The sequence below is a fragment of the Primulina eburnea genome, chromosome 15 (genome assembly GCF_022965805.1).
Source record: "Primulina eburnea isolate SZY01 chromosome 15, ASM2296580v1, whole genome shotgun sequence".
NCBI classification, from domain to species: Eukaryota; Viridiplantae; Streptophyta; class Magnoliopsida; order Lamiales; family Gesneriaceae; genus Primulina; species Primulina eburnea.
In genome coordinates this window covers 5,431,716-5,575,894 of record NC_133115.1, presented here as the reverse complement: position 1 = coordinate 5,575,894, position 144,179 = coordinate 5,431,716, and the positions used below count along the sequence as shown (strand labels likewise).

Sequence of the window (144,179 nt, the reverse complement as noted above, 5' to 3'; positions counted from 1 at the left end):
GAAAACAGCAAGCCTCAGAAGTACAGAATTTCATAAACCCGTCTTTTATTCATAATAATCATTGTCTGTTACAACTCAATGACAAATGTTTTACAGCGGAAATGTAAAACCATAAAATTACATTGTCTGAACAGATGCAGCGGAAAATAAAACATAAATCAGAACTAAGAACAACGATCTTCATCACCAGCCCCAAAACTGACGTTGCTCATCTTCTTCTATCAACTCTTCCTCGTTCTTATCTGAGATGGGTTTGGTGGGTGAGTGATATGATTGTCACTCAGTAAGCAGGGGCGGGAATAACTCCCAGTTTTCGAAATCGTTTTCAACAGAAACTGAAATACAATAATATACTGAAAACTCGTATTTCATAACAGAAATCAGAATTCAAAATTTACAGGTTTCAGAACAGAATTCAGAATTAGTAAGCACTGAACATGTTAGTGAATTTCATGGCTAAACTGATATCAGTCCCCTATATGTTCTCTCCTCTAAGGGGTGAGGCCAGAATCAGAATCAGAATTCAGAAATGTTCAGAATATATATTCCTACCATTAGTTCACTAGGGAGTTTCAGTGCTTCAAAATCATATATCAGAAATCATGCAGAAACTGAACTTTAAAACAGAATTATCAAACGGATTTCAAGATATTTATACATAAGCCCACTTACCGTAATTTGCTAAAAGTATTTCGGTTGAAATCTGAAGTCTGCTTGTTCTTGCTACTGGTTTCTGCTGCTCGAAAATCAGCACTCTCTTAGCTCAAATATTTCAAGTGACAACTCAAGATTTTGGTAAACCAATTCAGGTGTTTGAGGGTGATATTTATAGGCAATGTTTCTGACTGTTAGACTCTCAATTAATGGCCATAATCTGCCATTAACAGCCTTTATTCCATGTTAATGCTTCAGTTACAAGTCTAAGCTGAATCAGTAACTGTCTGCTGGAATCTTGCGCTGCTGAATTCTTCTGCTGCTGGATTCTATATGCTGGAATTCTGTCTGCTGGAATTCTTTCTGCTGGAAAAATATCATCTTCTGAATTATTGACTGCTGCTGGAATTGTTAGCTTCTACTGAAATTTTCCATTTCTACTGAATAATGCTGCTGGAAATTCGGGTTCTCACAGTTGATAAAAGATCTTTGTGTTCAATATGTCCCATCCTCTGATCAGATTGCTGATGTATTTGCTAAGCCATTATACGCCTTCACATTTCACCGTCTTAGATTAAAGCTCAGAGTGGAAGATCATCCACTGCTGATTTTGCGGGGGAAAGTTAAAGGAAAAGAATAACAGCCCACAAAGTACATAAGCCCAATCAATGAAATAACAAGAGAATAAAACATGAAGTGTTAAAAGCCAATGAAAGAAGTCCATGACAAGAATAAAAGAAAGAAAAATAAATTTTTTGTTTGTTACAACAAACATGCTAGATGTCAAAATGTTATTTGTTATGTTAAGCATAAATGTACACGAAACTCTGATAATGATGCAGGCAATGAAATCCAATTATTAAATTTTCTCTTTTGTTTCTTTAACTCAAAACAATCAACACACATCGAAAGCTAACATCAGTCATATTACACGTCCCAACGTCATAATGTAAACGATCAATCCGTACATAAATATTCAATTAAAATACCTCAATAATTTTTAAGGAACTCCAAATGGTTCGTGGTTATTCCAAACTTGTGAAAAATTATTACTTCCATAAAATTCCAATTCATTTTCCCAAATTTATTCAACTACTGATTTGAGTTAACCTATTTGCCAGCAATAAAATTGGAAAAATCGTGGCCTAGGTGGCGTCAGGCGACAGAGAGTGGCAGGAGGTCGCTGTAAAAGCTCAAACAACAACGGAAATGGCTTGAGCTGGAATGAAAATTTTCCTAAATTCTAATACAACTCATTCTTGATGGGAAATCATATATTTTAGCAAGAATCAGATAGAAAATTGAGGAACAAATAGAACACAAAAAAGCGCAAGCTAGGGTTTTGGGCTTCGTTTGAAATCTTAAAATATTATTCAAGATTGGTATGATACTAAAGCTTATTGCATAAGAAACAGACACGCTCAACCAATTTTCGATTCCAGAGACGGTGGGCGGCAGAATCAAACGAGAACCACGTGGCGAAAGGATGGTTTCAGGTTGCACAATATTGCCCAAAACTCGCGATTCAAGTTGCAATCGAGGTCAACAAAAAAAATTAAATATGGTGTTGTACATAATTCACCGTTGGATCAAGTGGACCAGATATGATCCAACAGCTCTATAGTACACAACACTATATATTATGCACATAGAAGATTCAAACTGTACAAAAAATCTTGGGCTATCTTTTCCGAGCTGTTTTCCGAAAGCTAGAGCGACAAGATGGGTGACATATGAAGGGTGACGAATTGGAGAGTTGAGAAAAAATAAGCTAGTTAGAATAGCCATGGTAGATAATAATTTTTTTTATTTCACTAGATAATAGGTGATAAAACTATTAATAACTTCTCATCTTCAAAAATAATTTTCTCCTTACTCTCTCTTCCTCTAAATATTTGTTTGAGTTACCTAATCATTTAAAATTTCCAAAAATATCCTCAATCTTCATAATTATGGAACGTGACATTATTATACATATCGAGCATATTCTCAAAGGCATATAGCCCAAAGATATTTGATGAGTGCAAGAATCGCACTTAATTTATATGTTAATCCATTTGAATTATGTTAGTTTCGAACAGAATTACGTTTGATTTTTGTTGTTTTTGTGTCGTGCAGGAGATAAGCTATTATTAGACGAATGAAGGTGTTGGAACATTTCATGTTCGCAATCTTGATTTTGATGTTAGAAAAACTTGTTATTTTGTTACTAATGCTTTATCGTAGTGCGCATGATACTATAACTGATCAGATGCCGAACTAATCAGTTATCTCGCCTAACTGAAGCTTTCAAGAACGCCAACTGATAGTGCCAACTGATTGCCCAAGCTGTATAAAGTCCAACTGATGTATCGAAGAACAGTTCAACTGATTGATCAGTTGTTAGGTAATTCAGCAAAATACCTTCAGAAGCCCGACCAGCTAATGAAGTGCTCAACTGATGGAAGGTCCAACTGACCAGTTCCACTGAACCAGTTTAACCAGTTAAGCTGACGAGCCAACTGATTCCACCAGACCAGTTCAAGACCAGTTCAAAGCATCAGTCAGGAATCAATCAGTATGGAGAACACGACAAGCTTATTCAATGGAATCCAGCTGTACGCACTGGGTAAAATATATGTACTATCAGTAGTACAATTAATGGACGTTGCAGCAAATATTGAAGCAGAGAGATTCCTGGATACTTGTCGGAAAAGTCGAGACACAAAGTCCTATGAACGAATTCAAGTTGCAACGGATACAATCATTGAGTCTCACTGTATAATCAGTTTTCGGCCTATATATAGAAGATCAGTGGAGACGAAAACAAAAAGAAAAACAAAAAGAGAGAGCATATCAAGAACACATCAATTCAAGTGAGAATAGGGCAAACTTAATGCTTATAAACTTTCAAGAAGCAATCTGCCCAGAGGGACACTTCAATGTGTTATCAGCTTAGTTTAGAAGCTAATTTCCCTCAGTGTGTGGGAACACCTTTATGGTGTATTCCTTGTTCAGTTTTCTCTCTCTCACACACACACAAACTCAAATAATGTCTTGCACAAAGACGTTAAACATGTGTATTTAGTATTTGACACACAGACGTTAAACAAGTGTTGGCTGAAAGGTGTTACCTTAAGTCTAGGCTAGGAGTTCAGTTGAGGCAGTAGTGTAAATTTTAAGCTGAGTGGGTTTGTACAAGTAGTTGTATAAATCAAAGTCTTCTAGTGGATCCTATCCGAGGTGGTAGAAGGGGTGACGTAGGAGCAGTCGAAGTCTCTGAAAATCCATAAACATATCTTGTGTACTTAACTGATTAACTGTTGTTTTCAAACTGACTTGATCAGTCAGAGCATCCGTCAGTTTAGTTTTTACCATAACTGAATTGACATATGTGACAACTGATTCTTTGCTTTTCAGTTATTCGGTTTACATAAGTTAAAATATTTTCTAATATAACAGGTTTCTCCACGAAGGATTACTTCGAATTTCTTCGCTTGGTTTTTAAATTAAACTCGATTTAATTGGTATCAGAGCTAGTTGTTCTAAGAAGAACATTTGAATAAAACTGTGTTTTAAAATATTTTACTTTAAAATAGTGTTAAAATCTATTTAAAAGTATTTAATACTACTTGAAAATGTTTGTCTATCACTCTTGTGAAGGGTTGAGAGGATTGGATATGCCAGTAATATTGTCGCCACTTCTCTAGACTCCTTTAAAATAGTGTTAAAATCTATTTAAAAGTATTTAATACTACTTGAAAATGTTTGTCTATCACTCTTGCGAAGGGTTGAGAGGATTGGATATGCCAGTAATATTGTCGCCACTTCTCTAGACTCCGAGCTTTGGAGCTTTAATCAGCCTGCAGGGTTCTGAGCTTTACCTGTCAAGATGTACAGCTAAATTGTTCTGTGAACAAGGTTTCATCTACAAAGCCTTCCAGGTCAGCTATTCTTCAGACGAAACTCATCCATGTTGGGACGTTGTTTGATTTAATCACCAGCTGTATTCCGCTTGAGCCCAGTTTGAATCAGCTCGACCAGTTGGGTAGTACAGAGATCATGTTCAAAGCAAATTAGCTCGTTTCTCTAGCAAATTAAACTCACGAACAATGTAGCATTTCAAGCAGTTAAGACAACCAGTTGTTGGTATATCCAGTTCTGTCATACATAAACCGACTGATAACCGATGTTATTTAAATATGATATTGTAGTAGCAATTTTCCTTACAATTGATGTATGTACTCAAATGTAAAATACAAGGAAGTTTATTTGATTTAATGAACATCATGTTTATCCAGTTGTGTTTCGTTTTGACTGAATGAATATTTCCAAACTTCTTGTCTACATTGCTTGAATGATTATAATCTCTGAATGAGTGCTTAGTTAATTTATTTTTTCAAATAAGAGTTTTTAAATTCAGTTGTTGAGGGGGAGTTCTCTTACCCTCAAACTGAAGTTTTTAAAATTTTCTTAAATTCAGTTCTTGAGGGGGAGCACTTAACTACGTTTAAATGTACTAATCCTCGAAATTTAAAAGTGTGTTAAAGGGTTTTAATTTGTATTTACCGCTTTAACTGTTCAAGTTTTGTGATCATAAAAAAAGGGGAGATTGTTGGAACAATTCATGCTCGCAATCTTGATTTTGATGTTAACAAAACTTGTTATTTTGTTACTAATGGTTTATCGTAGTGCGCATGATAATATAACTGATCAGATGCCGAACTAATCAGTTATCTCGCCTAACTGAAGCTTTCAAGAACGCCAACTGATTTCCCAAGCTGAATAAAGTCCAACTGATGTATCGAAGAACAGTTCAACTGATTGATCAGTTGTTAGGTAATTCAGCAGAAGACCTTCAGAAGCCCGACCAGCTGATGAAGTGCTCAACTGATGGAAAGTCCAACTGACCAGTTCCACTGAACCAGTGTAACCATTTAAGCTGATGAGCCAACTGATTTCACCAGACCAGTTCAAAGCATCAGTCAGGAACCAATCAGTATGGAGAACACGACAAGCTTATTCAATGGAATCCAGTTGTGCGCACTGGGTAAAATATATGTACTATCAGTAGTACAATTAATGGACGTTGCAGCAAAGATTAAAGCCGAGAGATTTCTGGAGACTTGTCGGAAAAGTCGAGATTGAGTCTCACTGTATGATCAGATTCCCACCTCTATATAGAAGATCAGTGGAGACGAAAAAAAAAAAGAAAAACAAGAAGAAAGAGCATATCAAGAACACATCAATTCAAGTGAGAAAAGGGCACGCTTAATGCTTATCATCTTTCAAGAAGCAATCATCACAGAGGGACACTTCAACGTATTACCAGCTTAGTTTAGAAGCCCATTTCTCTCAGTGTGTGGGAATATCTTCCTGGTGTATTCCTTGTTCAGTCCCCCCCCCCCCCCCCCCCCCCGCACACACACACACACTCACTCACTCACTCACTCTCAAATACTGTCTTGTACAAAGACATTAAACTTGTGTATGTAGTCTTTGACACACAGACATTAAACAAGTATTGGCTAAAAGGTGCTGCCTTCAGTCTAGGCTAGGAGTTCAGTTGAGGCAGTAGTGTAAGTCATAAGCTGAGTGGGTTTGTAAAAGTAGTTGTATAAATCAAAGTCTTCTAGTGGATCCTACTCGAGGTAGTAGAAGGGGTGACTTAGGAGCAGTTGAAGTCTCTGAACATCCATAAACATATCTTGTATACTTAACTTATTAGCTTTTATTTTCAAACTGACTTGATCAATTAGAGCATCCGTCAGTTCAATTTTTTATCGTAACTGAACTGACATATGCGACAACTGATTCTTTGCTTTTCAGTTATTCAGTTTAGATAAGTTAAAATGTTTTCTAATATAACATGTTTCTTCACGAAGGATTACTTCGAGTTTCTTCCACTTGATTTTTAAAACCAAACTCGATTTAATTCATCTGTGTTAACATTCTTAGAACAAGAGCTATTGCAACTTTTTGAAGAATATATTTTTTGAAGCATCTACGATAGTGCTAGAACGCGATCCTTCAGAAGGAAATTAGAGGTGCAAATGGGCATTTGATATTGATGTACAAAATGGGCATGAGATGTTGATGTGCAAGAGCTGAGGCGCTACAATCAAGCGTTGCTGCGCTAGGACACCTGAAGCACAAGCGCCGCAGCGCCGTGGCGCTACAATTCAAGCTAGTAGTGCCTAAGCACTAAGGAACAAGCTCCGCAACACCCACCTTGCCGAGACACGGGTGCATCAAGCAGCTCCGCGGCGCTAATGGCGGCGAAACTCACCAAATGGGCTTTCAACTTAGGGCTCAGACGAGGATATAAAGAGGAAATAGGTTTTTAGTGGAGGAAGAAGAGCTGATTTTGGGAGAAAACACACGGGAGAACAAGAGCAAACACGGATACGACGATCTGGAGTGGAAGGATCAATAACGAAGACAAAGAACGACGAATCTGGGGACAAAGACGTCACTTCTGATTTGTTATCTGACTCTTTCATCTTTATTTTCTAGTTTTTGATGTCTAAACTTTCAAACATACGTTGTTTTTTTTATTTAGATTTAGTTATGAACTAATTTTTCAATCTAGAGGATGATGTAGCTTTGTGGACACGATGATTTGACGTGGTTGTTCATATGATTGAATTCTGTTTTGGTTTAATTGGGTTTCTTGTTTTTTTTATTCGATTGCAATTTACTAGCCATAAATTGTTGTCGTCAGATTAGTTCTACAACTTGGGAGATGGACTATGATTATAGATCATTATAAATACATCGTTGAATGTTTATATCATTCGGAAGACATATAAATTTAGCGAGGCCTAGGTAAGAACATCGTTTGCATATATCAATTAAACTTAGATTCTTATTAGGAATGTTTGGATCGAAGTTTGAATGATACAATTTATTCGTCACTGGGGAAAGGGAGAATAAAACAATTAAGTGTTCTTGGACATTAAATAATTGGAATTCATGAGTATAAATTCAAACGAGAATAATAATCGTGGAAACTTAGTGAAATCACTCCTCTAGATATTTTCTTTTGTTGATATTTCTCCATTCGATGATTAGATTAATTATTTATTTGAAATTAAGTTGTTTAAACAAACCAAACCTTTATTGCTTTTTCTAAAAAATATCGGGACTATTCTAATTACAAGCATTGATATATTTTTACATACACATTCCTCATGGAAACGATACTTTACTCACATATATTAAAAGTTTAACAACCGTGCGCTTGCAAGCGAAAAATACGCAACAACATGCAACTACACAAGATTTTTAGCATATATATCATGTTTCAGATGATTGATTTCTTTTTATAAATGGTCTATCATGCTTCCGTATAATAAATTGAACATTTTACTTTTTTGACCGGAGTGTCGTCGGGTTGACCCACCGAGTTTTATAGATTGTTCCTCACTGTCCAACCATGCAGTGGCAATAGATGGTTCCTGACGTAGATTCTTTCAATAGTACCTAGCACAGTCCTATTTTATTTCCTACCTCAACGTGTATAGTAAATTAGTTTAAATTAAAAATAATAATGAGAGAGCGATAAGTCTTGATCTTTTTATTCAAATATAAACTATTATTATATAATAACCTCTTGCAGAGGAGGGGGAACTTACTTAACTAACTATAGTATCTAGAATACACCACATAAACTTATAAAGAGAGATATTACAATTTATTTGAAAGAAAATGAGAGGTTGAATGTTGCCTTCACCTTCCTTCTGCCTTGGCATTTATAGAAGTCTGAGTGGATTTGAAATCCATAATACAAATCTTGTAGATTATTCGGTCAGTTGTGGTCAACATCTTGTGAGTGGTGGTTCTGTCGACCACTAGTTAGTGGTTTTTCCTCATTAGTGGTTGAGTGGTCCATCTTCCACTAATTAGTGGAATTCTCTTTTAGTGATGGTTCATCCTCCACTAATAGAGTGGTTGGATCACATGCCTACTTTATCTTTGTCGTGGAATCTTCTATTTTTGTATGGTCCTCGAGGAAATTTTTTTTGGTGTTGTCCTTCACTACTTGGACTTGTCTCTGAATTATATGTTTTGTCTGATCTTGGCCGAAAATCTTTCCCAAATTCTGGCTTCTTCTGGTTCTGGCATTCTGGGCAGATGCTTTCTGTCCATCTTCCCACATTAGTCATGCTACAGAATTTTTCTCGAGTTACTTTGCTTCACGACAGCTTGATATTCCACGCAAGATTTATTTTCTTTATAGATAGGTCTTCTACAAAACTTGTTGTTTTTCCTGTCACAATATTTAACATAAAAGATCCATTTATAGGGTTATGATAAAACTTAAATGGAAACTTGACTTTGTCCATCTCGAAGGAGACAGACCCATAAACCTCATGCTCTTCTGGTAGAAATGTCATCTTTAGATGATGAAACAATCAGGTTCTTTCTTCGACTGAAGGATCCTTAATAAATTTTTGAATATTTGTATATGGCCTCCTTAATTTCATAAAATGAAAGGCTTCGTGTGAACCTTTTCTGGCTGGTTCTGGTTCTGCACTAAAAACAATACAGTTCCAGATTATCTCATCTGGACAAATAATCATTGTTTGTCCATGTGTCACGTGTACTGATTCCGGAATCCACTCAGGTAATCCTAAAATTTCTGTGAAGTTGGGTGATGTTGTATAAACTGAGATAAGAGCCCTAAATTCATACCATGACTTGATCTCCTTTTGATATGAATTTCGTTTCATCCATACACTGAAATATTTTTTTTGCTACATCAGCCCGAATTATGGCTAGGTTAATGTCTATTCTTGTTTTCAATTTTCCTCAATTCTACTGATATACCTGAAATAGAGAAATTGTAGATTTATTAGTACCAACCTTAAATTTACCTTTGTCTATATGAGGTCTAAGGTTCATCTCTCTCTCTCTCTCTTTGATCCTCGAGGTGGATGGTTGATGTAATGCCCGAGAATTATAGAATTGATAAAACAAGATTATTAATCTTCATTAACGTAAGACTCGGAAGATATGAGAATGCATGATATGCAAGGAGGGAAGAAAAGACGTGAGAAATTAGGGTTTGCAAGACCGCACCCGCGGTGCAAACATGACCGCACCCGCGGTCATAAATTATGAAATTTTGTAAGAAAGGCTGAAGCCACACCGCACCCACCGTAAGAACAAGACCGCACCCGCGGTCGTTGGATTTTTGAAAATGAAAAGCTGCCGAAGCATGAGCGCACCCGCGCTCCTGGAATCACCGCACCCGCAGTCATGCGTGTAGCTTGAAAAATAAGCCACGTTTCCTGGTGTTGCATGCATTATATATATAGATGAATGACACGTAAATTTCTCAGAAATTCAGAGAAGGGTCGAGGTTTTGAGAGAAAAATCTTTATACCTTTTAGACTTACGATTGTGAAAGATCCGTCTATCAGAATTCAAATCCGAACGCAGTATCGTGTTCCTCTTGACTCAAGCTACACAAGGACGTAAGTTTTGTTACGTTTTGAGATGTTTTGAAAATATGATGTTGCTAGAATCGAATATGATTCAGATATGGTGTTTTTACTACCGTAGACATTGTAGAATTGAAGTCAGATTAAAGAAAAGACTGTTTCTGTAATTGTTATGATTTTTAAAAGATATTGACGGAGATTCGATATCAGATTTGTGTTATCGTTGAGATTATGAGTTATATCAGTATTGATTATGAGTTCTAGTATTATATCTGTGATGTTGAGACTGACGGGGTTATTCAGATTGTATTGTTATGCCGTCGAAACATCAGCAGACTGACATCTAATCAGATTTGATATTGATTGAGATTGCATTGTTATGTCATTGATATTGATATGCTGTCAAGACATCAGTTGAGTTAGATTGATTAGATTCAGATATGATTTTGATTATATTGTGATGTCAATGACATGAATTGAATTGTATCTTGTTCAGATATTGATCAGATTATGTACTGAGTTGAGTATTGATCAGAACAGATTGTGTATTGAGTTATTCACTGATACATCGTATTCAATATTGTAATTTCAGATTGATATGGACAGATTTGAATACAGGTCATCGTCTTCGTCAGACAAGGACGACAAAGGTATAATGCATGTGATATTCGGGAAGATACAACTCAAATAAGATCCTATTTGAGTTTCCCAACAAAATCACATACTAGAATTATTGTTGTTTATTTTATGATATGATTATGATGTGTTTATAGATGATATATATTCATATCCTTTGAGATGACTATGTTTTGTTTAGAGATTGTTATTCATTGCATTTAAGATAGGAAGCCTTGAAAGAACAGTCAAACTTCTAGACGTTCGGTGATATCGCAGCTTAGGGGAAGATCACCTCTCCTATTGTAGATGTCGATACAGATCAGACCGAAATCTAGGAATAAGACGTACGACACCCCGATTGGGAGGTAGGTGGCAGATCAGTGACGTCTTATTCACATCGGGATCCCTAGAGTTATAGTTGAGTCGAGTCTAGACATGATTTGACTAGAACTGCATGTGTTTATGGATGTGGTTTCATAGACTATGAAACCCATTTTTATTGCTTTCAGTCATGATAGCATGTTTGATGATCTGATTTGAGTAGCATGTTTAGCTGATTTGAGTTGCATGCTTATTTTGATTTAATTTCACAGATCATGAAATCTATTATTTTTAAGTTTATTCATGATAGAATATTTCATGATTCACTTTATGTATATGCATGTTTACCATGTTTTATACTGGGATTTATTCTCACCGGAGTATCCGGCTGTTGTCTTGTTTTGTATGTGTGCATGACAACAGGTGGGACAAGATCGGGGTCAAGAAAATGATGAGAGAAGACGAGTTTAGCGTGGTGATTCCGGACTTATTGTAGACTTGGTTTAATACTTGAATGTAGTAGTTAAACCTTAGATTAATTTGATCTAGAAACTCGTTGTACAAGATTTGTATTATTATACTGGTTTGTATAATAGCATGATTCCATTACCTTCCGCATTTTAAAAGAAAAATTTTTAGACCCTGTTTTATCTTAATTGATAATTAAATCCCAAAAGATGATAAATAAGATGATTAGCGTCTGGGTCCCCACAACAGGTGGTATCAGAGCGATAGATCCTTTAGATTGAGATAGTCAGAACTGACAGATCCTTTAGACTGAGATAGATTGAGATAAAAGAGAATGAGCGGGGTAGATTGAGTTTTCTTTCCTTGCTTATATCATGCTAGCACATATCATGATTTATTGTTTTCCCTATTACATGTTGTTTGTTATCTGAGTTGACTACAGCATGTAAAGAACCGAGTCTGAATCAGAGGTATATAATCAGAGGAGGGCTGAGACAGATTATATATATTGTGTATTAATTTGTTTGATATTCAGATATACCGCCTCGGAGAATTCCAGAGAGGGATAGTATTCCGTCTGAACAGATAGATGCATCAGAAACTCAGATGGAAATAAAGATGAAAGAATTTCAGTTATTGCAGCCGCCGATTTTGAATGGTATCGAGACGTCCGAAGATTGTCAGAACTGGTTTGATGACATAGAAATACTGTTCGATTTACTTGATTGTACAGATGAACAGAGAGTTAAAATGGTACCTTATCAGTTACGAGAAGCCGTCAGGAATTGGTGGATTACCAGTAAAAGAATGTTAGAACAGAGAGGTACAGTGATTTCATGGGAAATATTCAGAACTGAATTTTATCGAAGATTTTTCTCAGCCTCGTACCGAGAGGACAAGAAAGCAGAGTTTGAGAATTTGAGCCAAAGTCAATTGAATATTGAAGGATATGTGGCTAAATTCTCTACTCTACTGCGTTTTGCTCCTCATTTGATTGGGAATGATGAAGCTGTAGCGGATCAATTCATCAGAGGATTGAACTCGGAGATCGTTGCATTGATGAATATACAGCGACCTCACCATTTTGCCGATGTCTTGAGTAAAGCGAAGCGAGCGGAGGCGAGTCTGATTAGACAACTAACAAGGGTATGTGCGATACAACCCCAGACACAGCAATCCCCTCTTCGATTTGATCGCGGCAGCACGAGTGGAAAGCAAGAATTGCTGAAAGCTCGAAAGAAGCCATTCAAGAAGTTAGGGAGTGGTTCCTCTAGTTCTAGTGATTCTAGTTCGAGTTACACTGGAGTGTACTGCAGAACTTGCGGAGGGAGACATTCCTCAGAGCAATGCCAAGGAGTGCTTGGTAGATGCAATATTTGTAGATAGCCTGGACATTTTGCAAGAGTCTGTCCACAAAGTGGTTCCCGCAGATTTCAGGGAGCTGGACCATCTGGTGGTAGTGACCGAGGAACAGACCCAAGAGGCACTTGATGATATAGTGACAGGTATTATTCTTTTATGATTAGATTGCATATGTATTGATATATACTAATGCATTCCCTATGTTTTAACTAAGTGCATTGATATATGCTGTACCTGTTGGGTCTGTGTTTACTGTAGTATTGATACCATTACTTCGTGAGAAAGAAAGATTGATCTCAGAGATTTCTGTGACATATTGTATACTACAGTAAGATGAGACTGAGATTGAGTTAGATTTTGACGTACTTGTGTTTCTGATCTGACCGCATTATTGATGCTAATATGCTGAACAAGTACAAAACTATTATAGATTTCTTTCAGGAGAGTACAAGATTCAGACCAGATATGGTTAATGACTAGAGATATCACAGTAATTATTCTAGATTTAGAATTCCTGTGATATTTAGATTGTCTATGACTCGATTTTTACAGAAAGGAACAGATGGTATCCTTATGTATTTAGTAGATGTACTGAAATCGAGCCTAACATTGGCAGATTTGCCAATGATGTGCGAGTTGACTGATGTTGTAAGATAAGATTTTAGAATTGCTTTATATCAGAAAGATAGATTTCAGAATTGAATTTAGATCAGTTACTGACTGTTGTTTTAGAATTCAGTACAAAATAACATTGAATGTACAGAATGATACAGAATGAACTGAAAGAATTAAAAGATCAGTAGAAGAGTATCGACACATCTGATTTAGTGTTGCTCTTTGGCGTGTTCCAATATCTTCAGAGATGTTCTGATGATTCTATGTCTGTTATATCTATGAGATTTTGATATAATTGTAGCATTTGATTGATCGAATCGAATATTTGAAGAGTGTATTGAATATTCTGAGAACTGTGATGATTGTATACAAAAATTATTCAGATAAGAATCCTGCTTGAAACAGATTGTATTCAGAGTATGCGATATCTGAAGTTAGTATACCGATTGATTTTGACACAGTTGAGATTGCGATCAGTGACTGATAAGATACCGATATCAGAAAGATCAGAAAGTTCAGAAATGTCAGAAATATCAGGAATGTATTTTAGCTGATTTGGCAGATTATTTTATTCGACTGTTGTTTTAAATCCGCTGAGTGTTGTTATTGTTCTAAATCAGTATTTGAGACATCTTATATTGTTTTGGGGAGCATATTTGATTTGCAGATGAGATATAACAGTTGATCAGAATAACATGAAGATATTCACCAGAAATCATTGTTTTATGAGTTCACTGAACTCACTAGATCTGTTTAGGATATTGATATTTCGTCTCTGATTGGATATTACTGTTGTTTTGAATCCGTATATGCTACAGATTATTGTGAACCGGTGAGAGTACATACAGTTCAAACCGAATCAGAGCTGAATTCGAGAATTACAGCAGTTCAGAAATGTGATCAGAATGTTCAGGACTTGAATGTGATAATCAGAGCAAAACATCGAGCAGAGTAGCAGATATGTGATTTGTACCGTATAAGAATGATTATCTTGTGATATCAGAATGTTTCAAAGCTGTCAACAGAATTTGATATCGATAGTCAGAACAGAATACCAGGTAGGTATTTCTTCTTTAATTTATGTTATTAACTGATTTGTTTATGTCAGTAGTTCGGATCTGAAATCACAGATAGGGTCAGAAATGCACCGTAGTGGATTCAGTTTTCAGTCTGATGATTGAAAAGGTATGATATTCGAACAGATAGTTGTAATATAGACAGATGAGATCAGTTATGACAGAAATTGTAGTGAAATGTTGACAGAAATTGTACTGATACGTCTGAATCGCTAACAGAAAAGACAGAAAGATAGAAATCAGAAGATTTATTACAGAATTGTATAGTTCTAAATAGAAATGGGAGTACATTTCTATGGCTGTTGTAATGAAATTACCGCCATTTTTCCAGATTAAGATATGATATGATTGTGTTTGACAGATTGTTCAATCTATATCTATTAGTTTGTACCAGATAACGTACAAATATGACCAAATGACACAGATCGATGTCAGAAAAATGGTCAGAATAATTAGAATACAGAAATAGAGTATATCAGATTGTGATTTCCGGATGATTTGTACTTATGACAGAGTATACCATGAGCTCTCTCTTAGATTTTGTTTTTCAGATTGACAGACAGTCAGAGTATATTTTATCCAAATATTGGAAAATTTTGGTGGAGATATAGAGGGCTGGGTGTTAGCACTAATTGATATGACTTATTATCACTGTATGACAATAGCTATCAACTTATCAGATGGCTAATGAGATGGTTATAGATAAGACAGTATACGGTGAATACTACAGATTTCTTTTGAAGAAAATTCGAAGGAAGATGAAGATAGTTCAGAATGAACAGATTTAAGAAACCAACTGTTAGAGTAGGTGCACGTCGAGCCAAGTGTTGGCCGAGTGTTCATAATGAAACTCTATGTATAAACGATCTTTATTTTAATAATATTTGAATTTATTATAATGGCGCATCTTTATCTGTATACCCATGCTAGTTACATAGATAAAGTCTTTGAATATACAAATAGTAGAAAGAATATGAGATGCTCATATGATGAGTATCATGAAACTCATATTTGTAATACTGTATATTCTAAACGGTTCCTAGTCGATTCAGCCGCCACTAAGAAGGATATAGGCCGCTCGAGTTAGAGACTAGTATCTGCGATGTGAGTACCATGTTTCATTGGTAGGGGACATTGTGATGTCCGAGCATGCAGATAGGTGCTCCTGGTAGAGTGCACTGAACAACCCTCTATAAAGGACTTTCCAAGTGGTTCTCACTTATCGAGTGGAAAAGTCCTAGTTTATGGTTGTACACCATTAGTCCTTATGACCCGGGACAACATTGAGACTCTATGTGCTAGCGTTTGACTTTGACTTGTTTACCGACTCTTATGGGGTCATCAGGTGGCAAGGTTGGGTGTTACGGCGAAACATATAAGAGTCGATGCATTGTAGTCGGGGATTCACCTCTTACCTTCGGGTATGGATATCTTATGTGTTCTCATGTATATGTGGGTTGAAATCTCTGATCAGAGTATGGTGGTAATTATGAAAGAGGTTTCATAGATTACACCATCGACGCAACCACAACATGACACATAGTATCGATTCATTGACAACTCTCGATAAACCAATAGTTGTCGAATCGATCGGGATATATGAGTTGAAGGGACCGTACTGTACGCTAACCATAATTGAATGGTTCTTGCAGGCACTATAATGTGATACCTAGGGAATCACGTAAGCGATGCTGCTAGGCGTTTAACGTGATTGGTTGGGTACTATCAGACTTGAGTTCTGACGTTCTTATTATCAAGGAGTTGATAAGTAATTGGGGTATGCTCGAATAAGGACACGTTTAGTCCGAATCACATGGAGATGTGAACCCACGGCTAGTTGTATCAATGAACCATTGAGGGCCACATAAGTACTAGCTTTGTAAATCCCGATGAGAAGTAAAATAGTTCAATGTGTTGAACGGCTTATAAATGTGTTTATAAGCGTAAAGGAAAATAGAAGTATGAGTTCTATGAGAGAAATATAAATTTTAATTTATGGAAGTGTTCCTAGATTAAAATTTGGCCAAGTGAATAATGTATTTGAAAATTGTGATTTTCATAAACATTATTATGGACTAAATTAAATTAATATAAGTGTTGAATTAATTAAACACTAGTGGGCATAGTAGAGTCCAAATAATCAAATTAATTCAAGTGTTGGATTAATTAAATAACATTGGGCCTTGTAGAGCCCAATTGGAAATAATTATTTAACTAGTGGGCTTGAGTAAAATCAAGTAAAGTTTAATTGGGCTCAAATTGTTTGGGGCAATTAAAATTCCATGGGCCTTGTAAAGGTTACAAGCCCACTAGGGTTTGCATGCTTGGGAGGTGAAGGGGTTTGCATTACTTTTGAATAAAATATTGCATGACATGCAACTTTTGTATCTAACTTTTTGCAACCCCAAGACTCAACTCTCCCTCCTCATTCTTACCCTTTGGCCGAAACTTCAAGCCATTTTTTCTCTCAAATTTTTCTCTCTTTTGTTCTTCAAAGTGTTGGAGAATAAAAGTCTTCTCTTTGATAAATCCTCAAATATTTCTAGTGCAATATTTGAGGGGGTTTACCTTGTTAGTGGTGGGACTTATTTTGGAGCAAAGGAGGAGGAGCTTGTAGATTTTTCTATCCTTTGAAGAGCTTTGTTGTTTACAACAAAGTTGGAGCCAAACATCAACCTCAAGAGGTTGATAGGTAATAAAATTTCTTACACCCTATGCATGTTTTATGGTGTTTGAATGTAAATGTTAAACAAAAACAAGGTTGCCGAATTTTATTCATTAAAATCGAAAATTTTTGACTTCCGTTGCGCTTCCGGCCACCGTAACCGGTCCGCTTTCAAGTGGTATCCGAGCTAAGGTTACGGTTTTTGTGTAATATTTATGTAATATTATGTTGAGATCGATTTCTAACCGCTTGAGAAATATTATTGCAAAGAAAACATGTAGGCCGAAAATTTTGAAACAAAAAACAAAAAAAAAATAATATTTTTCGGGCTGCCCGAGGGGCTGCCCGAGAATTTCGGGCAGCAAGGGGCAGCCCCCGGAAGCTACTGTTTTTAAATAAATTTTTTTTTTTGGTGTTGCCGGAATCCGGCGACGGAGCTTCGGCGAGGGGGAAGACGACTAAGGTTTCCAAAAATGTTTTGGACAATCTTAGTATCATGGGCCTTGATTTGTTGGGCCATTGTATGACTAACATATTTTGTGAAATTTAAATGGGCCAAAGTATTTTTGGTGAAAAATGAGTTTTGGGCCCTTAAGTTTAAATTTACAATTGTTGCATATATTTTCTCATAAAATAAATAATTGAAGTAGGACTTTAATTATTTATAGTAAATTGTGATTTACAAAAAATTCGATTAAAAATAAATTAATTTGAAAGTAGACAAACGTGTTTGTATGCTTTGTTAATTTAATTTATAATTGTGGCGGTTAGTGATTGGATCAAGATATATAATATTGAATCAATTAATTATTGTGATAATTAATTGATGGTGTATGATATGTGATATTATGCATGAAGGATGATCAAAAGCCCAAACCCAATTTGCTAGGTGTATGCTAGGATATTTGATGTTGAATGATTGTAATAATTATCAATTTATAAAGTGGGCTTGGTTTATGGCCCGTTCCCACCCCCATGAGATGTATCCCTATGTGCCATGTATATTTATTTGTAAATATTAGAATAGTGGATGATCAAGATTGGAAGATGGTGGCCATGATGATTATGAAGATCGAAGACATGTAAATATTAGAAGCTAATGTAATAGTTGCATTTGCATCCCGTGCATTTACCCTAGGATTGGACCTAGGCCCGTGTTTAGCTCACACGGGCCATTAGTTTTGGGGCGATTGATCATCCTTGTTTGTTTACTGTTTATAATATATGCATGATATGTTATAAATAATGAGTATGCGCGTTATTATTATGATAATAACAAAGTTGCATGAATCCGACAAACATACGATCAAAATATGGCGAGCTTTTAAAATAAAATAATGATGAGACCTTTCAAAATTAAAAAACCCTCATTTTGAATAAGATTCAAAATTAATATCAAGTCCGAAAAGGGGAATTATAAATTTGTTTATAATTTCCTTGTCTTCCATCGACAATGGGTGCATGATGAACGCTACCCGTACTCGGGGCTCGGCTCATATTATTGGGGGGGCCCTGGGTGCCGGAAAGCTGTGACATCCATTGACATGGTGATGTGAACTACGTAGAACTCCCATGATTTCGGCTCATATTATTGAGGGAACTCATGGCGACCGTCCATTAAGGTTCAATATCGATGGGTTAGGCTTGACACGTAAAGATGAACGACGTCATATTATTGGGTCCTAATCAAACGTGAGACAAAAGTATACGTAGAGGGTTGCATGGCGATGCAATTGAAAACTACCTTTTAGGAATTGTGATTGGCTGATATTATTCGGGATCACAATTCGCTAATTGGACCTTACGTACCTTCTGAGGAAAGTGTTTCCCGTTTTCACTAGAGGGTAGTGAAAATGTCAAAACAGTGGGAGCGACAATTTATAAAGTAAAAGTCCAAACTTTATATCTTATTAAATATTTTAAAATAGTCATTAACATTTATCTGTTTTACTTTTCAGTAGAATTTTTTGACAATGTCATCAATTCGCAACCCGTTTTCCGTTATTCTCGAAAAACACGTTCTAACCGGACCTAACTATATCACTTGGCTAAGAAATCTAAAGATTGTCTTGAACTCGGAGAAAATTACATACACACTGACTGAGTCGCCCCCTGCTGAGGCTCCGACTAGCTGCACTCCTGAGGAATTGCAGACCTACAAGGATTGGTGCGACCATGACTTGAAGGCTAGGTGTTATATGCAGGCTTCGATGAACGATGAGTTGCAGAGGCGATTCGAGGATGCAAAGAATGCTGCTGACATTCATATGCACCTCAAGGAGCTCTTTGGTGAGCAGACTCAGCCTCTAAGGCATGCCACAGTCAAGGAGCTCATCACTTTACGCATGCGAGATGGGGATTCGGTCCATGAGCATGGCCTAAAGTTGATTGGGCTCGTGGACAAGCTCGTTGGCATGGATTTGGTATTGCCTTCGGAGTTGACCATGGATGTGTTGCTGCTGTCGCTGCCAAGATCATTTGATCCTTTTGTGGTGAACTTCAATATGAACAAGCTTGAGCCCAGCCTTGAAGAGTTGGTGAACATGCTTGTGACTTTTGAGTCCACTATCAAAAAGGATAAGCTGGCTCTTTATGTGGGTTCTTCATCTGGCACAAAGAACGATCCATATGGGAAGGGAAAGAAGCGTTCTTTCCAACGTCCCAAGAAGAGCGTGCCCTTGAAGAGGCAGACTCCGGGTCCCGTTGTGGCAGCCGCGCCAGCCAAGGCTGAGAAGACAGTTGACATCTGTCATCACTGCAAGAAGCCTGGACATTGGAGGCGTAACTGCATGGAATATCTTGCCCAGAAGGGTTCTGGCAAAGGTATATTCTACATTGAAGTAAATATCTCCATTAACTCTACTTCTTGGGTATTGGATACCGGCTGTGGCTCACATCTCTGTAATGATTTGCAGGTGATGGAAAGAAGTAGGAAGCTCAGGGAAAGTGAGACCTTCTTGAGGATGGGCAATGGAGCAAGGGTTGCTGCCAAAGCTGTGGTAGATGTTTATTTATGTTTGAACAATGATTTTAAGTTTGTTTTGAGAGATGTTTTGTTCGTACCAGACTTGATTAAAAACATTATTTCCATTGCTATGCTTGATATTGATGGATTTTCTTGTTTATTTAGCAAATGTGTTTGCAATATTTACAAGAATGAATGTTTAGTTGGTACCGGAGAACTTGAAAACAAAATTGAAAGATATTCCAGTTAACAATGTCCAAGCAATAACAACAACAAATAAGCGCAAACAAGATACTCTTAATTCGGCACAATTATGGCATGCTCGATTAGGACATATTTCCTCAAGAAGGATGAACAAGCTAGTGGGAGTTGGCATGTTTGATATGTCCGATATTAATGCTCTCACGACTTGTGAATCCTGTCTAAAAGGAAAGATGACCAAAATTCCCTTTAAGGGCCATGCGGAGCGAGCCAAAGGGTTATTGGATTTGATCCATACCGATGTGTGCGGTCCACTTAGCATCACCACTAAGCATGGACATGCCTACTTCATCACCTTTACCGATGACTTTTCGAGGTATGGGTATGTGTATTTGATGAAATACAAGTCTGAAGCCTTTGAAAGGTTCAAAGAATTCAGAAGTGAAGTAGAGAAGCAATTGGGACGAAGCATCAAGACACTTCGATCGGATCGAGGTGGTGAGTACTTGAGTGCCGAGTTCCAAGAGTATCTTAGAGAGAATGAGATTCTCTCACAGTGGACTCCGCCCGCTACACCACAGTTGAATGGTGTTTCGGAGCGTCGTAACCGGACTTTGATGGACATGGTTCGGTCTATGATGGGGTTCACGGAGTTGCCGCCATCCTTTTGGGGATATGCGCTTGAAACAGCGGCACTGTTGTTGAACAATGTCCATACAAAGGCAGTTGACAGGACTCCATATGAGATATGGATGGGTAAACCTCCCAAGTATTCTTACCTTAGAATATGGGGGTGTCCTGCTTATGTGAAGCAGGCAGTGGGAGATAAATTGGATAGTCGATCCATTTTATAATACTTTGTGGGATATCCAAGGAATTCCGTTGGATATTATTTCTATCATCCCCAAGAACAAAGGTGTTTGTTTCTAGGAATGCAACCTTTTTGGAAAAGGAATTTCTATTGGATAGAAAAGGCGAGATGATAGAACTCGAAGAGGTTCGAGAGACACCCACAGTTGTAGAACCCACACCCAATGAGCTAAGTGAGGAGATACAAGCTCCTAGAAGATCCGAGAGAGTCTCGAGACCACCTATGAGGTATGGTCTGCTTCTTGAAGAGGGCCATGATGAGCCTAACCTTGGATGTGATCCAAGGACCTTCAAGAAAGCGTTATCTGATGCCGATTCATCCAAATGGCTTGAAGCAATGGAATCTAAGATGAGTTCCATGCATTCGAACCAAGTGTGGAATCTTGTGGATCCACCTGAGGGAACTGTTCCCATAGGGTGTAAATGGATTTACAAGAGGAAACTTGGGGCGGATGGGAAGGTATTGACCTTCAAGGCGCGATTGGTAGCAAAAGGGTATACTCAAAGGCAAGGTGTTGACTATGAGGAAACCTTTTCTCCAGTTGCAATGTTCAAGTCCATTAAGATTTTGATAGCCATAGCTGCATGGTATGACTATGAGATATGGCAGATAGATGTCAAGACTGCCTTCCTTAATGGGGATATTAAGGAAGAAATTTACATGTCTCAACCTGAAGGATTTACATCTATCGAAATTGAGCATATGGTATGCAAACTTCAAAGATCTATTTATGGTCTTAAGCAGGCACCTAGGAGTTGGAACCTCAGATTCGATAGTACAATCAAAGAGTTTGGTTTTACTAAGAATCCTGAGGAACCCTGTGTGTATAAGAAGGTCAGTGGGAGTGCTGTGACATTCCTTGTTCTTTATGTTGATGACATTCTACTCATTGGGAATGATGTAGGAATGTTGCAATCAACTAAGATATGGTTAGCAAGTAAGTTCTCGATGCAGGACTTGGGTGAAGCATCATTTGTATTGGGAATACAGATCTATAGAGATAGATCAAGAAGATTGCTTGGTCTCACCCAGTCCACATACATTGATACCATCGTGAAGCGGTTCTCGATGAATGAGTCCAAGAGAGGACATCTACCAATATGTCATGGCGTGTCCCTATCCAAGTCTATGTCTCCCAAGACTGATACAGAGATAGCGGCGATGAAACGAATTCCGTATGCTTCGGCTATTGGTAGTATCATGTATGAGATGATATCTACACGTCCTGACGTGGCATTTGCACTAAGTGTAGTGAGTAGATATCAATCCAACCCTGGTCTTCCACACTGGAAAGCTGTGAAAGACATCCTCAAGTATTTGAGAAGGACCAATAAGTTGTTCTTGGTCTATGGGGGTGGAGAACTAAAATTGGAAGGCTATACCGACTCTAGCTTCCAAAGCGATATCGATGACTCGAAGTCAACCTCCGGATTCATATTCATGCTCAATGGTGGTGCTGTCTCTTGGAAGAGTTCCAAGCAAGACAGTACTGCGGATTCCACCACTGAGGCATAATACATTGCTGCATCGGCTGCAGCAAAGGAGGCTGTTTGGATTATGAATTTCGTCCAAGAGTTGGGCGTCATTCCTAATGGAGTTACTCTTATCCTGGTGATGTGTGACAACACGGGAGCCATAGCTCAGGCGAAGGAGCCAAGGTCTCATTAGAAGTCCAAACATGTATTGAGAAAGTACCACATCCTCAGAGAGATCGTGGAACGAGGAGAAGTGTCGATCGACAAAGTCGGCTCCGCAGATAATGTTGCTGATCCACTAACTAAGCCTTTACCAGGACCATCATTCGAGAAGCATCGCGAATCAATGGGTCTGAAGTATATGGGTAGTTGGCTCTAGTGCAAGTGGGAGATTGTTAGAGTAGGTGCACGTCGAGCCAAGTGTTGGCCGAGTGTTCACGATGAAACTCTATGTATAAACGATCTTTATTTTAATAATATTTGAATTTATTATATTGGCGCATCTTTATCTGTATACCCATGCTAGTTTGCATAGATAAAGTCCTTGAATATACAAATAGTAAAAAGAATATGAGATGCTCATATGATGAGTATCATGAAACTCATATTTGTAATATTGTATATTCTAAACGGTTCCTAGTCGATTCAGCCGCCACTAAGAAGGATATAGGCCGCTCGAGTTAGAGACTAGTATCTGCGATGTGAGTACCATGTTTCATTGGTAGGGGATATTGTGATGTCCGAGCATGCAGATAGGTGCTCCTGGTAGAGTGCACTGAACAACCCTCTATAAAGGACTTTCCAAGTGGTTCTCACTTATCGAGTGGAAAAGTCCTAGTTTATGGTTGTACACCATTAGTCCTTATGACCCGGGACAACATTGAGACTCTATGTGCTAGCGTTTCACTTTTACTTGTTTACCGACTCTTATGGGGTCATCAGGTGGCAAGGTTGGGTGTTACGGCGAAACATATAGGAGTCGATGCATTGTAGTCGGGGATTCACCGCTTACCTTCGGGTATGGATATCCTATGTGTTCTCATGTATATATGAGTTGAAATCTCTGATCAGACTATGGTGGTAATTATGAAAGAGGTTTCATAGATTACACCATCGATGCAACCACAACATGACACATAGTATCGATTCATTGACAAGTCTCGATAAACCAATAGTTGTCGAATCGATCGGGATATATGAGTTGAAGGGACCGTACTGTACGCTAACCATAATTGAATGGTTCTTGCAGGCACTATCATGTGATACCTAGGGAATCACGTAAGCGATGCTGCTAGGCATTTAACGTGATTGGTTGGGTACTATCAGACTTGAGTTCTGACGTTCTTATTATCAAGGAGTTGATAAGTAAGAATGGAGCAATTGGGGTATGCTCGAATAAGGACATGTTTAGTCCGAATCACATGGAGATGTGAACCCACGGCTAGTTGTATTAATGAACCATTGAGGGTCACACAAGTACTAGCTTTGTAAATCCCGATGAGAAGTAAAATAGTTCAATATGTTGAACGGCTTATAAATGTGTGTATAAACGTAAATGAAAAAAGAAGTATGACTTCTATGAGAGAAATATAAATTTTAATTTATGGAAGTGTTCCTAGATTAAAATTTGGCCAAGTGAATAATGTATTTGAAAATTGTGATTTTCATAAACATTATTATGGACTAAATTAAATTAATTCAAGTGTTGAATTAATTAAACACTAGTAGGCATAGTAGAGTCCAAATAATCAAATTAATTCAAGTGTTGGATTAATTAAATAACATTGGGCCTTGTAGAGCCCAATTGGAAATAATTATTTAACTAGTGGGCTTGAGTAAAATCAAGTAAAGTTTAATTGGGCTCAAATTGTTTGGGACAATTAAAAGTCCATGGGCCTTGTAAAGGTTACAAGCCCACTAGGGTTTGCATGCTTGGGAGGTGAAGGGGTTTGCATTACTTTTGAATAAAATATTGCATGACATGCAACTTTTGTATCTAACTTTTTGCAACCCCAAGACTCAACTCTCCCTCCTCATTCTTACCCTTTGGCCGAAACTTCAAGCCATTTTTTCTCTCAAATTTTTCTCTCCTTTGTTCTTCAAAGTGTTGGAGAATAAAAGTCTTCTCTTTGATAAATCCTCAAATATTTCTAGTGCAATATTTGAGGGGGTTTACCTTGTTAGTTGTGGGCCTTATTTTGGAGCAAAGGAGGAGGAGCTTGTAGATTTTTCTATCCTTTGAAGAGCTTTGTTGTTTACAACAAAGTTGGAGCCAAACATTAACCTCAAGAGGTTGATAGGTAATAAAATTTCTTACACCCTATGCATGTTTTATGGTGTTTGAATGTAAATGTTAAACAAAAACAAGGTGGCCGAATTTTATTCATTAAAATCGAAAATTTTTGACTTCCGTTGCGCTTCCGGCCACTGTAACCGGTCCGCTTTCACCAACGTCAGATGATGACGATTGGTATTTGAAGCTGAAGATGGTATATGTCCTGATTGGGATAAACAGATTGGATAACAACTACTGGTATTGTTTTGTTATGAACTGTGATTGGTCTATACGGATGTTGTATAACCAACATGGCAAGATTGATTCTGTCAGAGTTAGTTTAAGAAGTATTATGATAGTATACTTCATGAAGTCTTATTCCAGATTTGAAATCAGAGGTTGATACAAGAAAGAGATTTCAGAATGGATTCATTGAGATGAGAGTTTGATTTAAACTATGTTATACATTTCTTCTGATATATCTGAATTGATTGTTTGTGAGTTCGAGGACGAACTCAGATCTAAGAGGGGGAGAAATGTAATGCCCGAGAATTATAGAATTGATAAAACAAGATTATTAATCTTCATTAACGTAAGACTCGGAAGATATGAGAATGCATGATATGCAAAGATGGAAGAAAAGACGTGAGAAATTAGGGTTTGCAAGACCGCACCCGCGGTGCAAACACTACCGCACCCGCGGTCATAAATTATGAAATTTTGTAAGAAAGGCCGAAGCCACACCGCACCCGCGGTAAGAACAAGACCGCACCCGCGGTCGTTGGATTTTTGAAAATGAAAAGCTGCCGAAGCATGAGCGCACCCACGCTCCTGGAATCACCGCACCCGCGGTCATGCGTGTAGCTTGAAAAATAAGCCATGTTTCCTGGTGTTGCATGCAGTATATATATAGATGAATGACACGTAAATTTCTCAGAAATTCAGAGAAGGGTCGAGGTTTTGAGAGAAAAATCTTTATACCTTTTAGACTTACGATTGTGAAAGATCCGTCTATCAGAATTCAAATCCGAATGCAGTATCGTGTTCCTCTTGACTCAAGCTACACAAGGACGTAAGTTTTGTTACGTTTTGAGATGTTTTGAAAATATGATGTTGCTAGAATCGAATATGATTCAGCTATGGTGTTTTTACTACCGTAGACATTGTAGAATTGAAGTCAGATTAAAGAAAAGACTGTTTCTGTAATTGTTATGATTTTTAAAGATATTGACGGAGATTCGATATCAGATTTGTGTTATCGTTGAGATTATGAGTTATATCAGTATTGATTATGAGTTCTAGTATTTTATCTGTGATGTTGAGACTGACGGGGTTATTCAGATTGTATTGTTATGCCGTCGAAACATCAGCAGACTGACATCTAATCAGATTTGATATTGATTGAGATTGCATTGTTATGTCATTGATATTGATATGCTGTCATCTATCAGTTGAGTTATATTGATTAGATTCAGATATGACTTTGATTATATTGTGATGTCAATGACATGCATTGAATTGTATCTTGTTCAGATATTGATCAGATTATGTACTGAGTTGAGTATTGATCAGAACAGATTGTGTATTGAGTTATTCACTGATACAGCGTATTCAATATTGTAATTTCAGATTGATATGGACAGATTTGAATACAGGTCATCGTATTCGTCAGACAGGGACGACAAAGGTATAATGCATGTGATATTCGGGAAGATACAACTCAAATAAGATCCTATTTGAGTTTCCCAACAAAATCACATACTAGAATTATTGTTGTTTATTTTATGATATGATTATGATGTGCTTATAGATGATATATATTCATATCCTTTGAGATGACTATGCTTTGTTTACAGATTGTTATTCATTGCATTTAAGATAGGAAGTCTTGACAGAACAGTCAAACTTCTAGACGTTCGGTGATATCGCAGCTTAGGGGAAGATCACCTCTCCTATTGTAGATGTCGATACAGATCAGACCGAAGTCTAGGAATAAGACGTACGACACCCCGATTGGGAGGGTAGGTGGCAGATCAGTGACGTCTTATTCACACCGGGATCCCTAGAGTTATAGTTGAGTCGAGTCTAGACATGATTTGACTAGAACTGCATGTGTTTATGGATGTGGTTTCATAGACTATGAAACCCATTTTTATTGCTTTCAGTCATGATAGCATGTTTGATGATCTGATTTGAGTAGCATGTTTAGCTGATTTGAGTTGCATGCTTATTTTGATTTAATTTCACAGATCATGAAATCTATTATTTTTAAGTTTATTCATGATAGAATATTTCATGATTCACTTTATGTATATGCATGTTTACCATGTTTTATACTGAGATTTATTCTCACCGGAGTATCCGACTGTTGTCTTGTTTTGTATGTGTGCATGACAACAGGTGGGACAAGATCGGGGTCAAGAAAATGATGAGAGAAGACGAGTTTAGCGTGGTGATTCCGGACTTATTGTAGACTTGGTTTAATACTTGAATGTAGTAGTTAAACCTTAGATTAATTTGATCTAGAAACTGGTTGTACAAGATTTGTATTATTATACTGGTTTGTATAATAGCATGATTCCATTACCTTCCGCATTTTAAAAGAAAAATTTTTAGATCCTGTTTTATCTTAATTGATAATTAAATCCCAAAAGATGATAAATAAGATGATTAGCGTCCGGGTCCCCACAGTTGACTTGACGACTCGACATAAAGATCTCAAGCCTCCGTTTATGTTTTGGCTGACTCATCTAGAGATGAACCTACTTAACACTTGTGGGGAGAGTATTTGAATCACATTCCCCGTTATAGAGTCATGTACTCAAAAACTCTCCATTTGATAAACCAGTGGCTTCTCAATGCCTTTGAGGATATGCCTTTTCATTACAGATCATAGCTGTGTATAAGCCTGTAAACATCTTATAATTCGATCAGAGACAATTCTCTTATCGATTTGTTGTAGACTACCCGAAATTTCTATATTTTGGGCAAGCTTGTTCAACTCGTTTTGAAGCATTTCAAGGTGTTCTCTCAATGTCTCTGTATTTTTATGATATCAATAACACCGCTGTGCATCTATTATTAAAAAATCTGCAAGAATATTTTCATGAAATTTTATAATCACAATATCAAAAATATAATTTTGACATAAAGCTTGCCATCTTAATTGTGACGTCTATTAATTGTAAAAGTGCGGAATTTTTTTTAAAATAAAAGCTCGCATTTTCGAAATAACATTAAAACGTTTCGCATGCATGCGATCTACATAAAATATAACATTTAAAAATGATCTTAAAAATTTGACGGTAAAATTGTGCAGTTTAAAATAGCCATAAACAAATAAAAATCTTAAAATCATCAACGTGTAAAAATGTTTATCTCTTCTCAATCTCATAAATCATAATACGGAAAAACGTGTGGTCCTCGGGTCGTGTCACCGCACCAAGTCTGCCTACTCAGAGTTCGGCACCTCTCCCTATCATGAAGCTCACCTGCATCACACACGCCTAGTGAGTCTAAAGACTCAACACACCTGTACGAGGAATAACAAGTACATATACAGGCACACAACAGTGAAAAATATCATACTCAACATATCTTTCATGAACTTAAAAACATGAACATAAACGTGTCGTATAAAATCATGTCGTGTCAAAGCATGTCATCTCATATAATCATATACGTAAACATATCTTTCCTGAACTTTAAAAGCATGAACATCAACGTCTCGTGTAAAATCATGTCATGTCAAAGCAGCATGTCATCTCATATCATCATATACGTAAACATATCTTTCATGAAATTTAAAAGCATGAACATCAACGTCTTGTGTAAAATCATGTCGTGTCAAAGCATGTCATCTCATATCATCGTATACGTAAACATTTTCTTTTTTATTGAATTCAGTTCATTAGCCGTGACTTTTGTATCATCATGCCAGTCGATGGATCCATCTACGTGTAACCACGGTATTGGGCGACGGGGATATCAGCGATACTCTCACCCGTCAACTGAGCCCTGGCCTATCATATCATCATATCATGTCAATGGAAATACGATCGTCGGGCTCTCTTTGGGGCTTTCTCCCATAAACGGGCTCCCTCTGGGGCTTTTTCTCTCACGATATCTCCAATCATATCATCATGTCATCGTGTTTGTCACAACTAAACCACTTCCTTCAAAACGTGTCATCATATTTAGCACTTAATAAAATCATGTATATACGTAATTTTTCTTTTAAACCAAGCATGCACCGTATTTATCATAATTGCGTAAAAATCGTAAACATGATGCATAAATATTTAAAACATAATAAAATGTGCTCAGGGCGCTGCCAAGACCAAAATCTCACCCCGGGTGCAAAATTACCATTTTCCCCCTAGAAACCCAAAAATTATCGTTTCACCCCTAGACCTCTAAAATTGACCTGAAGCTTATCGAACTCTTAAAAATGTCCCAGAACATATTTAAAAGTATTCTTAGCCATAAACTCGAGCCAAAATCACAACTTAACCGATTCTTTTTAAAACTTGAACCGGGTTCCTGGTTTTAACCCGAATCGAATCGAAACTAACCAAAACTTTCTCAACTTTTTATCATACCTTAAAAACATCTAAAAGGTCCCAAAGTGCACAACCGCAGCTTTCTTTTTTCAGTCTCTTAGCTGCCGCTCCGGGCCATGAACCACCATAAAGAGACTCATCCTAGGACCCTTAAACACGCACCAGACCCTAGCCCCAGGCCCCCAGCCGACCCATACACCAGACCGCGCCCCACAACCATCACAACACCTCAAACCCCAACTCTCGGCTACCTATTTCAACTTTCCTTCGACTCGTCACCAGCCTTAATTCCAGCCCCTTGCCACTGATATCCTTGACCAAAACAGCTTGCTATCCACCCAAGACAGCAACCCCTTACACCAGCATGCATGAAAACGTTAGTTTGCATAATATAGTATGTGCAAATTCTTGAAAACCGATGCATAAACAACATAACCTGCAATGCCTTTAACCCCTACGAGTATGCGCATATAACAGCCTACATATGGAGTGTGATGAGAAAGAATGATACAAATGCGTGCCTGAATGATGCAAATGCGGGAGGAAATCGAGTCGAATGCCGGAGGAATTTCTTTATTCCAAGACAAGCAAGATCAGAGACCTTAGCTGGGGGATTAAATGCTGAAACAAGAGGGAAATTTGGTAATGAAAGGGAGTGTCGGTTGATGGTAGAATAATTGGTGTAGGGTAGGTTTAGTTTAAGTGTAGTTTAGGTTAATTAAATATGCACTAATGGACCTTAATTAAACTAAAAAGGAATTTAAGCCAATAAGCTTAAAAGTAAGCACATTAAAGTCAAACACACTCCCGAAAAATATTTCGTATTGGAAAGTTTTTGAAAATATTAGGCGAACCCTCAAAAAGTCCCCCGATTCGATAAAAAATACGTACCATTAAAAATTAAAATATTGCGGGTAAAAATACCCAATAAATCCAAATTCTTGAAAAACACCTTTAAAACATCTTATATTAATTAATAAAAATCAATGTGTAATTAAAATAATTTTCCTGAAAATTCTCCGGTCTACGTTCCTAGTTTGAGCGCGAAATGAAACTTAAAAATCTTTAATGCATGGCCTTTTAAAATTTCGTGAAATTAATTTTATCATGCATGAATTATGCATAAAAATAATTAAATTCATAATTTATGAAATAAACCTGCATTTAATGCTTTAAAACAAATTAATAAAATACCAAAGAAATTTAATAACTTAAACGCATGTGGTTTACGTGAACTTTCAAATTATCGAGACGTTACATTAATATTCTAGCTTTATTAGGTTTAGATTTAATTTAATTTTTTTTTATGAAAGCTATATTTAAAGTAAATTTATTTGCTATTAAAAATAATGACCATTTTTCAAAAGCTAATTTTACTGCATAAAATTCATTTTCGTTGATATGAAATCTTATAGCTTCTGATTCTGAAAATAGAACACTGCAATACTTGCATGGTTGTTCTACTTCTGGTGTGAGTTTTGTTAAAACCGCTTCCCACCAATGATCAATGTGATCTGTATATAATACTCGATCATTTTCATCTTGAGAAATAATCATTTTTTGGAAGATTTTTACAAATCTAATTTAGTTGGTTTTTTTTTTGTTCTTCCGTCCATATAAATTTTGCATCTTTTTAAAATAATGGACACAAAAATTTCCTGTGTTTCGCTGATTCTTATTGAACATTCCAACATAGTTAAAAACTCTTAAAAAACTATTTTATGAAATTGTTTATTTTCCTTTAGTATATCCGGAAAATTTTACACTTTTTCTACTATGTGTTCTTGCAAAAATTATTTATGACTCATCGATTTCTATTCCGCGAAATTCAATCTTTCTTGTAGCAATGATTGATTTTTTTCGGGGTAAAACCAGTCCTTATTTTTAAAAATTCAGATAAAATATCTAAGTGCTTGATATGTTCTTCCATATTTTTGAATGTTATTAAAATATCATCAATATAACCAAATATAAATTTGAAATAATCTTTAAATAGTTTATCCATCTTTTTTTAAAATGTCTAGGGTGAATTAGCCAATCTCGTTGATAAAATCTCTCAAATATAGTGTCCTTGTGATATGGAGAAATCTGTGGATTTTTTGCTTTCTTACTACATCTGGATCTGATAGAATCCAGACTTACAATAAAATTTAAAGAATATTTTGGCATTGCATATGTGACTAATTAAATGTTATCTACTAGGTATAAAATACTCATCAAACTCGAGAATCTTGTTAATTTTTTGGTAATTAATAACTAATTATCTGGGTTTATTTCTTTGTATCTCACAATGTTTTCTTACAAGAAAACCTAGACTGGTATATGGTTAAATTTCTACTTAGATTAATCCAAGGTCCATATTTTTGTTGATAATAATCCGCATATCTTTTTGATCAATTATGTTCATCGATATAGGCTTGCATATGAAAAATTCAAGCTCGTTGCCTTCTTTGCTTTTAAGGCTTGCTTCGAGTTGGTTTTTATCTCACCATGCTAGAGGATCTTCATTGTAGTTTTATTTGATCCTTGTCTTCATATCTACTAGGGATACATTTAATTCAAACTCTACGTCATTTTGGTGTAAAGCTATCTCGAGGAATTTTATTTCTTCTGGTTGGAGCTCATTTACAGCTCTCAATCGGAGCACTATTTCTACAAACCATCTAAAATTCTTCATTTTTAGGTACATAAATTTTCATTCAATCACCACGCTTACTGCGAAAATGAATTAACAATTTTTTTTGTAAAATAAATCTCTTAATATCTGGACTATGACATTTTGATCACATGGTATTGTGAAAATAATCTCTTTGTCTTATTCTTGTGTATATGACTTAAATATTTGTAGGAAATTGTTTCCTAACAGAATGTCAGTTCCTGTATCATGAAAATAAATGGTGGTGTTTTTACTTTGTACCAAAATGTTTGTCAAGCATCTCCAATTAATATTTATATAATCTTAATTCATTTGCATAAGATTAAGATTTGTTTGGAAAAATTTTGTCCAACAATTTGAGGTAATTCTTTTGGTAAAACTCATCTTTTTGTTATAAAGATTACAACCCTTAAATCAATATAAGCAGCAAAATAATTTGTCTATATTGTTCATAACATACCTACTGGGATATATATCGAGAATGGGTCCGTGGTCATTGGATCTTCCACTTTCTATCATCTACCATGAATTCCATTCCATTTTCCAATCGTTTTCAAGGTTTGTGTTCCACTAGAAACTCTAGTCAAAGATTCCTGAGATTCATTCAATATGAACTTCCAATTCTTCGATATTGGTCATTTCTTGGTAAGTTCCTATCATAAGTTGTTCCAAATAGTATATAATATTACAAAGAAATTAATTTATTTGTCTTTTAATATCAAATATTATTTTGACTTTCCTCCATCCTTCCAGGCATCTAAGTTCCTTTATTATTGAAAAAAAATTTGTTCTCGGTTGGAATTCTTGGACTAGTGTTTTCCCCCACCTATGACTTATTATTCTATCTTCTTGAAAAAATAGTTTTCTTAGTTCCAATCTAAGACTTTTACTTCTTTGTAGAATCGGTATGTAAACTCGATTCTTTCTGGATATATAACCGAGCAAATTTTCCAAATATTTTTGGTATTTCAATAAACTCGTTTATAATAAATAATTCTGAATGATGTGTATTAGATAAAGAATATAAAATTTGATAGGTAATAAAATATGATCTATTACCCTCTTTCATCACCCACCCTTTTTTCTTTGAAATTTTGATGCAATGTCAAAGTTCAAGTGAAATTTCGATATGTCGGGTTGTAAAAAATTCTTGAATAAATTAACCCAACAATTTTTCATGTACATAGATTCCCTGAGATAGTTCCTAGTACTTAATCTTGAAGATTGCCCCTTCGTTTATCGCATATATCAATTTTGATAGGTGAATATATTCCTTCTTTAAAAATCGTTTTTGTCATAATCTGTATTTTTCCGATATGAATCCAGGACATAGTTCGTGCTACTTCTATCTTGAGTTTTATAATTTCTCCTTAATTTATTCAGAAGGAATTAATAGCATCCTCATTCTATTTCTCGTAAGTTCCATTGGATTGCCATTTTCCTTCTGGAAACTTTATAGATTAGATGATACTTTTTATTTCTTAGGCCAAGATTTCCTCATAACTTTTTTAGTTGTCCTGCGGAGAATCCTTGATATCTCTGTGAGAATTAATTTTCTCTCATGATCTTTTACAACATGTTATGAGATATCGTTGTCTAGATGAAAAACCCTGACAAATCTTCATGTGTTTCGTGTCAAAACACTTTGTCTTTAGTCACATTCTGATTTTGTTCCACTTGATTCTTCTTGACTCAAGACTTATTTTTCTTCTTCATATACACTTTCGTGAGAGGCAATATCTTCAAACTGATATATTTGAATAATGTATTCGTAATAAACTGCTTTTTCAGTATCTGGGTGCAGATTGAAGCGTTTTATTCCCCTTTCATAATTTTCTTGACAGTTGGTCGAAATGTGACATCTTGCTCCACATGTCCAACAATTACAATCTTTAAAACTTTCATTAGCTTGTATATAAGCCCTTCTGAAAAGTTTTCTTTGTAGTTTTTTTCTGTGTTCGAGACGTGCTCGGTGATTGGGATGACATTTTACTCCTTGATGGTCCATTATTTGCCCATATTTGAAAGATCTAGAAATTTGTCTAAACCATACTGTTCTTGGTTTAATAGAACTTCTTTCACTACTTCTGACATAAGGATGAGTCCTAAAGGTTCTCCTTTTCTGGCTTTGTGACTTACTTCCAATGATCGTTGAAAGATCATTTTCTTTGCAATATAAAAGAGTATGTTTATTAATACCCCTCAATTTGTTGTAATTCTTTTGCAATGCTGTCATATGACACCATTATTCCAATTTTTCTTTGAGAAAATAGGCTTTTCATGCCAGAGTATATGGTTTTCCATGGACATATTCCCTAATTAGCATCTCTATAGGGATTTGGCATTTTGGCGAAAAAAAAGTTACACTGCTATATTTTTTTTCAACTCATGAATTCCATGTATATTTAGTAAATAACATAATATATTCATCAACCAAAAAAAATTTCATGTAATTCAAGACTATACATAGCTTGAGTATGTTCGATTTTCTTCTCTGTGTCTTGATTGTTAAAATAGTCTATCTTTATAAATTGTGCTTTATACAGGGTAGACATTCTTCCGACTATCTCACCAAGAGATTCTCCGGCTTGATTTCTACCTAAGTCACGTTCCATGCAATTTTTATTGATCTCATAAGACTCATTTCTAAAAGTTTAATGAATCATTATCTATTGAAATCAAGTGTTTCTGCTGCAATTCTCATAGTCGATGTCCAATCATGTATGAGATCTTATCTTTTTTGAAGTCCAATACATCAAGGTTAAGCATAACCCGATAAGGATGTATAGGTTCCAGAACAAATTTTCCATAAGGTGTTTGGTGCAAGGGAATTTGGCTTATCCTTGACCTTGTTCCCGCTGGGTGTGCTTCTCCGCCAAATGTTTCTCTCGTATTTGTATAATGAAATCCCATAATTTCCATTAGTGGTTCATTAGAATATGACCATGTTATTGTGGGTTGTTCACACCAGCTGTGTTCATCTTCAGATCTATGATTTTGAGATTTGCAAAAGATTCTGTAAGGTTTTGAGATCTTTGAGACCAATATTTTCTAAAGTTGTCATCAATTTTTTTTCTACATTTTAAATTATATTGATCATTTTTTCCGTCGGTTAAAGATTTTGGCGTCACTTTGGTCATCCCCTGGTGTAATAAGGATTCAGTACCAAAGGATGATGATAACATTTCCTACCGAAGTCACTTTACTCGAACTTGTTTGTTGTTCTAGAGTTTGGATTCTTGTTTGAATATCTTTTAATGTTATAATACTTCTTGTTTTTCAAATATAATTTTTATAGCTTTTGTGGTGCATAATATATCATACTGCTATAATTTTGTACTGTCTTTTGGAATTTTCTAAAATATTCGAAGAGTTTAGAGGAATCTGGTACTATTTCTAGGAGCTTATTAGAGTGAAATAAATTTATCTTTGGATTTTGATAAGTTACACATTGCTCTTGATATCTAATCTTAGTTAGATATTCTTGTTTCAAATATTTCAAAGTATTGAAATAAATCTTGCAAATAATTAATCTCTAAACTATGTTTGGACCATATTATTTGAGAAAATTCACATCCTCAAACATCTAATTACACAGTAATATTAATTCTGTATTTTTGAAATAACTTAACTCGGCTCTGATACAATTTCTTGCATAGGTAAAAATCAATCAATTAAAACCAACAATTATAAGGATATATTTGTCATTTTAATTGTTTTAGGGAGTTAAGATAAATTTATATTTTTGTTTGGAGATTTATTTACGGTTCACCAATAAAAGGTTTCGACAGAGATAATATATACATGTGTTTTGTTTTATTGTTTTTTATTTAAAATTGACCCGGTCTGTATTATTTTAACCTCGACATGTTAATAAATTTCAATATTGACTAATAAATATTTTTAACACACTATTTAATAATTTGGCTAAATTATTTTAATTATGTTTTTTTTTTCAAATAAAAAAATAATTAATATCTGGTCCTAACAAATTTGGCAAACCTTTACTCGTGTCAATGTTATAGCAACTGTTTGTATATATAATTTTTCATGATCAAAATCTCTCTCTATAAAGACAAGCACATTGGTGGTGTCCAAACCAATGTTGATTATTGTTAAAAACGCCCGTTAATATTGCCACATCACATGTGCTATGTTTAGGGCATACGTCCACTCAACTTGAAAGGTGTGGGGCAATTTATTTTTTAGTTTATTATTTTTTTTTAATTTCTACCAACTGTATTAATAATCAAAATAATTAAAAAATAACAAAAATATGAAATTATAAAAAAAAACGTAAATAATCTAACGTCTAGTTAATGATTATTTTTAACAAAAAAAACATATAAATATTCATCAATTTTCACAAATTATTTTATTAATTCAAACACATTATTGTAATCTCAAATCTTCTTTCTATTTCTATAATAATATTTCAGATATTTTGAAACATATAATTTATATATTGTTTTTAATTGTATGTGAAAGGAATTTTATTCCTTGACATATCCGTGATTAGTGTGTTGAGTCTCGAAGATTTTTCACTTCTCGGTTGATGCATCCGACATAGTTTTGTTATACGGTTTGTTAGAGGTGTAGGATGCAATTTGTTACTCGCTTGTGTAAGGGAGTTGTTTTATTCTTTCACTAATATTGGTTTTTGTAAACTTACAAGTTTTCCTAGTGAATTATTTTTGCCCTGAGGCACCGCACAAGTACTTGATAGTTGTGCATAATTTATATCTCGTCTCTCGTATTATTATTATAATTCAAGTTGTGTGTTAACTTCTTAAACTGAAACTTCCAGCGCATGTTGTGCAATTGAAGAATCTAAAGAAACTTCAAAAATCAATCTGGATGAATTAATGATTTCTCTCAGAACCTTTGAGATGAACCTTGATTTACAAAGGAAGGATAAAGGGAAGACAATAGCCCTTGAAGCCTCAACCGAATCTTATGATGAAATCCTTCAAATATCGAAAGAGGTGGAAAAGTCTGATTTAGGTGAAGAATCGATCTCTCTGTTTACTAAGAAATTCGGTGATTACTTAAAGACCATGAAAGAGAAGAAGAAAGTTGGACAGAAATCTGTGTTACCCAACATCACCACTTCTGCAAAAGCTCAAAAGTTTACTCCTATGAAAGGACAATTTCGACCAAAAACCGAATTGCAAATCCAATCAAATGTCAGAAACCTGGATTCAGTGCAATGTAGGGAGTGTTCGGGATATGGATACTATGCCAATGAGTGTGCCAATCGACTTAGGAAAAACAAAGGCATGACTATCACCCTGAGTGATGAAGAGTCTGATGATGATCAAGGATCGAATGAAACTGAAAATCACACATCATTATCTGTTGTGATCAAGGAGAAACACTCAATGCAAATCAATCCTTTGGTTGTTGCCACCGGTGCTGCAATACCTGGTCGCAACATCGCTTCAAATTCTTTATGTCTTAATTCTACAACACTTTATGTCTTAATTCTACAACACTTGGTGAATCAAGTCAGTATGAAACCCAAGAAGTAGATGATGATGAAATTACCCTGGAAAGTGTGCAGACAATGTATGAAGAATTGTATGAAGACTGGATCAAAATAAATAAAGTGAATGCAATTCTCTCCAAAGAAAACACTGAACTAAAGTCACAAATATCACGACTGGAAGTAATCTTAAGTAAGAAAGATCTGGAATTGTGCAAAGTCAAGGAGGAGCTTGGGGATGCAACTCAGATTCTTGCGAATCTTAACTCAAGCACATCTAAACTTGACTCACTCTTGATGATGGGAAAGAATGATAAAGCTGGACTTGGCTATCCGAAACACCAGTTTGAAATTGGTGAGTCTTCCAACACTGAAAGAAAATCAACAGTTTTTGTCAAAGGGATTATTGAAAACTCGAATGCTACACACACTGAAAAAGGTGCTCCATCAAAAGAGCAAATATCTACCAAGAAGTCCAAATCCAGAAAATGCCACTTTATCTGCCACTATTGTTTTAGACCTGGTCATACAAACCCTACTGCTTTAAACTGAGAGATGATTACAAGAGATGGGAATCTGAACAGGTGTTGCCACAGGTGTTGTATAACACCCGGCGCAACACTGCCAACAGAAAACCGATGGGAAAAGGGTTTGGGTACCAAAGGCTAAGATTCAATGTTTCGTTATTTATACTTCATAAAAAACTAACATTGCAGGAATATGGTACTTTGACAGTGGCTGTTCACGCCACATGACAGGTTCTAAAGACCATTTGATTGACTATGTTGAACTGAGGAGTGGTCATGTGACGTATGGTGGTGGTGCTAAAGGAAGAATTGCTGGCAAAGGAACCTTGAATGTTGATGGACTGCCTAATCTACACAATGTACTTTATGTCGAAAGACTTAACTCAAACTTAATAAGCATAAGTCAACTTTGTGATGACGGTTTGCATGTTAAGTTTGATAAAGACAATTGTGAAGTGTTTGATAATGCTAATACTCGTATTTTGATAGGTACAAGGTCTGCTGATAATTGCTATCAACTTGGAGAAGACTTAGTATGCAATCATTCAAAGGTGAGTGAATTAAACTTGTGGCATCAAAAATTGGGACATGCAAACTTCAAGACATTAAAGAATCTTGGTAAGTACGATGCTGTGAGAGGTATGCCTAATTTATCCTCTGGAATTCCGTATGTTTGTGGTGCATGTCAAAAAGGTAAGCAAACACGTGTTCCCCATCAAGTGTTGCAACACTTTGGGACAACACGGTGTCTTGAACTCTTGCACATGGATCTTATGGGTCCAATGAAAGTGGAAAGCCTTGGAGGTAAGAAGTATTCATGTGTTTGTGTGGATGATTTCTCTCGCTTTACATGAGTAAGATTTCTTAGAGAAAAATCCGATACATTTGATGTTTTTAAGAAATTACATGCTAAGATTACTAATCTACATAATCTGAGGGTTGGTAAGATAAGGACCGACCATGGTAAAGAATTTGAAAACTCACAATTTATATCATTCTGTGAAAAGAGAGGGATATCTCATGAGTTTTCGGCCCCTAAGACTCCTCAACAAAATGGAATAGCCGAAAGAAAGAATAGGACACTGCAGGAAATGGCTAGGGTCATGTTGAGTTCAAAGAATATTTCAAAGAGATTTTGGGCCGAGGCCTTAAACACAGCATGTCATATTTCAAATTGTGTGTACTTAAGGAATGGTTCTACTATGACATCCTATGAAATCATCAAGGGAAAGAGGCCGAACCTTAAGTATTTTCATGTTTTTGGGTGTGTATGTTATGTTTTGAATTACCGAGACCATCTTGCAAAGTTTGACTCTAAAAATGACAAATGTTTATTCATTGGTTATTCATCTAATAGTCGTGCATATCGCGTGTATAATCTGAGAACAAGAACGACTATGGAATCTATTAACGTTGTTTTTTATGATCTTGCAGATCTAACGAGAAAAACAATCGAGGATGATATTGATGGACTGCTGAACGAAAGTGAGACACTGCCTAACACAGATGTTGTGATGTCTCGAAAATTAGAAGTCCACATGAACCTCGTGAGTGCAAGTTTTTAAATTTCTTATGTATTTTATTAAATGATTTTAATGTATGCTTTCATTTAATTTATGAAATTTATTATTTTAATTATTTATGTTTATTTAATGTATGTTAACATGTTTCTTGAGTTTTATGTTTCAGACGATTATTCGAGGCGAGATCGAGGAAAGGAGACCGGGACGATTTTTAGTAAATTTTAGTGTGGTATTTTATTTTAAGTTAGGTATGAGACATTTTAAATGATTTATGAAGTGTTAATATTTTTAAAAACCTAATTTAAATATTAAGTTATTTTAGGAGTTTAAATTTTAAAAGTTTATCAAATGTGGATTTTAGTGATTCTAATTGTGACATTTTATTTTAAGTTGAGATAGGGGCAATTTAAATGATTTGTTTAGGTTTTGTAATTTTAAACCTAAATCATTTAATTAGTAATTTTAAAAGTTTAAGATTTTTAAAATTAGTATTTTTGTGTGTGTTATTTTAATTGAAAAGTTTATTTTAAATTAAAGTGGGTTAGCATTTTTATTAGTATTTTATTTATTAGTTAGCACAAATGATATCTAATTAGACACACCCACACGTTTCTCCTACTTCTTTTGACTAATAGACACACACACACACCTTCAATTATGCATATTACATACACACACGTATATCACATACACAAAAACAATAAACACAATTCTATTATTTTATTTGACTAAAGGAGAAGAGAATTTTGTGTTAAACTCTTTTGTCAATAATCACCATATCACTCACACATATATTCAATTATATATATATTCATACACGTACACACACACCTTTATTGTTAAAACAAAACACACATGTTATTACTTCTTTTGACTAAAGGGAAGAGAAGTGTTTGTTAAACTCTTCTCCATCAACCTCCATATTATTCCTCTTCTCTCCCCTTTCCTTTCAACAAGCATCGTTCCTTTCCTTTACAAATTTCCTGCAAGTTTTAGTAAGTTTTCTTTGAAGAAAATTGAGTCACGTTCGTCCTGGATCGTCTTCCGCATCATTTCCGCTTCGGTATCGTCGTTACGGTATTTTAAATATCAAAAGGCACGTATATTCTGTTCTTGATGCATCGATCTTGTCATATTATGCGTTGTGTTGTTATTTATGCAAAAATTATATGTGCGATGCGTAGAAGTTTGAGCAATCACATCTAGATCAAGTTTGAAACAATTTTGGATCACCAAATTCACGTTTTTGCTGTTCTGTAAAAATACTGCGGTTTTTCGGTATTGATTTTGAGAAAACTTTCAACGTTAAAATCGTATACCTTTTCGATGCCTTCGATTTGATATAAAATTCGAAATATTTGGATGAAAATTGAGTGAGTTATGGCGTTTTTCGTAGGACTGCTCAAACTGCATTTTTAGAAACGTTTTTGCTGTTCTGTAAAATACTGCAATTTTTCGGTACATATTTTGAGAAACCTTTCAACGTGAAAATCGTAGAACTTTTTGATGCCTTCGATTTGATATAAAATTAGAAATATTTGGATGAAAATTGAGTGAGTTATGGCGTTTTTCGTAGGACTTCTCAAACTGCATTTTTTTAAAAACGTTTTTGCTGTTCTGTAAAATACTGCGATTTTTCAGTAAATACTTTGAGAAAACTTTTAACTACAAGAAAGTAGATCTTTTTGATACGTTCGATTTGATATAAAATTCAAAATATTTAGATGAAAATTGAGTGAGTTATGGCATTTTTCGTAGGACTGCTTAAAATGCATTTTTTTAAAAAACGTTTTTGCTGTTCTGTAAAATACTGCGATTTTTCAGTAAAGATTTTGAGAAAACCTTTAACTACAAAAACGTAGATCTTTTTGATACGTTCGATTTGATATAAAATTCGAGTTATTTGGATTAAAAACGAGTGAGTTATGGAGTTTTTAGTATGACTGCTCAAATCGTGTTTCAAGAAAGTTATGAATTTTAATATGTTCTTGAAGTTTTTATGTTTCAGGCTTTGTTGGGGATCGACGGGTGATCGTTGCTGCATATAAGAAAGTTAGTAATGATGTTTAGAGTATTTTTGAGGTTTTGATTCATGTCGTTAAGAGCTTGAATTATTAAGAAGTTGTAAGAAATAAACTTTAATATAAATGAAAGTATTTTTGGGTCGTATAAATTGTAGGGTGACTATAAAAGTTTAGTTCATTGTTATGGTGTCCTAGAATGGTCTCATAGTGTTGAATCTTGATGCATTATGTGTTAATTGGGAGAATAGACATGTCATAAAATTTTCATCAAATAATTCGTTGGGCAAACGGACACGGACCCGGAGACGGAGGTTAGCACGGGGTTCGTGCCTTCTCATTTCTTCGACACATATTTAAACGCACAGACACGGACCCTACACGGACCTAGGGACGGGGTCCATGCCCCTTCTTTTACACGACACATATGAGGCAGTACCTACACGGACCTGGGTACGGGGTCCGTGTAGCTTCAGTTTTTGGGATAAATATTTTATCACTTAAGGTTTGGTTTGAGGTTTTATGCTATGATTAAATATGATGTGTTACAAGGTCAAGTTGTGAGAAATTATAGAATGTTCTAAGAATTTATTTAGCTTGAGATTAAGCATGACTTTTACGTAAGTTGTACAAGTTAAATTTATGTATTCATGTTACTATGTTGCAGCAATGACCCGATTGACATCCAACGAATCCCTCAATGCAAAGTAAGTATGTATGACGTGCAAAGAAAATATTTGAAGTTTTTGAGGTATGCTAAATGTCTTGTGACCAAAAATGAATGGGTTTGGAAGTCGATGAACGTGGCCGAGGACCTCTCCACCCCGTTAAATTATGAACGGGTTTGAAGCTAGGATTGGAAAGCGTTAAATTATGAACGGGGACCAATCCGCCCGTTAAATTATGAACGGGATAGATCGTGGTTGTGAAGCGTTAAATTATGAACGTGGATCAACTGGCCTGTTAAATTATGAACAGGGATCTCATGTATGTGGCAGTGGATACGTCCCTGTCAGCCCAGTACTGTGGTTTGTCTGATCAGATATTTATTATGTTACGGGTCACTTGCTTTGAAACATCCTCTACACAAAATGATGAAGTTAAGTATGTTGAAGTATGAAAGCATGTTAAAGAAAAGTTTATGTGATGGCACGTCATATTATGTATGCAAATATGTTCAAAGTTTATGTAAAGAGCAAGTTTATGAAAGTTTAAGTTTATTATGTAAAGTTCAAGTTTGAAGTATGTACGATCTATTTTGAAGTCGTATGCGATTATATTATGTAGTACTCGTTATTCCCAGTTTGTACGTGTTGAGTCTTTAGACTCACTAGACTTGATCGATGCAGGTGAGTATGTTGATGAGGAGACAGGAGGTGGCGACCAAGGGGCAGGCTTGGACTGAGCGGAAGGCTAAACCCGAGGACCACTATGTTTATGTTTTATGAAAACTTTAAAATACTATGTTTTTATGTTGGTTGTGAGATAATTTGGAATAAGTACTTTGTTGGAAAATTTGAGTATGGGATGTTGATTTTAAATATTATTATGTTGAATGATAAGTAACGACTGTATGAATTTTATGTTTAAGAAAATTTTTAATTTTTCCGCAAATTTTGAATGGTAAAAAGTACGGTACTTTACAGATGTTGCACCCGGTGTTGGAACACCGGAGACAACACCTGCACTGGCAGAATCTAATAATGAACTAGGAAAGTATACTGAGAATGATGACGATGTAACCAATGAAGAGATTGATGTTCCCAGTAAGATTCAGAAAAATCATCCATCATCTCATATCATTGGTGAAACTTTTGGAGGAATGCAAACTAGAAGAAAGGAGAAGGTAGACTATCGGAAAATGATAGGACTAGTATGCATGACTTCCGTATATTCTCAAGTAAGTCACTCTTGTTTTGTTTCACTCATTGAACCCAAAAATATAAATGAAGCCTTAAAAGATGAATTTTGGGTTGATGCAATGCATGAGGAACTTGAACAATTTGTTAGGAATGATGTGTGGGATTTGGTTCCCAGACCTGATAATGTGAATGTTATTGGAACCAAATGGATTTTTAAAAACAAAACTGATGAATCTGGAATTGTTGTGAGAAACAAAGCAATGCTAGTCGCTCAAGAGTATACTCAAATTGAAGGAAACGTTTGCCCCTGTGGCCCGGATTGAATCGGTTAGACTTTTACTTGCTATTGCATGTCACATGGGCATAAAATTATATCAAATGGATGTGAAAAGTGCCTTTTTGAATGGCATCTTGAAAGAAGAAGCTTATGTAAGCCAACCTAAAGGATTTGAAGATTCACACCACCCGAACCATGTCTACAAGTTGAAGAAGGCACTTTACGGACTTAAACAAGCTCCAAGAGCATGGTATGGTAGGCTTACTGAATATCTGCTTGACTTAGGCTTCAAACGAGGTGAGGTTGATAAAACCATTTTTATTCAAAAATCGAAGCATGATATTCTTGTGTGTCAAATTTATGTGGATGACATCATTTTTTGTGCTTCTTCTCAAAAGCATGTTGATGAATTTGTTAAATGCATGTCTACCACATTTGAAATGAGCATGGTAGGAGAATTAAGTTTCTTTCTTGGATTGCAAATTAAACAAATGCATTATGGTATCTTTCTATGTCAATCCAAGTATGCCAAGAATTTGGTGAAGAAATTCTCTACCGAGAACACTAAGCACATGAAAACACCAATGGGGTCGACTGAAAAATTGTTCAAAGACGATGTTGCGGCAGGTGTTGACAACACCCAGTATCGCAGCATCATAGGAAGTCTTCTTTACTTAAGTGCAAGTCGTCCCGACATCATGTTTAGTGTATGTTTGTGTGCTAGGTACCAGGCTGATCCTAAAGTCACTCATCTAAAGGCTGTCAAAAGAATTTTGCGATATATATCTGGAACAGTTGACTTAGGTTTGTGGTACACCAAAGAAACAAACACCAATTTAGTGGGCTTTAGTGATGCTGACTGGGCTGGAAACTTAGATGATAGGAAAAGTACCACGGGTGGGTGTTTTTATCTTGGTAACAATTTGGTGTCATGGTATAGTAGAAAGCAAAATTGTGTGTCTTTGTCCACTGCTGAATCTGAGTATGTTGCAGCCGCTAGTTGCTGCTCACAACTTCTGTGGATGAATCAAATGATTAAAGATTATGGATTCAACAGTGACACCTTAATTGTATACTGCGACAATTCAAGTGCAATTGATATTTCAAAAAATCCAGTGCAACACTCTCGAACGAAACACATTGACATTAGACATCATTTTATTCGAGATTTGGTTGAAAAGGGTATGATTCGAATGGAATTTGTTGGAACTGAGAACCAACTGGCTGATATCTTTACAAAACCATTGGATTTTGAGAGATTTTCCAATTTTAGGAAGTCTCTCAGCTTGTGTACACAATGATCACTCACGGATGTTGTCCTCGGTGTTACAACACCTGTGGACAACACTCAGCATGCATGTGCATTTTATTTTTAGGATGCTAGACATATTGCATACATCTTGTTTTGTGTGAAGCCTGTACAAGTGAAGGATACTGAATGGTGCGCTCTCAGTTGTGAATCAAACTTTCTATCAAAATTCTCTAAAGTATGGAGTGTGCTCAATCTAAGTCGTAAAGCTGTTGAGGATGTTCGTGTACTACATGATCTTGTCCAATATAGACAATGACTTAGAAAATTCTTGATCAATAAGGTGAAAAATAGAAAAGAGGAGAAGAATTGAAAAAAAAAAAATGGAACAAAAACATTGTTTAGAAGAAAATGGAAAAGCTACCTAGAGGAGTCCAATGAAGACCGTTCTTCTAGTGTGGGAGCTACCACTTCTAAGTCAAAATCCAGATGGAAAAAGCTACCTAGAGGAGTCCAATGAAGACCGTTCTTCTAGTGTGGGAGCTACCACTTCTAAGTCAAAATCCAGATGGAAAAAGCTACCTAGAGGAGTCCCATGAAGACCGTTCCTCTAGAGTGGGAGCTACCATGTCTGAAATAAAAATGTTCAAGAAAGTTTGAGTCCAACTTGTGAGTGTTGCCAAGAGGTGTTGCCAACACCTAACTACAGACTGATCACAGTTTGATCACATGTGTGAGTATTTCATTTTTGATCATATTTTAGGCATAAATTTAAGTCATTCATACTACTGCTTTGTGAATTCATCATGTCTAGTGGACTACCAGCTTTTAATTCATGAAATTCGAAAAATAACCTAACCAACTTAATTTTGAAATACCTTGATATCTAACGGTTAGTGGGGTTAATTCGATGTGGCGTTTCATCCTGCCTGATCTTCCTGAAAGAATGATTACACTGGTTCAGAAAGTTACCGTTGGGTGAGAGTAAAAACTGATTTGGAAAGGGGCTGCAGTCACGGCTCGAAAGAATGTTACCGTTGGAGGGGCGTTCTTAAATACTTAGGAATATATGATGAATAACTTTACTATTTAGTATTTTCCCGTGCGTTCTAAAATTTCTCCTGCTCTCACTATTCATTTTTTTTCGGATATTATCTTTGCCTTCGCGATTTCCTGTGTTCCTCGACCCACACTATTTTTTTTGTTCTCTATTTCGCAGATGGCTGGCTTCGATCCTCACGACATTAGGAGTGAAATGGCTGCAAGCATGGGTGAAAAATCACCTGACCCAACACCCACAGCTGCAACCGATGTTGAAAGGTTGGAAATTGTGGGTGTACCAGAAGAACCAGTGCCGCTGGAAATGATCGCTCCTGGTGAACCTGGGAACGAAATCAATGTCGAGGATCCCCCAAATTTTGAGGCCGTGAATAGAGCTTTTCCCCCTGCTCCTATGCGCCGAAGGTCAAAAAGACAAGCAGGGTTCGATCCTGACTTTGTCCCTACTAAGAAGCCAAGGGCATCCACCTTCTCAAATATTCTGGACCCTGATTTCTCATCTGGAGACGACTCCAATGATGATGATTTTGAGTTGGTGGCTCGCCCCAAACCAACTGTTGCTGCTAAGGAATCTGGTTCTACTTCTGGTAGTCAACAGCCAAACCCCTTCACGGATTCTCATGAAGCTGCAGAAGAACAATTTCCTGGTGAACCTGAAGATGATGAACAATCTTTGGCAGAGTTTCTTGCTCAGCTCAAAGAAGATAAGGCCGCCCGAAAAAAAATGGCTAAGGAGGATGAACCTGACTCAGAAATGATGAAGGAATTCGAGCAAAACCGGCCTGGTGCCTCTGATGACTCCTCCTCATCGTCTGTATCTGACTTTGAATTTGAGGAACAAGGTGATGATGCATCTGAGGACATTGACTCTGAAGCTAGCGAGTCTTCTGAAGATGCTGCTGCTGATGCTGCTACCGGTGTTGAGGTGGATGTTGACAACACCGAGCACAACATTGACTCTGCTGACTATGATGTGAGTAAGTCCTTTTCCCCCAAATTTTATTCTGAGGATGCCCTGGCACTATGGCCGCTGTTTGTTCAGAGAGAGTTGGTTGAGGAGAAAAATATTGATGTCACTGCCTATGGGAAATACAACCTGGTTGAGTTTCTCAAAAACAGAAAGTTGCTATCCACAGTCACCACTGTTATGCCCTACTGTCACCGTGTGGTGTTAGAATTCTACTGTAATCTTCTGCGCAGTGTTGGACATGAGGAATCGGTGAAGTATGGAAGAGTGTTTGTTCGGCATCGTATCTACAAGTTCTCACCGTCGGTGATCAATGAATTCTACAACACTCCGGATCTTGAGGAAGCTGACGAGGATCTTGACATACATGCTGTCACCCTTGTGCTCACTGGCGGTGTGATCAAAGTTTTCCCCGACTATCCCAAGAAGCTGAACGCTGCTAATCTCACTTCCTTTTACTCTGTCCTACATAAGACCTCAATTTGGAATTGGACCCCGTCAACAAATTCCACCACTGTGACCAGATCTCAAGCCATGGTATTGTTTAATATTGGCACTGGAAGGGCCTTTAATTTTGGGAGGTTGGTGTTCAGGACAGCATTACAATATGCTGAAGGGGACTTCAAGAAGACTAAGCTACCATATCCCTCACTGATCTATGGGATCTTGGAGTCTCAAGGGTTCATTAAGTACATTGATGAAGATCTCTGCCTTGTTAGAGATTCCCTGAAGATTTCTCCTGTGTATTTTAAAGGCAACAGACAGATTGATCTGCCTTAGGTGACTTCCAGTGTTGCTCCGGATGTTGGCAACACTGCTGATGCAACATCGGAGTTTCTGCCTGACTTGACTAGCCTGCCCCCTACGCCTCCTCCTAGTTATGTTACATTATCTCTCTCCTACATTCGCGCTCAAATTGCCTATGGTCGACAACAGATTGCTAATGCCAAGGAGACCATTGATCATTACGAAAATCAAGTGGCAGATTATGAGCTTCTACTTGCTGCTAGTATCCATTCTAGACAAAAAGGGGGAGTAGATGATACAGCTGGAACCAGTGGAGCCAAAAGAGATGATGATGACAGCAATATTGATGGATAAAGGATATTTTGAGTGTTTTTGTCTCTCTTGATGGTTCTAGTCCTTCTTACTTTTGTTGTCCTTTTATTTTCTCTAATCTTTGTTCCTCCTGATTAATGAAATGAACAACTGTTTCGGTGTTATGTTCTGAATGTTGCAACATCTAACATACAACACCTGTGATATTTTTCATTAGGGGAAGGCTTAACAGCAGAATTTAGGGGGAGACAACTAAGTTGGCTGAGTCACTGATTTGCTAACTCAGGGGGAGTTGAGCTGTATAAACATGCTGGGGTGTTTTGTCCAGAAAGGCAAAAAGGGGGAGATTGAAAGGAATTTTATTCCTTGACATATTTTCCTTTTTCATAAATTCCTTTTTAATATCTCTAATGTTTTGCCTTTCTAGACTTGAGAATAATCTCTAATTTATGATGTGATCTCGTGTAGATTTGGTATTCGATATGAGAGTCATAATATCTTTAATTTATGGAATCTTAATATCTTGAAGATATGATATCCTTATTCTTTAAGGAGTTTCTTTCTAATAAAACTCTGTGTGTACTTTAATAGGAGATGAGGGCGAAAAAAAGGATGGGCGAGATACGAAGGAGTTCGAAGAGTTTTTCGAGACTGTAGCCATTTCATGTGATTGATAACTTGTTGCTGTGAAGTGCTGCCAACATCTGAAGACAACACCTAATCACGGTTGTGATTAGTGTGTTGAGTCTCGAAGATTTTTCACTTCTCGGTTGATGCATCCGACATAGTTTTGTTATACGGTTTGTTAGAGGTGTAGGATGCAATTTGTTACTCGCTTGTGTAAGGAAGTTGTTTTATTCTTTCACTAGTATTGGTTTTTGTAAACTTACAAGTTTTCCTAGTGAATTATTTTTGCCCTGAGGCACCGCACAAGTACTTGATAGTTGTGCATAATTTATATCTCGTCTCTCGTATTATTATTATAATTCAAGTTGTGTGTTAACTTCTTAAACTGAAACTTCCGCTGCATGTTGTCGTGGGTGTTACAACATCTACGTACAACACCTACTTTCTGATACACACAACAATCACCCTCATCACACTCACATTGTGGGAACAGAACTTTCAGTATGAAAGTATGATTTTGTTCTTATGTTATGTTTCTTTATTTCAAATTTATATTACATTTTTAATTTTCAATAAATTAAAATCATAAAAAAATATGAAATACTTTTAAGTAATACAAAAATTTAAAAAAAATAATAATTTAAATATTATAAATAAAATTGAAAAATATATTCATTCAACGTAAAATGTTTACAAAAAATAGATAAACAGATGAATAATGAGTGTTATGATTAAAATTAAAATTAGAGAAGCAAGATATTAATATAATGTGTGCGTGTTTTTATAAGAGATGTCAATGGGACGGGTATGGACGAGTATAACTAAACTCATGAATATCCGCCCTATGAAGAAAACTTCGACCCACTACCCGCCCCACCCCAGTTAAATGTTCTTCGGACCCGCCCCACCCCGAATACGAAACGGGGCAAGTTAGACCCGTGAGACCAGAAATTTTTCAAATGAAAACAGTAATTTTTTTGTTACATGACTAAGTTATGTAACAAACAAGCCTCTAAATTCAACACAATATAAAACTAATCATGTCTTCGACCACAATTAATAATAACAAACAAAGTATTTTCACGACATAATGAGTTACATAAAAAAGGAGTTACTAGCTCTCCATAAAAAATCTTGACATCCCAAAAAATAAGTTATAACAGAACTTAAACAGATCAATATAAAATAACGAGTAGGAAATATTTCCGACACATTCTTCGGAATCATCTTCCTCTTCATCAAGAATGGTGGGACAAGTTGGTAAACTACTTGAAGAATTATCTAAAAAATTAAAGAGAGAAATTACATTGAAAAAATAAAACTGTAATTTAAAACGACAAAAAATTGTAATTTAAAGAGAGAAAATACAGTAACAAAATTAAAATGAAAGTACAATAACAAAATAAATCTATGATTTATTTACCTTCCACCTCATCCCACAATAATCTTCGCGAGCACATCAATACCTCCAAAGTCGTTGGATTAAGCCTACTACGATGATGACCAACTATTGTTCCACTATTGCTAAAAGCAGATTCATGTGCAACAGTTGACACAGGAATTGCTAAAATATCATTTGCCCTTTTCTGTAAATTTGGATATTTGGCCTCATTTGTCTTCCACCAACTAAGAATATCAAAATGTTGAGTTCTTGGGAAGAAAATTTCTTCCAAATGCATATCCAGCTCGGTTGGGGATTTTGACGCAATTTGGCTTGAACTTGAAGCCACAAATTTGTCATAGATATAAAAAATATCACTATCAGATGCATTAATATTAGAAACACATGAAGTCTCAGCAATCCTTGAACCACCACTATTTCCCAATAATTTTGATGTCATGGATTGGTAATCAACCAACAAATCACAACAATTCTGTCAAACTTCATCAACTTTAGATTGTGATCTTTCACCATAAATTAGGGGAAAATAAAATTCAACAAGCTTCATCTTATATCTAGGATTCAATACAGCAGCAACCTCCATCATAATATGACAATTATCCCAATACTTATCTTATTTTTCCAACATCTTTTGGGTCATACCTCGAATATTTGGATTTGGACTCTTCAACCACTCATATAACTTTAATTTGATATCGAAAATGTTTGGAAAGTCAAAGTTAGATGTGGGGTAAAATGTTATAGAAAACATCTCAGTCACTTGATAAAAAGTTTTAAGTTGCCCACATATATCAATTGCATTCACCCAATCTTAATCAGTTGACACATTTTTGTAGTATCTCTCTCGATATTTAACCCTTGGGAACACATATCTGTATTGTATAGCAGTTTCTAACATCAAATAAATTGAATTCCAACAAGTTTTACAGTCAAGAGATAATTTTTTACTACATTTGTGGGGCCCTTAGCTCCTAATCGTTATTACAACACAATCTGATTAGGGTTAATTAATTACAGCGGAAAACGAGTTTAAATTTTCTTTACGATGAGCCCAAAATATTTCTTCTGATATTTGAATACTAAAAATAGTATCTCATCTCACGTCATAAACATGCCCACACGTAATCAAAACCAATCACATACAAACATCTCATATCCTCGGGACATGCCCCGGTATATAGATATATATACATATATACTGAGAACAAGACATAAACATAAAACCTCAGCCCAAGCTGTGGCTCCCTCCAGAAGTACCCTCTCCGGTCTCCTGATATCGTGGAGTACCTGCCATTGTCCACACACAAAGACAACAACAGCCCCCCTTGGGGGTGAGCAAAGCTCCGTATGGAACGAACAATCATATATACCACAGATATCTAAACAATGATATATGGTATGCAATGCATGAATGTCGTGGAGGTATCAGGTCAAATGCCCATCCACTGAGCACATGTCAGAATCAAACGAATCGCTATCAAATCAATGCTCGAGCTGGCACACCGGCCTCAATAAGGGATACTCGTATGATAGCGTCGACAAAGCGCCATCAAATCCCAAATCTCATATCCAATAATCGGGGCCACAAATGTTTATGCTTTACGGGTCATATAATACCAGCATAGCAATTGTGTTCACAAACCCCAAAATCCAATCAAATCATATCAGGGTATCCAAGGATCATAGCTCAACGTGCATGTCATGTATCGATGTATGCATCAAATGATGTGTGTTAACAAAACATTTATTTTATACATCGATATTCCAATCTCAATGTCATGTATGCCACATCAATCAATAAATAAGGCATATAGACATGTAATCTTATTCCAATCAATCCAATCAATCCAAAATATATCATATAATACAGATACCTGTCGTATGTTACCCGGTCGCAACATACCTCAATTCTTCGTTTCCAATTGATGTAGCCTGAAAATATCGGTATAATACTTTATCTACATCAATAACATACTCACTCCAATCAATAACATAATCCAAAATCATTAATATGAATTTCAAATATCATTTGAAACTTCAGAAATTCATATCAATTCAAAATCATATCATAATTCAATTCCGACTTCAAAACTTAGTTTCTTGTCAGTTATTCTACCGCATATATAACCGACAAATAATTCAATCTCAATCAAATGATTAAAATTCTCTAATTATAATAAATTGATAATAATTCAAAATAACATCACTATAATCATCTCTTCTTCGTTAAAATCATACACTATTCAAAAATCTTCAATTCCAGTATGATTTAACAATTTATCGGATTTATTCCAGAAATCGACGAATTTCAAACATCACCAAAACTATGAAATTTATACCTCAAATCGAAGACCTCGTGTCAGCGATCCCAAAACTGAAGTATGTTTGTCGATTGGATAAAGCGATTAATCGCACGATCGAAAAGAAAATAAAAAAAATCCTTATTCCTTCTCTCTTTCTCACGTTTCTTTCTTCTCTATTTCTACTGTAGCTTTCTGATTTCATTCGTACGGTTCGAATTTTTCCTTCTTTTTTCTTTTTTTTTTTAAATTTTTTTTAATATTATATTATTATATACATTTTAACATTTTAACTTCGGTATATCTCTTCGGATCAGTCAAACAATCAAATTTTCCAAAACTCAAAACATGAAACTTCTATATCTTTGAGTTTTCTACGTCATATCCAAATCTCAAATTATTTGGGCTAATATTCGGACTATTATGTTAAATCCATAACATAATTACCATTTTGCCCTTAAAATTAATTCATTATTTTTCAACTTATTTACGAAAATGTCATCAAAATAAATTGAATATTTTTCAACTTATTTACCAAAATGTCATCAAAGCTATTTTAATCTCGGAGTCTCACAACATTCAATGGTGCAACTGACGAACATCGTCCTCAAATTTTTCTATTATAGGAGGTGAAGCACTCCAAAAGATAACACTATCACGTATTCTTTCCATTGCACCACTAATTACTTCCATACCATCTTTCACAATAAAGTTCAGAATATGAGCACAACAACGCATGTGAAATACTTTTACATTCAATAACAAATCACGATTTGAAAGCTTGTCCACGAGAAGATGAATCATGGAATCATTGGTGGTGCAATTATCCACTGTGATTGTTGACAATTTACTATCAATATTTCACTCCATAAATGATTCAACCAATAGATCAGACAACACCTCGCACGTATGTAGAGCTGGAACATACATAAACCTATAACAAATAAATGTCATAATTTTTTCTTTCTAAAAACATAAATGATTTATAATATAAAATTTCACATACCTCAAAATGCAACTGTGAAGAATCCATGAATCATCAATATAATGTCTGGTTATTGCCATGAAACCTTTCTTATTATTGCTTGATGTCCACATATCAGTAATGATAGCAACTCTGGATTAAGCTTGTCCAAATCCTTATCACACTTACTCTTTTGAACATGATAATTTTTCAAAACATCATTTCTAAGTGAGTTTCTTGAAATCATATTAAAGCAAGGTTGAAGACTAGCAACAAATTTTCGAAATTCAATATGTCCAACAATACTAAGACAATAGTCATGGAAGATGACCATTTTAGCTAGCTCATTCCTTGATTCTTCTTGGTTAAAAATACGTGTCGACAATTCTTGGATACCATTAACTTTCGTGTTAGAAAATAGAAAACTTTGACGAAATCCATTTTTCTACGTCTCTTTTTGCAAGCCTTATCATAATGTTTTCTCAAATGATTAATACCATAGGTCGGAGAAGCTTTCAAATGAGTTTTGCAATAATTACACTCCGCGTACTGTATTTGATCCGCCATTACTCTTCTAAAATGATTCCAAGCGTCCGATGAACGTTTTCTCTCACCATTAATTTCTGAAATCTCCTCAGCTTCCATGTTAACATCACCGTCTTTATTCCCTTCAATACCTTCACCTTCACTATTCTCTTGAAAAGGAATCATTGTATTACTATCATGAAGATTTGTAGAAGACGTAAGATTATCTTCATCTTGAGATTCCATCAGTAATATGCAAAATTATAGTGATCTTAAGATAATTACGCGTGTGTAATAATTTATATTTGTTCCAGGAATTCCTCAAAATACCTAATTAAAAATAATAAAAATTATACTTAGTAAAACACTGCTAATTATGCTCAAAGTAACGACGTCATTTTCTTTTCAATATAATAGGTCTCTGCATAATTAATATCAAATTGTATCAATAAGACGAACTACTAAAATATGAGGTTTAAAGGAATGTATTATTCGATATTAAACTACACCTAAACCTTACAAACAATGATCAACCGTTAATTGATCATATCCTTTCAAAACAGTTTCGTAACTCCAAATTATCACAATTATTCAATATCACATTTAACAACACAATAATTTGAGAGATACCTTGCTTAAGAGTTTTGGAGTGGAATTTAGCATATAGTTATTGTGGTGTTATGCTTTATTTTGTGATTGGTCTATCTATTTGGATAATAAACTAAGACAAAAACTTGTGTTAGACAGTCTTACGGGTCGTATTTGTGAGACGGATCTCTTATTTGGGTCACCCATGAAAAAGTATTACTTTTTATGTTAAGAGTATTATTTTTTATTGTGAATATGGGTAGGGTTGACCCGTCTCACAGATTATGATCCGTGAGACGGTCTCTCATGAGACTCACTCTTAAACTAAAGCTCATCCTAATAAAGAATTTAATTAACCTAAAATACTAATGTTAATATCTATATAAAAAAAAAACTCGTCATTAGTTATAAGATAATACCAAATCATATTCATGATTTATTTGTTTTTAAATTATTGTCTAAAAATTAAACTTATATTATTTAACATAAATATATCACTCAATTTTATTTTACAAATACTTAGTTGTTAATTGGGGTGTTACAACTGAAATACAAAATAAGTCGTATTAAAAGGCCATTTTGAAAATTATTCTTTTAATTAAAATACATTTTCAATAAAAAGTTATGAGTTAATCATAAGCTTCCTTCAATAATAGTAGTCAAATTTCTGACTTGCTCCAGAAGACATGAACCAAAAAACTTCCCTACAATTATCCCTCCTCTGCCTCTTCACCAATTCACCGAACCTGCACCACATTTGCATCTTCCTTTTTCTTTGAAATCCCATCAAAATCTCAACATCAAATATCATTCATATCTTCGTATAAATACATACAAGCCTCCAACTCCAAAATCGTCACCACTGAGAATCCTTCTTCCAAAATCGACTTGAATCCGTTGGTTATATCTTAATCAAATCCCAATGGAGAACATCTCACTAAATCCAATTGATTCTTATACAACACCAAAATGACCGACATTACGTAATGGATTGACTAATAAATCAAGTTTTTAGTACATACTCACTCGGTGATCAGTGTGCCTTTGGTGGCTGAAAAAATGGAAGTTAAGTGAGCGTTGGTGGGAGAATGACAGAATCAGATATGTCTATGATTGACCTTGAGGTAGACTACTAAAAAAATGAAAATTAATAAAACTAAAACCCTATAATATTTATATCTACATATATGAGGCGGTATTATAAAACTCATGACCCGTCCCATATCCAGACGTGTCTGAAAAACTGGACCCGAGACCCGTCTCATGACCCATTTAGTATGCCCAAACCCATTCCAGACGAGACGGGTCCATTGTGTTACGCCCCGAGCTCGCACCTGTGTGACTTCACAATGAGCCCCTATAGCAACTACTTCATATTCGTCCTCGCTTTACGAAAATGATTAACCCAAGTTGTTATAAAAATTCATTGTAAGCCATTATAAATCTTTTATTGCGAGTCGAGGTTTTATCTAGACCCATTGACATCCCTAGTTTTTATGAGTGGCGGTTGTTATGGATGGCCTATATTGCAAATGACGTGGTGAAATCAACGATTGTGATTGGTGAATATTATTACCTAGTGTACACGGTCCCTTCCTCATATCCAATCTTAAATATACAAAGCAAACCATATCCACTAATCCAAGATTCCACTGCCCAAGCTCCAAAATGGCCACAATCTTCTCCCCCTCCGCCCTCCTCTCCTCCACCTCCACCGCCGCCGCCACCCCAAAATCACCACTCCCGCCGCAGCCAAAAACCCACCTCCCTACACCGCCCAAAAAACCATTCCTACCCAACTTAACCACCACCCTAGCCGCCACAGCTCTGGCCACAACAATCCTAACCACCAGTACCCCACCATCACTAGCAGACTCTCTCACAACCTACCACCTCTACTACGGCACCGCAGCCAGCGCCGCCAACTACGGAGGATTCGGCGGAAACTCCGACAAGAAAGCCTCCGCAGAGTACATCTACGACGTCCCAGACGGGTGGAAGGAAAAGCTGGTGACCAAGATTCAAAAGGGGACCAACGGAACAGACAGTGAATTCTTTAACCCAAAGAAGAAGACTGAGAAAGTTTACTTAACTTTTCTTGATGGGTTCCGGAAATTGGCACCAAAAGATTTGGTCTTGAACAATCTTGCTCTATCGGACGTAGATTTACAGGACCTTATTGCCACTGCAGACAACGTGAGCTCGGAAGAGAGGAAGGATGATAAAGGGCAGGTATATTATGTGTATGAGATTGATGGAGTCGGGGCACACAGCTTGATTTCGGTGACTTGTGCAAACAACAAGATTTACGCACATTTTGTGAACGCTCCCACGCCTGAGTGGAATAGGGATCAAGAAACTTTAAGGCACATTCATGAATCTTTTAAAACTGTGGTTGGATGATTTCTTTTTTTTTTTTATCCAGTATTCCTGCTATAATATATCACGTCCATCCACCTTGTATGAGTCAGTGGAGATATAATCCGAATATATGATCTTGTGTATTGGGATTTGGATGATCGATGTATGTCACGGCACACTTCAGGTTTGTATCTTGAGATGGAAATACAAGTGCTCTAGCTAGTACATGGATTTTGGTGCAAAATATTTGGAAGTGTTGCTGATTTTGCTATTGAGATAGAATTCTTTTTCGGGCAAATTATCAACTCTCCCCAATTTTTTAAAACTTCCAAAAATATCTTCAATGTTCAGAATTATTGTACATATCATTGTTTTACCTATTGAACCTATTCTTAGAGACATATAGTCCAAAGATATTCAACTATGTAAAATTTCCAGCGTATATATCATATTTAGATGATCGATTTTTTTTATATAAATGACTATTCATGCTTCCGTATAATAAATTGAACAGTTTACTTCTTTGACCCGAATGTCATCGGGTTCTATCCGATAGATTTTACAGACTGTTCCTCACAGCCTAACCATGCAGTCGCAACAGATGTTCCTTATGTAGGTTTTTTCAACAACATCTAGCACAACCTTGTTTCGTTTCCAACTTCAGAGTGTATAATAAAATAATTTAATTTGAAAATAATACATGAGAGGGTAATAAGGCTCTCGATCTTGTTATTCAAACATACAAAGAATTATTACATAGTGACGTAACCTCATGTAGAGGAGGATGAATTTTTTTTTAGCTATTTATAGTAGTTGAGAATACAATACACATAAAGAAGAAAGATAAAATATTACAATTTATTTGAAAGAAAATGAAAAGGTTGAATGAGGTCTTCATCTTCCTTATACCATAATATTTATAGAAGTTCTGCTGTTTGAATTCCGGACTTCAAATCTTGTGAATTATTCTGTCAGTTGTGGCCGAAAACATATTGTGAGTGGTGGCTCATTCAACCACTAGTGGGTGGCTCTTCTTCGAGATGTGCTCGATGCTTGGGATGACATCCTACTTGTTCTTGATAATCAATTCTTTGCCAAATTTGTGATACCTGGCCTTTTGTCTGGACTATACTATTCTTGATTTCCAAAAACTTCTTTCATTTCTTCTACTTATGGAATAAGAATGAGATCTAAAGCTCTTTCTTTTCTATCTTTGTGGCTTGCTTCCAATAATTATTGAAATACCATTTTCTTTACAACATAAATGAGTATGTTTGTTAATACCTTTTAAACATTCGTAATTAGTCATATGACCTCATTCTACCAATTTTCCTTTGAGAAAAGAGGCTCTTTGTGCCAAAGTATCCGGATTGCTCAGTACATCAATGTGAAGTATAACCCCATAAAGATGTATATGTTACAAATAGATTTCTCTTAGGGTGTTTGGTGCAAGAAAATTTGACTTCTCCTTGACCTTATTCTCGCAGGGTGTGATTCTGCACCAGTATGAAAATCCGTTTGAGATCCTCTCATATTTGTATTATGATATCACACACTTTCTCTTGGTGGTTCATGAGAAGATGACCAAGTTATTACGGGTGTTTCACCCCTAGTTGTGTTAATATTTAGATCTACGACCTTGAGATTCGGAAAATATGTAAGGTCTTGGAGATCATCGAGACCAATCTTTTTTAAAGTTGTAATCAGATTAAATTTTTTCTGATACATTTTTAATTAGATTAATCATTTTTTATTCGTCAATTAAAGATTTGACATTACTTTGGTCTTTTTTCTTTGGTGTAATAAGAGTTCGGTACCAAAGGATGATGGTAATCTTCCTTCCGAAATCCTTTACAAGAACTTGGTTTTTGTTGTAGGGTTCGAATTCTTGTTTGAATATACTTTAATGTTCCAAAAATTTCTTTTTGTTTTTAAAAGATTTTCTCCACATTTTGTTCAACATTATACAACATATTGCCATAATTTTGTATTGTATTTTTAATTTCTAAGATCTCCAGAGTGTTTAGAAGAATCCAGCACATTTCTAGGAATCTATTATTTTGAATAATAAGTTTACCTTAGGACTCCGATCCACTTCTTTCTTGATATCTAGCATTTGTTATATCTTCTTGTTTCAAATATTAGAAAATTTTGAAATAAAGACTGTAAATAATTAATCACGGTTCGGATCTATATTATTTGAGAAAATTCTCATCCTAATCAATCAGTTAATTAATCATTAATAATAATTTTGTATATTTGAAATAATTTTACCTAGCCTCTGATACAATTTCTCACCCAGTAAAAATCAACACATATAAGAGTTTTTTTTTTTTGGTCATTTTTAATATTGTAAGGAGTTGAAACAAAGTTTTTTGATTGTAAGAAGTTAGGATAAATTTATGTGAATTTGAAATAATATAAGTAAAATGTATTCGCAACGCATAAGGAATCGAAAATGAGTACAGAAATATAGAAATCGGAATACATTTCTATCATTTTGTTCTTTAACATTTCACTTGTGGCTCTCTGATATCATAATTCAGATCAATTAACTATTATATAAGCAAGAAATACGATATAAACAAACCGTTCGCCCGATCGCCATATTAGCTATGGTCTGAGAACTCAGAACAACGATTTTCATATAAATCTTAAAAAAATGTATAGATATCCAAATAAACATATTTGATTTAAGACAAAAACTTGTGTGAGACGGTCTCACGGGTCGTATTTTATGATACAAATATCTTATTTGGGTCATCCATGAAAAAGTATTACTTTTCATGCTAAGAATATTACATTTTATTGTGAATATCGGTTATTTGGATAATCCAAAAAAATTATGCTAAGATCATTACTTTTTATGCTAAGAGTATTATTTTTTAGAGTGGGTCTCATGTGAGACCGTCTCACGGATCTTAATCTGTAAGACGGGTCAACCCTACCCATATTCACAATAAAAAGTAATACTCTTAGCATAAAAAGTAATGTTTTTCAATGGATGACCCAAATAACAGACCTGTCTCACAAATATGACCCGTGAGACCGTCTCACACAAGTTTTTGCCTATTTTTAATTGTGAATATCGGTAGGGTTGACCTGTCTCACATATAAAGATTCGTGAGACCGTCTCACAAGAGACCTGCTATTGATTTAAATAATTTATTTTAGAAATATTGATTTTAATAATTTGTTCTCTCAATAATCAAGAAATTATCTTATCCTAAAACTTATTCCATGCACGTTAATAATCCAATAATTCAAAGTATGGAAATAAAAAAATTGGAATTGATTTCCAGAGTGGGTTCAAACTCGGAGACTGAATGAATTTCGCCTTTTGGTATGGTAACGAGCCATTTTTGTGATGGATTTTACCTTATAATTTGGTGAAATAAAACTTGACATTTTTATAGAATATACGTGCAGTTGAGGATATTAATGTGTGTGCCTCAAATACGTGCTAAAATTTGGACCTTTTTTTTTGTGATGTTTGGCATTCTTGGTTTTCACATGGAACACAATTCGATGAAACAAAATAAAATTTGAGAGTATGTTTCATCATATCCAATTAGGAATGGTAATGGTGCGGGATGGGGCAGGAGCGAGTTTGCCATCCTCATCCATGTCCTTGAATTTCATCTTCACCCTTATACCCGCCTGATTACCGCTTTTTCGGGTTCAGAGAATTCCCAAACCCGAAACTTCGGGATCAACTTCTCATCTCCACCTTCATCTCTGTTTCAAAAATATTAATATGGCAAAATGATAACGGATTCAGAAACTTCTCAAATTAAAAATTATTATTATTTGTTATTATTAGTGATAATATTAATATTAATAATAATTTTATTATTAATATTTTAAAAAATAATAATATTATTATTATATTATTTATACTTAATAATACTATTATTTTATTACTGATATTATTTTCGGGACAGGTTCGGGGATAAAGATAGTAATCTCTTACCCGTCCCGAATTAAATCGGGGATTTAAAAAAATCTCCGAACCCGAACCAAAACTCGAAAAAATCGGGAATCTCCATCCTCGTTTCGTGTTTTCCCGTAGGGCTCCAAACCCGGAGAAAGTTGTCATCCTTACATCCAATAGGTCTATGATATTTCATCAGTACTCAAATAAATGTACACGATAGGTGTGTAACATATGAAAATTTTATATTATAGGGAGAGCTTTGGGCCCTTCTATCTTTGTTTTTTTTTTAAAAAATATATAGAAGGGCACAAAGCTCCCTATAAATATAAACTACAATCCTCCCTTTTGCTCAAGTAGATAAATGAGTTCTAAAGAAATGAAGACCTGGATTCTTGCAACATTGTTTGCCTCATTGGCTCTCAATGCGAATGCCTCCGTGACTGCAGTCGATGCAACCTTCCCACCAAGGCGATGCATAAAGCCCCCTCCTAATTTTCGTGGTCGCCGCCCTTCAATATCTTGCCTATCTCGGCCACCTCGATCACCATCTTCACCGCGACCATCACTATTACGATCACCACCACCACGATTTCCAAGACCAACCCCTCTACCACCATCAACATCGCGACCACCCCCACGTCCCGCCCGATCTTCACCACCACCACCACCATCTCTACCTAAAATCCGACCACCACTGCCTCCAGCTACCCCACCACCACCACCATCTCTATCCATACCATCACCATTAATCCCACCATCCCTACCTAATATCCGACCACCACTGCCTCCAGCTACCCCACCACCACCACCATCTCTATCAATACCATCACCATTAATCCCACCATCCCTACCTAAAATCCGACCACCACTGACTCCAGCTACCCCACCACCCCCACCACCATCTACGCCCTCTCTAACTTCAACGCCACCACCATCACCCCCTTTTCCACCACCTCGACCATGAAGTTGTATTCAGCCCCTAAAAACATACAAAAGACTACTAATCTACCTCATCCATTTCAGCAACAAGAAAGCTTCCCATACGGAGTAGCATAATAAATTTACTCTCGTTAGTTAAAGGTATTTTCTTGGAGAAATTAATCCATTATCTTTATATACTTTTGGATCTTGTAATGTACTTGAACGTTTCAGTTTATATGAAATAAAACTGCCTCTTTTTCATGGAAATTTATCAAGGCTACATCTTCTGTAATACAATTGGCTGGAGTGTGTCTCATGTGATCAGGGGCGGAGCCAGGAATCCGATTATCCCCGGGCTTGAATTTTAAACTCTAAATTTTTTTAATATTTTAAATTGATTTACCCGGGCTAATATCAAATTTATTCAAAATTATAAAAAAAAAAATTACATATAAAATTTTTAAAAAATTTTTAGAACACCCGGGCTTTTAACCCGGGTGAACTATAGTGTCCCTCTGCCCCTGCATGTGATACCGTCTCACGGATCTTAATTTGTGAGACGGGTCAACCCTATGGATATTCACAATAAAAAGTAATACTCTTAGCATAAAAAGTAATATTTTTCATGGATTACCCAAATAAGAGACCCGTCTCACAAATACGATCCGTGAGACCGTCTCACACAATTTTTTGCCATACAATTGTCCCTACAAGAAAAACACGTACGGATTCGAGATCGACAAATCGGTTTCTATTCGATCTCTATCTACAGCAAAATAGACACCGATTTGACGATTGATATTACTAATTTCGATCTCAAACTAGAGACCAAAATTATTGTAGGTCTCTAATTTGATTACAAATCTAAATTTCCTTTGTAAAATGTCCCACTCTATGGATTTGAGCAGGGCTGTCTTGAGATATAGTCCATCCATCTAAATTTTTTTTTATTACCTATGTAAGTTTTTTTCTACCTCTTTAATTCTCTAAACTGGGAGGAGTGAACGAGCATGGGAGAAAAGTAAAGGAAGATAAACTCACGATCCCGTCGACCGCTGCCCTCAACTCCGCACTCCGCTGCTGTTCCGGTGTTGCTTGTGAGTAAGGTAAATTGATTTCTTTTTCCTTTCCATTTTTCAATGAAACTAATAAAAAAAATTAATGTGCAAAAAATCGTGATAAAAAATTAATGTGTAAAAAAAGTGTTTTTTCGCTTAAATAATATAATATAATGATTTTTTTTAATATATACTAATACTGTGTGTACGCGTTATGTGCATGTACAGTAAAAAAAATTTATATTAGTGCTTTTGTTAAAAAAATTGAAATTAAAATTTAAAACATTCTGATTTTTAACGAGAAATTTTGATTTTTTTAAAATAAATTTAATTTTGAATGCAAAAAAGTAAATAGGAACACTAAAAAAAGAAAAAAAAATTATATTTTGGAGATTCTAAAAATTACATCTAGTTATGACTCAAATATTATAAATAGTATATATATTATTATATTTTCGTGATAATATATAATTTATTACATTAATTTAAACTTTAAAGTCTCCCGACTCTATTTCTGTATTCGTCTTTCCCTCCCACGCAGGGACGGATCCAGGAATAAAAGTTGAGGGGGGCTTGAACTCAATATGATAAGTTATATATTATTAAAAAAAATACATTATATCGTTCAACAAAGTTGTGCCCTACGAGATTTTAAAACATAAAATTCATCAATAATAGAATTTACATCAATATGTTTAGCTAAATCTCGTTCAATATAGAGTGTCAAACAATCGGCAAGAAAGTCATCCTCCATTTTATTGCGAAGTGCCGTCTTCACATGCTTCATTGCTGAAAAAGCTCGCTCAGTAGTGGCAGTAGACACAGGTAATGTCAAAACAAGATGAATCAATCTAGTCAACATAACATAAACACTTGACCGTCCACTCTCGGTCAATTGCTGACACAACTCAACAAGTGTAGAAACCTTTAAATTCTGCATCACATCAAGTTTACAATGTATCAATTCATACTCCAAAGTAACAATTTCTTGATCTGTGAAATCTCCAGGATAAAACTTCTTCGCAAGCTTGCAAATATCATCACTGTTAAATGAGTCAAATGAATTTTTAGGATCTAAAGCTGTACTAAGAGAAAGAAGTTCCACCGATGACTCATTGAACCGAGTATTTAACTCCATCAAAATGAAATCTATTGCTGCATTAAAAACATCAAAGTGGTAATGATGTTCTATTGTAGTTTGCCGACAGGAACGTCCAATCTTATATAGACAATCAAGATCAGGCACATCAATTTCATTTCTTGAGCAAAAAACTTTAACTTCCTGAAGAAATTCATTCCACCCACATTCTCTAAATTCTTGAAGGCAAGTTTTGGTAGTAGTGACAAATGTGATAGCAGTCAAAATGTCTGAGATTTTTTTTGAAGAATTTGACAAAGAGTATCTGTTGTTCTCATAATTTTATGCATTAAGTGCAAAATAAACACAAATTCAAAGCTTGCCATGTTTCTGTAAATCCCCCGAACTTCAGCCTTAGCTCTTCCATTTGGAGAATGATCACTGAGAACTTCAAAAACTTTGCAAGTTGCAGTGTACATACCTATCAAGCTTTTTACCGAATCATAGTGAGAACTCCAACGAGTAGCTCCTGCTCGTTGCAAATTACCAATCTGGTTTGCACCACTTCCAGAATCACGTTCTCCAATTGACAACATATACTCAATTTCATTTCTTTGTGCAGTATGTAATTCAGCAATGCGCTTAGTAGAAGAAGTGACAATATTAACAATATTGTCCAAATGAGAAAAGAATTCCCAAATAACACTAACATCCTTAGCTGCAGAAACCAATGTCAGTTGTAAACGATGTGCAAAACAGTGGACATAGTATGCATAGGGACAATCTTTGAGAAATAATGCTTGAAGTCCATTCCAGGCTCCACGCATATTGCTAGCACCATCATATCCTTGGCCTCTGATTTTCTTAACATGGAGATCATGATGAACAAGAACATTTGATATCTCATTTTTCAAATTCATTGAGGTAGTGTCACTAACACTTTTGATGGCAAAAAATCTTTCTGTCAAAATCCCATGATTGTTCACAAACCTCAATATAATGGTCATTTGCTCTCGTTTAGATATATCTCGGGCTTCATCAACAAGAATACAAAAGTATTTATCTCCAACTTCTTCACGAACCATCTTTCGTACTCGATTGGCCATAATATGTAAAATCTCTTTCTGAATTTCTGGAGCGATATATTGGGCATTTTTTGGAGCATTCTCAAGCACAACTTCATCAATTTCTATATTCATTTTTGCAAAAGCCTTCACCAATTCAAGAAACTTTCCACGATTAGATGAAGATAGAGATTCATCGTTACCTCTAAAAGCACAACCTTGAAGTGCTAGCCAACGAACAACTACAATTGAGGTGTTCAAACGCAGACGATTTTTCTCTTTTTCCTCTTTAGATTGTGCATGCATCACTTTATCAATATGTTGTGAGGGCCTCATCAAATTTTCAGCCCTTCTCTCACACATAGTATGAGGTGAAGAAGCTGCAGAACCAATATGGGAAAGAAAAGCACATGTTTTTCCTTGGTTTACCCTTTTCCAATTGTCAAATCCTTCATTGACCAATGCCGAGATATTAGATGAATTAACATCATTCAGGAAAAGAAAGCAATAGAAACAATATGCCTTATTTGTTGAAGGCGAATACTCCAACCAATAAAATTTCTGAAACCATTTTTTCTGAAAACGACGATTCTGGCTTCCAAATTTCGCACCTGGATACTCCAACATATCTGGTTGATAAGGCCCCATATTTAGATATGAACGTCTTATCTTATCTCGTACATTAACATGATATTCACATATCTGTTTTCTTTTTCCCGGATCTCGTTCAATAAAAGTAGACGAAGACTGATGATCGTCTCTAGGAGAGGAACATGAAGGAATTTGGATATTGGGAAATAGAAGACTTTCACTGAATTGATGTTGCATTGTAAGGACCGTAGGAATTGAAGTATCTTCACTAGCTTGACGATCTCTCTTCTTAAAGAAAGAAGATATCAATGTTTTTCCTTTCTTTGCAGCAGATTGATGTTCCATTTTCAAATAGTTCAAGTTATAATCTTAAACAAGAATAAAATGTATTTGGTCTCATCCTTATAAATGGTCCGGACTTGATTGGACTGATGTACGACGGTTTTTGGAACAACCGTCGCCATTAGCGACTGTTTTTTGAAAACCCGTCGCTAATAGCGACTGTTTTTATTCACATTTGAATAAACCGTCGCTAGTAGCGACGGTATAATTAAAACAGTCGCCGATCCCCATCGGCGACGGTTGTACAAACCGTCGCAAATATTAGCGACGGTTTGAAAAACCGTCGCTAAATTTTTGAAAATGGAGGGGCCCTTATATCAATCCGTCTCTGCTCCCACGTGAGAGAAAAAGTGAAGTTAGAACGATTTATAAATTAATGTGTTAAAATGAGCTCTTATATTATAGTAACAGAACGATTTGTAATTGTTTAACATAATTAAAGTTATATTAAAAAATAAATACATCTTGAATGAGTCTCTTGTGAGATCGTCTCACGGATCTTAATCTGTGAGACAGATCAACCCTATCGATATCCACAATAAAAAGTAATACTCTTAGCATAAAAAGTAATACTTTTTCATGGATGACCCAAATAAATGATCCCTATCACAAATACGACCCGTGTGACCGTCTCACACAAATGTTTGCCATACATCTTTTATCGTTAAAACAAAATTAAATATAATTAAATTTATATATATTTAACATTCCTGTTTATGTTTTGAATATATATTTAAAATGCTACATTTAGCACTAAATGATAGGACACGTGTCACATAATAAATTAAGTTTCAATTTCCCCAAAATCATGCCTCCCCACGTCACAGTTTACCCTACACATCCATTTTCCGATTCCCCTTAGCCGCTGTGAGTTAACAGTGCAGCTACCAAACACAAGAAATAGGAAATCAAAGCTGACAATGGCGGGCCGATTGCGATCGGCGCTTCCAATACTCCGTAGAACCCTAACCAATGACGCTCAGAAAGTGTTCGTCTGCCCTTCCTTCGCTAATGCTGAGGTATTGCCGAGAATTGTTCTTATTACATGAAAATGGTGCGATGTATTTTATTTTCTTATTTCCCGATCTCGATCTGCTCGGAAGAATTATGCAGACCTTTAGATTTTGTGTTTCACGTCAAATGTTTACGACTCTGGCGTGTTTCATCCCTTGCTACAAACTGAATTTGCTCAACGTAATTTCAGTTTTGTTAGGTTTTTTTTTTTTTTTTGGGTTTTCTGGCGTTTCATTTACGTTTGCAATAAGCGAGTATATTGTTCTTCTAAATGTTGATGTTTTATTTCGCCTATATTCATAAAGTAGCGTCATTTATAACTGGGGAGTCATCATTTCTGTAAGGAAAGCAAGGGAAAGTAGAATAAGTATTGGCGTTCAGTATTACGTGATATTTAAATAGTGATTGTTATGTTGTTTGGAAATACTCTTATGGAGAGTCCCTAGATAAGTGGGCTTCTATTCAGTTGTTGGTTGTTATTTATTGCAGTTTTCGAGGAACTATGCAACTACCTCTCCTGTGAAGGAGCAGAAAGTCAAGGTAATGACCATTTTTTGCGGTTGTATGTCATTTGACTATATTGATGCGTATTTGTATACGTTAATGTCTTTGTAATGAGAAGGTACGCTTCTTTTCACAGGAAATAATGACAATTTCACGAGCTTAGACGATTGAGTTATCTAAGCTGAAGGTTACCCTGAATAAATTTTTTATTTTCCTAGATTTTTATGTCTTGAATCATTGTCGTTTGCCACCAGTACGTGTTATATAGATATTCATTGTTAACATTCAGACGTTCTTTTATCCTCGTGAATGCTGCAAAAGATATATGTTCATCAGACCTTTGTGTTTCTGCATCTTGTTTTATTTATGTTTTGAAACAGACTATGAGACTAATGTTTGTACAACTGCATCTTTTAAGTCATGTTGTCTTTATAAATATACTTATGATATAAATATCCTTCTCTATTTTATCTACAGTACATAGATCATCAGTAGGCTCTGTTTTTATCTTACTTTGGTGCTTGTTTTTATGAATAATGTTGCACATTTTTTTAATCATGTAGTTCTTCCACAGAAGTAATATTTAACTCAAACTTTACTGAGGACTAAAGTTTGTTTCTGAACTCCTCCTGATAATCAGTTCCATGCCATACCATTTTGGTTACTTGATTGTCTAACATCAGAAGTTTAGTTTTGAAAAACTTATTATTATTTTAATTGTCTTTATTCATGAATGTGAGATTTATGATGCTTATATAACTCATGATTTGCTAGGGAGTTGAGTTATTGATTTTCCCTTGCCCCATTTCAACACCATTTTTTCTGATGCAAGAGTTTTAGAAAAGTTCATAAAAAATGCTGCTGAGGCGATTCTTGATTTCCTGATACCCCACCCCCTTTTTTTATTGCGGTTAGGTACCCTTTGCAATGTATGGTGTCTCAGGAAACTATGCTTCGGCGTTGTACCTTGCTGCTGTTAAAGCTAATGTTCTGGACAAGGTTGAATCTGAGCTTCTTGTTCTTATCGAGGCTTCAAAGAAAAGCCCCAAATTTTCTCAATTCATGAAAGATCTATCTGTGACTGCGGATATCAGAGTGAAGGCCGTAAATGATATTGGTGCTCAGGCTAAGTTTGATGGCATAACAAAGAACTTTTTGGGTATGTGCTTTTGCAAATGAATATATTGTGTTTCAGAATGATTTGTTGTTGTTATGTTAGTATGTGTTTGAAAATTCTAATCATTATAGGCTACTTCTTTTGCCTTGCCTTGATCTGGAAGTGGTTTATTGTTCTCTTATATATAATATAAGCGCTAAAGTGAACAATCAAATGACTATGACTTTGTTGTTGACATACTGTAAATCTTACCACATACATCTAGATATGGGGGTTATATCACTTTGGTCGGTCATGCTAATGTTGAGGACTATTTGAATTCACCACGGTAAGAGTATCTAATGACTTTGTTTATTAGCTTCGAGATATGAGACTCATTCCTCTGTGCTAGTTCTTTTTACATCACATCTCTTTTGACTCGCTACTATCTTGATATATTTTTTAAATTATTTTTCCTCTTAATTTCGACGGTACAGAGCTTCAATGTTTGTGCTCTCTTAACCAGTTTTTTTGTCTCCATCCTTGTTGCTTTGCTGTGAAAGCTATGTTCTCCTTTATGGTTTCATTTGTCTAAGTGGAAACCAAATGCTTGAGGTGGGTCTTGTAATTAGTACTACATCATGAATTAGTAAGTCTTTTAAAAAAAATTAAACCATATAGTAATAAATTTCCATGTGGTTCTCTTACTCAGATTTTTGAGGCATGCAAAACTTGCTGGAACAATATACAATTGGTGCACTTTTTTGTACCAATTAGGTTTCTTTCATCAAGTATTAGTTATGAAGCAACAATATTTTTTTGTGGTTGCTTATCTGCAGTCGTGTGCCATGTTGGATTTGCTTATCTGCAGTTTTGTCCCCTGTTGGATTTGCATTATTTGGGCAAAGTTGTACTTAAAAATTTCATGGTAAGCTGAAAATCGCAGAGGCTAAGATATTTCAATTTAAGAAATTCTTAGCATGCAAATTGTTTTTCCTTTTTTTCGTTATTTTTTCATGAACGAATAAACATTTCACTTAATTACTAGGACCAGTAGTAGAAATAAGCACATGCACAACATCTTTAACAAACTTCTACTCTAGTACTTCAGAATAAACTAAGACTCAATATGCAACTATCTCCTTTGTCATTCATCTAATTCCTACTCTTTTGACATGAACAAAATCTTGACAAGTGAATGCCACCTTGGAGTTTGACGCTCTTATTTTATGTTCCTGTCTACCATCCATCCAATTGTCTTTCTTATCACTTTGTCTGCTTGTATCATTTAGTGCATATATAAGTATATAACATGTCTTATGGCATTTGGTTGCACCAGCTGTTGTTGCTGAATCAGGGAGGTTGGGACATATAGAACGGATAGCCCAGAGATTCTCAGAGCTGACCATGGCACATAGAGGGGAAGTTAAAGCTACTGTTACCTCTGTTATTGTAAGTTCATCATTTGGAATGTGGTTTTAGACAGACTAATCTTTTATACTTTTGCAAATCATACCCCACACTATCTTGGTACTGGATTTGTGCTTGTGCAGCAACTATAACCATCATACCGCGAGACATGTCTAATGTCTTCATAATCTAAGCGTGCAGGGGTTAGAAAAAATATTCATATTTGTGTAATGTATAATTATATGCTATTTACTCCTATATAAAATATATGGGATTAGAAAAACATTTTTTATTCACCAAAAATGTCCTGCCAAAAATCTCCACAAGCAAATTATCTATTATTATCATTTACTAAGCATCAAGAATCGGGAGATATTATATATAATTTTCATTTAAAAAATATGTCATTAATTATATTTTGTTGTTTTATAAGTTGATATTATAATTAGTTCTCGATAATTTTATGACAATCCATTCTGTACATTCAGTGTGTCTGTTTTGTCTTCTAATTTATTTGTATTCGACATCAACACAGTCCAAATATTTAGTAATGTTAAACAAATGTTAGCTTTGCAACTATCAATCCTGAGTGTCTGTGTGACATAAGAAAGTTATCGTTTCGACTAATATTCTTCAAATTTTTTGTCGCTCTTTTATTCTTTATCTTTTTTACTCACGATTCCTGTTCTTGAATGACAAGGCTCTACCTCCAGAGGAGGAGAAAGAATTGAAGGAGACATTGCATGATATACTTGGGCAAGGGAAGAAAGTTAAGCTTGAGCAGAAGGTGTGTGCTTTCAGTCATTTCTATTTTTTTTTTAAAAAAAAACACACCCACACCCACACCCACATTCAACTGTTGGTGATCTAGTCTCCATCGGCGATGGATGTATCCACAATTTTACTGGTCGATCTGCAGATTGACCCCAGCATTCTTGGTGGACTCGTGGTTGAATTCCAGCAAAAAGTTTTTGACGTATCCATAAAGACTAGGGCACTTCAGATGGAGCGGTTCCTACGCCAGCCTATCAACTTGGATGCCCAATAAATGGTTAGAATATGTAGAACCACATTTTGCGGTTATTCCCAATCATTTGGCCTAAACACTCGGAGATTGACGAGCAATGAACCCTTTAGATGCTCACAATGTGTTGTGCGGTGCGTGCAAATAAAAGCTATTCCTGTTATCTGTTTGATTCATGGACAACTCGTTTGAATTTCATCCTTGGTTTGATGAGGAAATTTTTATGCAATTTCTCTAGAAAAATTCCTACTTATCGAGGGATTCTATATAGGGTAGAGATTTGTAATGCGTATTTCATGCAATGCACTCATGCATTGAAGAGCATTTAGTCATCCTTCAATTGTCCAGTGAGGGGTGTTCAACTAAACCAGAGCCAAACTATTGCAATAATGTTAAATCCACTGTTTTCCAAACCGGACCGGACCGGCCTGTCGGACCGGTTCAACCGCGAACCGGCCTCCAGACCGGTCCGGAGATAAGGAAAAAACCGGAAAAAACGGTTAAAACCCGGTTAAACCGGAAAAAACCGGAAAAACCGGAAACCGAAAACCGGTTAAAACCCGGAAAAACCGGAAAAGTGGTGTTTATTTGGATATCTGTTGTAATTTTCATCTTAAAAATTAAGTAAAAATTATAAAAACATAAATATTCAATATTTTACTATTTTATTTATTATATAAAATAAATAAAATATTAATTTTATTGATCCGGTTCGACCGTTCGGTTGAACCATTTTTTAAGGTTTGACCGGTTCGATTAACGGTCCGGTTATAAAAACACTGGTTAAATCTACAATTTATTTTTTGGCATATATAACTCTAATTTATAAAAAAAAAAAACTGATAAGTATATATTTTCTCAATCCTAATAATTAGTGTCAAGAATTCAACGCAAACTAATATTTATTTTAATATTTTCATATAAAACTTTTTTTCTCAAATTTTGGCCACAAACATTAGTAGGACGGAAAAAATTATATCATAGAAAATGAAAACTGATGAATATTCGTACTACAAATATACAAGCAAATAGAATTGGCTTTGCAATCAGGACATGCGATTCATTGCATTTTGGTGGGCCTTTACTGCAACATATAACGTAGTACACAATTTAGTCAAGATCTAAATATATGAATATTTCTGCTAAATAGAATCGATCTTTTTTCTCTGAAACTTCGAAGGAGATAACTAGAAACTCAATAAAGGGAAGTAATATAAACTACTCTGATTGAATATGGAGGAGGTAACCGTGACTAGGAACTAGCAAAAGTATCCGAACAGCATGTAAGAGGTGAATCTAATACATAATCTGGAATAGCTACCAGAGTCTCCTCGAAAAATGATTTCAGTGTCTGCGAGATTCGAAAGACATGTGACAAAGATGGATTCAATGGTCACCACGAATCATATAGTAGAACGACGAAAAGGTTACCGAGGCAGATGCGGGAATCAAAGGATAATAACAAGTGATAGAGTGTCTCTGTTAAAGAAATTCATAAACTGTGCAAGGAAATTGATGCATGGAATGCAGTTAAACATAAATAACCAAGAACGTTCTTCCGCTGTCCTCAGAGTGCAAATAAAAGCCATGCTATAAAATTTATAACAGAAGTATTGCAAATTATAAGCATCATATTTTTGAAAGTGTGATGACTTACAGCGAATTTCAGACAAACAGCATCAGCTTTACGCTTCCCTACAGCGTTTCCAGGCGCTGAACGGTAAAAACCCAGGAAAGGCTGCATGTATTTTTTAAGCTAGTGTCGAAAGAACAACGAACATGCTAAACTAACGTGTTACATTAACCTTTATAGAATTATTCATATTTTTACGTTATATATTTTATTGATTTAAATTATTTCCCTAATATTATTTTTCTTTGTTTATTTAATTGAGTATAATATTTAATATGATTTTGCCTTTCTAAGATGATGAGATAGTTATCGAAATATCATCTAAATATGATATTTATTATAATAATTTATTAAGATATGATATCAATATTTAAATAGAGTTTATTTCTAATTAAACTCTATTTTCCTTATGAAATAAGTTTTCTTATGGAGGTAAATAAGAGACCAATAACATCATTGAAGCTCTCTCTTCCTGGATCAATATTCACTCACTTGTGCACGTTCAGAATTTCAGAGAAGTCCCTATTCAAGAGACGTGTTGTGTTTGAAGAGTGGTGATAGAGTGTTGCCGTGAATGTTGAGAACATCTGCAGACAACATACGTGAAGAAGTTGGCTGAAGATCGTTTTCGTGTCTTCCCTTTTGACATCACATTTTTGCTTTCTTATTTTAGTTTTTATTCTGATTATTTGTTTTTAGAAAGCATTTATTTTCTCAACTTCTTGAGGAAATTGATTTTAGTGATAATCACTGGTGATTGGTTTTTGGTTTTTTAGTGATTAATTTTTGCCATAAGGCACCGCACAAGTATTTATAAATACTTGTGCAAATTTAATCTCGTTCATCTATTAATTTAAATTCAATTTGTGTTACAAAATATAATATTCCGCTGCACGTTGTCCGAGATGTTGTAACATCTGGCACAACATTTAATTCTGATAAAACACGAATTTGAATCTTATACTGATTTGGTTATATTATTATTATTTGGTTTAGGATCATAATCACACTAGACTGAATCACCATAAATCTGGTATTTTTCAAGAACCTACATAAAAATGAGCAGACAAAAATAAGGACTGTGTGTTTATGCAAAGAACTATAGCAAATCAAATAAATAGGCCAACCTGTCCCCGAGTTATATTGCTTGGAGGTGAGCCATAAATTGCACTGTCAACATGTGCCAAAACAATCGATACGTCTAAAGGAAGTGGAAGGGGAAAACAAAAGCTAATATATTTTAAACTTGTAAATTTGCACATTATAATTAATTAATGCAATTAAAATAATTTAATTAAAATACAAAAAATTAATTATTACATGCAACCCTCAATCTCTACAACTCAAATAATAACATATAAACAAATAGGTAAAAAGGTTAGTTTAATAAATTATGTTTACCTCCCCAATTCCAACACTTCAAGTATAATAATTTTATATCTAAATTATTTACCTATAATATCATTATTTACCTAAAATATCCATTTTACATTATGATTTAGAATAACACAAAATTTATATGAGATTTTTTTATGAGTTAACTTTTTAGATATATCTCCAACTCGATCTGATTCATGAACAAATATTATTTTTTATATTTAAAATAATTTTGTTTAATGTAGATATAGATCGATCGACCCGATTAACACTATACCGTCAAAAGAGTAGGTCTCTTGTGAGACAGTATCACGAATCTTTATCTGTGAGATGAGTCAACCCTGCTGATATTCACAATAAAAAATAATACTCTTTGTATAAAAAATAATATTTTTCATTGATAACCCAAATAAGATATTTGTCTCACAAAATACGACTCGTGAGACTGTCTCACACAAGTTTTTGCCCTTCTAAAATAATACAATATTGATTGTATGATATGTGACAAAAACTTCACCTTCTAATCAAACTTTTTTAAGTTCATTACGAAAGACAATTATATATTATAATAGTTTTTTTATATATTTAGTATAATTTTATTTTTTCACATGTAAATGTAAGTGGTGGATAACTAATTTAACAGCTCTTCCAAGATACTCCCTTCTCCCATTCCTTATCCCCTCACTCTCCCCAGACAACCTGCGATGGCTAGTTTAAGCTTCCATACCGCAAGAATCGAACACCCAATTCACGCACTCGATTTCCTCACCAAGACCTCATATTATCATCTCTTCACAAAGAAACTGTCCCACCAAAGAATCTTGAAGAATCTCCATTTCCCACCCTGTTTTTCAGTCTCTGAAAGTTCGGTTTCCTCCACCCCTTTGCAGACCAAAAGCGGGGAAGTGCTTGTTGAAGATGATTCAGAAGAAGAAATTGAGGATGACCCAACTGCAGAATTGTGTTATTTCGACCCCGGAACTGATCCGGGGAGCATCAAAGAGTGGCAGGTGGATTTCTGCTCTAGGCCGATTCTTGATATAAGGGGAAAGAAGGTTTGGGAGCTTGTAGTTTGCGATGAATCTCTTTCCCTTCAGTACACCAAGTACTTTCCTAACAATGTCATTAACAGTGTCACTCTTAAGGATGCTTTAGTTGCAATCTGTGATGATTTGGGTGTGCCTTTACCAGAGAAAATTCGTTTTTTCAGGTAATTTATTTATTTGTCTATATTATATATATTCTTGATTGCAGGGCTTCTTTTTGTATTATGTATTTTCTTGGGTTCGATTGAAAAGATAAGTTGGAAAATGATTATTCGTGTTCTTGAATTGATAATAGGTCACAGATGCAGACCATTATAACAAGAGCTTGCACTGAGCTTGGTATAAAGCCAATTCCAAGCAAACGGGTGGGTGTAACTGGTTTTTTTTACTGTAAGGTGTAATATAATGTTTTATATCAAGAAAGTTGGTATTTTCAGTTTTTATGAGAACTATGAAGGCAAAGTATGGTACTTTGTTAACTTATTTTGAAGTGTAGAAGTTCTAAAATTCTGCATTTCATTAATTTGTGCAAATTAATCTGTTCGCTTCAGTGTTTGTCTCTGGTCCTGTGGCTAGAAGAACGCTATGAATCCGTATATACTCGCCATCCCGGTTTTCAGAAAGGGTTAAAGCCAATTCTTTCACTTGATAATCCTTTCCCTGTACAACTTCCAGAGAATCTGTATGGAGAAAAATGGGCTTTTGTCCAGTTACCTTTTCCAGGTATCAAAAACTTTTCTCATCGAGCTAGTAATTCTACGTTTTAGCATCGTTTGGTTGCCATTACAACACTAATCCATCCAGTCTTGAATCCTCAGCTGTTGCAGAAGAGGTGGCATCTTTGCAAAAAAGATTGGCCTTTGGTGCAGGTCTGGATTTGGATCTTCTTGGGATTGAAGTAGGCGAAAAGACATTAGTTCCGGGGATCGCTGTTGGATCTTCCCGAGCTAAACCGTTGGCAGGTTTCAATGCTATGTATAGACTCTTCTTAGTATCATGTTCTTTTCTAAGCATTGTATTCATGTTTGCATTCACTGTTGCAGCATGGATGAATGGTTTAGAAGTATGTTCGGTTGAAGCAGACGTAGCTCGGGCTAGTATAATTCTATCCGTCGGGATTTCAACCCGGTACGTCTATGCAACATACAAGAAAACACCAGTCACTACACGCGAAGCTGAAACTTGGGAAGCAGCAAAAAAAGCTTGTGGAGGCTTACATTTTCTTGCTATTCAAGATGACTTAGATTCAGACAGTTGCGTTGGGTTTTGGCTATTATCAGACTTGCCACCTTCACCTGTATGATTTTAAAGCTTTATTGAAACCACCACAAGTAGTTGCTTTGTATTTCGAGAATTTTCTTTACACCGAGCCGAAGATAATCTCCAAACTCAAATACAAGTATCTTGTAACTATTTTTCTAGAAAATTCAGGTCTTCCATTTAATATACACCAAGTTACACCAACTCTCGGTCAGAAATTTTGGGTTATGGTTTTTCTTGTGTCCGAATCGCAGCAAAAGTTTTAAAATTTTATTTTGACAATCAAAATATTTTTTGGTCACTTATATGGTTTAAAGTAAAAGAACTTGCATAGGCTGTTTAGTAATATACTTTTAGGTTAATTTTTCAATAGGTACTAACTACTCCGGTATTAGCGGACGTAACTCTTGTTGTAAATCTCTACAAACATTCTTCAAATCTCCTTTCTTTGATCTTCCTATCAGGTCCACGATCGGATTGAATGTTCCTATTCAAAAATGTTCTAGAAATTTAGAAGAAGTTTTTACGTAGGAGATCAAAAATTGAAAGACGGCTCGAAACCTTTTGATTATTCAAGGTGGCCGAATTATTGGAGAGGAACAGAAGAGGATTTTCGAAAATTAAGCTTGCTTGGAGGCTAGGGTTATGGCTCCTTTACCTTAAAACAAAAGCCATAATCTAATTTCATAAATCAAGATTTAGGTTCCATAATTAACACTAATGAGCTTGATTAATTAATTGGATTAGTCCAACTAGTTTAATTAATTATATCAAAGTTCATCAAGAACTTTAATTATTTAGTATCGGGCTTACCCTAATTTGCCTCATTTCATGCACCAATATTTGGTCATGAGAATGTCATAAATTAATTTCTGAGTAAACACATCGAATCATGGTAAGAGCATCTAGTAGCATCGCTTCATCATTCACTAGGTATCACTGTTAGTGCCTGCAAGAACCAATCGGTTATGATTAAAATACAGTACGATCCCTTCATCTTATATATCTCGATCGAATCTGCAACCATTGGTTCATCGAGAGTTGCATATTAAATTCAATAGCTATGTGATACAATCATGAAATATTCATAGTGTCATTGTATGCACAACTAGAGAACTATTTCTTTAATGTACATCTCACACTATGGCCAAAGATTTCATGCACTATTATTTCGTTAGATCACACAGGATATCCACATCTGTAGGTGAGCAATAAATTGCCGACTACAATGCACTGGCTCCTACACATTTTGCAATTGCACCCAACCTCGCCACTTTGTGACCTTCGCGAAGTAGGTAAACGAGTCAAAGCACAATCTTAGGATGTAGAGCCTCAGTGTTGTACCGGGTCGTAAGGACTAATCATGTACAATCACAACTATAGACTTTTATTCTCGATGAACGATAACCACTTGGAAAGTTCGAGAGAGATGTGTTCGGTACAATCATCGTATGATTACACATTTGCATGATTGACGTCTCTATGCCTTACCATGAAACACGATAAACATTATCACAGGTGTCAGTCTCAAACTCAAGCGATCTTTATCCTTGTTTTTAGGCGACTGAATCGACTAGGAACGAATTTATAATATACATTGTTTACAAATGAGTTTCAAAATCGAATTACGATTAATTTGTATTAAAGTATAATCAATAATTTTATCTATTCTGATTGCATGAGTACACAGATAAAGTGAAATGAATCTATAAAAACATAAATTATATTAAAATAAAGATTGTTTATTACACTTAATTGAATAAATTCCTTAACAAACCGTTTGCTTGCAGGACATCTACTCTAACAAGAAATAGGGCAAATTATGAAACTTTATATGATTCTTTGTGAATACAAATTGTGAACGCAATTGAGAGAGAATTTATGTACCACACGGGGTAAAAGAGTAGGATAACTTCAGATACTCCAAGGATTGAAGGTAAAATAACAACCTCCACATTCTTTGCATTACTAGTCTCAGCATCAACAGGATTTTAGACAATTCCGATGTCAATGCTCAATTGTGGGTTTGCCAAATGATACATGAAGTATATTATATTCATTTACAGATACATGAACAGCAACTGAGCTGAATTAAACTCAGGCATTCCTTACACAGTTCACAGGATAAAAAAGACAAAACTAATCTAGTGAGGACAAAAAGTAAAAGAAAATCCCAGCAATATCTAACGAACTAACTTCTGAAGGAACAGAAGCATGGATTCATCAGCATTTGATGAATGAGGAACAAAACAAGCCATCACCTACTCTTTGAACGGATTCTAGTGCAGCAAGGATTGTCAACAAGATGATGAGACGGAACTAGAAAAACGAGGCTCCACGTTCTGGGAGCTTCTTCGAACTAAAATGCAGCTGAATAAATTAGATAAACATGTCAAGTTGCAATCAAACTTTGACGGCTCTCTCTCTCTCTCTCTCTCTCTCTCTCTCACAGCAGGACCCACTAAACCAAGCGAAAATCAAAATCAATGTTTTTGCTTCTGAGACACAAAACGAATTCCTTGCTTCCCCAGTTCAAAATTCTTGGCCTTTCCATCATCAAGATCTATGCAGACAGTTGATGTACCCTCAAAGACTTCTGCTACTGTTCCCCTATGCCTGGAAGAGATAAAAACGAAAAGTTAAACACCTATGCACCAAGTAATCCAAAAAGGTTGATAATTTGAAGGAACAAGACACCAACACAACTGGAAACTGTTATGTTGGGTTGGCATAACTTCATCAAATTACTAATTCTCTGCTTGGGAAAGAGGGAAAATTGTATTGGAATCAGATGTAAGGAAAAATCAATTAAATATTTAGGAAAAATAATAATTTACCATTAAATTTCCCCCATGGCCCATCCTTGAATACAAAACTCAACACAAAACCTTGAAATCTAAGGTATCCTTTAATATTTCATTCCAAGAGATACACTCACCAGGAGTTTGTGGAAAGCTGATGAATTTCCACCCTTTTCCCAGCAGCATTTTTTCCTAATTTTTGTAATACCCAGTTAGCATCAGTGAACTCCTTCATTGTGTTGTCTTCATGCCATTGAGATGAATCTTCATCTCCTTGTGCTGGTCTCCTACGTTTTGATCTTTGACCCCTGGTATATTTTATCTCTTCTTTCAGGGCGGTCAGGTTTCCGTACTTTGAATTGTTGGGAATTTTGAACTTCAAGTAAGGCTTAAGATTTTTCTCTGATGCCTGTGGAATCGATGGAATGCTACTTTTGTCATCATTCAAATCACCAAAAATAGTAGGCCCATCTTCTGAGTACATCATAGAATAATCATTGTTCTTCCTGCTAACTATGATATCTGATCCACTCCTTGCAGATTCAATATCTTCAGTGGCCCTTTTTCCAAGTTCTGAATGCTTATTCTTTGGAGAAACAGACTCATACCCATCATTAAAGTCTGAGACTTCTGAATTCTCACTCTTGATGTTAATCAAGTGACCCTCTTTCCCTCGTAACATGGAAGCTTTCACCGGGTCAGCAGGGTAATGCCCTGCAACTCGAAAGATAAATGTTTTTCTCAGCAAAACTATAAAGGGACAAAATACTGCAAGATGGAAAAAAACCTTCTTATTGCATACGCTGGCTCAATCAGGCTCAAAGAGATCTAGAGTATTGAGTTCGTATTACAGCTAAAAACAATAAAAGTTCTTTTTATAACTCTGTTTCTTCAACATGAGATATCTATCCTCATCTCGTAATTTTGGAAAATCTTAGCCTGCAGATGGCACCCAATTACACATAAAAGGACTCGTGCAGACTACTCACATTTACATTGCGTTGACAGATGAAACTTCATCAAGGGAAAATCAAGGATTTGAAGTTCTCAGAGTTCACGAAAATAGTTATTTTTTTTCCAATTTCTGTTAAAATGAATTCAAAGAAGATTTAAGATGCGTAGCCACATGCTCTTAGTTCTTACATATTACTAGCTTGCAAAACTTGAATACCCTCAAAGATTCAGTTATCAGTAAATAAGTATTCATAATGTGTAATTTCTACTGAATGACTTTTCGCAGAAACTTGAATACCAAACATATCACTAGCATGCCAAACTTGAACGCCCAACAAGATTCAGTTATCAGTGAATAACTATTTATAGTGTAATTTCTACATAATATGACTTTTGGCAGAATAAACATCTAATTGTGTGCACAGCAAAGCTTACCAATCCAATAGGAAAACGACAAAACGTATATACAAACGTATCACAGAACGTACATTTTGATGAAGTCAAATCTTGTCCCTTTCTAACAATTGAAGTGTCAGATCTAGGAGTTCTGGTGATATTTCTGCTTCGTCCACCCAAATGTATAACTAGCTTTGGTCCTTGAGCACCCGTAGCCACATTAATGTTGTTGCCAATGTCCTCCTTGTTAGTCGAATCATGAGGTTTATTACTTTTTATTTTGATTGTTCTCGATGTCTTATTTGCATTAGTTGTTGTAACCTCATCGACATACTTGTGTTTAGAGACACCGGACTCGTCAACTGAATAAATGCCATCTGTTAAATTTCCAGTCACAGGATCAGAAATTTTTTCTTTATTTTCACCACCAGTTCTAGATCCAGACAATAGTCCACCCATGTGATCTTCAAAACTCGGGGGACCATCAATTCCATGTGTAAAAGATGTTTCATTCCCTTTTTTCTTTCCATACTTCTTGTTCGAACACTTTTTTCCATTTTCTTTGTTCTTTCTTGGTGAGTTATCACCTATCCCTTTTAGAGAGAACTTCAATGAACTGCCGTATTCATTCTTTGACAACAGAGATCCACTCTCTTCATCATCTGAAAAGGGTGAAATGTCAAATATTTCTTCCTGAGCTGGCAAACCAGTAGCTGCCCTCAAGCTAGCAATCAAATCCTTGTCGGTTTCGTCTCTTCTTTTCCAAAGCTCCTGAACAGCCTCGTCAAGATTCCTAACCTGATAATGCGAGAGATATTAAGGGAAAACATGAGAAAGGGGAGAACTTACATGGCACACATCTCCAGAAACCAGAAAATCTAACCTGGCAGCATTCTCCACGACAAGTAGGGCACACATATTGGAGATTCCCATCAACTTGAAATTGACTATACTTGGCATCACTAAAATGGTGGCCAAAAAGGTTGAGGAAAGAAAATCAAAGTATGATACAATTAGATTGCGATTTATAACCCACGTAGCAAGTTCTCTAAACTAGAACACAAAGTTTGATGTAGTACCAGATAAAAAACAAAGCAACTCAAGAGAAAACAATTAACAAACTCCAACTAGTCATCAACCATTCTGTTAGGAGGTGGAAATACCAACTTCCCTGGGAAAGTCATGGATCCATCCTATAATTAAGTCAACTACTGTTGACCAATTGGGAAAATATGGCCAAACTGATATTTCACATGCCTACAACTCAAGTCACACATTCATGCCAAATCCTGAGCTTGGGGTGCTAATTCAGGAGCCAAACAGCAAGTCAATGCAGGAAAATAGGTGGTTGAATCTGCGGAGATGTTCTAATATTACCAGTGACATAAGTGAACTACAAAATGTTCTAAGTAATGAAGAAGAAAAAGAAAGAATACAAAATATTCCACGGCGGCAAGGCTGTGTTTTTCGGTTTTCAGTTCACTTTTTTCACCTAAAAATTTGTGAACAATTTTTAGAATGGTGAAAAGGGTCGAGGAACAAGTTTTAGAGAAAAACCTGATCCCGTCACAGGGACAATGTACCCAGCTTTGGCAGATATCACAGCAAACCATTGGTGTTGACTCGGAATCTCTATAGACCTGCAGTTTTTAAGGAAAATAAGCAATCAACTTGTTTTGCATTAAATCAAGTCCATATTTCACCTTGTTCATGTCAGGTATACAGGTAACATTAGCGAATGGATATTGAGGATGCACATAAATGCACAGGAATATCCTTGGCACTATGTTGTAACTTGTACCTTCAAACAAACAGGGCAGTAGTTTCCCTTAACAAATAATCTTCCACAAGCATCACAACAAGTATACCCTAGAAACCACCTGCAGCAATTCAAATATAGTATCACGAGAAGTGAAACTTATTTTACAAAATTTCCATGTTTTCTGGAGCAGAAAAGGGATAAACCCTAAGATAAAATTTATGGGACAAACATACACATGCATGTATACATATAAATAATAACATACTATATATTCAACATATTTCATAAATTTTAATATAATTATCCTAGGTAGTCATTATTTAAAATTTACTCGTTAAAATTTCAGCTAATACATTAAATACGATTAAGAAATTAAAATGTTTTTGAATATATAAGTTCGAGTCGATTGATACAATTGAGATTTACTGCAATTATTATAAATTTTTTGTTAGAAAATATTAAGGGATTGTTTTCTCCTGAACAAATAATTTGAAGAATATCAGGAAGGCTGCTTTTCTCCAGAATTGCAGCAGATTTAACACCTTCAAGCTCGGCTATATTGCATACGTACTCTCATGAAAGAAGGCAAAACCTATGAGATACAATGACATCTGCAAGTTTCACAATTCACCCGGCCTCCTCCTTAAAAAATAATCCAAAATGCATTCATGCACTCTTACACCGTTTTTATCATGGTCAAACACTAAAACCCACTTTCAAAAAACCCAAAATTTAATTCATCGAACACCCAATACTTTATTCATCAAATGTACTAGAGAACATGATATCAGAAAGGCTGATATTCGTTAGTTGAACTCTACATAATTTTTTATCTGTAAACATCGAGAATCTAAGACGTAAAAGTAATATCAGCAGGACCAGGGGTGTGGTAAAAACAACATGATATAATCCACATAAGTGAGAGTCTTTAACAAGCGATGAAAACTCATACCGAACACTTAGACCATTTCCTGGGACAGAAGAACCACAGCTGTGACACTTCGTATGCTCTGGACACAAATAAGGACCGTGGCCAACATTCTGCATGTTTAAAAAGTGAACTACACGAGCACAAATAATACTGGTATAGTTGCAAGAATAAGGGATACACAGAGCCACCTTATGAGGAGGTTGCTGGCAGTAACAATGGTAAGCACTATCACATCTTTTGCAAAACATAAATTTTTTGGGATCTCCAGTCCTTCGACAAACCTAAGGATAATAAAGTAGAAAAGGTAAGGATAAGTTGCATCTACATTTTCATTAATTTCCACAAACAATCAAAATATGACGATGGCGCCCCAAATCTGAAAATTCCAAGAAAACATTTGAAGGGTTGAAAAATATGCATCCTCACTCATCTCTATAACATATAACTTTCAGTGAAAAGGGCTATTTTAAGTAACTGGAATGGTCAGACAAAAAATTGCCATGTACGCCTCGATTTTTTGTTTACGTGTGCAATTCTCATGCTAGACAGAACATTATGGACTAAAATGACATTATCCATAGCTTTGCATGAGCGCAAATTTTCTACACTTTTATCACAGCAGAATAGCTTTCCCATAATATACAGAACACATTCCATAGTTCAGATTTTTTAAAATCACCTCACATGTTCGGCATGAGGGGCAGCTCCAAGAACTCCAGTGAAATAGATCTGTGACCAAAAATTCCATCACAAAAAGGTACAAGCTTGTTTTCCACAATTTGTTTACCACATATAGTACCTCTATTTCGAGACCAAGATTTTAGACAGCTCCTGTGATACTTCTTGCCACAACTATTGCAAGCTAGCATTTTTCCCGTCCTTCTACTTCCGTCATTTTCCCCGCAAAAGCATAGCCGGCACATTACTTTGGTATTTGATTGACCCCCCTCTTCTCCGGTAACATCTCTCACATAACCCTGCTTATTTGGTAAGCATGTCAAGGAAACAGATGAGTTTTTTTAATCATAATTATATTTACAAAACCTTAAAAAAGCAACTATTCTAATGTATGTGCCCTGAATTAGAATGAAGTCCCATTAACCAATATAGTCAGACTCATGAATTCTCTGCACGTAATGAGCAGATCCCTACACATTACACGACAAAAGAATTGACTTATAATGGCAGAGAAGCAATTGACTTATAACGGGTCAATTACCAAAACTGGAGTCATCAGTGACCATAAAGAAAATTTAAATGTTGACAAAATCAAGAGCTAAAAGTTATAATACCGTTACCAACAATTCTGTGATAAGCGACGATATCTGTTGCCGTTACACACTAATATTTATTTAATTTCCAAAAAGTGTTCTTGACAAATGTATTCAAGTGATGTCCTTAAAGGACAACACCAAAGTTAGCCAGAATCCAGATCAAAAAAATGGGTAACAATCTGCTAATACAATTATAAATTTCCCATGCACATGGAGCCATGGTTCGCTGGAATGGTCTGGAATGGTGATTCTGGAATTGAAATGACGCTTGTCACATCAAAGTTTCAGGAAAAGAGATGTCCGGTAACAACTGCCGATTTCTGAAATTGGCGTCATAGAAGGTATCAGCCATCACGCAAAAAATTTATGCTCTGTAATGGCGCTTTTTTAACAGATCGTGGTGATTTCTTGGGATTCTAAGATTTTTTTTTGTTCTTCTATTGGTAATTTTTCAAATTTCTGGATTTTTGTATTTTTCTACCACAAAACTCCACGGTGGTCGCAGCGACCATTCCATGAAATGTCAATAAAACTGTAACAACAGCTTATATGAGCCCCTCAGCAGCCGTGCACCGACTGCATGGCCCCAATTTTCATATGGAAAAAGAACTCCTATGAGGAGAACACATTTGCTTGATCTCAATATAATCAACACCAAAACATGTAGACACTATATGCATCAAAATACCTAATGCAAACATGTGGAGAACACATTCAGGTGGTTATTACCAATAAACTATAAAATGCATTGCAATCCAACGTCTCGGAATTGAAAAGAAACCTTATTTAGGCAAAGCATGATTACTAAAACCCTCACCATCTTATTCTTATCACCAGACTCAAAACTCCTCGCATGATCCTCAGCCACGCTTGAGGGGCCAGCAGCTTGTTTCTGCAGCGCTGCCCTCTTCACCTTTGCGTAAGCATCACCCTCCCCAGCTCCACCTCCCACCACAAGGGTTTCCGGAATTTGCTGCAGCGGAGCTGGGGAAACAATAACCTTCGGCACCTTGACCTGAATCGTCGCATTCTCCCTGGCTTTGATCAACCACGGGTCGTTCAAGAACTGCTCGACCCCAGCAACCTCCTGCAAAAATTCCTTCAGGCCCTTCTCGCTCTGCAATCTTCGAGGAAACCCAAGAGCGCAAGAACATATCTTTCGACTGCAAACACAAAAAAAGAGAGAGATTTATCCCAACTCAAAAACCCATCTAGCAGACACACACACACACTCCACTGCGCGTAAATCCACACATTAATGGGCTCAGTCCACGGATTAAGAGAGAGATTACCAGGTAATCGGGCAAGAAACATGAAAAGCCATCGAATTTGAAAAATTATATATATATTAAGGGAAATTATTTTTAATTTTCCTTTGAGCGAGTGGTGGTATTTTCGTGCAGACAAATTATTTATTTTTACGGCGCTGATATATTGGAAAACCCACAATTATTTTGAGGGAGAAAGGGTGACGAAAGGAAATCTGTGAATCATTAGGCCTCGCTTGATTTATATATTATGGAAAAACATGATTTTGCTCCCCTCTGCTTTCAAGAATTCTACATTTAACAGACATTTCTTTTTAATATTATTTTATTTTTCCATATTTGTTTGCAACTAAAGAGAACACATCCACATAATTTATCAAGCGTATTTTGCTTTATAACTTCAATCAACTATTTAATAAAGAAAATATCAAGTCTGAATGATTCGAAACTCGAACTTTTAACTATATTTAGCTCGAACTAGATATCAACTTCAAATATTCTTACATTTTAAAACGAAATGCTCATTCTTGTTATATTTGGAGTGTTCGACTATAATTTTTTCGTAAAAGAAATAATCAAAAAAATAATTTGATAATTATTTTTTAATTAATGGGTTTTTTGGGTATGAAAATTTGCTAAAGTTGCTATCTATATATATATATATATATATATATATATATATATATATATATATATATATATATATATATATATATAAAAGCAGAGTTTTTGCCAAAAATAGTAATTTCCCGCCAAAATGTCATTTCTATAAAAGGAAATATTTATCATCAATATTGAAATATGTGCACTGCAATAAATGATCACTTCAATTATTGTTTGCATTGATTATATCAATTCATTTAATTCAATTTTGAATTTAATTAATTTTTATATTAATTCAAATGTAATTTATGTATTAAATATTTTTTTATTTTTTTCCTCAAATTGAAACTAAACTATATTGAAAAAGTAAACTATATTAAAATTTTTTGCATTAATTATATCAATCAGTTTAAGTAAAAATTATATAAATAAATTTAAAATAAAAATGATTGCAATGTTCAGTATCACTCATGAAGTAAATCATTTAAAAATAAATTTTGCTATTTTAAATAATTTATTTCTCAAAATACTTACTAAAAAATAAATACTATATTTAATTAGTTTATTTAAATTTTCTAAAAATAAAATTGGTTGAATGTTAAAAATTATCATTACAACAAAGTATTCCAATGGACATTAATGTACTATTTAATAATCATAATTTTTTTTATCCCAAATACATATTATTTCGAAATTACCTTAATTTTAAAGAATTATTGCATTGTAATTTTTTTCCAAAATCATATGTATATTGTATATCTTGATTTGTCTTCTTAAAAATTCAAATAAAATAGCACAAGAAAATTAAAAGAGATAGATTCAAACGAATTTCAAATGGACATTAAATTACTTTCGATACACATGTATATTACCCTCAATAATCAGAAATTTTTGACACTCAATGCATGCAATTCGGGATTTCCATAATTTGAAAGAGTTAATGTATGTTATAATTCTGTCAAAAGCATCCAATGTATAACTTTTTGTATCTTGAGATGTCTTATTTGAATTTTAAATTATAAATAATGCAATATTACATATTATATTTGAAACCAATTTTATTAAATTTATATTATTAAATTTATCTATTCCAAAATTGAATTCTGAAATGACTCTTTTTTTCAGTACAATATATGAGTTGAATCCTTTCAAGATGTAATGTTCGATTAAATTTATATTTGTTCGTTGTAATGAAATACCTACATATAGAAACAACGAGACATTAAGTTTGAAATCTATCTTTCATGATCAAGAAATAAAAAATATTATTCTTCTATTTATACAAAAATTTAATTATTATTTTTTACTGATGTGATAATTTTCTTTTATATTACAAAGTTCACGTATACATGATAGTATAATCTCCCGTAATGGAAATGATTAAACAAATTCTAAAGAAAGAAAACATCTTATTAGAAAACACCTTTTAAAATTTGTTGACATTATTTTGGAATACACATAGTAAATGTTAATAAAATAACTTTTCTGATTTATACATAATCTACTTATGATCAAATGTTTCATTTTTCTTTCGGAGTAATAGGCTGTTGTGTATATTACGAAAATATTTTGTAAATTAAATCACAACCCATTTGGATAAAGATATTGATGAAAAAAATTATTGTTATCATTCAAATGTGTCAAACACGTGTCATATCACAAAATTGTTTGTGAATGTGGATTTAGACGAAATTTCTGAATTTTTAAAAAACTATTTTTTATTAATTTTATTGAATGTGATTTAAAAATATTTTCTTATCACATGTTAAAAAATAATAATATATAACTTCTCGAAAATTAAATAATTAAATATGTATTAAAGTTGATGGCCGACATCAATACACTAAACACGATAAACATCATGTTATTTCCTTAGGCTAACACGATCTAAATTTTTTATATATGATAGTGATTATTATCCAAAAAAATTAATTGACATGCGTTGTATATAACAAACTTTTTAAATTAGTGAAAAAATAGTTTTTATTTTTATTTTTTATAATTGTATTATTTTTTAAAATTTAAATATCTATTTGTTTTTCACTAATTTTTAATAATATCATCTCGTGCATCGCACGAGTTAAATACTAGTTCCAAATAATTTTTCAGTATGATTTTTTTTAATATCATTTCCTCATAAATTATTTGTCATGATTTGCTTGTCATTAGGTATATTACAATTTACAAATAAAGAAACACATCTACATAATTTATTAAAATTTTCATTTCAAACAATATAATAATATTATTAAAAAAAATTCTTCAAGGTAGTCTAAATATTATGCAACTCGAATTTTTAGATATTTTTGGCTTAGATTTGGCTCCAATTAGATATGAGTTTTACATATTCTAACATTCATTTTCATAAATTATGTTTGAACCATTAATTGGAAATATAGACTCGAAAAACATTAACCATTTTCGATGACAAAAACTTATGAATAAAATATCAAAAAAATATTAGTTTAAAATTTATATGTGAAAAAAAAAAGATCGAAAAATATTATGAATATAATACATAGTATATTATTAAGTGTGAGTGAGTTAGAAAAACTTATTGGAGAGGACACCAAAATTTCTTCTCTTCAACATCACATATAAATTATAACAATTCCAACCACATCAATCCTATGTCTGAAATCTTCCCCAAAAATGAAAGTTCTAACTGTACCAACACCTTTGAAAACTTCTCAATTTTTTTAAAAAACCTTACGATTAGTATTTTTAACGCAAAAAACTTATCTTTTTTCTATCATAATATTATTATATTTTTTTTATTGAAATTAAGTTTAATAGAGAAATAGATTTTTTGTCATATACAACCATGTATACAAACACACTAATTATAATATTCATATCAAATTACAAAAATAAAATGTTCATTTTCTAAATTGATTAAACAATATTTCAAATATCTAATATAATATTACACGCAACGCGTTTGTCTCAGTAGCTAGTTATTTGAATGAATTTATGATGGATCGAGTTCACAAAGAAGCTCGAATGGATCGGACGGATGAGAGTTATTCGGAATCTTAACGGATCTTCTATCTGTATTGGATCCGACCGGTCAACCGAAAACTGTTAGAGCCTGCGAATATATGGTCAGTCCAAGCATTTCATTCTCTTTCTCCAGAATCTTCTTCGATTGGTACAAAGATAAACACACACTTTCACGCACTCAGAGGTGAAAAGGATCCGGCAATGTGTGTATAAGCAGAAGATTGAGCTGATTAAGGTAATCGTGCCACTGTTGCCCTCTTTATTAGGGTTTTCTGAATTGAACACCATTTTTGGCTTTTTATTAAACTGCTGGACCAGAGAAGTGAAGTTTGCTGCGTTGATTCATTTCTGTTATTTGTTATTTCGTTGATTGATCTACAGGCCATTTTGACTGGAGTGACTATTATTGAGTATCATATGATCTGCCTCTAGCTAAAATTTATGTTTTTTTTACTTTCTTTTTGTTGGATTTTGCATTGTGAAAGATGCAGATTGAAAGGAGTTGATAACAGATATCAGTAATCTCTTTTAAGATATAAATAATGGTGGAATTGGAGGAGAAGCGAGTGCCTTCGCCAGGTAGTTACCATGTTCTGGCGTTTTTCATCTCAAGTTTGGTTTAGAAATTGTGGTGTTTTTTAGATTTTGTGTCAATACTTCTATTGGATGCCTGGAATCGTGTGGTGTGTGATAGCGTGTCATTTTCCAAGCATTGTGTGAGGTGCACGAATTAAAAATTGGATAGTTGCTACACACACACACAGAGATATATATATGCATAGAAGACCTGCTCCCATAATCCATAAATAGCTCTGGTTGAGTAACTCAGCAGGGCCGGGGCATGCTTCTCTGCTGCCCCAAAGGTAAGATTTTTCAAGTTTTTAAAATTCCCTGAAAATGTAAAATTATCTGGAAATTTGGAATTCACATGGTGTAGTTTTACTGATCTTTCTAAGATGTTTGATTTTGGGGAGTCGTATATTTAAGACTAATACTACTGTTACTATGATAATATGTATTATTGTTAACTTTACTCCTAGAGTGACCCCTTACAGCACTTGAATCACGAGGGTAGTGTTTCTCTAGCAATGTGAAGTATTTTCTGTATGCAGATCAATTATAAAATGGTTATGTTTATTTTAAAATGAGAATATTTGAGATGAATAAAACATGCATCATTTGCAGATCGAGATGGTGATGATGAAATTGTTGCTGAAGGTGCCTCAGTTGTGCATGGAGAACTTCCTCAAGATGACAGTGGCCCCCCTAAGGTTAGTTCTGCTGTGGAAGTTCTCCATGAAAAAGTGACAAAGCAAATTATAAAGGAAGGCCACGGTCAGAAGCCATCAAAATATTCGACATGCTTTTGTAAGTTCAATGATAAGATTTTATTTACCTCTTAATTGCTTTCCATGAGTTATTAAATGCTCTCCATGAGTTAGCATATTTGACTTTTCGATTTAGATAAATGATGTTAAATAATGAAGATCCATGTATACATGCACGTTAGCATCCCATGGACTCGACATTCTGCCAAATGATGAGTTGGGGATGGGATGACCATGACACTGTAACAAAATTCATGTCTGACTAAATTTTATCTATCTGGAAGAACGTTTGTAAGATTTTAAGAAAATCCTGAAACATACTTATGAGAAGTTTGAAAAAGAAATACCAAGCCATGAACTGAGGGAACAACATAATCTTCTACAGTTGGGAAAGGTAGTGTAGATGTGGGAAGATAGGAGTTTCGAGTATTTAAATAATTTCAGGAACTGTCCTATACCTCGATCTAATTCTCCTGGATGTTATAATGTTCCAATATGAACCAGATTCTTATTTCTCATACGATTTTGCTTTATTGTTTGGAAATTTTAACCGATCATAGCCTTTTTTCATGACCTTATTCCTCTTCTTGTGCTCATAGATCTTTTATTTGATTCATGTAAGGAATGGGTGTACCCTCATGAAGGCAAATAATGAAACTTTACACTGGTCGAATTTGATTACCTTGTGTCTGTGAATTATCATGAAAATGGTTGCTGGACTTACAAGTGCCGCAATCTTTGTTCGGGTGTTTCCTAAAAGTTTTTGAATTTCAAATTTTTGATGTTATTTTCAAATAAAACTCTTTGATCCGGATGCTGCTGATGTAATGTTGTCGTGGACTTTCATTTATCGTTTGAATTTTCACTTGATTCATTTCTTTTGAAAGGGTAGTTTAGAGTGATTTGCCTGCTGTGTTTGAAATTTCCGTCGCTTTAATGGGGAAGAGGTACACAAACTAACCTCAAAATTTTTGTCAGTGCACTACAGGGCATGGACTGAAAGTACCCAACACAAGTTTGAAGATACATGGCATGAACAGCAACCCCTTGAGCTTATCCTAGGCAAAGGTAATGCATAAGGAGTTATACGTGATGGTTTTCGTGAAGGTGGTAGCTGTAGTTATCTGTACACACGCTCGTTTGGATCTTTTTATGACGAATGACAAAATAAATATTTATTTTTAAAAGATTTTTTGGTCCATGAGAGTTCATTGAACATTTTCATTGATGTACCGTGAAAAATGATGGGATATAAGTTTCTGGCAAAATGTGTAATATTTGTCTTCTGATATTTTCCTACAGAGAAAAACGAAAATACTGGGTTGGCTATTGGAATTTCTAGCATGAAATCTGGAGAACGTGCATTGCTTAATGTTGGTTGGGAACTAGGATATGGAAAAGAAGGAAATTTTTCTTTTCCAAATGTTCCACCAATGGCGGATATTGTGTATGAAGTTGAATTAATTGGTTTCGATGAAACCAAAGAAGTGCGAGTTTTATATCTCTCTCCGTGCTTAAAGTTTTCGTGGATTACTTTAGATTTCCAAATATTCACTCTCTCTTGACAAATCATTACACAGGGAAAAGCTCGCAGTGACATGACAGTAGAAGAGAGAATTGGTGCAGCAGATCGAAGAAAGATGGATGGGAATGAGTTGTTCAAAGAGGATAAATTGGAGGAGGCAATGCAGCAGTATGAAATGGTTGCAAAATTACTGCTCTTAACTACTTCTTTTGTTGTTTTCATTTTCTTAATTAACATTCCTTACTGCATTTTTTTGTGCTTTAGGCCATAGCATACATGGGAGATGACTTCATGTTCCAGTTGTTTGGGAAGTACCGTGATTTGGCTTTGGCAGTAAAAAATCCTTGCCACCTTAATATGGCAGCCTGCTTCATAAAGCTCAAGCGCTATGATGACGCTATTGCCCAATGTGGTATTGTATGTAGATACTTCCTGAAAATTCATCCGCACAGAACTGTTTTGACCGTTTATTTTATTTCAACTCTCTCATCATCAAATTTTGTTGAACCTTTATTCAGCTTCAAAAGTAAATAGTCACTTGGTCAATGAAATGTGCCGGCTAGGATCTTGTCTCTTTTGGAGGAAACATGAGTACATCGCCTTTTGATCCTAATGTTAGTCGGACTACATGTTTCTATTACATTTTTCCAAATATTGAGTACAATCCAAACATTTGAAACGGGAAAAAACTAAATCATAGATGATTTCAGATACTTGATGTAATATCAAGCTGTTATAATAAGATCCAGGATAATGTTTACAGGAGAAAAACGAGGTGACTTTTAACAGAAAGTAGAAACTTGATTTTGCATGACGATGGTCATAAAAATTGCGTTTTGTATCTAAAAAATTCACAAGCTTTATCACTTGAATTTTTCTTTTCTTCTTGATCACGTGGTTCGTGTTCTGTTTCCCATAGACCTACTGGGTTACTTTTTCACTTTATACATGATTTGCTGAGTGTTTGCTATAATAGCTAAATGGAACTTTGCATTTAAAAAAAATGGAACTTGAATTTCTGGATCAATATGATGTTATCTTCCCTTACTATGTCATTTGTACTCTCTTTTTTTTTTGCTGGTATCACTACCATAATAAAAATAAGACTTGAAGGATGTTGCGGCTAGGTGTTGGCCGAGGAGGTAAACAACGTCAAAGCGTTGTTTCGACGTGGCAAGGCTAGAGCGGAACTTGGACAGACAGATGCTGCTCGTGAAGACTTCATGAAGGCCCGAAAATTTGCCCCTGAAGACAAAGCAATAACAAGAGAGTTGCGCCTGCTAGCAGAAGATGACAAAGCTGTTTATCAGAAACAGAAGGAGCTCTACAAGGGATTATTTGGATCACGTCCAGATCCAAAACCAGCAACGAAAAATGGGTTGGTTTCGATTTGGTATTGGTTTCTGTCATTGTTCTCTCGACTTTTCAAGAAAGAGAGACGAAAGGCCGACTGATGTTTGATGCGAGGTTTACATAATATACATTTACAATTGTTCAAGAACGAATACAAGGGATGCTAATGCAGACAATTCCTGTTTATTGAGTTCCTGAACCAACTCGGAGTTCAGCTACCATGATAATATATTCCTTCTTTTTCCCTCTAGATTTCCTTTTTCTAAAAAGATACGTAAACTGCCAGTACTGGGTATTGATTTATGGGTGCTTGTGCTCGAAATTGAGATCGGTTCATAGAAATCTTCGAGCATGTTAAACTTGACGCGCTATAGCAAAGCAGCTAGTAATTCTCTTGCACAACTAAATTTTTATTTTGCAAATAAATTTCCAAAGCCTGCAAACAAATATTCAACATTTCTCCACCATCCATGTGCAACCTTTAAAGAGCTTTGCTGCGTACATGTAGTGCCTACTTTGCTAAACCGAAGGATACCAAGGATGCCTGTATTTCTTCCAATGTACGCCCCTTCGTTTCCGGAACAAGCTTTATGACGAAGATGATCGTAAATCCACAAATGGCTGAGAAAATGAAAAATGTACCTGAAAAATTCGAAATGGTATCACCAGGTTACTCGAAAGTTTAGAGCTCCTGTTTACTGAATTGGTCGGATATTTGAAACTAAAATTAGAGGGGGCCAGTGTATCACCTGCAAAGCTCCACTGTACAAGAAAGTTGAATGAATATGTTATAATCCAAGAACCAAACCAGCTTACCACTGCCACCAGGCTTCCAGCTACACCTTTCACATTTATAGGAAATATCTGAAATATCGATTAAATGTCAGACATATTGGTGAGATTTGAACTATTTCTGGCAAATATATAAGGTGAAGTTCTGATATAGTGTTGTACCTCTGACATTATAACCCAAGGGATGCCTCCCATGCCTAAAGAAAATGATCCAGTAAAAATCTGATGAAAAGTTAAACAAGTCTTTGTTCATTGAAGCCGATGGAATGAGAAATGCTTTATAGGATATGCCAATATTCTAAGTGTTGTCACGTTTTCGAGTTACTAGTGGCAATGAATTACCAAGACTCCACCAAGAGATAGCAAGGGACTGGATTCCCATAGTTTAAGGTCCTGCAATTGGAGGATAATATACGTCATGTATCCAGATCATCATGATGCGTGAAAGAGATTGGTAGAAGATAAGACCTGTAAGAAGAATGATAGCCCAATCAAGAAACAACCCAAGCATGTTCCTGCCGCTGAAACCTGCAACAGAAAACCTTTCAGAAGATGGTCATAATAGCTAAATGAAGGTAAGGGCGATATAATCATGTTACCAAAAGCAGTGGACGTCTCCCAGACTTATCCATCAATAGGACTCCTAAAACTGTCATTGGAACCTGCAAAAGGGAAGTATATAAAATGGGAGAAATAGAATCCAACAATCAAAAAACGAAATACAGAACATAGAAACCTGAATGATAACCATAGCTGTCGTGCCCACTCTTTCTGACAAACCTGTAATAAGCTAAAGATTAGAATTATTCTTCATACTCGTCTTTGAGTAAATGTTCTTTACCAGCTGACACAAATATAGAACTTGCATAGTATGCTATTGCATTGACGCCTCCGAATTGTTGTAGCACCATCAGGCCGACCCCGATCTGTGAATATGAAACACATACTTGGACAGCGTAAGTCACATAAAACAAATCATTAATCCTCTTGAAGAAATAGATGGAACCTTACAGCAAGTGAGTGAGCATATTTCCATTGGAACAATTCTATTATGCTGGATTCCTTGAATTGTTCTAAAGTTGCAGTATAGTCCTACGAGTACATGAACACATTGTATGTGTGTCAAAGCAAAAGAATAAGCTGGAAAATTTAAAAACCATCCTACAAGCATTAAAAATAGAAGAGGCTACTCTAATTTCAGCAGCTTCTTCAAGAATGTTAGCTCTCATCCCGCGCAAGCGCACCAAAGATGATTCACTGCCATCCCACTGACCATTCTTAGCCTGGAAAAATTCGAACATGACTAAACAGACCTATTCCATGATCTTCAAGTTTAACAAACTTCAACAATATTCAATCTGAGTTTACCAGCCATCTGGGGGACTCTGGAATGAAGAGTAGGGCCACAAGCTGTATTACACACGGGATAATTCCTAAAATGCAACCTGATCACTTCAACTGCCTTGCACATATATCTAAGAAAGCGAATATGGAAAGGAAATTACCTGTCAAAGCCAAGAGACGCCATGTTATGACATTACCAACTAGGTACATTATGGAGGCACCAAAACATATCATCAACTGAAGCATCAGAAGCACACTAGCCTAAGCAGCTATAAAAATTTTGACTTGAAAGTATGAAGCAGATTTCCATTTTACCTGGTTCACTGCTGTAAATGCTCCACGGAGATTCTTCGGTGTTATTTCCGCTATATATACAGGTACCTAACATAATAAAAACTCTAAAAAACCTTCAAAGGGTAAATCAAGGAAGGGAATTTGGGAGTATGAAACCGTATGTACCACATAAGAAATAATTCCGACTCCAAATCCTGTTGACAACCTTCCAATGTCAAGCCACAAAGCATTCTGTTGGGATGCAGTAATCAGCAACAATGAAAAACTTAAAAAAACTATTTGACCCTGCATGTAGACAAGTATTCGTACATGCTTTTCGATGTACCACCAGTAAAATTTTAAATAATGTGAAGCAATGTCTGCTTTCTTCTCTCATACAAACACTGCCCCACCCAAATGTATAATCAATTGAAATTGTGTATGAGTATGTATTTAGATGAGAATAAAAGCATGATATAAACTTTCCTCAAGAAACTTGCACTTTACTTAGACTTGCACATGGAGATCATTATGTTAGCCTTTACACAAGTTCTTGTAAGTATATTTCCTTTCCCTTCACCTCCCAACTCCAATGAAGTTCTTAGTCCACCCACGAATAAATTCTTATGCAAATTGAATATTTCCAACTCATCAGAGATAAAAACATGAGTAAACAATGAGCAAAAATACCTTTGAAAAGACTATAGCAAGCCATCCAAAAACGTTAAACAACAGTGCGATGCCCATGGCCTGTATTATTTCATTAATTTTGCATGATCCAGAGAAACAAATAATTTCCATCGGTGAAATTTTGTAATATTCAGGCAAATCAGGAAAACAAAGGAGCTTACTCCTCTTCTCCCAAAGAGATCTGCTACCTTCCCACTAACCACTGCACCAACCATTGCTCCAATGGTTGATATTGAGCCAAACAATGAATACTGCGATGCAGAATCTAAATGAATGGTGTCGGTAAAATATACCACATACACATATATAAATGTTGCCAAAAATGTGAATTGTAAACATAACTGTTAAACCATCATCAGAAATGAACTTATTTATATAAAGTTTGAAATGCTTTCTTGATGAAATATTGCCTTACATTAACTTTGTTCACCAATTGACACTCACTGGCGTGGAATAATCATTTTAGCACACCAGAACACCACTTACTATTCTGCTTCAACAATGATATTCAAGATTGGATGATGCGATTTGAAGGGTTGAAATACAAAAATAGTGGAATAAACCGGAGCATTCAAGTTGTCATCAACTTCATAACAAAAGAATATGCCTCTAAGATGTTTTAGAATAAGGGTAGCTCCACAAAAGAAAAACAAAAGCTAGTTCAAAGCCATTATAAGATCTAATCTGCTAGGATAAGAGCATGGGAAAACATAAATTTGTAAAATGGAATGTTTTAATGTTCAAATAGCCAAGTAATTTCAAAATTGCTGTAAAGTTAGTTCTTTGCCGACTATCAAGGATGGTGACAAGAGAGCAAGCCACCAATCCTGGACCATGAAACAGACAGGCACATACTCTCCTTATACTTGTCGAGCAGCACACATAATAAAGGCCAAACTGTTTCTAATGTTATCTCATGAATTAAACCTTGCTGCTACTGTTTCTAGCTAACCTTGGGAAAATACTGAAGTTAGCTGGACCCAATCTTATGCAAATGTGAGGAAGTGATCAGTTACTATCTCTAATCCCGTGCTTTCTTCCTTTGACGTGAAGGTGTGAGAATCAAACAATACTGGCACCGTAGTAAAACCTTGAAACACCACGGAAATGGATTCTACTTAAGTTGAACCGCTTTTCCATTATAAAAAAATTTCATCAATAAACATATTGTTGGTGCATTTAAAACTGTTGCATCAAATTTTTAACTCTTTCCATATTTATCTTTGTTGTTTCAACTAAAGAAAAAATCAGAACACATCCTCTTGCAACACTGACTGGTCACCAAGTACCGACACAATATCTGGCTCATTTCTATACAGATAACAATCTGAAATTAGTTACAGCAACAAATTGGGTAACCTGTCTATTGAGGTCCTGGAATTCCGGTATAAAACATGAGAAACAAAATATAAGAGTGAAAGTTTATTATACAACTAAAGTCCATATCTTTCAAATGTGTAGGCAACTTCAAAATTGATTTACCTCTGCTAAGGATAGACCTAGATCCTTAAGAATCCCAGACTGCGCCGGGGATGAAAATCCCACCTGCAAATTTATAGCACAAGCATTCCAATTCAATTCACTAGTTTTAAAAGAGCGCACCAACAATCAACAACAGGTTGAAAGGTAAAAAAATTTCAAATTCTGCCAAGTTTATATAAACGATATTTAAAATATATATTAAATAGTCATAGCCCACTCTTTGATATGCCTGAAAAACCAGTGGCCAAGAAAACAAAAAGAACAGTAATCTATACTTGAACATGGTCATGCATACAGTGAAAACATACAGCAGAACCAAAAACAAAAGAACCCAAGACGGCGACGAAGGTGCTGAACACAAGAACACCGGTCATGGAGGCAGAACTGCTCCGCCGCCCGCCGCCGCGGACATCTGAAATTATCCTCGGAAGCAAAGGAACGCTATTGCTACCGGTGGCTTCATCAACTATGGCTTCCGGCTCCATTTAGGACAGTGAATCAACAGCAAGGATCACTTCGTATACACAGAAATTGCTCGAACGGGAGAAATGGCGTCGAATGTTAGTTCCTTGTGGGGAACGATGAACTAATTTATACTTCCAGCATATTTATAAGAAATTAATTAAATTATTGATTATTATTATTATTATTATTATTGTTATTTTAAAAAAAATAAACAAATTGACTAATTAAATACCCATATAATATATAAAAAAAATAAATAAAATAAAATAAAAATAATTTAACAAAGAAAATATAATTTTGGTATTAAATTATTCAAATAAGGATATTCTCTGATTTTATGGTATATTGATTGAGAAAATCTTGTGCTACTAATTATTTTATCCTTGAATAAATTTCTTTATATATAGATTGTTTATATTATATTTTTAAGCATTAATTCCTAGACCAATTATTTGACCATATTCTCACTTTTCACCATATTTCTATATTCTTGTATATACTGTGAATTTATAAAAATCTAATGATAAATTATTTTTAGATTTAATCATAATTAATAATTATAAAAATATAAAAAGAATTAATATTATCCTAAAAAAAATTATACATGCGAGTGATCATTTTATAAATCCATACTATTTATATTAATTTTATCTATTCTATATTATAATGGATGAAAATGTAGAGTGACTATCTTATAAATATAACCCGTGAGACCGTCTCACACAAGTTTTTGCCTTAGAAATAACATAAAATTATATACATGAATAATTATTTTGATTAATTATAAAAAATTCGCAGAAAATAATATCTAAAGTTTTAAATTTATGTAATCTAAAAAAAATTCCATAAAAAAAATAACACCAGAAAATATTATGTCAAGAGTGCGATGGACTTTATTTTTATTGTGTACTAGCATGTCATGTTTTGGACGTATAAAAATAACTTACACATTAACTATTGAGGAAAAACATTATTTTTTTAATCAGATCGATGATCGAACTAATTTATTTAAGAAAATTCTAACTAGTTACATTGATGAGTGGGTCTAATGTGTGACCGTCTCACGGATCTTAATCTGTGAGACGTGTCAACCATACCCATATTCACAATAAAAAATAATACTCTTAGCATAAAAAGTAATATTTTTCAAAGAATGACTCAAATAAAAGATCCATCTCACAAATATGACCTGTGAAACCGTTTCACATAAATTTTTACCTAGATTGATTAAGTTAGATGGTCGAACCAGAATATTATTATATTAGACAAAATATTAAAAAATATAATAAATAATATATTTTAACTTTTAAAAATCCAAAAATTGTATATATATATATATATATATATATATATATATATATATATATAACAAAGTTTAAAAATTAAATAAATATATATAGTTATTCAAATATCAGCTATACTTATATTTATTTTTAAAACAAAAAATTAAATACTCTAATACTACTAAAATAATATTTTATATGAAATCCAAATTCCAAATTATAATGTGTATATATATATATATATAATTGTAAACTAGTTGACCGGCCCCATTGGTTTTGACCAGTCAAACGAGACAAATGGTTTTTTGGGTTTAGTCAGATCGGACCCATGCCAAGTTTCCATCGTATCATCTGGTTCAATTTTTTTAAAAACAAATGGTAAAAAGATAAAGAATGGTAACTCAAATATTAGGACTTTTGCCCTACTAATTATATGTAAGGTCTGCAGGATCGGCCGGCCGCAATACCTGGACTAAATTTTTTTAAATTATGATTGAGCTAATATTGACAAATACAACATCCGGACTATCGGAAAATAAATTTTTTTTTATGTACAATAAATATCGGAAAAAACAAGTCACCCGAAGCAACACATGGCTCCGTCCATGTCGATGGACGGGGACCTAGTCATTTTTTAGTTATATTAAGTTTTAAAACACAAAAAAAAATGTTAGATTTCTGCTTAAAGAAGTACGATTCAATTAAATTTTTTTTGAAAAAAAACAATTAATCTCAAGAAAATTTAATCCACAAATCAAACAAAAAAAAGAGCTAAATAGAAAATAGTAATCATTGCACACTTGCAAAATATATCAATTTTTTCGAGTAATTAATTTTTATGTCAATGTAGAAGAAAAAAAATTGTATTTGTATCAAATCAATTGACTTCATAAAGTGTAGAAATAATCAAATAATAATACCGAGCACAAAAACTCTTTGAAACTGTCTCACAGATCAATTTTGTGAGAGGATCTCCAACCCGATCCAACTCATGAAAAGTATCACTTTTTATGGCAAAAGTATTACTTTTTATTATGATTCTGGATCAATTAATCTATCTCACGGATAAAAATTCGTGATACTGTCTACTAAAAAACCTACTCAAATACCAAGATGATGTCAAGAATCGGTTATTCAGTCAAGCATGACGCACAAAATCTATTTTAAAGATTGCAATAACATGAAAATGTTTCCTTACTGTTATACCCATCATCAAAGTAAAATTTCACAACTATGTAACACCTCTATTTTATAATATAAATCAAACAAAGTATAAAATTGGTTATAATTCAAATATTTAAAAATAAATAAAAGACTGTATAAACATGCAACATATAGTAAATATATGATTAAGTATCTAATACATTTATATAACATTTTTGGGCATATGTATATATATATACAAAAATTTGTATGAGACAATCTCACGGGTCGTATTTTGTAAGGTCCTGTAATTTATTATCCGGTAATTTTTGGCATAATTAGAATACTTATTGAGTTGTAAATTAAAATAATTATTTATGCCAAATAAATTCAAGAAGTGTGTTAAAAATATGTATTTGAAAAATAACACACGAGAGCAAAATAAATACAGACCGGGATAAATGGGCTTGAGTTACTATTTTAGTAACCAAATACAATATATATATATACATATACATACACACACAACTTACTTTCAAAAGAAGGAAAAAGAAGAGAGAAGAAGAAAACCCATTTCCCTCAACCCCATTCTCGCAACTCATGTAGCAGCTGTGGGAAAGTTGCGATATCTCCTCCGTCCGGCGTCCAAATCTCAATCGGTCTGAAGGGGTGTCTTCCTAACATCCTAGGCTTCGATTCAAGTCAGAAATCGCGAAGTTTGAGCAAGGATTCAGGTAGATCTAAGCTTCTGTTCGGGTGCCCTGTTTCTGCGAGAATCCTTCCGATTTTGGGTGAGAATATTTGGGTTGCTGCGACTTTTGTATTTTGAATTTGTAGAAATGACTTATAAAGAAGTTGTATCTCTCTTTGTTAGCTTTCTATAGCCACTGGAATCATCGAATTTGGATACGAAACGGATTTGATATGATTTTTCTACCAAAATGTGTCAAATCGAATTCTGAAATGGTGCTGTGCAGGACACCTACTGTAATTCGAGTTTTTGTCAATTATGCGCTCGGATTCTGGACTTGTGATTCAAAAGAACGTTGTAGAGCTATGTGTTATCTTCGTAATGATATAAAATTCGTTAAATTCCATTAAGAATTGAGCAAGTTATGCCCGTTTTTCTGGAACTGCTCAGTGTGTGAGATTCTGTCCGCGAATTCGTAAGTAACAGAGTGTTATTGGAAATTCTGAGAATAATTTTCTGAGATTCTGAAGATGGTTTTAACTGGAGAAACTTAGATATTTGAGTTATCTTTCATTTCCAATTGGCGGATATTGATTTGAGTTAATATTGAGCGAGATACGAATTTTATGCTCTTTTGTGCCAAAATTGGACATTGGTATGGAATGTAGTTCATGATCGGTTTATTCTTGCTTTGTTTAGGCCAAGGGTATTGAAGTGAAGTTGTTATTGGATTGTCAAGTTGGTATAGGTATGTTACAGCTCGGTAACATACGACGGTAAAACATAAATTATGTTTAATTTTCATTCTGTGTTACATGGATCGTGTTTATGACTTGTTGACTGTTGTATATTGTTAAATGCCTTCATTGTGATCTATGTTTATTTATTATGACATATTATTGGCATTTAGCATCAGGCATACAGTTATGACATTCATGTTGAGCCTATCGTTCTTGTTAGCCCATTGTTGATATCCGTTGTTATCTGGCACTGTTGTTTATCTCGGGATCATTGTGTGGCTGATAGGCCTATACACATGATACTGTAGATGTGATTGAACAATTCCATGGTTAGTGCAGCCTTTTGAGGTGAGCGCTGGGATTGTGTCATCTAGTTCGTTCTGTTGTGCCATCCTGTTATAGCATATCAGCTGTATGGAGGCCGAGTCAGGGGTGTTATTTAGCACAGCTTGGCATACCTCGCATACTTGGCAGGGCGGTTTAGCTGCATGACGATGTAGCTCCCCTGTGTTGTTGCTCGAGCATTATTCCAGTTGTTATCGTACCGTTTGTTGGCTCCTGTTATCCCGGTTATTCGTTGAGCCTTTCATGCATTTCATATCACATTTTATTATATGATTATGCATGATTTATGTTTATTGTTGTTATTGTTGAACTGTTTCATACCAGAATCCTAACCTCAGTTGTTTACTGGGGGGGCTGCTGTGGTTGTTATTGGACACCATGGTAGATCTTCCGAGTCGTTTTGCAGCATCAGGCCGAGGTTCCGGCAGTGGAGCTCGGGATTGAGGTTGGATTGCTTGGTTCTGTTCAGTGGAGTCTCCCAGTTAGTTTACATGTATGTCTTGAGTTTGTTTAGGCTTGTATTGTACGTTATTTGTCGGGGAGATGCCCCGTGTATCTGTATTGATATTTGGTTGTTCTGGTTATGTTCTAAGGCGACTCTGTGATATTCTTGATCTGGTGAGTATTTGGTAAGTTTTAAATTCTGTTTAGTCCTGGCCAGTGCGGCTATAGGTTGTTGATTTTGGTTGTTGTTTTAATGACTCTAGTTGGAGTATATTTTGATATAAACTGTTGTTTGAGTTTTCGGGATGTTCTATTTACGGGGAGGTCATGCCGAAATTTTTCTAGGCCCTGAGGTCCGTTTTAAAGTATTTTAAACCTTTTTCCGCTGCAGTTTTACATCAAACCATTATTGTTTGATCATTAATGTCGTTAGAGTAAATGGGCCTCACATCTTGGTATCAGAGCGTAAACTGGGATACGCTCGAACTAGAGTCTAGGACACTCGAGTCTTGGCACTAAAATGGTTGTTGCGCATGTGTATGCTACTTGACAGAATGTTTATGTGATTATATGATTTGTTTACTTCCATTCTAATTGTATTGGTGTTTTATCGTATAGAATGGAAGGAGGTGGAGAAATTCCTGCTGATGAGATTCCTTTAGCTCGAGGTCGATGTAACGAACCGTACTTTTCATACTCAACATTTGCGAAAAAATTACAAATTTTCTTGAATGTAAACATTCATACGGTCGTCACTCAACATTCTTAAAAATAGATCTCACAATCATTCGTCACCAATAAAAATTTTGCTAAAAGAAACTGTCTCAAAATATTTCGCATCCAGATATTTAAAAATCAGAGTAATTCTAAACTTCGCATAAAACGTAAACATTGCGGTCCTCGGGTCTAGCCTGCCACTCAGTCCAAGCCTGCCCCTTGGTCACCACCTCCTGTCTCCTCAACATAGTCACCTGCATCGATCAAGTCTAGTGAGTCTAAAGACTCAACACGTATAAACTGGAAATAACGAGTAATACGTAATAAAATCGCATGCAACTTTAAAATAGGACTTACATAACTTGAAACTTGAGCTTGCATAATAACCTTGAACATACATACGTACATAACTAGACGTGCCATCAACATAAACTTTCATAAACATACTGCATACTAGAACATACATAACTTCATCATTTTGCGTAGAGGATGTTTCAAAGCAAGTGACCCATACATAATAAACGCCTGATTAGACATACCACAGTACTGGGCTGACAGGGACGTATCCACTGTCGCATACATGAGATCCCCGTTCATAATTTAACGGGCTGGTTGGTCCCCGTTCATAATTTAACGCTTTCCAACCACGATCTAACCCGTTCATAATTTAACGGGGCGGAGAGGTCCTCGGCCACGTTCACCGACTTCCAAACCCATTCATAATTTGGTCACAAGTCAAATAGCATACCTCAAAAACTTAAACATATTTTCTCTGCACGTCATACATACTTACTTGGCGTTGAGGGATTCGTTGGACTTCGACTGGGGCCGTTGCTGCAACTTACTAACGTGAATTTCATACTTAACTTGCATTGCTTAGACATAGAAAACACATGCTTACTCTCAAGCTCAATCATACCTTAGGACCTTCTACGATTTGCCACGACACGCCCTTAATAATCCTTGCACTAACCCATAACATCAAACTTAAAATGAACTTACAAATATTTCCCAAAAACAAGGGTACACGGACCCCGTGCTTGGGTCCGGGATAGGGTCCGTGTACATACTGCCTAGAGTGTGTCGGGAAACGGAAGGGGCACGGACCCCGTGCTCGGGTCCGGATGGGGGTCCGTGTAGGCTCTGGAAGAAGACATTGAAAGGAAAGCAAAGGCACGGACCCCGTGTCAGGGTCCGGGTAAGGGTCCGTGTAGATACTGGAAAAAGACACTAAGTGAAACCCAAAGGCACGGACCCCGTGCCCTCATCCGTGTAAGGGTCCGTGCTGTCTCACAAAATTGACACTGAAGGAATAACAAAGGCACGGACCCCGTGTCAGGGTCCGTGTACGGGTTCGTGTACCCACTGTGATCGCGAACTTACGAAAATTCTGAACACCCAATGCTTATTCTTCTAGACTCGATTATACGGGCCAAGCACCGACCCCTCAAGACTCATCCTAGCATACAATAACATAAACCCAAACTGTACAAATGTTTCGACACAACAATGTTCGCTCTACGACACCCACGACCCAAAATACGGCAATTGACATCCAACTGTTTCCTACGACTTCTCATTAGTTCGAGTACCTATCGACATGAAACGTAACCTCAAAACACTCTTAACATCATTACTAACATACCCGTACGCAGTAACAATCGCCCGTCGATTTCCAACGAAGCCTGCAACTTAAAACTTCAAGAAACGTATCAATAACAAAACTTTCTGAAAATTTCAGTTTGCGCAGTCGCACGGAAAATATCATAACTCACTCATTTTTCGTCCAAAAATTTCGAATCATATATCAAATCGAAGGTATCGAAGAGTTCTACGTTTTTGCCGTTTAACGTTTTCTCAAAATATGAACAGAAAAATCGCAGTATTTGAAAAGACAGCAAAAACGAGTTTTAGATCTAAAATTTTACCCTCGAAATTGATCCGATCTATAATCCGCTCAAACTACTAACATGATACATAACTTTTACGCATAAAAATCAACGCAACGCATAATATGACTTGATCGACACAGCAAGAACAGAATATATGTAGTAGCCCGAATTCCAAATTGGGTAATTAACGGAATATTGGTGATTAAGAAGGTTTAATGTGTAATTTTGACCGAGTCATGATCGGACGGACCGAAGATGGTTCGGAAGCAACGAAGAGTTCGTAAGGTCCGAAGTGAGTTCGGTGGATCCGATCATTAGGTGTCAAGAGTTGATCGACACGTGGGAGTTCGGACGTTCCGAAGTGTAGGTTCGGTGGATCCGATCATGAGCTGTCAAGAGCCAATGGACACGTAGCGTTCGGACGTTCCGAAGTGGTGTTCGGAGGATCCGAACATGGCCTATAAATAGTGGTCGGATTTCCTCATTTTGACTCGCCAATTCAGAGAATTCCATAGCATTTCAGTCGTTTCTGACAGGTTCTAGTCTTGTTCCGAGATTTGGGCACTAGCGGGGAGCTGCTGGTCTTGTAGCAGAGCTGTGCTCTAGTTGGGAGCTAGCGGCATCAGCGGGCTAGCGACGGACGAAGGTTTGGAATTTTATCAGTATTTATCTCAGGATTATCTAGTCAAGTCGGGTAGATAAGTTTAGTGATGGTTTTCACTTGATGAATAGGCTTGGATTAGACCTGTTGTCTGGTTGTTCCAGTGGATTAGGATTGCTGTGATAGAGGTACGAAAGTACTATCCGAGATATCCTGGTTGAGTATACATTCTTATATGTGTTGCATGATTATGTGGTGCATTGATATATGTCATATGATGCATGCTATTATGTCACGGTTATTACTGCACGTTGCATTTCATGTTGAGCCGTATTCTTCTTCGAGATAGCCTTTGCTGTTGAGCTGTATCTCTTTCGAGATAAGCTATATCTTGGGGCCGCTCAGCCCTGTCTTGTGGACGCATGGACACCGAGAGTACACAGTGGCCGACGGGTCGGGAGGGCTTCGGTGGTCCGGGACATTTTAGGTCCACGTCTGTCTTGTAGTGGATGCAGTGACCCAGAGGTGTACCGCGCGGCACTATCCACTTGGCGCCTCTAGACTGAGCATTGTTGAGATCCTTTTGTGACTCCTGTTTCTTGACTACCCTGGTATCATATCATAGCATGTGCATTTCATATAGGTCTGTATACTCATACTTTTGTACTGGGCGTTCTTATCGCTCACGTCCTCGGTTTTGTTTATTCTTGGACACCCCATTCCCACGGGGCAGGCCTCAGGTTGGACAGCTCAGGAGGAGCAGGAGGAGGACGTTGAGTAGCTGGTTGGTTTAGTTTATCGGTATTGTTGTTGACTTTTCCGCTGTTATCTCTGATTATTGTTAATTAGGTTAATTGCATGCTTAGTTCTTGATTAGTAGGTGATTCTGGAACGGGTCACTACATTTATGGTATCAGAGCATGCGTACGATTTTGGGATATAGATTTTTGTTTTGGGATTTCCGTTGACCAATTTACTAGTTTCCCTATTCTATGTTGTAGCAATGGCTGACCACTTTGGTGATGAGAGTAGTCAGGGAAGTGTAGGTCGTTGGGGTGACCAGGACGATCGTAGGCGTCATCGTGAACATCGTCATCGTCGGGATGGTCCTAGGCGTTTCGATATGCATCGTTTCATTCAGATGGGGCCTAAGCCTCTAGTTGGTGGAGAGACTCCTGATGATGCTGAGGATTGGATAGAGCGCATGGAGAGTTGTTTCCGCGCATTCCAGTGCACCGATGAGCAGAAGATGGAGACCCTTAGTTTTCTTCTCGAGGGCCGTGCTCGCAAGTGGTGGCGATCGACTTCTGCGCCGATAGTTCAGTCGCAGGGTAGAGCGACTTGGGTCGATTTCCGTGCAGCGTTCATGCAGCTGTACTTTCCTCCAGCCCTTCGCCAGGCCAAGACGATTGAGCTCCTGAATCTGAAGCAGGGTAGTATGTCTGTTGATGAGTATCAGCAGAAATTCTTCGAGTTGTTACCCTTTGCGCCTCATATCAGTGGCAGTTCTGAAGCCAAGTACGATCATTTCCTTCAGGGCCTTAACCAGGAGATTTTTGATCGTGTCACCGTCTGTGATAATCCTACTTCTTACGATGGGTTGGTGAACCGGTGTCGTCAGGCAGAGATCAGTCTCCAGCGTGGTAGGGCTATTTTTTCTTCTAGACCTTCGCATACTTTGAGCCCTCGACCTCAGTCTTTCAAGAAGTCAGGTTCTTCTTCTTCTGGATCTGGATCAAGGTCTAGCGGTGATGTTCGCTTTGGTGAGAAGAAGGATTCTTGTGCACATTGTGGGAAGAACCATCCATCGGAGCAATGCCGATTAGTAGCAGGAGCTTGTTTTCAGTGCGGAGAGATGGGTCATATCAAGAAGAATTGTCCTCAGTTGCGAGGTGGAGCAGGATCTGGTTCTGGATCCCAGACGACTGTTCAGCAGAGGAGACAGGGTCAGGCAGTGGGTAGTTCGAATCTTCGACCTCGTGCCCAAGGTCAGGTTTTTGCGCTGAACCAGGATCAGCCTGAGATGTAATTGTTATACAGTTGTAATGAAGAATATTTGCAGTGTATTACAATGGTGTTTTATTCTCTTGCCTAGATTTCGAGGACGAAATCGTTTTAAGGGGGGGAGAATGTAGTAGCCCGAATTCCAAATTGGGTAATTAACGGAATATTGGTGATTAAGAAGGTTTAATGTGTAATTTTGACCGAGTCATGATCGGACGGACCGAAGATGGTTCGGAAGCAACGAAGAGTTCGTAAGGTCCGAAGTGAGTTCGGTGGATCCGATCATTAGGTGTCAAGAGTTGATCGACACGTGGGAGTTCGGACGTTCCGAAGTGTAGGTTCGGTGGATCCGATCATGAGCTGTCAAGAGCCAATGGACACGTAGCGTTCGGACGTTCCGAAGTGGTGTTCGGAGGATCCGAACATGGCCTATAAATAGTGGTCGGATTTCCTCATTTTGACTCGCCAATTCAGAGAATTCCATAGCATTTCAGTCGTTTCTGACAGGTTCTAGTCTTGTTCCGAGATTTGGGCACTAGCGGGGAGCTGCTGGTCTTGTAGCAGAGCTGTGCTCTAGTTGGGAGCTAGCGGCATCAGCGGGCTAGCGACGGACGAAGGTTTGGAATTTTATCAGTATTTATCTCAGGATTATCTAGTCAAGTCTGGTAGATAAGTTTAGTGATGGTTTTCACTTGATGAATAGGCTTGGATTAGACCTGTTGTCTGGTTGTTCCAGTGGATTAGGATTGCTGTGATAGAGGTACGAAAGTACTATCCGAGATATCCTGGTTGAGTATACATTCTTATATGTGTTGCATGATTATGTGGTGCATTGATATATGTCATATGATGCATGCTATTATGTCACGGTTATTACTGCACGTTGCATTTCATGTTGAGCCGTATTCTTCTTCGAGATAGCCTTTGCTGTTGAGCTGTATCTCTTTCGAGATAAGCTATATCTTGGGGCCGCTCAGCCCTGTCTTGTGGACGCATGGACACCGAGAGTACACAGTGGCCGACGGGTCGGGAGGGCTTCGGTGGTCCGGGACATTTTAGGTCCACGTCTGTCTTGTAGTGGATGCAGTGACCCAGAGGTGTACCGCGCGGCACTATCCACTTGGCGCCTCTAGACTGAGCATTGTTGAGATCCTTTTGTGACTCCTGTTTCTTGACTACCCTGGTATCATATCATAGCATGTGCATTTCATATAGGTCTGTATACTCATACTTTTGTACTGGGCGTTCTTATCGCTCACGTCCTCGGTTTTGTTTATTCTTGGACACCCCATTCCCACGGGGCAGGCCTCAGGTTGGACAGCTCAGGAGGAGCAGGAGGAGGACGTTGAGTAGCTGGTTGGTTTAGTTTATCGGTATTGTTGTTGACTTTTCCGCTGTTATCTCTGATTATTGTTAATTAGGTTAATTGCATGCTTAGTTCTTGATTAGTAGGTGATTCTGGAACGGGTCACTACAATATACGTGCCTTTTGATATTTAAAAATACCGTGACGACGATACCGAAGCGGAGAAGGATGCGAGGTTGATCCGGGACGAACGTGGCACTAATTTCTTGCAATGAAATAAAGAAAAGTTGCGGGAGAATTCGAAGGGGAGGGGCGGCTGCTACCATCTTGAAGAACCCTAGTTTTCTTTTTAAAATGGTGATAGGAAATTGTGTGGTGTGTGTTGTGTTATACGTGAGTGTGTGTGTGTAGGTGTGTGTGCGTGAGTCAACAAGTTAGGGAGGTAATTAGTGGGTTATTTTAGGGAAATAAATTGCTTAAATATAACTTAACCACTAATTAAAAGTAAATCAAACACTTACTCAATAATTCTTTGGAATTAAAATACACACTAATTTGAATCAAACTCTCTAATCAAAATAACACACACAAAAAAACTAATTTTAAAAATTCTAAACTCTTAAAATTACTAAATAAATGGTTTAGGCTTAACAATGCTAAAACTCAATAAATCATTTAAAATGCACATCCTCGACTTAAAATAAAATACCACATTTAAATTGCCAAAAACATCGTCACCGGTCTTTTCCTCGATCCCGCCTCGAATAATCGCCTGAACATAAAGCTCAAGAAAAACGTTTAAACATGAATCAACTAAACATATTATAATTTGAAATAATGCAAATTCATAAATCATGAATTAAAACCCAATTTAATGAAATAAACATGCATTAAAACCATTTAGAAAAACGCATAAGGAATTTAATAACTTGCACGCACGTGGCTCATGTGGATCTCAAATTTCGGGACGTCACAATCTATCCCCCTTAATTTGAATTTCGTCCCCGAAATTCGCTTATCCTCGATAATCCAAAAGTTAGATTCTTAATTCTAGCATCCCAACGATCCACGCTACCGCTGCGCTACTCTGAATAAAATTAAGTCTTATGTTGTTCTTACGTCTCTTCAATCCTAATCAAATTGCCTACCAGAAGCCTCGTTTGCTAATCGCAACTTAAAACGACTTATGGTAACTTAGCTTACTTTACTACGACCTCGAATTCGGACTTTTCTCGTTGTTCTCAATATTAGAAATGAAGGTTCAAACTTATCGTATCTTACCTTCTCTATACTATACCTGTAATGTCAATGACCTATTACATTAGCATTTATGCAGTCCAACCTAAGAGGTCTTAGCACCAACGGTTACTGATCAACTTCCATCCTCAGCAATACACTTACAAGTTAAATCTTATCTTAATCCCCATAATAATATTGGCCTACAATCCTTGAATCGAATATTTACCTTACGATACAAACTTACATAACTTAGCTATTTACAAGTACGACCCAAATATAAAATTGTTGCCAACCTTTCATTTCGAGTAACATAAATCCGTAAAACCCCAAAATATATAATATCGATCCTCTCCTTAAATAAAAACTTTCTAGCATCAATCACATGCTTAAACTATTCTCTTCACGATTACAATATAGTTAAAGCTTAAGACACTTGAGCCTTCCTCATTGGAACGAATGTCCCACTTAGACGTATCCTTAATACTCAATTAGTTCTAGCGTATAAAACTTAATAAGCTTCCTTTATTAATAACGGACTAACTCTAATAAATCAACTCCACTTATAACCCATAGAATTCTAGAATCCCCATATCAAGCTTTTAGATTTCTTACTCAATAAAAATCTCAATATTCATTTATTGATAACTTATGTTGAACACCACTAATTCCCTTTGTTTTTATTTCACCCAAAAATTCCGTATGAGCAAATATCCCATAAATTTGAAATTCAACCTTACGCAGTCCAAATAGTTTTGGATAACATAATTCCAACACACACATTCACTTATTCTCAAGTTTCTTAATAACCTACAAAAATTCCCAAGACAAGATGTCTACCTCAATTCTTACATGCGTCGTCTATTAAATAACCTAATCATCAACCATACCCAACCTTCTAGAAAATCAAATTCCAACAAAGGTACAAGCTTAACTGTTACAATCATGACTAAAACTTATGACACATCGACTTAAGTTCCCAAAAATTTCGCTAACTCAATGTCTACTCTTATAACTTAGCTAAACGATCAACTTTACCTCAAATCGTTATCACCCTGAATTTTAAATTTGCCGCAACATTAATTCACTAGCGCTTAATTTTTCGAGCCAAATGTCGATTCATCTTACAATCCCCTTGATTACCATTTCTTATAATATTATAACCCAGATACTTCAAGGTTCTAATGATCCCTTCGAGCTTAAATCATCGAAAATTCTTATCATTTAAATCATTCAGTTCTCACTTACTGCTAAACTAGTTCCCCAAATTCCTTAAAATTGTAGCATTAATTCATTATTTCCTAAAAATTATCCAGTTTGTCCCAAATTTCGGAAATTCCACATTTACCCATAAGTTGTTGGCGTTCCTAATTCCATCTTATAGATTTCTCGTAACACAAAGTTCAATAATTTTAGGCTTATTAAACCCAAAATCAATTCCATAACCTCGAAAAGCTACTGATCTTACTCAAGCGTTCCTTAAAAGTTCGAACTAAATCCTCAAAAATTTCGAAATTTGCAATTTGGTCCTTAAAGTTCCCACAATTTATATTTTTGGCCCTACAACTCTTTGAAATTTGCATCTTCGTACCCATAAATTTTTCGACTTAACCTCATTAACCTTAAAATTCTTTGCACTCCAAAATTAAATCCCCAAAATTTGGTAAATTTGAAAATAATCCCTTAGAATATTGCTTTACACTTAGGTCCTTAAAATTCTCAATTCATGTAATTCAATCCTTAAATATATCTAGATAGAACATACACTTTAAATAAATTCTTCGTCTTATACTTCCAAAGATCGTCGTAGTCTTCGAATCATTAATCCTTACATGAAATCTTCAAAAATTAATTAAGCTAGCAACCACGAACCATTTGTAATTTCTTAGAAAATCTACAAGTCCCAAAAGCATTCGTAATTGTCAAATTTAACTTATGACTCACTAGTCTAACATCAGTACTACTATCCAAAAATTAATATAGAAAAATCATTTACAACTTTTTCTAACGCCCAAAAGCAAAATTCTTACTCATGTCCAATTCCACCACACCAGCGTGCAAGAAAATTAAATAGTTTTTCATTTCATGTCGTAACATGCATAAAAATTTTAAAGATCCATTCTCAACTCATAACGACATTCAAACCCGTACTCCAAAACGTATGTCATATAAACATACAGGTGATAGAACTAAAACATGCACATGCCGAAATCATGACTTCATGCTTACTACTTAAAAGACTTTAAAACTTTAAAACTTACAGACTTGAGGTGTGACCTCGAGAGCTTCTTGCGACTGGCAGTAGGCATAACCCTTTACAAGAACACCGCTCTGATACCAACTGTAACGAACCGTACTTTTCATACTCAACATTTGCGGAAAAATTAAAAATTTTCTTGAATGTAAACATTCATACGGTCGTCACTCAACATTCTTAAAAATAGATCTCACAATCATTCGTCACCAATAAAAATTTTGCTAAAAGAAACTGTCTCAAAATATTTCGCATCCAGATATTTAAAAATCAGAGTATTTCTAAACTTCGCATAAAACGTAAACATTGCGGTCCTCGGGTCTAGCCTGCCACTCAGTCCAAGCCTGCCCCTTGGTCACCACCTCCTGTCTCCTCAACATAGTCACCTGCATCGATCAAGTCTAGTGAGTCTAAAGACTCAACACGTATAAACTGGAAATAACGAGTAATACGTAATAAAATCGCATGCAACTTTAAAATAGGACTTACATAACTTGAAACTTGAGCTTGCATAATAACCTTGAACATACATACGTACATAACTAGACGTGCCATCAACATAAACTTTCATAAACATACTGCATACTTGAACATACATAACTTCATCATTTTGCGTAGAGGATGTTTCAAAGCAAGTGACCCATACATAATAAACGCCTGATCAGACATACCACAGTACTGGGCTGACAGGGACGTATCCACTGTCGCATACATGAGATCCCCGTTCATAATTTAACGGGCTGGTTGGTCCCCGTTCATAATTTAACGCTTTCCAACCACGATCTAACCCGTTCATAATTTAACGGGGCGGAGAGGTCCTCGGCCACGTTCACCGACTTCCAAACCCATTCATAATTTGGTCACAAGTCAAATAGCATACCTCAAAAACTTAAACATATTTTCTCTGCACGTCATACATACTTACTTGGCGTTGAGGGATTCGTTGGACTTCGACTGGGGCCGTTGCTGCAACTTACTAACGTGAATTTCATACTTAACTTGCATTGCTTAGACATAGAAAACACATGCTTACTCTCAAGCTCAATCATACCTTAGGACCTTCTACGATTTGCCACGACACGCCCTTAATAATCCTTGCACTAACCCATAACATCAAACTTAAAATGAACTTACAAATATTTCCCAAAAACAAGGGTACACGGACCCCGTGCTTGGGTCCGGGAGAGGGTCCGTGTACATACTGCCTAGAGTGTGTCGGGAAACGGAAGGGGCACGGACCCCGTGCTCGGGTCTGGATGGGGGTCCGTGTAGGCTCTGGAAGAAGACATTGAAAGGAAAGCAAAGGCACAGACCCCGTGTCAGGGTCCGGGTAAGGGTCCGTGTAGATACTGGAAAAAGACACTAAGTGAAACCCAAAGGCACGGACCCCGTGCCCTCATCCGTGTAAGGGTCCGTGCTGTCTCGCAAAATTGACACTGAAGGAATAACAAAGGCACGGACCCCGTGTCAGGGTCCGTGTACGGGTTCGTGTACCCACTGTGATCGCGAACTTACGAAAATTCTGAACACCCAATGCTTATTCTTCTAGACTCGATTATACGGGCCAAGCACCGACCCCTCAAGACTCATCCTATCATACAATAACATAAACCCAAACTGTACAAACGTTTCGACACAACAATGTTCGCTCTACGACACCCACGACCCAAAATACGGCAATTGACATCCAACTGTTTCCTACGACTTCTCATTAGTTCGAGTACCTATCGACATGAAACGTAACCTCAAAACACTCTTAACATCATTACTAACATACCCGTACGCAGTAACAATCGCCCGTCGATTTCCAACGAAGCCTGCAACTTAAAACTTCAAGAAACGTATCAATAACAAAACTTTCTGAAAATTTCAGTTTGCGCAGTCGCACGGAAAATATCATAACTCACTCATTTTTCGTCCAAAAATTTCGAATCATATATCAAATCGAAGGTATCGAAGAGTTCTACGTTTTTGCCGTTTAACATTTTCTCAAAATATGAACAGAAAAATCGCAGTATTTGAAAAGACAGCAAAAACGAGTTTTAGATCTAAAATTTTACCCTCGAAATTGATCCGATCTATAATCCGCTCAAACTACTAACATGATACATAACTTTTACGCATAAAAATCAACGCAACGCATAATATGACTTGATCGACACAGCAAGAACAGAATATACGTGCCTTTTGATATTTAAAAATACCGTGACGACGATACCGAAGCGGAGAAGGATGCGAGGTTGATCCGGGACGAACGTGGCACTAATTTCTTGCAATGAAATAAAGAAAAGTTGCGGGAGAATTCGAAGGGGAGGGGCGGCTGCTACCATCTTGAAGAACCCTAGTTTTCTTTTTAAAATGGTGATAGGAAATTGTGTGGTGTGTGTTGTGTTATACGTGAGTGTGTGTGTGTAGGTGTGTGTGCGTGAGTCAACAAGTTAGGGAGGTAATTAGTGGGTTATTTTAGGGAAATAAATTGCTTAAATATAACTTAACCACTAATTAAAAGTAAATCAAACACTTACTCAATAATTCTTTGGAATTAAAATACACACTAATTTGAATCAAACTCTCTAATCAAAATAACACACACAAAAAAACTAATTTTAAAAATTCTAAACTCTTAAAATTACTAAATAAATGGTTTAGGCTTAACAATGCTAAAACTCAATAAATCATTTAAAATGCACATCCTCGACTTAAAATAAAATACCACATTTAAATTGCCAAAAACATCGTCACCGGTCTTTTCCTCGATCCCGCCTCGAATAATCGCCTGAACATAAAGCTCAAGAAAAACGTTTAAACATGAATCAACTAAACATATTATAATTTGAAATAATGCAAATTCATAAATCATGAATTAAAACCCAATTTAATGAAATAAACATGCATTAAAACCATTTAGAAAAACGCATAAGGAATTTAATAACTTGCACGCACGTGGCTCATGTGGATCTCAAATTTCGGGACGTCACAGTCGAGGTCGTGGACGTGGTAGACCTCGTGTCCGTGTTGTTGATGATGCTTTTGTTGAGCAAGCTGCTGATCATCTAGAGCAGCTTAGGATGGATGAGTTAGTTGCGCGTTTCCATTCTATGCATCCTCCTCGATTCAGTGGTTCCGAGGGAGCTGAGAAAGCTAAGTTATGGATTTCTGAGATTGAGGAATTGTTTGATTTGATTGAGTATCCTCCAGAGTGTCGATTGAGATTAGTTGTGCATCAGTTGAAAGACCGTGCTAAAATGTGGTGGTCTACTACATTAATGACTTTAGATGCTCAGAGGATCATTCCATCATGGGATATATTCAAGCTGAAGTTTAAGGAAAGTTATTGTCCTCCATCATTCTACAGTTCTAAGGCTTCTGAGTTTCATAACCTGAAACAAGGCGATATGTCAGTTTCGGATTATGCGGATACTTTTTATGCTATGCTGAGATATGCTCCTCATGTGGCCGCGAGTCAGGTTGCTGTCGTCGAAAGTTTCATTGAAGGGTTGAACGATCATCTGCACCCTTTTGTTTCTACCGGTAAGCCACTGAATTATCTTGAAGCGGTGGAAATAGCAAAAAGGGCTGAAGCTAGTCTTAAGAGGAGTGGCAATCGAGTTCCTACCCAACATCATCAGTCGGGGAGGCAACAATTCAGTTCATCTGGTTCTGCATCTCTTTTTCCACGTGGAAAACAATTTAAGAAGCCTGGTTCTAGTTCTTCGAGTTCAGGGAGTTCGGGGAACCGTGGGGGATATCGCTATAGTGGACCTTACTGTGATCACTGTGGAGGCAAGCATTCCAGTAATCAGTGTGTTGGAGTTCAAGGGGTTTGTAATGTTTGTGGTCGGCCGGGCCATTTTGCTAGAGTTTGTCCTAGTAAGACGGGGAAATCAGCCCAGGCAGGTAGTGAAGTTCAAAGTAATAGAATTCCAGCAGCGTCCCAGTCTTCCCATCAGCCTAGTCGCCTTTCACATCAGAGCAGAGGGCAAGGTGGTCAACAGAATCAGTCATCTGTTCATGTATTTGCCTTGACTGAGGATGAGGCTCAGGCAGCTCCAGGTACTGTCATTACTGGTAACTGTAATCTATGTGGTTTTATAGCGCGAGTGTTATTTGATACTGGAGCATCTCATTCCTTTGTTTCTCATGCATTCGTTGTTTCGCATGATCTTTGCACCACTAGTATGAATTCCAATCTATCTGTTGCTACTCCGATGGGCAAAATGATTATCACTGATAATGTGGTGTTCAATGCGGTTTTGTTTCACGATGAAAATGTTCTGTATCTGAATCTCATAGTCCTACCTATGCATGACTTTGATTGTATCGTCGGTATGGATGTTTTGACTGCAAATCGTGCCACTGTTGACTGTTATCGAGGAATAGTTCATTTCAGACCTAGCTTTGCTCCTAAATGGAATTTATATGGTCGTGGTTCTCAAGCCAAGATTCCTCTAGTTTCTGCCATTGAGATGAATCAATTGTTAGATTCTGGTCATAAAGGTTTTCTGGTTTATGCGGTGGATCTATCACAAGATGAGCGACGGATTTCTGATATTCCTGTAGTCTGTGAGTTTCCTGATGTGTTTCCAGAAGAGATTCCTGGTTTTCCACCAGAACGAGAAGTTGAGTTCAGTATCGAATTAATGCCAGGAACTGAACCCATATCTCGAGCACCGTATCGTTTAGCTCCTGTTGAGCTAAAAGAGCTGAAAGATCAATTACAGGATTTGTTGAGTAAAGGTTATATTCGTCCGAGTTCTTCACCGTGGGGTGCACCGATTCTATTTGTCAAGAAGAAAGATGGTACGATGCGGATGTGTATTGATTATCGGCAACTGAATAAGTCTACTGTCAAGAATAAATATCCACTCCCTAGGATTGGTGACTTATTTGATCAGTTGCAAGGTACTTCGGTGTATTCTAAGATTGATCTTCGTTCTGGGTATCATCAAGTGCGAGTCAGACAAGAAGATGTCCCGAAAACAGCTTTTCGCACGAGATACAGACACTTTGAATTTTTGGTTATGCCTTTTGGTTTGACCAATGCTCCTGCTGTGTTTATGGACTTGATGAATCGAGTATTTCGTAAATATCTCGATCGTTTTGTGATTGTATTCATCGATGATATTCTTGTTTATTCCAAGTTCGAGGAAGAGCATGCCAAACATTTGAGGATAATTCTTCGAATTCTTCAAAAGAAGCAGTTGTACGCCAAGCTATCCAAGTGTGAGTTTTGGCTAGATAGAGTTGTGTTTCTGGGCCATGTCATATCTCAACATGGTATTTCTGTCGATCCAAGTAAAGTAGAAGCAGTGCTGAACTGGGCACGACCGACCAATGTGCCAGAGATTCGTAGTTTCATGGGTCTAGCTGGTTATTACCGGAGATTTATCGAAAATTTCTCAAAGATTGCTAGACCTATCACTCAACTGACTCAGAAAAATCAGAGATTCATTTGGTCTGATGAATGTGAGTCAAGTTTTGTCGAGTTGAAGAAGAGATTGACTTCTGCACCAGTTCTTACCATTCCAAGTGGTTCTGGAGGATTTGTGGTTTGCACTGATGCATCTAATCGAGGTCTAGGTTGTGTTCTGATGCAGCATGGCAGAGTTGTGGCCTATGGTTCTCGTCAGTTGAAACCGCATGAATCTAAGTATCCTGTTCATGACTTGGAATTGGCTGCTATCGTTTTTGGTCTCAAGATTTGGAGACATTATTTGTTTGGGGAGCAATTTGTAATATATTCTGATCACAAGAGTTTGAAGTATTTGTTCTCTCAGTCATATCTGAATATGAGACAGAGACGTTGGATGGATCTTTTGAAAGATTATGATTGTGAGATCCAGTATCATCCAGGAAAAGTGAATGTCATTTCCGATGCTTTAAGTCGTAAGGTTGTTGACGTTAATTTATCCTCGATTCATGTTTCTAAGTTACGAGAGGATAATTGCACCTCTGGGTTGGATTTTCAAATCCAAGGTAATGCGGTTTGTGTATCTCAGATTTCTGTTGAGCCAGAGTTGATTCAGATTGTAAAGTCGGCTCAGAAAAGTGATGATCGAGTTCTGAAATCTTATGAGTTAGTATCTCGAGGACACCAATCTGGTTTCACAATTCACTCAGATGATTCTCTTCGGTTGAATGGTAGATTGGTTGTCCCAGATATTCCTGAATTGCGTACAGCCATCCTTAAAGAAGCTCATTGTACCCGATATAGTATCCACCCAGGAGGCAGAAAAATGTATCATATTCTACGGCCTCAGTTTTGGTAGAAGAATATGAAAAAAGATGTGGCTGAGTTTGTGTCTCGTTGTATGATCTGTCAGCAAGTCAAAGCGGAACGAATGAGACCGGGAGGATTACTGCATAGCCTTGAGGTTCCTCAGTGGAACTGGGAGCACGTGGCTATGGATTTTGTCACGCATTTGCCACGTACTTCTCGTCATTTCGATGCCATTTGGGTGATTGTCGATAGGTTATCTAAATCGGCACATTTTATTCCGTATGAGAGGAAGTATTCGTACAAGAAGATGGCTCGTCTGTATATTGAAAATGTTGTGAGACTTCATGGAGTTACAGTTGCAATAGTCTCAGATCGTGACCCTAGATTTACATCAAAGTTTTGGACTAGTTTCCAAAAAGAAATGGGTACACGTCTTGCGATGAGTACTGCGTACCATCCTCAGACAGATGGTCAGACAGAGCGTACAATCCAGACACTCGAGGATCTGCTTCGAGCAGCGGTCATGGATTTTAAAGACAGTTGGCAGGAAGCTTTACCACTAGTAGAATTTTCATATAACAACAGTTTCCAGGTGACTATTGGTATGGCTCCTTTTGAAGCTTTGTACGGCAGACGGTGCCGATCACCTCTTTGTTGGGATGAATTTGGTGAGAAGCAGTTGACTGGACCTGAGATTGTTCAGGAAATGCACGATAAAGTCCAGTTGATTCGTCAAAGAATGAAAGCTGCCCAAGATCGTCAAGCTAGTTATGCTAACAAACTTCGTCGACCTCTAGAGTTTCAAGTTGGAGATTTTGTGTTTCTGAGAATCTCTCCGTTTAGAGGTGTTGTTCGCTTTGGTATGAGAGATAAGTTGTCACCTCGTTTCGTTGGTCCCTACGAGATTGTTGAGCGTATTGGGACTTGCGCTTATCGTTTGGATTTGCCTCAGGCTTTATCTGGCATCCACGATGTTTTCCATGTTTCTATGTTGCGTAAGTATGAGCCCGATCCGTCTCATGTGATTCAGCCTGATGAGGTTGAACTTGATCCGTCTCTATCGTATACTGAGTATCCTGTTTGTATCTTGGATCGTAAAGATAAAGTTTTACGCCATAAAGTTATACCACTTGTACGTGTTCAGTGGTCGAGGCATGGTGTAGAAGAATCAACGTGGGAAACAGAAGAGAAGATGAGAGCATCTTATCCATATCTGTTTGATTCTTAGTATTCTATTGTTGGTTTTCTATTGTGTGTAAGATGTATGTGTATAAGCAGAAATTTCGAGGACGAAATTTGTTTTAAGGGGTGGAGAAGTGTAAGGCCCTGTAATTTATTATCCGGTAATTTTTGGCATAATTAGAATAATTATTGAGTTGTAAATTAAAATAATTATTTATGCCAAATAAATTCAAGAAGTGTGTTAAAAATATGTATTTGAGAATATCGGAAAATTTAACGATATAAAATACATATAGAGTTTAAATATCACACGAGAGCAAAATAAATACAGACCGGGATAAATGGGCTTGAGTTACTATTTTAGTAACCAAATACAATATATATATATATATATATATATATATATATATATATATATATATATATATATATATATATACATATACATACACACACAAATTACTTTCAAAAGAAGGAAAAAGAAGAGAGAGAAGAAGAAAACCCATTTCCCTCAACCCCATTCTCGCAACTCATGTAGCAGCTGTGGGAAAGTTGCGATATCTCCTCCGTCCGGCGTCCAAATCTCGATCGGTCTGAAGGGGTGTCTTCCTAACATCCTAGGCTTCGATTCAAGTCAGAAATCGCGAAGTTTGAGGAAGGATTCAGGTAGATCTAAGCTGCTGTTCGGGTGCCCTGTTTCTGCGAGAATCCTTCCGATTTTGGGTGAGAATATTTGGGTTGCTGCGACTTTTGTATTTTGAATTTGTAGAAATGACTTATAAAGAAGTTGTAGCTCTGTTTGTTAGCTTTCTATAGCCACTGGAATCATCGAATTTGGATAAGAAACGGATTTGATATGATTTTTCTACCAAAATGTGTCAAATCGAATTCTGAAATGGTGCTGTGCAGGACACCTACTGTAATTCGAGTTTTTGTCAATTATGCGCTCGGATTCTGGACTTGTGATTCCAAAGAACGTTGTAGAGCTATGTGTTATCTTCGTAATGATATAAAATTAGTTAAATTCCATTAAGAATTGAGCAAGTTATGCCCGTTTTTCTGGAACTGCTCAGTGTGTGAGATTCTGTCCGCGAATTCGTAAGTAATAGAGTGTTATTGGAAATTCTGAGAATAAATTTCTGAGATTCTGAAGATGGTTTTAACTGGAGAAACTTAGATATTTGAGTTATCTTTCATTTCCAATTGGAGGATATTGATTTGAGTTAATATTGAGCGAGATACGAATTTTATGCTCTTTTGTGCCAAAATTGGACATTGGTATGGAATGTAGTCCATGATCGGTTTATTCTTGCTTTGTTTAGGCCAAGGGTATTGAAGTGAAGTTGTTATTGGATTGTCAAGTTGGTATAGGTATGTTACAGCTCGGTAACATACGACGGTAAAACATAAATTATGTTTAATTGTCATTCTGTGTTACATGGATCGTGTTTATGACTTGTTCACTGTTGTATATTGTTAAATGCCTTCATTGTGATCTATGTTTATTTATTATGACATATTATTGACATTTAGCATCGGGCATACAGTTATGACATTCATGTTGAGCCTATCGTTCTTGTTAGCCCATTGTTGATATCTGTTGTTATCTGGCACTGTTGTTTATCTCGGGATCATTGTGTGGCTGATAGGCCTATACACATGATACTGTAGATGTGATTGAACAATTCCATGGTTAGTGCAGCCTTTTGAGGTGAGCGCTGGGATTGTGTCATCTAGTTCGTTCTGTTGTGCCATCCTGTTATAGCGTATCAGCTGTATGGAGGACGAGTCAGGGGTGTTATTTAGCACAGCTTGGCATACCTCGCATACTTGGCAGGGCAGTTTAGCTGCATGACGATGTAGCTCCCCTGTGTTGTTGCTCGAGCATTATTCCAGTTGTTATTGTACCGTTTGTTGGCTCCTGTTATCCCGGTTATTCGTTGAGCCTTTCATGCATTTCATATCACATTTTATTATATGATTATGCATGATTTATGTTTATTGTTGTTATTGTTGAACTGTTTCATACCAGAATCCTAACCTCAGTTGTTTACTGGGGGGCTGCTGTGGTTGTTATTGGACACCATGGTAGATCTTCCGAGTCGTTTTGCAGCATCAGGCCGAGGTTCCGGCAGTGGAGCTCGGGATTGAGGTTGGATTGCTTGGTTCTGTTCAGTGGAGTCTCCCAGTTAGTTTACATGTATGTCTTGAGTTTGTTTTAGGCTTGTATTGTACGTTATTTGTCGGGGAGATGCCCCGTGTATCTGTATTGATATTTGGTTGTTCTGGTTATGTTCTGAGGCGACTCTGTGATATTCTTGATCTGGTGAGTATTTGGTAAGTTTTAAATTCTGTTTAGTCCTGGCCAGTGCGGCTATAGGTTGTTGACTTGGGTTGTTGTTTTAATGACTCTAGTTGGAGTATATTTTGATATAAACTGCTGTTTGAGTTTTCGGGATGTCCTATTTACGGGAGGTCATGCCGAAATTTTTCTAGGCCCTGAGGTCCGTTTTAAAGTATTTTAAACCTTTTTCCGCTGCAGTGTTACATCAAACCATTATTGTTTGATCATTAATGTCGTTAGAGTAAATGGGCCTCACATATTTTGTGAGAAAGACATCTTATTCGGGTCATCCATGAAAAAATAATATTTTTTTATGCTAAAAGTAAAAATGAATATTAGTAAGACTGACCCGTGTCAAACAGTAAATATTGCACGTATATATTAAATTTTAATATAATTCAATTAAATATGATATTTTATTATTTATTTTTGAGTTGGTAAAACAATTATTTTAATTTATCATCGTTAGTAAAGGACAAAATAAGAAACATATATTTGGTGATACTGAATGTCACATATTTATACTATATATATGGTAAGCCCCAACACCCTATTCATATGACCATATTATACGTAAAATTATTGTAAAATTTCACAATTATAATATTGCTAAATATTTTATAATATAAATTAAACTAATTACAAAAATATTAAAATCCAAAGAATTTTTTGTTTAAAAATAATAATACTACATACACTTCTTTAATTAGTTTTGATAAATATATTTAAGTAGTACAAATTTCTCTCATGGTATTCAAATGATGCAAAATAATTTATATTAATATTAAAAATGAGAGAGTAATTAGAAGAGTTATTTCGAAAAAAGAATTAAATTTTGTATTTTTATTAACACAAAAATTCTTCTAGTACGAAAAAATATGAAGCCACATAGTTGATTACAAAAAAAATAAATTAGTAATTAATTTTATGAATAAAATATTGAGTATGTTTCTTGTGAAACATTCTCACGGATCTATTTTTGTGACATAGCTTAGAAATATTTATGAAATTGGATTATATTAAAATGTTCATAATAATTTACTTGGATTTATAATTAATTAGAAGTAATTAATTTTATGAATAAAATGTAATATTTTTGCACGAATCGAGTTGAATTAGATATCAGTATCACAAAATTAACTCGTGAGACGGTCTCACAAGAGTTTTTTTAAAAAACATTAGCTTAGAAATATTTATGTATTTTCAGTCACTAAATGTCTAAAATTTACATTAAATAAAATTTATTATGAGAACAGAAATATAATAAAATTAAAATTTTAGTAAAGGTTTTTTTTTTATTATAGGGGTGGGGAGGGGACTCGACCCGAATAGCGTCAAATTAATAATATTTTTCAAGAGTCCAATAATTGTATCGAGGGACACTTTTTTCATACAATAAAATAAAAACTGAAAATATAAATATAGAATACGGTAGTAAATTATCAAATTATTTGAAAGTTTAAGCCTCCCTCTATCCAAATACTTCTATAATTACAAGGTCTCTAAAAAAGATGTACCAAATATATAGAGGCAGATTGTTTGAAATAAGATCTTTAAAAGATGTACCAAATCTAGGCAGATTGTTTGAAATAATATCTTTTAAAATCTTATAATAATACACTATATTTTAATTTTTTTTTAAATATATTAAAAAAATCTTGAATTTGGAATTCCACAAAAAATAAAAGCCCGATAAATACGTCTCCTGTTCTAGTAGCCTACATTGCATGCATCTTTTTCTTTTTTTCCTATTTATAAGAAGCAGGCCACAGATTACAAATAATCGCTGTTTTGGGATTCTGAGAAGTGAACTTTTGTGAGATTTTTTAGAGCAAACCAAAAAAAAAAGGGTTCGAGGGAAGATGGATCATACAAAGAATACCGAGGGAAAAAAAGCGTTCATCCAGAGGCGTGCTTGTTTGATCAGGAAAGCTAGCGAGTTGTCTGTTCTATGCGATTCAGAAGTCGCCCTTTTCGGCTACTCCAAAGACGGGGAGTTGTTCGAGTATGCTAGTTCCAAGTACGCATGCATCTCTCCCTCTACGCTGATGCTGCTATATCTTCTTTCTGAATTATTTTTTTTCCTGTTGTTTCTTGGTGTTATTTGTTGGTTCAGGATATTTTTTCTTTACTTTTTTTTTTTTGGTGATTGATCGGAGAAAATCTCCCGTACTTTTTCTGAGAATTTGTTTATGTTGTTTCTTGGGGATTTATTCCTGTGGTTAATTTGTTGTCTCAGGAGATTTTTTCTTGAATTTTTTAGTTGATTGATCGGACAAAATCTCCCGTTGCATGGACACTCGTAGTAATATATATATATTTATTTCCGGTTTAGGATTCTAACTTTTAGGAACTGGAACCGAGCCGAATCTTATGTTATCGGTTTTGGTTTTTGATAGGGGTATGTAGTTAAGAAAATACAAGGACAATATTTTAGGAAGAACGAATAAAAACCCATCAAGCGATCGATATGAGTATCGTGCAACACTATAATCTGATTCTCTTGACTGCAGCATGGCGAAGATAATGACAAGAGTCGAAAAATGCCGGCGAATTAAACAAGGTATTCCGGTGGACAACGACCCAGAGGTACATATGATGCTCGAATTTTGACATATTTTTGGACTCTTAATTAATCCATCCCCATGTTCAGTATATGTATCGGATTTAATATGGTTGGTTCCTTTAACAGAGGGACGAGGATCTCCTGACAGAAGAGATGGAAAAGCTAAAACAAGACAACGACCAGTATGATTTCTTACAACAATGACATTCTCGTATTTTTCGAAAACCCGTGTTTTTTTTTTTATCTTCCCGGCCTGTTAATCTGCAGGCATGTGTCGGGGATGAATCTCGAGGGCATGGGTCGCAAAGATTTGCGCGAACTCGAACAACAACTAGACGAAGGGCTATTGTGCATTAAGGATAGGAAGGTTTGGCCTATAAATTCGACTATGGAGTTGAAACAAAATGTAATAATCTTGAACTGTTGACACTAAAAGACAATTGCTATTGTTTCAGGAGGCGATATTGGTCCGGCAACTTGAAAAATCAAGGGAACAAGTACGCCGATTAATCTCCTTTTTTTTTTGGTGCATCAGCTGATTTCTCATATGGGTCCTGGAGAGAAAAAATAGTTAAAAAAAATTGTCCCCTTTTTTTGATTTTTTTGCAGGAGCAACGATTGATGCAGGAGAATGAGACCTTACGCATAAAGGCATGAGTATAGTGTAGCCAGGCTCTCTTATTTTCGTTACGAAATTCGGGTATTGATGTAAATATATCTAAGTACTCTGCACTGGCTTAACATGATTCATAGGTTGAACAACTTGAAAGGCATTGTGCCTCTACAATTTATCACCAACCACTGATGATGGCGCTGAGCGACTTTGTTCCGGTGCAAGGTGTTTATGGTGTCCAAATGGATTGCAATATTAGCACCGGAGATGCAAACGCAGTAGACGTCTCCCTCAAACTGGGGTATGAAATTTTCTCCGAATTTTCGGCCTTTTTACGTTCCTGGTTTCCTACGTTCTGAGTACATGTTTCTTGCTTTTCGTGCAGGCCTTCAACTTCTAAGGTTTGTGGGAAAAGGAAAACTCCACACGAGGAAAGAAGCAATGACGATACTTTTCTTACTTTATAAGAACAGGATGCAGTTTTTGTTGTTTAGATTCTTTTATTCGACGGTCTCGTGGATCATTCTAACTCTTGGTTTATCTACTTTATATTTCTCACTGCTTATATGGTTTCTAGGAATGTACAAAACACCAGTTGATGAGTTTTACGAGCTTGCTTGCAATCGCCCCTTTTAAGCTCTCTAATGAATTTCTATTACGATTTCGTCGCATTAAATTTTTCGAATATTGATTCCCTCCCTCCAGGCTCCCCTGTTAGGAACTAGTTTCTGTTGTTAATATTTTTAACGAACTTGATTAAATTCGCACAAGAACACAACTTAGTGATATTTGAGTATGATAAACAGATTTACGTGGAAAACCCGATATGGGTAAAAAACCACGGGCAGAAGAGACAATTCGCTATGTTGAAAGATGAGGTACAAGAGAAGATCTAGCAGCGGTTTGCGTCATATTAGACTCACAAACCAAGTTTCTTATTTACAAAATATATATACCAAAAATTGTCGGCAGAGTGGGGGGGACCAGCCACCAGTCAAAGAAAAACTAAACACGTTTTGTAGCAAAAGGAAATTTCGTGGAGATTTCGATAACGCGTGTTCACACGGTCAGGGGGCTCTATAAATAGAGCTCCCCTCTTCATTCTGAAATTATCCCTTCTTCGAGTTTTCTCTCATCTTATAAGCATTTGAGTGCTTAGTTCTATAATATTTGTGAGGTGTTTTGTTCTCCTGTATTAAGAGAGTGTGTGTTCTCTTTGGGAACACAGTGAGTGAGTTGTACACCACAAAATATTATAGTGGAAATTCTTTTCATCTTGCCCGTGGTTTTTACCCTAATAATTTTTAGGGGTTTTCCACGTAAATCTCGGTGTCCAGTTTATTCTTTATTTTCGGGTTTTTATTATCTCAAATTCCGCACGTGGGACCAACAAGTGGTATCAGAGCCTTGGTTTAAAATTTCTTAAGATTCTGAGTATGCTCTGTGGTTGCAGCCTAGACTGATCTTCCACATCAGAAAAGATTTTTTGAGATTTTTTATTTAAGGCGAGATTATTTTGTCCGGTCTACTAAAATTGTTGTAGACGTAATGGCGGGAAGGTACGAGATAGCAAAGTTCAACGGAAGCAATTTTATGTTGTGGAAAATAAAGATACAAGCAGTTTTAAGAAAGGAGAATTGCTTGGCGGCTATTGGAGATAGACCGGTGGAGATTACGGATGATGGAAAGTGGAATGAGATGAATGACAACGCTGTTGCCAATTTACACTTGGCTATAGCTGAAGAAGTTTTGTCAAGTATCTCTGAGATAAAAACAGCAAAAATTATCTGGGATACTCTGACAAAGATGTACGAGGTCAAGTCCCTACACAATATGATTTTCCTAAAGAGAAGGCTTTATACTCTTCGGATGGCGGAATCCTCATCGATGACCGACCACATCAATACACTAAATACTCTATTTGCCCAACTCACTTCCATGGGGCATAAAATAGGGGAAAATGAACGTGCGGAGCTTCTACTTCAAAGTCTACCAGATTCATACGATCAACTTATCATCAACATTACCAACAATATTCTTATGGGCTTTCTAAGATTCGACGATGTCTTAACTGCGGTTCTCGGAGAAGAAAGCCGGCGCAAGAATAAGGAAGACAGGTTGGTAACTTCGAAGCAGGCAGAAGCTTTGCCGATGATAAGAGGAAGATTCATGGACCGTGACTCCAGTGGGAGCCAAAGACGAGGTAGATCAAAGTCGAGAAGTAAGAAGAAAAATATTTACTGCTTTAAATGTGGCGGTAAAGGGCACTTCAAGAGAGAGTGTACGAGTATCGAGAAGAGTTCTCAAGGAAATGTGGCCAGTACTTCAGGCAGTGGTGAAATATTATTTAGCGAAGCAGCAACTGTTGCAGAAGGCAGACACAAATTTTGTGACACATGGATTATGGATTCAGGAGCGACGTGGCACATGACGTCTCGGAGAGAATGGTTTGATCATTATGAACCAGTCTCAGGAGGATCTGTATTCATGGGAAATGATCATGCCTTGGAAATCGCTGGGGTCGGTACTATCAAAATTAAAATGTTTGATGGCACAATTCGCACCATACAGGAGGTACGACATGTGAAAGGACTGACGAAAAATCTTTTGTCCTTGGGGCAATTGGACGACATCGGGTGCAAAACTCGGATCGAGAATGGGATCATGAAAATAGTGAAAGGCGCGCTTGTGGTTATGAAGGCGGAAAAAGTTGCTGCAAATCTGTATGTACTTTTGGGAGAAACACACAAAGAGGCAGAACTAGCTGTTGCATCAATTGGTTCAGGAGAAGAATTAACAGTGTTATGGCATAGAAAGCTCGGACATATGTCAGAACGGGGTTTGAAAATTCTCTCAGAACGGAAGCTGCTGCCGGGAATTACAAAAGTGTCACTACCCTTTTGTGAGCATTGTGTTATCAGTAAACAACACAGATTAAAGTTTGGCACTTCTACTGCCATGAGCAAAAGTATATTGGAGCTGATTCATTCGGATGTTTGGCAAGCACCGGTTGTATCCCTAGGAGGAGCGAGATACTTTGTCTCGTTCATTGATGATTTCTCTAGGAGATGTTGGGTGTATCCAATCAAGAAGAAATCAGATGTTTTCCAGGTCTTCAAAGATTTCAAAGCGCGGGTTGAACTTGATTCAGAAAAGAAAATCAAGTGTCTGAGGACTGACAATGGAGTAGAATATACCAGTGACGAGTTTGATGCATTTTGTCAACATGAGGGCATCAAGAGACAGTTCACGGCGGCTTACACACCTCAACAGAATGGAGTGGCGGAGCGGATGAATAGGACCTTGTTGGACAGAACAAGAGCTATGTTGAGGACTGCGGGTCTAGAAAAGTCATTTTGGGCGGAAGCAGTCAAAACCGCTTGTTATATTATCAATCGTTCTCCTTCAGTGGCGATTGATCTGAAGACTCCGATGGAGATGTGGACCGGGAAGCCGACAGATTATTCTCATTTGCATACATTTGGAAGTCCGGTGTACGTTCTGTACAATGAGCAAGAAAGATCAAAGTTGGATTCGAAATCCAGAAAATGTATCTTCTTGGGTTATGCTGATGGAGTAAAGGGGTTTCGCTTGTGGGATCCTACTGTTCACAAGCTTGTCATCAGCAGGGATGTTATCTTCGAGGAAGATAAAGTAAAGAGAGACAAAGGCACACTGAATTCAGAAACTACTATATTTCAGGTGGAGAATAAGACAGACGAAGGTCAAGTTTCTTGTGAAGAAGTACCAGAGCACGAAGAACAAGAGCATGTTGAGTCTGAGGTTTCCAATGTGAGGCAGTCAACTCGAGACAGAAGACCACCAGGTTGGCTTTCAGATTATGTCACTGAAAGCAACATTGCATATTGTCTATTATCAGAGGATGGTGAGCCATCGAGTTTCCACGAGGCTACTCAAAGCTCGGATGTATCTTTGTGGATGATAGCAATGCAAGAAGAGTTGGAGGCATTAGACATGAATAAAACTTGGGATCTTGTTACATTACCACGAGGGATGAAAGCCATTGGAAACAGATGGGTCTATAAGATCAAGCGTGATGGCAATAACCAAGTGGAGCGATATCGTGCTAGATTGGTAGTAAAAGGGTATGCTCAGAAAGAAGGCATTGACTTCAATGAGATATTTTCTCCTGTGGTTCGGCTTACAACAGTCAGAGTAGTGTTGGCATTTTGTGCGGTGTTTGACCTACATCTAGAACAGCTAGATGTAAAAACGGCGTTTCTTCATGGAGATCTTGAAGAAGAAATCTATATGCTCCAGCCAGAAGGTTTTGCGGAAAAAAGCAAAGAGAACTTGGTTTGCAGGTTGAAGAAATCTCTGTACGGTCTCAAACAGGCGCCGAGGTGTTGGTACAAGAGATTTGATTCCTATATCACGAGCCTTGGATACAACAGACTGAGTGCAGACCCTTGTACGTATTTCAAGAGGTCTGGTGATGATTATATTATTTTGCTGTTGTATGTGGACGACATGTTGGTAGCAGGCCCCAACGAAGATCAGGTCCAAGGATTGAAGGCACAGTTGGCTAGGGAATTTGATATGAAGGACTTGGGACCAGCAAACAAGATTCTAGGGATGCAAGTTCACCGAGACAGAAGTAACAGAAAGATTTGGCTTTCCCAGAAAAATTATTTGAAGAAAGTCTTGCAACGCTTCAACATGCAAGATAGTAAGCCAATCTCGACCCCTCTTCCTGTTAACTTCAAGTTATCCTCCAAAATGTGTCCTAGCAGTGAAGCAGAGAGGATGGAGATGTCTCGAGTACCATATGCATCAGCAGTGGGAAGTTTGATGTTCGCTATGATCTGTACAAGACCGGACATTGCTCAAGCAGTGGGAGCAGTTAGTCGGTATATGGCGAATCATGGACGAGAGCATTGGAGCACTGTTAAGAGGATCCTTAGATACATTAAGGGTACCTCGAATGCTGCATTATGTTATGGAGGATCAGATTTTACACTCAGGGGCTATGTCGATTCAGATTATGCAGGTGATCCTGATAAGAGAAAATCTACTACTTGTTATGTGTTTACGCTTGCAGGAGGAGCAGTAAGCTGGATTTCAAAACTGCAGACAGTTGTGACGTTATCTACAACAGAGGCAGAATACATGGCAGCTACTCAAGCTTGCAAGGAGGCAATATGGATTAAAAGGTTATTGGAGGAGATCGGGCACAAACAAGAGAATGTTCATTTGTTTTGTGACAGTCAGAGTGCCTTGCACATCGCAAGGAATCCAGCCTTTCATTCCAGGACGAAACACATTGGAGTACAATTTCATTTTGTGCGGGAAGTAGTAGAAGAAGGAAGCGTGGATATGCAGAAGATCCATACAAAAGAAAACATAGCTGATTTTCTGACCAAGCCAGTGAACACTGATAAGTTTGAGTGGTGTAGATCCTCAAGTGGCCTAGCAGAAACGTAAGCAGCAGGTAATGGCAAGATTGAAAGGATGTGTGAAGATGTGTTTGATTCTCAATCAAATCTCCAAGTGGGAGAAATGTCGGCAGAGTGGGGGGGACCAGCCACCAGTCAAAGAAAAACTAAACACGTTTTGTAGCAAAAGGAAATTTCGTGGAGATTTCGATAACGCGTGTTCACACGGTCAGGGGGCTCTATAAATAGAGCTCCCCTCTTCATTCTGAAATTATCCCTTCTTCGAGTTTTCTCTCATCTTATAAGCATTTGAGTGCTTAGTTCTATAATATTTGTGAGGTGTTTTGTTCTCCTGTATTAAGAGAGTGTGTGTTCTCTTTGGGAACACAGTGAGTGAGTTGTACACCACAAAATATTATAGTGGAAATTCTTTTCATCTTGCCCGTGGTTTTTACCCTAATAATTTTTAGGGGTTTTCCACGTAAATCTCGGTGTCCAGTTTATTCTTTATTTTCGGGTTTTTATTATCTCAAATTCCGCACGTGGGACCAACAAAAATAATATAGAATATCCCACCGCGGGGTTGCTATCTCTGCCACAACTGCATATTCCCGAAAAAGCCTCGCAACTGAAGTTGCATCGTTTACATCCCTCCGCGAGCTTTTCGAGCTGAGCTCAAAAGAATTCGTGTCACAGAGTCTAACATCACTTAAATGATGGTTCTCTTATTGCTGCCGATTCTGTCTTGTCTTCCAAGAAATTTGACGAGCAATTCGTTTCTTGTTTCCAAGACTTCAGAAAACAAATTAGAGGCTTTCTTTTCAATGCCCTGTATTGTATTCTCCAGTGTTTCCAACAGATTCTTCATATCCCAGGCAGCCTTACCCCGGTCTCCAGCAGAATTATGATCAGCCGAAAGGCGATCAACTGCAGCATTCACCTCCTGGAACACACCATCCGTTTTCTCCACATCTTTTCCAAGAATCGTATCCAGGTCTTTTATCAATGAATCATCCGATCCCAGGACGATTTTTCTTACATCCTCGTATGGTTTAGCATGATTGCACAAGCTTGACAGAACCAGGCCAAGTGTTAAGACTCCGATTCTCCTGACCACTGTCAAAGCGTCAAGTACCGTCGTTTCCTTCTTAGAGTTGGGCTTTTCTCGAATCCCAACTAACCATCCTTCCTCTTTGAAATCCATGCCAATATCAAACGTTGTTTTCGGGATTTTCTTCAAGCTCTTTGCTGCGGAAGAAGGCGAGCTCTCGACAAGCCTAAGGGCGTGAAGATTCGAAATCTTGGATTGGTTTAGATGAGAAATGGAGGAGGTAATGGCATTGAGCAGATCCAGCAAGTTCAAGCTGTAGCTAAGGTATTGCTCCCTGGTTTTGGCACCCCACTCACACATTGGATGCTCTATATCTACCACTAGCTTTGCAAAAGCATCGTTTGTCAGTTGTATAAACTCAAAATACCTGTCAAAACCAGTCAAGGGCAGATTCTTTGACAAGAATCGGCTCATGAAATTCGAGATTTCGGAGCGAAAACTGCGTAAAGTGGTGGACGGAGGCTTGTGTTTCTTGTTGTGAACTTCAATCCCAAATGGGAATTTCAATCTTTCGAGTAGGATTACCATCGAGTATTTGATATTGTGGCTGTTTTGGTATCGGTGCTTCTGGTTTTTGGTTATGATCTTTACATATAGGACCTTGTACCTATTTATGTATAAAGTGGCGCGTAAATTAGTTTTCAGGCAGAAGGAACGCTGCATGACTGGTCAAACATTAGTATCCTTGTCCGTGTCGGTTTGCAATTTTGACGTCGCAAACGTGTAAGAAAAATTGCCGCTTTTAGTTTCTTTATCTATAATGATAAAAATAATTGTACATACATGTATCGCGTGTATAGAATAACTAGTTTATCATAATTATTTGGTGCTATGTCCAAATTATTATTTTTTTGGATACAATTTTTTTATTATATTTTTTGCTCTTTTTGACATCGCAAACGTTCTATATCTATATTCATGACATGCCACGATCATAACGAGGTTCACGATCAATAAGAATTTGCTGAAGTTAGGGAATACATGGTGTAATTGTTGAAGTAGGTAAATATTTTATAAAATAGTTAAAAGTTCCATTTTTCGTAAAAACATTTTTTCGGATTACATGCTATTGCATTATAACGTAGATTTACCAAATACCCACCGAAAAGTAATGAATGCGAGTTTTATTATTATTCAAAAAAATGAAAAAGAAAGATTTGTAAAAATATAGACAGTAGTAATTTCTAAATATTTATTAAATTATTATGCCCGTACCAATTTTTTTCGATTCTAAAAGGATAGTTTACTTTTCACATATAGTAATATTTTTTTGCTAATATATTCTTATTAACTAAGTATTGAAAAATATACAACTACTGAGACCGGGCTTTGGCCCAAGTGATCTCACCCTCTTTCCCTATGTGATTGGCTCGAGTTCGAACCCTCCCCACCCCATAGTTTAGGAAATCAAAAAAAGAAAAGAAAAGAAAAATATACAACTACTATTTATGTATAAAGTGGCGCGTAAATTAATTTTGCTAGCATACTTCTAATATACATCCTCATAGAGTGGAACAAAAGAAAAAATATCAAAAAAACACGGAAATATAAACTTAGAGATCTCACTTACTCCTCGTCTTCGTTATGGAGTCATCTTCTTCATCCCGACATGTCACCTCTTATCAACAAGAAGGAATAAGGACAGTTGCCCCTTATTCCAACGTTTGGTTCTACTATGGGTAACTATATATTGAAAAATATACCATTATTATTTAAAAAAACTAAATATGAGCAAAATATAAAGTTTTTTTTTTTAAAATTTTGTTTTTTCAATTATTTTTTAATCCATTTGAATAAACAAACAAGTTTATATATCAATCAAATCCATTTTTCTCAATGGGTGAAAGTGTATGATTTTTAATTGTGAGGAGGTAGTTTACAAATATTAATTCTTAGTTTTTAAAAACAAAAACTAAATGTTTGAAAACACAATTTTATTTATATTTTTTGTTTGAAAACAAAGACAAAAAATCTTACTACTTGTGGCCTTAGCCCAATTGCTTTTTCGAATTTTGTAACCCTACTTGATTTTAATTATTCTTTATTTCTTTATTCTTGTTCTTACTCTATGAACTTAGCTCAAATTTTCTTTTACTATTTTTTACCTTAACTCATATCAATAATTATAATTTACTTGGTTATTTTTTTTTGTCTTATTATATTTATTTATACCGTCTAATATATATCTTATTTTTTTGACTTATTTATTTATTAATTTAGTTGACGTTTTCTTCGTTGATATTTTGTTACATTAAATCTTTTATAAATAAAAACCTTTCATATGAAATTTCGCATTTATTTTTTGTGTGTTCTTTAAGCCTGCTTGTCTACATTATCTATGACTAGAGTAGAATAAAAAATATTTATATTTATCATGAAAAATGCCAGTACCCCTTTATCGAAAAAATAATAATAATTCTTTATATACAAATTTTAATATTGAAGAAACGATAATTGAGCATTCACCAAGCTAACAGGAGGGTTAGTATTAGGGATGACAATGGAGCGGGGCGAGAAGTGGCGGAGGTGAGTTTGTCATCATCATATCCGTCTCTGAATTCCATCACTACCCTCATATCCGTCCTCATCTCTGTTTTTTCGGGTTCGGAGAATCTCCAAACCTGAAACTTCGGGGATTAACTTCTCATCTTTGTTTCAAAAATATTAATATGACAAGACGATGACGGATTCAGAGATTTTCTCAAACTAAAACTTATTATTATATATTATTATTAGTGATAATAATAATATTAATATTATTAATAATAATAATATTATTAATATTTAACAAAATAATATCATTATTATATTATTGATACTAATAATACTATTATTTTATTATTGATATTATTTTCGGGACGTGTTCGTGTTGGATCTGGTTGTCTACACGCCCAAACGCAGCGGAAGATTTAAAATTTTTATTTTATTTTGAAAAACAAAATAATATTGCTTTGGACGTTCGTATGATTTAACAAATTAAACATGCATAGGATGTTAGAAATTATACCTTTGTGAATTAATCACGTGGACACCAACCGATCCGGTATTACAGATCCGGCTCTTGATGATTCCCTACGAACTTTCTTCGATGAAATCCTCCTATCAAGTCCACGACTAGATAGTATGCTCCTCTTTCAAATTGCACTAGAAAATGTGAAAGAGATTTTACGTAGGAGAGAAAATTATGAGAGACGGCACAATATTTCTTTTCAAAAACAAGTGGCCGATTTTTTTATTCTATTTGAGGTGAGATTCTCGAAAGCCTCATGTGGTGGTTGCTAGGTTTAGTGGTTTCAAGATATTATTTATAATAAAATAATAACCTAATTACATAATTAACATTAATGGGCTTGATTTAATTAATTGGGCTAGTCCAACTAGTTTAATTAATTTAATCAAAGCCCATTAAAACTTTAATTATTTAATATGTTGGACTTGTACCCCTACAAGCCCATTAAACATATTATCCACCATTTTTAATTTATTAATTAATCAACTCAACTTTTGAGCTTAATAAATTAAATACATATAAATTCAACATTTGAATTTATTATTTAAATTATAAATTCAACTACTTGAATTTACATCACCTCCAAAATTTAATATTTAATAAACCCAACATTTGAGTTTAATAAATTAAATTCTCAAATTTTATAAATTCAACTCCTTGAATTTATTTTCTCAAAATTTAATTATCATAAATTCTAACTCCTTGAATTTACTATATAATATAAATTCAACTTTTTGAATTTATTCTCTCAACGGGAACAAACAATCCAGTACTTGTGTGACCCTCAATGGTTCAGGGATACAGCTAGCCGTGGGTTCACAACTCTTTGTGATTCAGAATAGCATTTATTCTTATTCGGGCTTACCCTAGTTAGCCTCATTCTTTTCATCAACACCGTGATCAAGAATGTCAGAACTCATTTCTGATTGCACCCATCGGATCATGGTAAGAGCGTCTAGTAGCATCGCCCCATGATCCCCTAGGTATCACTGATAGTGCCTGCAAGAACCAGTCGATTATAATTAGCGTACAGTACGGTCCCTTCATCTCATATATCCCGATCGAATCTGCAACCATTGGTTCATCGAGGGTTGCATAATAATTCGATAACTATGTGATAACTACAATAGTGGCATCGCGTGTACTATTTTGAGAACTCCTTCTCTAACGTACACTCATACTCTGGCCAGAGATTCCATGCACTATTATTTCATTAGATCACATAGGATATCCACACCCGTAGGTGAGCGGTGAATCCCCGACTACAATGCACTGGCTCCTATATGTGTCGCAACTGTACCCAACCTCGCCACCTGATGACTCTCCTGGAGCCGGTAAACGAGTCAAAGCACAACCCTAGGGACTAATGGTGTACAATCATAACCACAGACTTATCCTCTCGATGAATGATAACCACTGGAAAGTCCGAGGGAGGGTTGTTCGGTATAATCATCATATGACTACCCATCTGCATGTTTGGACATCTCTATGCCCTTACTAAGAAACACAGTACACAACATCACAGATGCTAGTCTCGAGCTCAAGCGACCTTTATCCATGTTTTAGGCGGCTGAGTCGACTAGGAACGAATTTAGATCATACAGTATTTACAAACGAGTTTCAACATCGAATTACGATTCATTTGTATTAAAGTATAATCAAGGTCTTTATATATGTTTGATAACATGGGTATACAGATAAAGAAATAACAAACCATGAAATAATGAATTATATTAAAATAAAGATTGTTTATTACACTTGAGTCAATAAAATCCCTAGTCAACAGTTGACTTGTAGGGCATCTACTCTAACAGTTCGGGGATGATGATAGTAATCTCATACCCGTCCCGAACCCGAATTCGAAAAAATCGGGGATCTCCATCCATGTTTCGGGTTCCATGTGGGGCCCAAACCCATTGGAAAAGTTGTCATCCCTAGTTAGTATTTGCTACATTGAGAGTGTTTATCTCTCTATTTCAATATGATCATATAGGTTTCCTCACATTTTTATAGAAATAGACATATATGTTAATGATCAAACGGCTAACATTTGACCATATCATAGGAGGAGAAATACTCCAAATATCACATAAAATAATTCATACTAGAACTAGAAACATAATTAATATTTGTATCCTAGTTATAGAAAGTTTCCGATTTCCTATTTTTTCAATCATTAATTAATATTTTTTGTTGGGTAATTTTTTGGGCTCATTTGTTCATAACTTATGCCTCGATACATTATTTAATCAAGAACCCTATTAAATGATCTACAAAGTTATGGCCTTACAAAATATTAAATGTAATTGGTAATTTAGAAATTTTGACTCCTATCACGTGGAATGTTTCCACATTCCTATTTTTGGTGTCACCGATTAGTCTTTTAAACATGTAATTTTTATAACTTGCTATATGATAATGGATAAATAATTTTTTTACACTAATTTGTCCTATTTTGAGATTTGAAGTATTAAAGTTTATGTTTTGATGTAGTAATTTTTATTTTTTGGTTTTTAATTCTATTTAATTTGAGTGGTGAAGTGACACGGAAAACATTGATGTGACGTAAAAAAAATGCTGGCAGGACACGAAATGTGGTAGATGTTGACACCTACATCTCCGACATTCATGTCAGCAATTAGAACAAAATAACCAGAAGTTAAGTGTTATTGCACAAAGATCAACGTTTGACAAGTACTTGTCAAACGTTGATCTTTGTGCAATAACACTTGATCCAAAAATAACAATTTTACACACTATCTGTTTCCACATATTTTTTCATGGATGAAAATTGATTCAAATCATTTAAAATATAGTATTAATATATAATATTCGAGTACCAGTTGTTTCAGATCTGGTACAAAAAATAAGATTTAAGTATGAATTTGAAACAATTTTATTAATACCAACACTTATTATACATGTGTACTGATTTTAAAAAATTTAGTTAAAAAATTTAGTTAAAAAATATTAAATCAACGTATTGATTTATATATTTCTGATATCAATCGACTCAAATTGGATTACAAAAAATCATAGTTTACACTTTCAGTTTTAGAGGGATGAAATGTAAAACACGTATCTGTGCCTATTTTTCACATCGGATAGAACATATGGAAACAAGGAGTACATAAAATTTTTTGTGTGGATCAAAGAATGTAAAATCATTTTCTCCTTGATAGAGACTCACCCCAAACTTAGCCAAGTTGGGGTCCAAGGATTAAATACAATTTACCCTAAAATACTATGATTTATTTTCTTACACAAGTGTGAGACATGATCTTGACCATACCGACATGCATAATTTATGCCTCAATAAAACCAGAAATGAAAATTGAGAACTTGCCAACTGCGGATACAAAGCCAGTTCATTGAACCACATACTCAAATGTTGTGTTGGTTGGAATTTAGAACATTGCCCAAAAAAATCGTTGGCTTGTCCCTCATGGTAATGTTTAGGTTCGACAAAATATAGAACGCTTTTCATTTTACCATCGATAATCCGAATCAAGTCGAAATCGATTATAGAGAAGTTGTTAATTGAGCTCAAAGTTTTGTCTACGAAAAATCTGGTATTGTTTAATCATCTAAAATGAATCATTAATACTAGCTAATCTATCGATACAACATAAATATAATATTTTCAAAATATTTTTATTTCAAGATAAAAATTTATGTAATTAATAACATAATTATATTAATATGAAAGAGTGTGATAATATGTAATAACATTTATTTAAATAAATTATGGATGATATAAATAATAATTGAATGTGATTCGTGATAGAAATAGATTATTTATGCATTCATTACATGAGAGAATTAGATAAATGAATTTTTTTTATGGAAAGGTAATATGAATGATTTTTTATTCGTCACTAAGATGTATCTATCAGTGTTCAACAAGTCTAAACCAGATGTCGAATGGAACTTCGAGCACGAGCAATTCTGTGGGTACATCTGACACTTTGTCGATGACAACATGTATAATCACATATGTAACGAGACACATGCTTGTACGCCTTGCTCGACTAATCGTGGGACAGAACAACTCGTATGCGGTCAAAATCTGTGCACAAATTCAAACAATATATAATATTTTTAATATTATTGAGAGAGTTTCTTGTGCACCTGACTTAATTCACCCTTTCTAAATTTGTATGAGAAAATTCCATTACATTTTTAACACAAAAATGTGATAGAGATTTATGATGGTAAATTATTTAAAATTATTCATTTATTTAAGGAAAATAATTTTTTAATTCACTAACTTGTCTCATTTTGAGTTTTAGTACGTTAAGTACTCAAAGTTTTCCCAATTTGACTACTTTCAAATCCCATCAAATTTGATAAGATTTGGTGGGATTTGGATTTTAAAAATATAAAATTACTTTTCTATCCAACACATCATTCTCCATCAAAAGTTTCTAAATGGTTAGACTTTTTTTTCTTTTAATTTTTTTTAGAAGTTGAAAGATTTCGTTTAAATTTTGTAAGTTTCTTATGTTATTTACTGATTAATATAATAAAAATTATAATAATTATCAAAGCCTCTTTTACGTTTAATAATTAATTTCATGTTAAAGTTTGAAGTTGTTTGATGATTTTTTAATTATTATTTTATGTGCATTATGATTAATAAATAATAATTAATTTTTGAATTTACAAATACAAATAATAGAAAAGAATTATTAATTTCTAAATTTTTTTTAGTTACTTATGTTTATATGATTTCTAATGGTAGTTTAGTAAAATTTTAAAATTTCAAATTCGAATCTTTTTTTCTCCAAACAAGAAATGGATTTGTAAATACCATTTTTAAATTTTAAGAGAATTAAAACTCAAGACGAAAAATTGTCAGATGTTATTTCAATGGCTAATTATGAAAATTTTAATTTAATAAAAAATTATGTTTCGATGAAATATATATATTTTCACAATTATACACTCGGATAATCTCACAAATTTTTTGTCTGAACGAATTTCCTCGACACGCCCAATCTTTGAATTAATTTCAAGACCTCTATTAGTCGAAGAAATATATGGTGCTGAACCACGAAGTGCTATCCTATCAAGCAATATTGATGGTCGAAGAATATATTTGAGTTGGTGGAGTAGGTGAATGTTTGATCAATAATCACGAGTTTTGATTTCCCCGCTAATACTTTCTTAGACGAATTTACAGTATAAGCTTGACTATCATGGTTTGTAGACTATTGCGTTAATTCGAGAGTTTATTCAATGTACATTCGAGAGTTTATTCGAGAGTTAAGTGTTAATTCGAGAGTTTATTCAATGCTATGCCCATCTTTTATTGGATTCACACAAAGGGTGACGATTAGCCATCTTTTATTCGGAAAAATATAAATAGCCTTGTAAACTTATATATAAAAATCATAATATTAATTATTATTTATTTTTATTTTTTTTTACTTTTGTAAAAATTTGTGTAGACTGACTTTAAGTATTCGAAGGCAGGTAAAAACTTGTGTGAGACGGTTTCACGGGTCGTATTTGTGAGACGGATCTCTTATTTGGGTCACCACTCACCCATACAAAAATATTACTTTTTATGCTAAGAGTATTACTTTTTATTGTGAATATGGGTAGAGTTGACCCGTCTCACAGATTATGATCCGTGAGACGGTCTCACATAAAACTCACTTTTCGAGGCATTTGAATAAAAATATTTTTGGCTCTCTCACTGTTCCAATTTGAACTAGTGGAAATCCAGCACGTCCATCGGCACAAACATCACACCGTTTTAATAATTAATAAAAAAATATAGAAAATTAAAGGTTTAAACATAAAATTTGGAGTAAAATTAATAATATAAAATCATATTTTACACACACACACTCACTAAGTACATATGACAAGAGGGGAAAATCACATTTCTTGTTTATGTAATTAATTTGTATATTTTTTTATTTTTGGTAATGATCGATGTCGATAGTTTTATAGTCTTAATTCAAAAATTTGCACATTTATTTCCATTTCCGTTCTTTCTCATGGAGTGCTGATGTGACACTGAAAAATGATGTCGTGACATTAGAAAAACGATGATTTATTTCATCTTACCCATGTGGGTATTGTCCTATGATAGGATATATGGTCAAGATTTACCTATGTATATATATGATGCACTTTTTTTTTTGGAAATTATATATGTATCAAGATCTTATCCGTTGAAATGAAGTGAGGGTAGTGCCCGCATAGGTACCAAAAACGACGATGTCTTCGTTAAACTCTTGACATGAAACCTGACACGCAGCTAATGAATTAATAATTGCAAACAGAGGAAGGTCTTTTCTGTCCTCCAAGAATCTCTACATTACATTTCAGTTGGTTTGTTGAAGACTTTTGAATATATTTTAACACTTTTTTTCTCCCAACAAATTACTCTATATATATACTCTCACACGGCACACATATTCTTGTGCAGAAGAGAAACAATGGAAGCCAAAGCATTTCTCCTTCTTTTCTTCACTCTACTCCTACAGAAGAAGCCAACCGAATCTCTTTCGACAGCCAACAGGCTTATTATGAGGAAAAATCCAAGCATAGACAGAAGCCTTTTCAACGCGAGCCGCCATTTTCGTGAAGCGGTAGTTTACTCACAAGAAGGGATGAAAGAAAGTGATAGGATCGAGAGATTGCCCGGACAGCCACATGTTACATTCAAGCAATACGGCGGATATGTGACCGTGAATCGAACTGCCGGTCGAGCTTTCTTCTATTACTTTGCAGAAGCTCAGAATTCGGATAAGCCATTGCCTCTCCTTCTCTGGCTCAATGGAGGTATTTGTTTTTTGTTTTTTTATTTATTTAAAAAAGATATGTTCTAATTTTTTGAGTGAAATTTTTAGTTGTGTTAGGTGAGATTTAGGTTGTTTGTTTTTCTACATTTTAGTTTATGTGGAATTCACATGGATTTTTTCTTTCAGATGGTATAATGTTTGGTTTCCATGGAAATATCCCACCAGAAGTTCAAAAACTTTTTGACTACATTACAATATGATATTATAACACTTTATTTTAAATTCAAATGTGATATAAAATAACATTGTTTTGATGTGTCGTCTAGATGTACATAAAAATTTTCGTGAGACGATCAAATGAGTAAATTTTGTGAACCATATATTCTATTTGGGTCACTCATAAAAAAATATTATTTTTTATTGTAAATATAAACGTGGTGACTCATCTCACGAATAAAGATCCGTGAGACCGTCTCATAATAGATCTGTATATATATAGTTGGTTTCATTTTGTGCATGTTATTTCCTATTATTTGGATAAGAAATGTACACATTAACGAGACATGTTTATTAGTCTTGCAGTTTTCTTGGAATTAAAACCCATTCTTTGGCTCTTATTATTGGCTTAGTCTTGTTATATTATAATTTAATGTTATGCATGTCGTATTTTGTAACAACCTCTTTGTTTTTAATAATTAAATCTTATTATATTTCCATCCAGCTAGAAATAAGCAATATTTTCCTATAAATTTATGAAATAAATGATTTTTTAAATTGGGATTCCAAATAATATTTAATAATTAATACTTGAAATTGTATCCGATGAAATTAATGATACACACATGTTAAAATTAAAATATTCGTCGCGTCACGTGGGATTATGATGAATTTATATTTTTTAATTCCTTAGAAAATAATAATTACTTTAATAATAATTACCTGTCAGAATTAATTAATTAATCAATTATTAGGTAATAACTTTAAAGATTTCGAATTTATTGTGTTACAGGGCCCGGCTGCTCCTCTCTTGCCTATGGAGCAATGCAAGAGCTAGGACCATTTAGAGTTCTAAGCGATGGCAAAACACTCTACAAAAATAAATTTGCATGGAATTATGGTACTTTAATTTATACAGTCTCATTTTAAACCCAAAAAAAATAATTTATTTTTGAATATTAATTTTGATTATTTTTTTTGTTTGTTTTTTTAAAGCTGCAAATGTGTTATTTTTGGAATCTCCGGCTGGCGTTGGCTTCTCATACTCAAACACGACAGAAGATATCGTGACAGGAGGAGATAGTAAGACGGCTTCTGATAATTATGCATTCTTATTGAATTGGCTCGAAAGATTTCCGGAGTACAAAAACCGGGATTTCTATATCGCCGGGGAGAGTTATGCCGGACACTACGTACCTCAGCTGGCACATACCATTCTCTATCATAATCACAAGGCAAACAAGAATATTATTAATCTCAAAGGAATAATGGTAAGTTTTGGCATCTTTTAATCTATTCAATTAAAATATATATTTTTTGGGACAGCAAAACATTTTTTTTTTATTATTTGTTTTACTAAAAAATAAAATTTAGTCAAAACATCAGTATTGATATATTCTCGTTGGGACCAGCTCGATCCGTCACACCTCACTATAATTTGATTATGTTGTACAATATAAATTTTGGTCATCCAATTAGTCAATTTCAATCTTAGTA

At 35.7% G+C, this 144,179-nt stretch overlaps 10 protein-coding genes and 1 long non-coding RNA gene across 13 annotated transcripts in view; 6 read left to right on the top strand and 5 right to left on the bottom strand.

Moving 5' to 3' along the window:
* Positions 1-49,929: 49,929 nt before the first annotated feature.
* LOC140815067 (uncharacterized) lies at positions 49,930-51,196 on the bottom strand. Its single transcript, XM_073174172.1, has 2 exons — positions 50,292-51,196; positions 49,930-50,149 (listed from the first exon to the last, which is right to left on the bottom strand). Exons 1-2 carry the CDS (start codon positions 50,707-50,709, stop codon positions 49,983-49,985), a joined length of 585 nt encoding a protein of 194 aa, XP_073030273.1. The 5' UTR covers positions 50,710-51,196; the 3' UTR covers positions 49,930-49,982.
* A 5,064-nt stretch (positions 51,197-56,260) lies between these two features.
* Positions 56,261-57,269, top strand: LOC140814937 (thylakoid lumenal 19 kDa protein, chloroplastic-like). Its single transcript, XM_073174035.1, has one exon. It carries the CDS (start codon positions 56,316-56,318, stop codon positions 57,048-57,050), a length of 735 nt encoding a protein of 244 aa, XP_073030136.1. The 5' UTR covers positions 56,261-56,315; the 3' UTR covers positions 57,051-57,269.
* Positions 57,270-61,329: 4,060 nt separating this feature from the next.
* Positions 61,330-62,970, bottom strand: LOC140814463 (uncharacterized). Its single transcript, XR_012114107.1, has 2 exons — positions 61,710-62,970; positions 61,330-61,649 (listed from the first exon to the last, which is right to left on the bottom strand). It is a non-coding gene; the product is annotated as an uncharacterized lncRNA (long non-coding RNA).
* Positions 62,971-64,283: 1,313 nt separating this feature from the next.
* Positions 64,284-66,002, bottom strand: LOC140815413 (uncharacterized). The gene has a single exon (XM_073174531.1). The coding sequence runs from the start codon at positions 66,000-66,002 to the stop codon at positions 64,284-64,286; it is 1,719 nt and encodes a 572-aa protein (XP_073030632.1).
* Positions 66,003-66,803: 801 nt separating this feature from the next.
* Positions 66,804-71,300, top strand: LOC140814462 (ATP synthase subunit O, mitochondrial-like). Its single transcript, XM_073173460.1, has 6 exons — positions 66,804-67,018; positions 67,503-67,553; positions 68,433-68,676; positions 69,953-70,065; positions 70,724-70,810; positions 70,943-71,300. Exons 1-6 carry the CDS (start codon positions 66,920-66,922, stop codon positions 71,069-71,071), a joined length of 723 nt encoding a protein of 240 aa, XP_073029561.1. The 5' UTR covers positions 66,804-66,919; the 3' UTR covers positions 71,072-71,300.
* A 3,373-nt stretch (positions 71,301-74,673) lies between these two features.
* On the top strand, positions 74,674-76,448 carry LOC140814901 (protein TAB2 homolog, chloroplastic). Its single transcript, XM_073173996.1, has 5 exons — positions 74,674-75,267; positions 75,399-75,468; positions 75,655-75,826; positions 75,922-76,065; positions 76,147-76,448. The coding sequence occupies exons 1-5, from the start codon at positions 74,762-74,764 to the stop codon at positions 76,404-76,406; spliced, it is 1,152 nt and encodes a 383-aa protein (XP_073030097.1). The 5' UTR covers positions 74,674-74,761; the 3' UTR covers positions 76,407-76,448.
* Positions 76,449-78,300: 1,852 nt separating this feature from the next.
* On the bottom strand, positions 78,301-85,948 carry LOC140813607 (uncharacterized). 2 transcript variants are annotated; one of them, XM_073172198.1, is made up of 12 exons: positions 85,774-85,948; positions 85,299-85,644; positions 84,007-84,184; positions 83,887-83,936; positions 83,396-83,488; positions 83,229-83,317; positions 82,316-82,394; positions 82,072-82,154; positions 81,398-81,476; positions 80,607-81,312; positions 79,302-79,878; positions 78,301-78,979 (listed from the first exon to the last, which is right to left on the bottom strand). In XM_073172198.1, the coding sequence occupies exons 1-12, from the start codon at positions 85,803-85,805 to the stop codon at positions 78,847-78,849; spliced, it is 2,445 nt and encodes an 814-aa protein (XP_073028299.1). In that variant the 5' UTR covers positions 85,806-85,948; the 3' UTR covers positions 78,301-78,846. The 2 variants fall into 2 exon arrangements, with proteins under 2 accessions (XP_073028299.1, XP_073028298.1); XM_073172197.1 differs by having other exon boundaries at positions 83,229-83,488.
* Positions 85,949-89,356: 3,408 nt separating this feature from the next.
* Positions 89,357-93,807, top strand: LOC140813473 (peptidyl-prolyl cis-trans isomerase FKBP42-like). 2 transcript variants are annotated; one of them, XM_073171954.1, is made up of 8 exons: positions 89,357-89,590; positions 89,847-89,934; positions 90,541-90,723; positions 91,662-91,751; positions 91,986-92,170; positions 92,264-92,386; positions 92,473-92,625; positions 93,336-93,807. In XM_073171954.1, exons 2-8 carry the CDS (start codon positions 89,898-89,900, stop codon positions 93,660-93,662), a joined length of 1,098 nt encoding a protein of 365 aa, XP_073028055.1. In that variant the 5' UTR covers positions 89,357-89,590; positions 89,847-89,897; the 3' UTR covers positions 93,663-93,807. The 2 variants fall into 2 exon arrangements, with proteins under 2 accessions (XP_073028055.1, XP_073028056.1); XM_073171955.1 differs by having other exon boundaries at positions 89,841-89,934.
* A 23-nt stretch (positions 93,808-93,830) lies between these two features.
* LOC140813472 (sugar transporter ERD6-like 5) lies at positions 93,831-98,715 on the bottom strand. The gene is made up of 18 exons (XM_073171953.1): positions 98,451-98,715; positions 98,143-98,205; positions 96,822-96,911; positions 96,661-96,720; positions 96,157-96,222; positions 96,013-96,078; positions 95,859-95,934; positions 95,722-95,786; positions 95,544-95,636; positions 95,365-95,445; positions 95,195-95,279; positions 95,090-95,133; positions 94,953-95,015; positions 94,822-94,881; positions 94,696-94,746; positions 94,516-94,575; positions 94,311-94,425; positions 93,831-94,203 (listed from the first exon to the last, which is right to left on the bottom strand). Exons 1-18 carry the CDS (start codon positions 98,625-98,627, stop codon positions 94,073-94,075), a joined length of 1,446 nt encoding a protein of 481 aa, XP_073028054.1. The 5' UTR covers positions 98,628-98,715; the 3' UTR covers positions 93,831-94,072.
* Positions 98,716-124,871: 26,156 nt separating this feature from the next.
* Positions 124,872-126,655, top strand: LOC140815412 (agamous-like MADS-box protein AGL15). Its single transcript, XM_073174530.1, has 8 exons — positions 124,872-125,029; positions 125,523-125,598; positions 125,702-125,757; positions 125,843-125,942; positions 126,031-126,072; positions 126,185-126,226; positions 126,329-126,489; positions 126,574-126,655. Exons 1-8 carry the CDS (start codon positions 124,872-124,874, stop codon positions 126,653-126,655), a joined length of 717 nt encoding a protein of 238 aa, XP_073030631.1.
* Positions 126,656-142,056: 15,401 nt separating this feature from the next.
* LOC140815188 (serine carboxypeptidase-like 40) overlaps positions 142,057-144,179 on the top strand; it is a 5,116-nt gene continuing 2,993 nt past the window's right edge. The window contains exons 1-3 of the mRNA XM_073174308.1: positions 142,057-142,506; positions 143,476-143,583; positions 143,679-143,953. Of these exons, the coding sequence (XP_073030409.1) occupies positions 142,161-142,506; positions 143,476-143,583; positions 143,679-143,953 (729 nt within the window). The 5' untranslated portion in view covers positions 142,057-142,160. The remainder of the gene's footprint in view (positions 142,507-143,475; positions 143,584-143,678; positions 143,954-144,179) is intronic.

Excerpts from the sequence above, each read along its gene's own strand:
- LOC140813607 (XM_073172197.1), bottom strand. The coding sequence starts at position 85,805 with ATGGCTTTTCATGTTTCTTGCCCGATTACCTG. Across the intron at positions 83,489-83,886 it reads CCTCATGCCGAACATGTGAG|GTTTGTCGAAGGACTGGAGA; the intron begins GTGATTTTAAAA and ends TATTATCCTTAG. Across the intron at positions 81,313-81,397 it reads GTCGTGGAGAATGCTGCCAG|GTTAGGAATCTTGACGAGGC; the intron begins GTTAGATTTTCT and ends TCGCATTATCAG.
- LOC140815413 (XM_073174531.1), bottom strand. The coding sequence starts at position 66,002 with ATGGAACATCAATCTGCTGCAAAGAAAGGAAAAACATTGATATCTTCT.
- LOC140815412 (XM_073174530.1), top strand. The coding sequence starts at position 124,872 with ATGGATCATACAAAGAATACCGAGGGAAAAAAAGCGTTCATCCAGAGG. Across the intron at positions 125,030-125,522 it reads TTCGAGTATGCTAGTTCCAA|CATGGCGAAGATAATGACAA; the intron begins GTACGCATGCAT and ends TCTTGACTGCAG. Across the intron at positions 126,227-126,328 it reads ATGAGACCTTACGCATAAAG|GTTGAACAACTTGAAAGGCA; the intron begins GCATGAGTATAG and ends CATGATTCATAG.
- LOC140815067 (XM_073174172.1), bottom strand. The coding sequence starts at position 50,709 with ATGACATCAAAATTATTGGGAAATAGTGGTGGTTCAAGGATTGCTGAG. Across the intron at positions 50,150-50,291 it reads ATTGTGGGATGAGGTGGAAG|ATAATTCTTCAAGTAGTTTA; the intron begins GTAAATAAATCA and ends TTAATTTTTTAG.
- LOC140814462 (XM_073173460.1), top strand. The coding sequence starts at position 66,920 with ATGGCGGGCCGATTGCGATCGGCGCTTCCAATACTCCGTAGAACCCTA. Across the intron at positions 67,019-67,502 it reads CTTCCTTCGCTAATGCTGAG|TTTTCGAGGAACTATGCAAC; the intron begins GTATTGCCGAGA and ends TATTTATTGCAG. Across the intron at positions 68,677-69,952 it reads CATAACAAAGAACTTTTTGG|CTGTTGTTGCTGAATCAGGG; the intron begins GTATGTGCTTTT and ends TGGTTGCACCAG.
- LOC140814901 (XM_073173996.1), top strand. The coding sequence starts at position 74,762 with ATGGCTAGTTTAAGCTTCCATACCGCAAGAATCGAACACCCAATTCAC. Across the intron at positions 75,827-75,921 it reads TGTCCAGTTACCTTTTCCAG|CTGTTGCAGAAGAGGTGGCA; the intron begins GTATCAAAAACT and ends TTGAATCCTCAG. Across the intron at positions 76,066-76,146 it reads CCGAGCTAAACCGTTGGCAG|CATGGATGAATGGTTTAGAA; the intron begins GTTTCAATGCTA and ends TCACTGTTGCAG.
- LOC140813473 (XM_073171954.1), top strand. The coding sequence starts at position 89,898 with ATGGTGGAATTGGAGGAGAAGCGAGTGCCTTCGCCAG. Across the intron at positions 89,935-90,540 it reads GAAGCGAGTGCCTTCGCCAG|ATCGAGATGGTGATGATGAA; the intron begins GTAGTTACCATG and ends CATCATTTGCAG. Across the intron at positions 90,724-91,661 it reads AAAATATTCGACATGCTTTT|TGCACTACAGGGCATGGACT; the intron begins GTAAGTTCAATG and ends AATTTTTGTCAG.
- LOC140813472 (XM_073171953.1), bottom strand. The coding sequence starts at position 98,627 with ATGGAGCCGGAAGCCATAGTTGATGAAGCCACCGGTAGCAATAGCGTT. Across the intron at positions 95,787-95,858 it reads GCGTCTCTTGGCTTTGACAG|GAATTATCCCGTGTGTAATA; the intron begins GTAATTTCCTTT and ends GTTGCATTTTAG. Across the intron at positions 94,426-94,515 it reads CTTGGGTTATAATGTCAGAG|ATATTTCCTATAAATGTGAA; the intron begins GTACAACACTAT and ends TCGATATTTCAG.
- LOC140814937 (XM_073174035.1), top strand. The coding sequence starts at position 56,316 with ATGGCCACAATCTTCTCCCCCTCCGCCCTCCTCTCCTCCACCTCCACC.